Here is a 106,538-nt window from a genome sequence, read left to right on the forward strand (position 1 = left end):
GCGAATGTCCCGCGTGACGGCAGCGCCGCTCCGTGACGTCACGCCTGGCAGGGCCTCCCTATGACGTCACCCCCCGCGGGGGAAGGGAGGAGGGCGGGGGGTGTCCCCGGGGCTCCTTCCGGGGGCAGGATGTGGGCTGCCCGCGGCTGGGGCGCGCCGCCCCGTGTCACGCGTGGGGGGGTCACGGGTGGGCGAAGAAGCTGAGCTCCGGGCGCAGCCCCGCGGCGGAACCGTCGGACCCCCGGGGACGTCCGCCCAACGGCCGCGCCCCGCCCGGCACGCCGGCAGCTGTCAGCCGTCTGTCCCCGTGCCGCCCACCGTGGGGCTCCGGGTCCCGGCCCCGGGGTGAGAGGGGGGAGGGCTGCCGTCACCCGCCTCGGGGGGGGGTCCGGGCCGAGGGCACGGCCCTATAGGTGAGCCCCGTGGGGGCTGTGAGCTCTGCGGCCCCGATGGGGGTTGGGGGGAGATGGGTGGAGTGGGGACGGGGATTGAATGGGATCAGGCAGGACAGAGCGGAACGGAGTGGAGTGGGATGGGGTGAGATGGGAATAGGGTCAGAGGGGGTGGCACAGAATGAGGTGGGCAGAGGATAGAGTGAGGACAGGAAGGCGTAGAATAGGGTCAGGCAGTGTGGCATAGGATGGGTATAGGACAGGATGGGATAAAATGGAATGGAGCAGAGTTGGACGGGGCAGCACGGAATGGGGTGGGACGGGGCAGGGTGGGATAGGATGGCATGGGACAGAATGGGATAGGATGGCATGGAATGGCACGGGTTGGGATGGGGACAGGGTGGAGATGGAACAGGGATAGAATGAATGGGATGAGACAGGATGGGATGGATGGAACAGAGCGAGATGGGATGGGACAGGTGGGATGAGGAAAGCATCGGATTGGGGATGGGACAGGATGGGATGAGATAGGACAGGGATAGGATCAAATGGGGTGGGATGGACAGGATGGGAATGGGAAGGGATGGAATAGGATGAGATGGGACAGCACAGGATGGGATGGGGACAGTACAGGATGGGATGAGGCAATGATGGAACAGAATGGGATGAAATAGCTTGAGAGGGGGTTGCACAGGATGGGGTGGGAACAGGGCAGGACAGGGTGGAGTGTGATCAAAGGGGATGGCACAGGATGGGATGAGGAAGGATGGGATAGGATAGGGGTAGAAGAAAATGGAATGGGATGAGACAGAACAGGATGGGATAGAATGGAACAAAATGAAATGGGATAGCATGGAATGGGATGGAAACAGGACAGGATGAGGACAGGGTCACATGGGGAGGAATAGGGATGGGACACAACAGGGTGGGGACAGGAACAGGTGGGATGGCATGGGTTGGGATGGGGCGGGGACAGATGGGGTGGGATGGTGACAGGATGGTGGGACGGGGATGGGATGGGATGGGATGGGATGGGGTGGGATGGGATGGGATTGGGGTGGGGTGGGATGGGATGGGATAGGATGGGGTGGGGTGGGGTGGGGTGGGGTGGGAGAAAACAGGACAGAGCAAAGTGGAATGGCATGGGGTGAGACGGGGTGGATTAGGGTTGGAAGGGATGGCACAGGTTGAGATGGGGACAAGATCAGATGGGGTGGGAATGGGAATGGGAGAAGACAGTATAAGAAGACTGGATAGGATGGAGTGGGATCAGATGGGATGGGGAGAGGGCAGAACGGGATGGGATGTGGATAGAACAGAACGGAATGGGATGAGATAGGATAGGGCAGGGGTAGGATAGGATGGAATGGGACAGGGTTGGATGGGGTGGCACAGGATGGGATGGGGACAGGATGGAATGAGGACAGGGTTGGAGGGGTGGTAGAGGATGGGATGGGACAAGATGGGGATGGGAAGGGATGGGATGGGGTAGGATCAGAAGGGGTGGCACAAGATGGGATGGAATAGGGACAAGAGCGGGTGGCACAGGTTGGGGTGGGGACAGGGCGGGATCAGATGGGGTGGGATGGGGGTGGGACAGGTCGGGATGGGACAGGACGGGATGGGACGAGATAGGACGGGACGGGACGGGGTGGAACGGGATGGGCTGAGCGGGGTCAGCCGGGGTGGCACAGGTCGGGACGGGGACAGCGCGGGGACAGAACGGGGGTGGGAAAGGGTAGCGTAGGATCGGATGAGACGGGGCAGGGAGAGAAGGGTCGGAACGGGACGAGATAGGATAGGCAGGGAGAGGACGGGGCGGAACGGGCCAGGCTCGGACGGGACGGCACAGGACGGGCCGGCGCCGGGACGGGACCATCCGGGCCAGCACCCCGCGGCTCGGGCACAGACGGGGCGCCGCGGGGAGCCGCCCGCCCGCATCCAGCGGCGCCCCGCCGCCCCTCCGGCCCCGCGCTCCCCCCTCCGCCCCGTTCCCCGCCGAATCCCGCGCCGTCCTTTGTTTACATGGGCCGGTGGCTGGCGGAGGCGGCGCCGCCGGGGGAGGGAGCGCTGCTGTGCTCGCACCAGCTGTTTCCCGCCTTGAGACACACGCACACACACACACACGCCCGCTCCAGCCCCGGCGCAGTCGCTCCGCGCCCGGCCCCGCGCCAGCGGCGCCCCGCAGCCCTCCCGCTGCCCCCCGCCCGGCATGGAGTACTTCGTGGTGCCCGCCCAGAAGATGCCCTCCCTGCAGCACTTCAGGAAATCCGAGAAGGAGGTCATCGGCGGGCTGTGCAGGTGGGGGCGAGCGGTATTCCGCAGCGCTTTATTCATTTCCACCTTTTTTTTTTTTTTTTTTAATGCATTTATTATTTTGTTTTAAACCTTTTAAAATAACGTGTTTTTTTCCTCCGTTCCTTTTTATTTTATTATTTATCCCTCCCCCCCCCCCTCTCGCTCTCTTTCCCCCTTCCCCCCTCCGCACCGCTTCCCCCCACCCCGATCCCCGCTTCTCCTCTCTCCCCGCACGTGGGTGCCGCTCCCGGGGCCGCCGCCGCCGCCGCGCACATGGGGCCGCGCGGCCGGGCCCCGACAGCGACCACGCGGCCCCGCGGCCCCGCGACGCCCCGCAGCGGGGGGGTGGGGGGGGGGATCTCACGGCGCCGGGCTCGGGGGGCGCGGGGAAGGGGGGGCGGGAGCGGCCCGCCGGGAACGGGGGGCGCTGCCGGGGGGCGTGCGGCGGGGGGGTGTGTTTACTGCCGGGCCTGGCCGTGACTCTGCAGCCCTCCCGGAGGAGGCGGGCCGGCCCCGGGGCTGCCGGGACATGTAGTGCGGCGGAGCGGCGCTAGGCCGCGCCGGGCCACGCCGCGGCACAAAGCGAGCGCGGGCCGCGGGCCGGCAGGGAATGCCCGGCGGCGCTCCGCCCTCGGCCGCGGGTGGGGCCGCAGCGGCCCGCCGGGTCCCCGCGCGGCTCGGCGGAGGCCTGCGGGGCGCGCCCGGATCCTCGCGGCCCGCTCGTAGCGTGGGGCGGCCCCGCCCCGCCCGTGGGGCCGAGGGAGCGGAGCCCCGCGTGCTGCGCCGAGCGGAGCCCGAGCCGGGAGGGCGGCCGGGTTTGGAGCTGCGGAACGGCGCGCCGCTGCTGCGAGCGCGGCCGGCGGCGGGGTGCCGCGTGCTCGGGGCCGCCCGGCTCGTGAGCGCCCTGCGGGCCCGGGGCCGTGCGCTGCGACCGCCCGCCGGCCGGGGACGTGCTGCGTGGGAGCTCGGCGTCAGCCTGCGCCGCCCGGGGGCTTGCAGAGTCCCGGGGAAGCCCTGCCTGCGAGCTCGGGAAGCTCGGGGACGCCCCGCGTGTGAGCTTGGGGTGCTCGGGGCCGCCCAGCCGAGCTCGGTGTCATCCTGCCCTCGCTGCAGACGTGAGGAACCCGGGCACGCCCTGCCTGTGGGCACGGGGATCTCAGGAGCAGCGTGCCTGCAGGCCCGGAGCCACCCTGCTTCGCCTATGAGCTTGGGAAGCCCTGGGGATGCCATACCTGTGAGCTCAGGGACACCTGGCCTGTGAACCTGGGGACCTGGGTGCACCCTGCCGGTGACCTCAGGGACGCCTTGCCCTGCCTGCGAGCTTGGGGAGCCCTGGGGATCCCTTTCTGCTTAGAAGGTTTGGAGATGGCCTCTTGTGAGCTTAGGGACACGCTGCCCTTCCTGCAGTCTGGGAAGCCCAGGTACACCCTGCCTGTGAGCCCGGTGTCACCCTGCATTGCCTGCAAGCTTGGGGAGCCCCAGGGTTGCCATGCCTGAGAGCTCAGGGAGCTTGAGAGCACCCCGCTGAGAGCTCGGGGTGCTCAGGGATGCCCTCCATGCCCATGAGTGCACACAATGTCCCTGTGATCAGGATGGCCGACTGGCTCTGACCCTCTGCAGTTTTGCTTCCCTTGAGGTCCAGGTGAGCATGACATCCTGCTGGGTTGCACCAGGGTGCCTCTGCACAGACAGGCAGGGAGAGATCAGTTCCACTTGCCTAGCCCTCACCTTGTGTCCACGTGTGCTGTGTGCAGGGATGGAGCTGTGGACGCTCCAGGGCTTTGCCTGCCCTGGCTTTATGGTGTGAGCACCCAGAAGAGCTGCCAGCAAGTCCCACTGTGGCTGTGTTGTGCACCATGGCCAGTTACAGGTGGGCAGTGGCCGGGCACCACGTGGGGCGAGCACCCACTCATGGCGTGGCAGCTTCTGAATCAAGGCATTTCTTTTTCTCCTTTCCGTATTTAGCTGTCACTTTTTAAGTCTTCCCGGGAAGAGCAGCTGGGGAAGGTTACGAGAGGTCCGCCACCGAGGAAGCTGGCTCTTCCTTTTCCATTTCAGAAGCTGCTTCCATGCTGCCTGGCCCTGGCGGACTGGCTGCTTCCCCGTGTGGGGCTGCAGCTGGGCGCTGGCCTTGGCAGCCCCACAGCCATCCTTCGTCCCTGGGGGGGTCGGTGTCCCTGGGACCCCTTGGCAGGGTCACTGTGCCGTGCCGCTGGCCTTTGGCACCACTTGGCACCTGGATACATCTTAATGCACCGTGTGGGACCAGCGCTTCTTATCTGCCCCGTGCCGGCCGCCTGCCCCTGCTGTTTTGTCTGCGGCACTGTGTGGCCCTGGCTGTGCCACGGGGATGGGCTGCAGTGTGCGTCATTGTGTGCCCGGCTGTCACCTGGCAAACCCAGGGCTTGGTACTGCCACAACGCCGTCCTCTGCGTGGGGTCAGACGAGATGCAGGGCTGCCCCTTCTGCCCTGCTGCAGATCCCCTTCGTTCTGCACACCCGTTGCCCGTAGTGCTGGGATTTCAGCTCGCCATACTGACTCAGGGCCCCCACAGGAGCCGAGCAGGGCGCAGAGCTGGACCCCCATCCCTGGGGCGTTTCCCAGCCCAGCTGCGGGGCGAGGGCGCACAGGAAGCAGGCGGGAGCTGCGGCTTTGGGCGGGACGGGGGCTTCTCCGCCGGGAGCTGTCAGCTGGAAGCCATCAGCAGGGCGGAGAGAGCCTCCTTCTCAGGGCCACACACGCCGGTGGCCCCGCGGGGACGCAACCGGCGGTCCCAGCCAGCACGTGGGCACAGCGCGGCACCGCGGAGATGCCGCTTTGCTGGTGAGGCGTCTGCTGGTCCCCTTCCTGCCAGCATTCCAGAGCTGCCTTGTGGGTGCAGAGTTATCCCCAGCCCGCTTCCATCTAGCCGCTCCCCATCCTGCCCAGGGATGGGTTTTGTTGTGGAGCGAGGTGGTCCCCGCGGGGCGCACATGGGTGCGTCCCCCCAGCCCTAACGCGGAGCTCCTCTCACAGCCTGGCCAACATCCCACTGACTCCGGAGACCCAGCGGGACCAGGAGCGGCGGATACGCAGGGAGATCGCCAACAGCAACGAGAGAAGGCGGATGCAGAGCATCAATGCTGGCTTCCAGTCTCTGAAAACCCTCATCCCGCACACGGACGGGGAGAAGCTCAGCAAGGTGAGCGGGGAGCCGGGGCCACGGCACTGGGCGATGCGTCGGGTGAGCTGTGCTGGGAGAAGGGACTGGAGGCTGTGCTGTGTGTGGCGCTCGCAGGGAACTCCAGTAGAGATGCTGGGTGGGAGCAGGGCTGCGTCCTGGCTCGGAGTCGGGCTGTGCTGCCTCACCGTGCCCCTGGCTTCCTCCACAGGCGGCCATCCTCCAGCAGACGGCTGAGTACATCTTCTCCCTGGAGCAGGAGAAGACCCGGCTACTACAGCAGAACACCCAGCTCAAGCGGTTCATCCAGGTGCTGCCCCGGGCGCTGGGAGGGGACGGTGCTGTGCAGACAGGGATGGGATGGCCACAACTTTGGGTGGGCTCAGAGCACCACTGCTTCTCCTTGGGATCTGGGTGAGACCCCAGCCTAGTAACTGTAGGGTGGAGATGTTTCACGCCCTCCTGGGAGGCCAGGGGAGCGGATGGAGGCATTGGCTCCATATGCTGCCCATATCCCCAGGAGATGTTTCTCTTTGCGACTCCCATGTTGGGATGGCCGTGGGGATTTCGCCCTTCCCAGGAGCTCTCAGCTGTGGGGTTGACACTGGGGATGGCCATGAGAATGGCACTGCCCACCCCCGGTCCAGATTGAGGGGAACCCCTGCATTCTGACACCACCTCCCTTTGGCAGGAGTTCAGCGGTTCCTCCCCAAAGCGGCGACGAGCAGAGGACAAAGATGAGGGCATCGGCTCACCGGACATCTGGGAGGATGAGAAGGCTGAGGACCTGCGGCGAGAAATGATTGAGCTCCGGCAGCAGCTGGACAAGGAGCGCTCGGTCCGCATGATGCTGGAGGAGCAGGTGAGGCTGTGGGGCCAGCACAGCACAGCCGTGGCTGTGTGTGGGGAGGGCTCGCCCTCTAGCGGGCTGTGCCGTGGGGATGATGGAACCATAGAGCCATAGGGTGGTTGGGAGGGACCGCACAGCCCATCTGGTTCCGTGGTGTGGGATGTGCCCCCCCAGCTCAGTCCGCCCAGGGCCCATCCGTGGCCTTGTCACTTCCAGGAGTGGGGCACCCACAGCTCTGGGCAGCAGTGCCAGTGCCTCACCACCCTGTGAGTAAGGAATGTCCCCACGCTCAGCCCTGCTCTCTGTCCCCACTTTGCCCACACCGTGACCCTGCAGACAGGCATAGCCCAGCTTGTGTCGGGGTGTGTGCAAGGCATGGGCTGCACTCCCCACAGCTCACCGGGTCCCTCTCTGTTCCAGGTTCGCTCGCTGGAGGCCCACATGTACCCTGAGAAGCTGAAGGTGATTGCTCAGCAGGTGCAGCTCCAGCAGCAGCAGGAGCAGGTGAGGTTGCTGCACCAGGAGAAGCTGGAGCGGGAGCAGCAGATCCGAACCCAGGTGAGTGTGGGTGCACCCCACTGCTCCTCCTGTCCCTGCAGCTTTCCTGTGGGATGAGCAAGGAATGATGTACAGAGGTTAGAGCAGGTCAGTGATGTTCTCGGCGCTTATGGGAGGCTGTGCTGTATGCACAGTGATGTCCCAGCAAAACTCTTTCCTTTAGGGAGTAGAGAAGGGGTTGGTGCAGTGCTGCATTGCACACTCAGCTCCAGGCTGTGCTCCCTGTGCCTGGGGCAGGAGGCAGACAAGTGTGGTGCCAGAATGCTGCCTGCGCTTTCGTCTGCACTGCGCTGCCGCCCCGGTTTGGAGCGGTTCCTTCAGCTGGAGGATCCCAGTGTGGGGAGCTTAAAAGGCAGTGACAAAGCTTGGCTTCCTCTGCAGTCTGGCTTCTGCAGGGATGTTCCCCGCAGGATCCCTCCCGGGGAAGTGCAGCCTATTTTTAGGTGAACTTTCCTTAGCCTCCTGCTAGGGCGGTTCTTTGCATCCGCTGTTTTAGCAGGGAGCTCCGAGGGGTGCGGTGCATTCCCAGCTGAGCGGGTCTGGCCGATCAGAGTTAGTGTGCATGGGCTGCTGGGGTTTGGCTTCAGCCTCTCGAAAGTCCAAAGCTTCATGGTATGGGCAGTTCTTTGAGTTCAGCCTTGTGTTTCTTGCTCTGCCAAAGCAATGCCACAGTTTAGCATGTGTCCGTGCTGGGCAGGTGGGCAGCAGCTGAGTTGCTGGTGAAGCTCTATGGTCTCAGTGCTCTCCTCATCACTGCCTTGCCCAGGTGCAGGGCCTCCACAGCCCTGAGGCTGCCTCTTTCCTGATTCTCTCCTTGCTCCGAGCCTGTTACCTCATGTTTGAGTTGGGCACAGTGGCATGGCATCCCCAATGGCACAGGGACAGCAAGGTCGCATTGGGGTGTGGGGACCTTGGGGGGCTGCTGCTCATGGGTGAGCCTCACTCCTCTGGGTGAGGAGTTTGGGGATGGAGCCATCGCCCCATGCTGGGTGTCCCGGAGGCTCATGGAAGGGTTTGCTTTGTCCCCAGCTCCTGCCAGCACACGGTCCCCCAGCGCCCACCCACCACCCCACTGTGATCGTACCAGCACCGCCTCCCTCCCATCATGTCACCGTGGTCACCATGGGCCCGTCCTCGGTCATCAACACAGTCTCCACGTCCCGGCAAAACCTGGACACCATCGTTCAGGTAGAGAGCGCCGCGGGGGATGTGTGTGTGTGTGTGTGTGTGTGTATGGGGAGTCCTAAAGCTTTGGGGGATTCGTCACCTGACGGCTTTGTTTGTCCCCATCAGGCCATCCAACACATCGAGGGCACGCAGGAGAAGCAGCTGCAGGAAGAGGAGCAGCGGCGTGCCGTCATCGTGACGCCCGCACGTGCCTGCGCAGAGCCCTCTGCCTCCGACACCGCCTCCGACACGGAGGGCAACGACAGTGACTCCATGGACCAGAGCAAAGAAGACCCTTTGGGGGAAGGAGAGCTGCCCTGACACCCCCTGGCCGGCAGCCGGGACGGGGAGCAGGGAGAGGGGGGGAAACGTCAGAGAATATGCTGAAATTTTTAAAAAATACGTCGCGATTTGGGTCTCTTTTATGACCTTTTTCCAATACTGTAACGCTGGAAGCGGGCGCCGTTCAGTGCTCAGCTCCCAGCGAGCGGGGAGAAGGGGGGGCTGGGGCGGGGGGGGGCAGCGAGGGGGGACAGAACTGGAAGCGGGGTGCAGCCGAGCGGCTTCAGGAAGGGGCTTAGGGCTGGGGGGGGGTCGGAGCTCCCCCTGGCGCCACCAAACTCCCCCCCCATGCCTGCAGGAAACCCTGCAGAACCAAAGCCAGCCGGGTTTCCCTTGGGACGCTGTGGGGGGGGCAGTTGGGATTTTTGATTCCTTTTCTCGTTTTGTTTTTTTTTTTTTTTCATTCTGTTTGAAAGTTTCATTTTTAAGCATGGGGGGAATAGGGGGGCACTCTCAGTGACCGCAGCGTCGGTGCCGTGGGGGTCCTGGGCTCCATTTGCAGCACCCACCCCTGGCGCTCCCCTTCCTGCTCCCCTCCTTCCTTTAAGCACTTAATCCGGTTTGCGGGGTTCGTCAGGTCAGAAGAGCTTTTCTGTTTCGTGATTGTGTCGCTTCTACTTTTTGTTGTGGGCAGGGGGGCCCCATTTCTGCCCTCCCCCCCAACCTCCCCCCCCGTTTGGCTGTAGGGTTTAGGCCAGTCGTGTGTAGAGCCTTGTTGGTATTTGGTAGGTTCCTCCCCAGCCACAGCTGTTTCTCTCTCGGTTTCTTTCATTTTTTTTTTAATTTTTTTTTTTTTTGTATTTTTTTTTTTTACGATTTTCAGGTCTTTGTGTTCATTGAGAAGCTATTATATTTTGTTAAGAAAGTGAAAAAAAAAAAAAGAGGCTTGTGCCTTTGTAAAGAAACAAAATAAAGTTTGTACTTTGTTTTTTAGAAGCTCCGGCCTAGAAGCGTTACTTCTGTGGGGTCTGGGGGTGGGTCCGGGTCCAGGGCGCACAGGGCAGCGCCTGGCTCACCCGCACCGCGCTGGGGGCTGTGGGGCCGCTTCTGATGACACCTCTCGGCTGGAGGGTGGGAGGAGCGAGGATTTCTGTGCCCACCCGGTGTCCCCCAGCAGGTGGCTGATCGGGATCGCCGTGTCTCTCCTGGGCTTTGAGGACAGTTATCCCCTCCCGTGCCTTTTGGGGGGCACGGCTGCGGCTGTGGGTCCCTCCATCTCCCACTCACGATGCCTGGGTTAGGGTTAAGGTTAGGGTTAGCCTGGCAAGGACCCCACATCCCCGCTGTGCCCTCCGCTTCCACACCGTTATCCCCATCCCCGCGCTTTCAGCCTTTGCGAGCGGGCTTCCGATCCTCGGATGTCCCCGGGGCGTTGCGCAGCGGCTGCGCCCATCCTTAGGGACGGCTCCAGGCGTGGGACGGTGTGACCTCACCGGCAGCGCCGCCGTGCCAACCCCTCCCCGACATCAGCACCGCAGCGCTGCCGCTCCGTCCCCCGGCTGCCGGCCCCCGGGAGCGGAGGCAGCGGCGTGTGCGCAGGGCTGAGCCGACAGCCGGCAGCCCGGCCCCCGGCCCGGCGTATAAATACGGGCGGCGAGCGGCGGAGAGCTCCTGGCAGCCACCATGAAGCGCCTCAACCTGCTGTGCTGCTGCGTGGCCTCGCTCCTGCTCCTCGGCACGGCAGGTACCCGAGGGGCTGTGGGTGCCTTATGGGGCTGTGGGTGCCCAGTTGGGGTTGTAGGTGCCTGAGAAGCTGTGAGTGTTTATGGGGCTCTGGGTGCCCAGTGGGTTTGTAGGTGCTCGTTGGGGCTGTTGGTGCTTTGTGAGGCTGTGGGTGCACGAGGGATTGGGGGCTCCTATAGGGCTTCATGTGCCCATGGAGTTCTGGGTGCCCAGCAGGGCTGGGGGTGTTGGGGGTGCTATGAGCGCCCATGGGGCTGCGGGTGCCCAGAGGGCTGTGGGTGGCTGGTGAGCCCAGCCTGACCCCAGGTGGGTGCCCCCAGCAGGATATGCTGGCACCCCCAAAACTTGTAGGGACATGAAGAACCGAGGCGGTGTGTGATCAGGAGTGGCTGGCAGGGACATAGGTTGGGGTCCCTGCTCTGCACTCGGTGTGAGCACAGGGGCTGTGCTGCAGCCGGGGTGCTGGGGGCAGCGTCACCCATGGGTGCTGGCACAGCTCGGTGCTGCCAGGCTGCAGCCCCTGCATGAGGACTGCAGGGCTCCAGGGCACCGAGCTCAGGACCTTCACCCGCCGAGGATCTGGCAGACGTTGGGGTAACCTCCAGACCCTGCTGCTCACCCGGTCCCGTGGCGTCCCCTGGGGCACCGCCGTTACCCTTGTTTGCCCTTGAGTTAATTTGGGCCGGTTCGCTGCCTGGCCGGGCTCAGGCAGCCGCGCTGCCGGGGGGCAGCTAAGTATGGAAACAGCCGTGTAAGGGGACACTGTGCTCCTGCGGCCGCCTGGCCCCCGCGGCCCCGCGGGCAGCACCCACAGCTGCTGCCTTCTTGCAGCCCCGCACCCCCGGCCCAGTGCACTTTTAGCCTTTTAAGGGCATCTTTGACCGTTCCGGTGAATAAAAGGGGTTTGGGGTGAGGGATGTGTACTGCTGGCAGCGGGGTGCCTCTGTGGATGGGGATGAGTGATGGAGGGGTCCTCTCTGGGCATGGCTGGTGGCCCTGCGAGGGTGTCTGGAGGACACGGTGACCAGCCTGGCTGGCGCTGGGCTCACCCTGGTGCTGTGGGGTGCAACGGCAGCTCCGTGGGACCGGTGGTCTGGTAGATGGGTTGGACAGAGCCGGGCTGGTGGATGTGCTCCCCGCTGACTGCCAGCTAACCCCGCAACCCCGGCTGCCGCTGCCATTTTGAAGGCTGTTACTTCACGCTGGTTTGGTGATGCCTGGGGCTGCTGGGGCCCTGTCACTGCTCCCAAGGGTGGGAAGGGCCCGTGGCCCACGTGGCCGGGCCTGGCAGAGCTCCCCGCCGTGGACCTTGCCCACCTCCAGCTGGGCAAGGAGCTGAGGGAAATCCTGGCACACTTGTGCCGTTCTGCAGTGAGTGCCGAGGGTGTTACGGGGCTGGCACAGAGCTCTGCCTGTGACAGCAAGCGTGGCCACCACCCCCGTGCCCTGGGACTCCCCATCCTGCCTCAGTCCAGAATGTGCCACCTTGGGGCAGGCTCTGTCACCACTTCCTTGTGGCATCTTGGGGTGATTCCCCATCACCCAGTGTGGAGCCTTGAGATGAAGCCCTCCTCAGAGGTGTTGTTTGGAAATATCTGTATGGAAAGTGTCATCTTGTGGTGGGTTCTGCCACCCTTGAGGTGCTCCCCACCTCTCAGGACATAGGACCCTGTCATGTTCCCCCTGCCTGGGACGTGTCACCTTGGGGTGAGCTCCTCCTCCACCACATCCTCATGGTGTCTCAGGGTGATCCCATCACCCAGGACATGTCACTTTGACATGGGCTCTCACTTCAGGGCAGGCCCCAGCTCTCAGGATGTGACTCCTTGAGGTGAGCTCCTCCACCTGCCACGTGTCACCACCCCAATGGTGACCCCCCCAGCTCTGCCATTCCAGGCACCCTCCACCTCCATCCCATCCAGCTGCCCTCCAGGGACACTGAGCTTCCCCAGAGCTGTGGGGTCACTGTACTCCAGCCAAGCATCAGCACAACTGTGGGCACCACTGCTGTTTGGTGCAGACACATGGAATGTGGGATGCCACAGCTCTCGGTCCTTTGTCCCACCTACATCCCTGTCACATCTCCTTGTACAGTAGAGATCCCGATCCCCACGGGTATCCTGACTCTCTTCCACATTATGGGCTGAGCAAAGCAAGGCAGATATTGGACACACTGGTGCGATGTGACTCCTGGTCCCACCAGACCCCACATCTGTGGGAGCACTCTTGGCATGCCATGCAGGTGACGTCCATCCAGGCAGGGTGGATGGACGTCAGGAAACCTCATGTCTCTGCTCGCAGACCTGCATGCTGCCTGCTGCACTGTGGGGTCCCAAATCCCGACCCAGGCAGTAGGTCTGAGGGTGAGCAAACTGCTCATAGAATTGTCCCATTCTTTGCATGGCAGTGGGTGCTGGCAGCTTGGCAGGGCTCTGCTGGGCTATTTTAAGCTGCAGGGACATTTCCCTTGTAAGTGATAGCCCGAGGAAGCTGGTGTGCTCGTGTGCTAGCAGGGGCTGGTGGAGAGGCTGGGGAGTCTCCGGGTGGGCACTCTGAGCCAGGCCGGGTGCTGGCACCCATAGAAAAAAGCCCTGGTTTAGGGACCCAGCTGAATTTGGCTTGTTGTCCCACTGCTGGGGCTCGGCGCCATCTGAACAATCCCGAAAGTTTAGGGATCATGTGGGGCAAGGCACCATCTGGCTCCAAAATCCAAGCTGTTCCTCGCTGGCTGCTCGCTTGCAGACCCCAATTTCCCATCTCGCTTCTTCCTTCACCACTTCCCTCATCTTTGTGCCATCTGCAAGCCAGCGGTCACAGGCTCAGGTTCTCCTCCAAGGCTCCAATAGGAACCCTGGGGTGAGCACCCCAGTGGGAAGCAATCAGAAAACCACCCCACAGAAACCATTCCCCATTTTTCCTCTCTATATTTAGCAAGCCCCGAGCCTGGTTTTAATCGTTGAGGTTTCCTTACCCTGCTTTCTTAATCAAAATATCATGCAGCCCTACCCCACTATTTATAGAAATCAACAGCCAATTTTCTTTTCCAGCTAAACTTGAAATCTCCTCCACAAACCAGGTCAAGTTAGCCTGACAAATCTGTTTCCTACGTCTCTGCTGTGATCCGCATAGATCAGACATCCCCTCCTGTGTGCAGGAAGCTTTCACACAGGGATTTCTCCTGCAAAACTGTTGGAAAAATGCCCCAGGGCTGCAGGGAGTGCATGGAGTGGGAAACAGGGCAGACTGGGCAGGGATGTTGCGTGACACAGGAGGTGCCTGCAGGGGGTCTGTGGTGTGGCCGCTGTCTCCTGGGGGAATCCCAGGAGGTGTTGGGTGGTTTCTGAGCCCAGCTACATTCCTGGCCCATTGCAGGACTTTGTCAGGACCGGGCACAGATTTTAGGTTCAGTGCGGCCTCACTTGTGCTCAATGAGAGGAGAGACAGGTGAGCGGCTTCCTTGGGTCTGCTAAAAATTCCCCACAAGGAAACACGTGCGTCTTTCTTTCATAGCACCAAGACGTTCCTCTAAGTGAATGAGTGCGTTTGACCAGAACATCTCTTTGACCAGGCCTCGTTAAAATAGTGATGGCAAGAAATACTGCTTTGGCAGTTGGGACCTGGCCTTGGCTTCCTTTCAACCCGTGCAGCTCCTCGTGCCCATGTCCCCCTGGGTAGTGCCATCGTCACTGCTGTCACTCCTACTGCCACCAGGATGGGCACGGCTCCCGGATCAGATGTGCACCCCGGGGTGTGGGACCCCCCTGAGCCCCACTGGCAATGCAGGGGGGAGAGCCACTCTAGTGGGAGATGGTGGCTGTCCCCTCTCTGGCTATTGGTACCCATTCTGGAGCTTTCCCTTGGGTTGGGTTCGCATGCCTTGAGGAGCAGAAGAGAAACCAGGCTGCCTTGGTTAATGCTGGCTTTTCCTCTTGGTTAATGTTGGCTTTTCGCTTTTCCCCACGGTGTAAAACGTGAGCGAGGAAGGGAGCCCCAGTGCTGAGCACAGGGCACTGGGGAAGGGCAAAGCCAGGGTTCGTGCATGGCCCTGCACCCCTAAGGGCATCTGGTTCTCCTGGGGCATTCTGCACCTCCCGGGGCACTCTCCCACTGCAGAACTGCTGATCCCCCCAAACAGCCGCTGTCAGAAATAACTCCCTGCATGCTGCTGGGGCTGAGATTCAGGCAGGGAAGAAGGCGTGCAAAAAGCCATCCCTGCAGCACCGCGCGCTGCCGTCCCCACGCTCGGGGCTCCTATTTCTGCTGGAGGGGGAGAATGTCCTTCCCAGGGCCACCTGTGCCCATCTGTCCCTCCTGGCTGTCTCCAGCCCTGATGCCATTCACAGAGGTAGACTCTCTCTGTTCATTCTGGCATTACTGCTCCATATAGTCCCATGCAAGGGTAAGGAAGGCACGGCAGCAGGAAGGGATGCGTGCATCATAGCTGTAGGATGGTGGAACCGTCCCCATGCTTCCCATGTTGGCTGTTGTGGCAGCAGCACCGGTGTCCCATATCCCACTGGTGGATTTCCATTGCGGTTGTGCCATGACTTGCTGTCACAGCAGAGGACGGGGTTGCTGTGTTCCCAGTCAGGGACCAAGGGTTCTGAAAGTGAGTGGTTCGAGGTGTTCTCTTCCACGCTGCTTGGCATAATGCAGGGTATGAACAAGGGGAGCCTTGATGTCACCTTGCAACAGGTTTGCACATCACTGCTGTCCCTCTCCATCCTGGGGTGCACGGGGCTGCAGACAGACCCTGGCTGAGGGTGTCACCCTTGGTCAAAGGGCCAGGGATGAGCGAGTGGGTGCCTGAGAGTGAGGGTCCGGTGCTGCCCCTGCCCTGCTGAGCTGCTGCTGACCCCACTATACAGTTGCTGGATGTATTTTTAGCCCGCAGAGGATGGGAGAAGGGTGTTAAGCCCGTAACCTTCGGCCCATTTAGCCACCCGGTGCTCACCAGCCGGCCATCTGCAGATCAGCACAATTTGCCTTGCGATGGATTTGGAGACCATGTAGGGGAAACAGGAGTGAGAAGGAGAGGGAGAGGGGCTTTATGTAATTCCATGAAGGTCACGGGAAATGAAGCCCATGGCAGGGAATATCCCAGTGTGAGAGCATGGAGAACATTTCCTTTCTCCCTGTGCCCTGTATGTGGCCCACAGTTGGGCACAGGGGATGCAGCATGTCACTGCCCAGGGGACACATCTGTCCTCTGCATCCACTCAAAAGGGACACGTAGGGATCCCCAGTGAGCTCTCCTTTGCATACTCTCGCCCAGCCTCTCCTCACCAGCCCTGACCCTCCCCAAACACCTGCCCTGGAAGCAGCACTTCCCTCTCAGCCCTTTGGCTCATTGGTTATTTTGGGGCCACGCTGAGAATATCCCTGTCCTCATCTGCCATGGGGACCCTTGGGGTGCAGTGAGCAGAGCACGCCTCACCCAGCTCTCCCCTTTGGGTGGCTTGGAGGGTGGTTTAACACCCATGCCATCGTGCTGCCAAAGCAGTGGGTGTCATGGCAAGCAGGGTCCTGTGGGTCCCTGGCGCAGCACAGAGGTGTGGGATGCCACGTGCAAGGCTACAAGAGAGGGCTGGCTCCATGCTGTGTGCAATGCTTGAGCTGCTGGCTGTGACCACAGCCCGGGCAGCGGTGGCCTTGCTCCCGGTTGGCATCTGCTTGCCAGCTGGAGTACAAAGGCATTATTTTCCTCTGAAACACTTCCCTGGTATGCAGGCACTCGAGTTTTCAGGGGATTATTTAGACGAGCAGCAACTGTTTGTAACGGAGACAGTATAGCTGTTGATATTTTATTTTTGGCATCCGTTGACTAATGTTAAATTGCAGTCAGAGGCCTATGGAAAATACAGATGCCTGCTCCCGGCCCGCAGAACAAATTCATTGTGTTCCAGCCAGTTGCACGGAGTGGCAAATGTTTTCCTAATGAAGGGACGTGCACAATAAATAGCTCCATGCCCGCCACGGGGTCAGGCCCTGCACTGGAAAGGCAGAGCCCACCGTGCTGTGCAGGGCTGGGGAGGACCCTTCTGCCTGCCAAGCACCCCTGGCCTCTTGCTCCCAGCTTTCAGAGCTCCCCACACAGCTGGGTCCTCTCTCAGAGCCGCTTCACCACCCCATAGAGCTTCTGCAGCACCCCACAGGCTGCACGGCCATGGGTGGCTGTGGTGTGCAGCCGTGGGGACACGTCCCCTATCCAGGCAGCATCAGCGCTTCCACCCGCAGACGCCTCTTTGTGCCCAGCTTCTTGCTATGGCCAGGACAGCGAGCCAGAGCCAGAGATGCTTTAGCAGGAGTTAAAATCTTGGTGATGGCATCCAAGCCTTCTCTTGTCCCCCATGGCCATGGGCAGGCGTGGGTGAGACTGACCGAGCTGTTCTCATCGTTTAGATGAAGATGTCGGCCATGCCACCCAACGCCCCTTGTCTGCTGCACAGCCCTATGGGGAGGAGATGGCCGTCAGTGGCAGCCCCAAGGAGGAGGATGATGGTGGAGCTGCCAACACCTCTGTGCTCAGAACCACAGAGGGAGGTGGCGAGAGGGTTGAAGAGATGAAGGGAGGCCTGAGCGAGGCTGCAGGGCAGGGCCAGGAGGGGCCTGATGGGTCATCAGGGAAGGACGCCACGTTGGGCAGCCCTGGAGCAGAGGGAGAGGCCGCCCCAGAGCATGGAACACAACATGGCGGCCAGGAGGAGGAGGAGGAGGCCGACACCAAGGAAGTGGCCTCAGAGGAAAAGGAGCCAAGAGTGTCTGCTCCCGAGGGAGGAGAGGAAGAGGATGAGCAGAGCTCAGAGGAAGATGACGAGCAGGGGGAGTCTGAGGAAGATGAAGGCAAAGCAGAGTCAGAGGAGGAGGGAAAGTCTGCAGAGGAGGGAGAGTCTGAGGAGGATGGTGCCAGTCCAGAGAGGCTGGAAGATGGAGCTGAAGGGACTGACACAGAAGAGACATTAGGGGAAAAAAGCCATGGCAAGGCAGCAGCCAGCCATGAGGGAGAGCAGAGGAATGGCCCTGCCAGCTGCCATCACCCACCCTGTGGGGACGTGGAGCCTGGCTCTGGCAGCAGCAGCCCAGCAGCAGCAGAAGACCCATCTAGAGAAGTGGAAGAAGCAGCAGCAACAGAAGACCCACCAACAGCTGTCAAAATCCCACCAGCAGCCCTGGAGAACCCTCCAACAGCAGAAGACCCTCCAACAGCAGAAGACCCACCGGCAGCAGTGGGAGACCCCCCGGCAGACAAGGCACCATTAGCAGAAATGGAGAGCCCAGCCAGTGCCCGCCCCGCTGCCGCTGAGCCCCGGCGCAGCCAGATAGGTTGGAGTCTTTTTCTCTCCGTGTGCTGTAACATAGCGAGCAGAGGGCGTCGAGAGTGACCTGCTATCAAACCTGGCGGAGCTGAGCTTGGCACATTAAACTGCGCCTAATGCATGGCCCTCTCCTAATGCTTGTGCTTCCTGTCCTGCCCTTAACCTGCACGGGTGGGCGGCCGTGCCGTGGGCAGCGATGGCGAGGTGGGAGCCTGCAGACGTCGGCGCTCGTTGCGGTGATACCGAGGTTGGCCGACATTTCCCTCACTGCACTTTAAGCCCATGACTTCTCTTCTCATCTGCAGACACATATAAGAATCTTTCTTCCCTCCAATCCCTTTCAGCAGCTGCAAAGCTGTTAGAGGACATTTATCAGCCCGCAGAGCTCACTCACCCGGCTCTCTTGGCACACAGGCAGGACGCTGCCCAGGCTGGTGGGCCCCGCGTCCATCAGCCACTGGCCCTCAGCCCTTGCCTTGTAGGGAAGATGTAAAGAGCTAATTCAGACTGCTGAGCTGCTGAAGCGTTGCCCTGGCCGTGGGCAGGGTGTGTCCAATCAGCCAAAGGCAGCTAGCTCAGGAAAAGTGATCCCCCCTGCCATGTTTTACTAGAAATGCTTGCGGACTTTGGCCCCGTAGGTAAGGCAGCAACCTTTGGACCCAGCTGATTCTTTTTTGCTTCCTTCTGTAACATCCAAGCTCAAAAAGTTTACATTTGTGCCGAGAGGAAAACCCAGTTTGGTCTCGGTGGCTGTACTTGGCAAGTCAAAAGGTCCTCCTCAGCACCCCAGCCTGAGGCTCAGCGTGGGGCTTGGTGCTGCCCCCATAGCCCAGCCCTTGGGGCCCTTGGTGTACCGGCTCTGCTAGCACATTCAGACTGGGGACACCTCTGTCCCCCTTCATGGGGACACTGGGGAGCGAGCCCAGAGCCACCTCCTGCCACACGTTGCTGAGTCAAGGAGGCAGGGACAGCATGTGCCCATGGAGGGCTGCAGCCTGGCAGGACGCAGAGGTGGAGAAGCAGGAGAGAACCTTGCAAGCCTTCCCACCTCCAGCTCGACGTGTGATTTTTGAGGAGTGGACAGGGAGAGAGGCAGAGCACAGTGCCCAAAGCCGAGGGGAGCTGCAGCTGTCGGGGAGCAGCGGGTTGGGCAGGGGCCCCGCGGGCAGCAGGTGCCGCAGTTCCCACCCAGCACTCCCAGCACCCGAGAGCCCCTTCCAGGCACGTCCTTCGCATTCCCCATGGGCGCCGGCCCTCGCCTCTCCCTCACCGCCCCTCCTCGGAGCAGAGCAGTTGCCCACAGCACTTCCCCTGGAGGCTCTGACCAAACCCCTTAGGAGCATTTGCGGAACACAAACCAAGCGGTGTGCCGAAGCTGTGGGTGCCGGGCAGGGTGGGCTCAGGATGTGCGTGCTCCCCAGCAGCCTCTCCCCAGCACAGCTTGTGTGAGCGCCCGCACTGCCCCTCGCCATCAGCCCCCACCATAACAGTTCTCTCTGTCTTTCCCTCCAGAAGAGGTTGAGGATGCCAGCGAGCCCACCAAGCGCGACCGGTCCCACCTGGAGAACACCCTCAAGCTGAACGAAGACAAACCTGCAGATGACTTCTCAGGTGAGAGGACCCACGTTGACATACGAGGGCACACAGAGACATTCAGCTAGGGGGCTGGTAACTGGTGTATTGGCCCAAGGCAGCCACGCTGCTCCCTGCTGCTCAGAGAAGCTTGGGGCAACTTGTAATAAAAGGTTTTGATTTTTGTTCTGATTATGAATTGTGGTTTATTCTTATCAGGCTTGCTTCTGCTGGTCCCTTTGCCAGTGAAAACTAGAAAGGGAGTGATAACTGTCTGGGAAATGCCTGCCACCAGGTCCCTGGGCACCGTAGTGGAAGGCTTTGGGGATTACGAGTGTTAAGTGCTAAACAGCATTAACGAGGGAGGTTCCTGCATCACATGTTGGCAAGAGCAGCACAAATATCAGCAGGGTAGGGGCTTCAAGATGCGTGACTTGGATCATTTTGCACAGGATTTCAAGTGTGAGATGCGTCACTTTATTTACAGCTGAGTCATCCTCAAGGTCTGCGGGGAATGTCCAGCATCTTACCTAGAAGGGATGCGAAGGGGTGGATGGGGTTTGCCTGTCACCAGTGTGCATGCTTTTGCTCCTCCAGGAGTACTGCAGCGGCTGAGGAAGATCTACCACTCCTCCATCAAGCCCCTGGAGCAGTCCTACAGATACAATGAGCTGAGGCAGCATGAGATCACAGGTAATGCTGTGGGCACCCAGGTCTCTGGCACCATCAGGTCATTGATGCATTCAGACAGCAGCACACAGAGCAGGTCATGGAAAGGCTCGGGTGGCTTGGCTTCCTCTACAGCTCCCCAAGAAGGCCACGAGCATGCTGGGCTTGGAGGACATGCCCTAGTGAACCCAGCACCCAGAGGCAGGCATTCCTGCTTCTGCCTTAGCTCATCTGCTGTCAGGACCATCTGTGTAGGCTGAACATTGAACTCTGCCTACTTTGGGTCCTCCACCTGCTCAACATCAATGCTCTGTACCCATGCCAAGCAGAGATCATGGCCCAGTGAGACAGGCTTGGCAAGGAAGCTTAGGACCTCTCAAGGCTGGGATTGAGCCTCCTGGTGGTGGCTGGAGCTGGCATCCTTCCTGCTCCATATGGGACACAGCCACGTGGGCTGGGTATCCCTCAAGCTCAAGCCTTCTTTTATCCTGGGAGTTAGAGTTTCCACCCCTTGGCAACTACAGGCACTTTGGATCAGGTGAGCAGGTCCCTGCGGCTACGGACATTGGCTTGGGCTGAGCCCCAGTGGTAAACGTGTCCCTCCAGAAGAGGCAAGTGCAGCTCCAGCCCCAGGATGCTCACAGATCTGGAGGCTCTTCTGACCCATTTGATGTGAACAACCACAGGCTGACATTGGCTCTGGTGATCCTGAGGACATTGTCCAGACAAGTGGTTCCAGCCCAGTCCGAGGCCCCAGTGCACTGAGGTGAAACCTCTGCTGAAGCCCTGTCCTGAGCTGGGGTCACGTATTCCCATGCCTTGGAAATGGCCCTGACCTTCCTTCCAAGCTTTATGGGTCCCATGCCTGTATGGGCAAACCCATGGGATACATCCCCTGATAGCAGAACCTCTGTTTTACAGGGGACCCCACTATAGCCCAGATGCCACTCTTAGGCCAGTGTCAGACCTCTGGCCTTTTGTAGGAAGGCCAGCACATCTGCCAACCCAGTAGAGAGGCAGGAGCAAGAACAGGATACCCATGGGGGACAGCAGGATGGGGAGGGAACAGGGCTGTAGAGCCCTCAGTAACAGCCCTGCTCCCACACCCTGGCACCGGCTACCATTCACCCATGGGTTTTGTGGGGTGGGTGGGTATAGGGCTCATACAACATGAGGCGTGCACTGCTGCTCTTGCAGCCAGCTCTGTGTCGCTGCCTTTGTGCTGCCTGGGCCTGCCTCACACTGCTTGCCACGTGGGAGGGCAGCTTGGGGGTCACAGCAACCAGCACCTGCTGCCAGCTCACTGTGGGGCACTGCATTTAGGAGATGGCTGGAGGTGGTGGGTTCTCAGCCTCCTACCCTGCCTTTGCTGCTCACCTCCAGAAGATGCAGCCTCCAGCTCTCAGTGTACAGGTTGCTTCCTCGCTCAGGACATCCCAGTGTGCCCTAGAGCCATCCTATGGCTAAGCAGGCACCTCTCTGCTCCTTTCTGGGACGGCACTGACAGCCCCTGCTAAGGGCCCCTGGGACCCACCAAACCTCACGCTTTATAAGCCAGTGCCCCTCTCAAACCCAGCAGGTCTCATCAGGGCAGCTTCTGGTGCTCTTCAACAGCCTTATCTCACCCCACCGCTCCATAGCCTGTTCCTTCTCCCCATGAGGAACAACCCCCAGTGCATCCTGCAGGCTGACAGGTGCCCTGGGTGGATCTCTCACCATGCACTGCTGCACAGGTATGACCAAAGCCTGGACCAAACCAGAACCTGGAGTCAGAGCTTCCTAGCACAGGGACACCACCAGGCCTGCAGCCCCCAGCTCAGCCAGGTGCAGCTATAAGAGCCCTCCCTCTATCAGAGCTGCTTGTTCTAACCCCCAAACAACCCCAGCTGTTTGCCTTTTATAACCATTCATACAGCTTTTCCCAACCCCTCATTAACAGTGTAATTAGAGTAGCCTGCAGATAAATTGGAGGGTTGGCTGAGGGAGTCCTCTTGGATTTGTAAGATGGGTGAGGATGAAGATGAGCCTTCTGAGCTCCTTCTGTTGTGTGGTGAGGTAAGCCCTAGTACTGCCTATCATCTAAAGGGGGTTCTGGCATTAGGGTGGGGAGTCCCTGTGAACCAGATGCCCTGAGCTACCCTGCAGGGAATCCCCTGTAGCGTAGAGGGGGTATAGAGCTGCAGGCTGAGTTGGCTGGGAAGAGCAGGACAGCTGGGTGAGCAGTAGGGCAACAGTGTCATGGAATATGCCTGACCTTTAGAAGTGTAAGCCAATATAGAGGGGTGCTGCCACACTCTCCTCCACCCCTCCATTACACGGCAGTCCTCCATTTTGTCTGCTTTCTTCTAGCTTTGCTCCTTATTGGCCTCAGTGAGGGTCTCCCTGCTGCGGTACTGAGTAAATGTTACCTGTCCTAAGGGACCCACAGTAGGCACCGTGAGCCTGGCTGAGATGTGTTGGGGTCTGAGCACATCCTGGAGCATTCGCCCGCCCCGTGCTCACAGCAGGGACATTCCATCCCATCCCCAGCCCGGTGCAGGCTGTCTCTGCTCTGTCATTACACTTATGTGCTGGTTCTGCTTGTGTGCTTGGTGACGGCTGGGCTGCTGTGCCATGCCTACTCCTGGCCGAGCTTGCAGCCCGGTGATGGGCAGCTTGCTGGGGGCCGTGGTGCGCTCCAGAGACCCGGACTGCTGTGTGTGTGCCAGGCAACACGCCTGTGTGGGGAACGGCCGGCAGCTGCCATCGCCAGGGATGGATGCACTTGCACTGCCACGTGGCTGGGGCACATGTCTGGGCTGCTGGTTGTCCTGATCGTGGCTTGTACAGCTCCGCTGGCTTGGTGAGCGCTGCCAGGGAAGGCAGCAGCTGAGCGGGGCAGGTTTGGGAGCAGCGCATCGCTGGTGTGGCAGTGCTGCCTGTGTGCAGGGCAGGCTGGGTTTGGAGTCTCGTCCTGGTAGCTGCGGGTCTCGTTGCTCACGAATTGTAACTCCTTCTTTCCTGCTGGAAACGTGGCCGTCTGCTGGCTTGTCCCACCCACGAGAAGGCCAGGGCCGCTCTTCAGCTCCCTCTCCGGCCCGGGCCAGACCCAGGCAGCCGCATCCCTTCTTCGACTCACGGTACCTTTTCTCTCTCCCCGTGTCCCCTGCTAACAGCTTACCCCGGACGCACCCTGGGCTCCTCTGCCACAGGTTGGTATCGCTGCCCGTCCCCTGCATGCTGCCAGCGCTGCCTGAGCTCCTCAGCAGCCTTTCCCCTTCCCTCACCCCAGCAGAGCCGTGGTTCAGCCGCAATCTGTCCCACATCACCCAGCACAGAGCTCAGCAGCACCACGCTGCCCGCAGCGCTCCTCATCTCCCCTGGGCTTTTAAAACCTTTCCCTCTTGCGTAAACCTCAGGAAGGCGTGAGCTCCCCGATGCACGACCCAAAGGCTTTTGCGGTGGACCTGCGGGTCCATCTCACACCCGTGGGTCAGAGCAGAGAGCCCGCCCTGCGGGGTGATCTCCTCCCACCCTCGGCCCCGCTACGTGCACAAACTTCCCCGAATGCCTCCCCTTGATCCCCCCTGGCTGCAGTTTAAGCCGATGACCCGGCAGCAGCTGTCCCAGTAACACCGCCCGGCCCCTGCGCGGCGGCCGCAGCCCTCCCGAGAGCTGGTGCTGCCCGCTGGCCAGTGCCGTGCCCAGCTGAGCCGCCCGGACCCCGGCAGGAACGCCCGCAGGAGCGGGGCTGGGAGGGAGGCTAAGAAGCGCTGCCCTCCCCCTGCGTCTGTGCTGCAACGTACTGCGGCAAAACGACAAGGAAATCCCACCTCGTGCCCTACCCACAGCCCCTGCCCAAAAAGGCTCCTCCGTACCACGGCAGAGCCCCGGTGCAGCCCAGGGGCTGCTGGCTCACTGTGATGCCAGCGTGCAGGCAGTGGGGAGCAGTGCAGGTATAAACAGCATGTCAGATAGCTGCGTTCGCTGCGTCTCACTGCAGGCACACATGCGTACGCGCTGCTGTGGGTGTGCACACGTGGGGGTGAATGCATGACATGGAGGTGAGAATCCACGTGTGGCTTTCCCTGCATCCTTGGGTACGTGTGTCACGCGCAGACCCGTGGCTGCTGTGGGTTCACGTGTGCTGTTCCTGCCCTGGAGGAGGGACTGGTGGTGTCTGGGCACAGGGGTGGTTGGCAGGGAGTGATGCTGGGAGAGCCTGCCCAGGGGGTTGAACCCACCCGGTTTGAGGGCAGGCACTTGGGGCAACCTGAGCGAGGAGAGGAGGGAGGCTTTGTCCTTCTGCTTTACCTTGGGAAGGGTCATCCTTGCCCCACAGGCTGAGCCATCCCTCTGTCTGGCTGAAGAGTGAGGAGAGGGGATCCCAGCCCCAGAGCATCAGGGCTGCCTCCTGAGGGCATTCTGGCCTTGGAAGCAGCACAGAACTTCCCAAAAAGCCACTGCTGTAGAAAATGGTCCCTCCATAACAGAGAGAAGCAGTTCTCTGCACTCCTCTTTAGGGCAGTAGCCCTTCCAGGGGCAACAGTGCTCCAGGACGTGGGCTAAGGGCAAGCACAGTCCCTGCAAAGGGTCCCTGGCTCTGTTCACTGGGTGCTTTGTGGTTCTCAGCATGCTTTGTGCTCCAGAAACCTATCGGTTTAGAGAAGTGGTTACTGTGTTTTAAGCAAAGCCGTGGATGAAAAGCAGAGGGCTACAAGGATTCCCCCACTTGCATGCAGGGCTTGATCACCTACCGGTGTGAGGTCTGCAGAAGTCACCAGGATGAGTTGCAATGAGCTGAGACGAGTGGCAGAGTTCAGTGTGAGCTGGGCTGGGAGCGAGCAGCCACTTGGTGGCTGGAGAGAGCCGCACGGCGGAGCTGCTGTCATCATGTGCAGGAGCTGGCAGCTGCCCGAGCCCTTTTTTCCCTGGCAGCCCCTTCAAGGTGATAGCAAACCCGTACGGGAGGGGCAGAGTGGGGGACAGGCCAGCACCAGCGTGGTGGGACACACACTTCGCTCTCTGTTCCCATGTCCAGGGAGGCAGCAAGGACAGACTGTTCATGAGGTGACATTTTCCAGGCCCGGCAGCTTCCAAAAGCAAAGCAGGAGAGGGGTTGGGTGACCTGCAGAGGGGCTGCCTGACTTGGCACAGCCCTTGCCTCCCTGGCATATGAGGATGGCACCTGGAGGAACCCTGTGGTCCGTGCATGGAGCTGGAGCTTGCCGGCTCCAGCCTGCGTGTAGCCGCACCTGGCCAGGAACCTGTTATGAAAGAGCACGTGGGGACCCGCCTCAAAACTTTGGCACAACATCACAGGGGATAATCACAATAATAATCCGAAACCCAATTAAAGCCAGCAAGCAAACAGAGGAGCAGCGATACAGCGGCACAGAGGAATAATTAATAAGAAAAGCCCGAGGTTTCAACACTTGTTTTTATCCCTCATGGGAACAGAAAGTCAGATCCCAAATGTTCCAGGGAGGCAGAAGTGGGCAGGCTGTGTGTTTGCTGGCAGAGAAAGGCAGCAGGGCTGGTTCTGACTGCCCCAGGTTGGGGCTGTGACCCCACTGCAGGGCTCTGGCTGGCGCAGCCTCATGGAACAAGCAGGGCTCAGGGCCAGTCCTGCTGGTCCTACTGTGGATGCCTTGTCCTGGGCAAGGGGTAAGTCGCATAGCCACAGGCTGTGCCCCATGGAGAGACATCCCCAGCCGGTTCCTTTTCTCCAGTGGCGCTGGGGGTGCTGTTGGATGAATTGGGTGCCAAGCTGCCAAGCAGTGTCCTCTACCACCGTTGGAAGTGAGAGCTCATCATCATGTTGGCTTTGGGGCTCCCTTGATGTGGAGATGGTTGCTCTGCCTGCTGGTGCGGTTCCTTGCTCCTGTCTGGGTGGCAGCACGGAGCAGTGTGGTCCCTGGAAATGAAGAGGGTATGGGGAAGGTTGCCAGAAATGGGAGCTCACCCTTCTATTTTCACTTCCATTTCTGTCCTGATTTGGGCTTGCAGCACGTTCCCTGGACACAGCCTGCAGGCTGGCACCACAGGGGCTTGGTGGGGCTGGGCAGCATGGGCTGATGGTAGCAGTCAGTCCCAGCACCCTGGAGCAGGGGTTGGTCGTAGGCAGATATCACATGTGGGAACAGGTCCTCATGGGCCCCATGGCAGCCTTCATCTGTGCTCTCTGAGCCTCCCAGCAAGCTGCAGGATTGAATGGGGACCGTGGTTATTTCTCCTCTCATCTTTCCCAGGCACAGAACAGGGCTGTTAGTTGAGCTTGCCTTCCCTGTGCTGGGCTGGAGCCCTGCACCCTTCAAACACCCCAGCTCCATTGCACAAGGCATCCACCTGACTGCAGCATGGCTACATCCCTTGCATGTCCGGTGCTTTGTGACACCTGCTCTCCAAAACTACTCCTGCAGCTTTGTGCTCACTCCAACTGAACTCAAACTGAAGCGAGACCATAACAAAAGGACCTTCCAGCTGTTCTATAGCATGAGGGCCAAAGCTTGGAGCAGGGCAGACAGGCTTTGATCTCACTGCAGTGCCAGCACGGAGCTCACTGGGCAGTGCCACGGCTCAGTGTGACCAAGCAGTGGCAGCGGTGCTGGGAGAGCAGACGGCTCCCCAAGTGCTTCATCGCCGTGCTGCTCAGATGGGATGCTCATTACAGCAGGGAATGCACGGCGCACAGCAGCCACAGCCATTGTTTCTTCACTTCCTCTTGTTATTTCCCCTCTCTGCAGATGGGGAGATCACTTCCAAGCCGATGGTGTTATTCCTGGGACCGTGGAGCGTTGGCAAATCCTCCATGATAAACTACCTCCTCGGGCTGGATGACACTCCCTACCAGCTCTACACAGGTACCTCGCTCACTGCAGCCCTCCACCCTGAGGGTGGGTGCAGTCATAGCAAGGGCACCTCGCCATCTTCTCCCCATCCTTCCCCACCAGGAGCCAATGCACTCAGCTTCCCAAGAGAAAAGCCCTTCCCAATCATCTCTGCTCCCACCCATGTCAACTTGTACCATGGGAGCTGAGTAGAAAGTGCTTCTCCAGGGCACCCTTCTCAGCCACGCCACCTCCAGAAGGACCTGTCCCTGCAGAAAACAGCCCTGTTGTAATGTTCCCCAGAGCTTTGGCAACAATGTCATGGCCCCAATTCCCGTGTTCCTCCAGCATCTCTTGTCAAGCAAGGGATGCTTCCAAGATCCCCACCTCGTCCTGGGCCTGCAATGTCCAGGGCCTGGCATGGGTTTCACATCTCTGCTGCTCCTCTTGTGCTGAACAGGGGCAGAACCCACCACCTCTGAATTCACTGTCATCATGCACGGCCCCAAGCTGAAGACCATCGAGGGCATCGTGATGGCTGCTGACAGCGCACGCTCCTTCTCTCCCCTGGAGAAGTTTGGGCAGAACTTCTTGGAGAAGCTGATTGGAATAGAGGTGCCCCACAAGCTCCTGGAGCGAGTCACCTTTGTGGACACACCAGGCATCATTGAAAACCGCAAGCAGCAAGAACGAGGTAGGGGTGTTCTGCCTTCACCTAAAGGGCTCCAGGAAGGATGCTGTTATATGTTGGGTAGCCTAGATGTCTGACACACTGAGGAAAAGCCCTAGGCTACAGCAGGGATCTGTTCCTACACCGTGGGGGCTGGAGAAGTCAGTCTGCCCATGGGTCCATCCAGGGATGGGGCACCCTCACTTCTCTGGAAAGCCTGTGCCAGAGCTTCACTGCCCTCTGAATAAAGAATTTCCACCAACATCTGACCTAAATTTCACCTCCTTTAGTTAAAAGCCATTCCTTCCATCCTGTCACTATCAGATTGTTAAAAAATTGGTCTAGATCATTTTTATAATGACCTCCCTTGAGGTACTGGAAATCCACTACGAGGTCTCCCTGGAGAGAAAGGCTTGGAGAGGTGAGGCTGAGGGAGGCACACAGGCTCAGACACGGGAATGAGCTTTCCTGCCAAGAAGCTCTGAAGTGTTTTAGCACTTATGAAACAGTTTCTGTGCTGCATGAGAGGTCTTCTGTGCCTCACGCCTTGTCTAAGCCAGACAGGGTGTGAGACAGCAAGCCCAAGGTTTATCTATCCCCTAATCAGAAGGGACTCCCCCCTGCTGGCCATTTCTGCTGGATTTCTCTTTCCTCTCCCCAAGGTTACCCGTTCAACGATGTGTGCCAGTGGTTCATCGACAGAGCTGATCTCATCTTTGTTGTCTTTGACCCTACGAAGCTGGACGTGGGCCTGGAGCTGGAGATGCTGTTTCGCCAGCTGAAGGGCCGCGAGTCTCAGATCCGAATCATCCTGAACAAAGCCGACAGCCTGGCTACCCAGGAGCTTATGAGGGTCTACGGAGCCTTGTTCTGGAGCCTGGCTCCTCTGATCAACGTCACGGAGCCTCCCAGGGTGTACGTCAGCTCCTTCTGGCCCCACGAGTACCACCCGGATACCCACAAAGACCTGTTCCTCAAAGAAGAGATATCGCTCCTGGAAGATCTCAACCAGGTGATTGAGAACAGGATGGAAAATAAGATTGCCTTCATACGCCAACACGCCATCCGGGTGCGCATCCACGCCCTGTTGGTCGATCGCTATCTGCAGACCTACAAGGACAAAATGACCTTCTTTAGCGATGGAGAACTGGTGTTCAGAGACATTGTGGAAGATCCTGACAAGTTCTTTATTTTTAAGTCCATTCTGGCGAAGACCAACGTCAGCAAATTCGACCTCCCCAACCGCGAGGCTTACAAGGACTTCTTTGGCATCAACCCCATCACTGGTTTTAAGCTGCTGTCTCAGCAGTGTTCCTACATGGGAGGGTGCTACTTAGAGAAGATCGAGAAGGCCATCACTCGTGAGCTTCCCGATCTGCTGGGAAGCATTGGCTTGGGGAAGAAGCCCAACGTTCTCTCCTGCGACGTCACCGGCTGTGGCGAAACCCCAAAGAATCGCTACAAGAAACCATAAGGTGTTCAGTACCATAACCATCCTCGTGTTCCTACCGGTGAATGAGCTTATGTCTTATCTGTCCAAGAAGCCATGGTTTGTTAACCCTTTGAGTGCCACACTGGCAAAGGCTACTGTATGATGAGGACTTTGAGTCATTGACATCAATGGCAGGGGAAGATGGGTGGGCATAAGAAAGAGAATAAAAACTGTGAATTCCTGACATTTTATCTTTGTTCTTTTGCGTAGAAGGCAATGTTTAGGCTGTAAGTATGAGAAATGTGTGGTGAGATAGAACTGTAGATGCTTCTTCACTGGTGCCGAGATGGGCGAACAGGAGTTTCAACCTCTGCAGATGTGAAGCTGGCAGGGAGCAAGAATGAGGGCACGACGTGAGAGCACAGCGGTGACACAGAAAGCGGGGGCACCAGCAGGAGCCCTGGGGCACTGCACAAACATCCTGCAAATATTGACCCTGGTTTTCCTTCCAAGACTTTTAGGTTGCCTGGTGGAGTTCTCCTTTCATGTAACAGCTGAGCTTAACTTGATTCTGCAGCCTTCACTGGATGTGAGCCATACGAAGGGATTCGGTCCCCCCTGCTGGGTGTTTGCAGGGGCATTTGTGTCTCCAGACGGGTTGTCGTGATGAGATTTGCAAGTCCATGTCACAGCAAGGAGTGGTCTGAAAAGGAGCTGCTGGAAACAGCCTAGTTGTGCTGGGGGAACAGGGACGGCACCCCAAATCACAGCGACCTGCAGGGCTGTGAGCAAGCTCTTCCTTCCGTGAGTCAGCACAGAGATGAGGCACTAGTGCCTGCTCCTGCCATTAACCTCAAAAATCCTTACTGGCGAGCAAAGCCTGAGTGTCAGCAGGCCTTTTTCAGTCTGTGTTGAACGTTTTCTCTGAGTCAAACCCCCATGTTTTTGTGCTCTGCGGAGGGAAACAGGAATGGAGGATCACCAGCCGTGTTCTTTTCCCCCTCTGCTGACCTGTTCTCCCCAGGACAATCCAGGCAGGTTTCTGTGGCTTGTTCTCCAGACTTCACCTGCATTAGCCGTGATTTTCTTGGCTCATCTCTGTGCATCGACGCTCAGTCCCAGCAGCCATGGGAGAGTGAGCACTGCTTCAAGAAGGTGATGTTCCCCTGGGAGCTGACCTGGAAACCCAGCAGTGAAGGCTGGGAGATTATGGCTGGCGCTGAGCCCAGTGCAAGCCACCAAGAGGCAGGCTTGGATGGAGAATGGTGCCTTTGAGCACTCCAGCAATCTGCCAATGGATGACCAGTAATGCTAGTCTCCAGGAAAGCTCTGGTGCTGAAGGACTTACCTTTGTTAGGAACAAGAAGACGTGAAGGTGCCAGGTGAGGCAAGAAAAAGGCAAAGGCTCTGAATGAAGGAAAGAGAACGAAGGACATGGAAGGTTCTGGAGTGATGTGAAGGGCAGCACCACTTGTCTTCCCTTGCCCCGTGGGATGTGGGTGAAGAGAAGATCCATGGGGCTCCATGTCTCTGGGCAGTGGGGCTGGGTGCTGTCAGGAGGTCCCTTGAGCCGTGGTGGGCTTGTGGGACTGCACCCAGGGACTTCCCACGCTCCCTGCCTCTGCATGGTGGTGGGACTGGAGCTGGACTGGTTACGAGGAGACATCTCCGTATCTAGGTGTGGAAAGGGGCACGTCTCATGGGAGGGGACTGCAGGTAATGAGTGAAGGCAAGGAGAAGTGTTGGAGGACGCAGCCAGGATAGCCTGGAGAGAAGTGATGCACTCATGAGTCAGTGCTGTGAGATCTCAAACCTGCCCAGAGCTGCTGCCTCCCTTCACTCTGTTCCTTTTTCCTTCTTATACGTGATCCCATTGCTCATCATCGTCCCTCTCTGTCTCACCCACTTTCTCGCCTCTCACTGTCCTCGGCCAGGCGAATTTGCATGGTTTTCTTAGGAGCTAATGGAGTAGAAACACTGACAGAAATGTGCTGATGTTGTTGCTGTTCCTGCTGTCACACCGTGTGTCGTTGTCACGGTAAGCAATGCACAGAGAAGCGAACTTTCTATTTGCTGCATTGTGCCATCTCTTTCTCTGCGGTCTTTGGCCCTCCAGAGCTGGTGGGTTCAGTCTGGGGTGCCTCAGGCCCCATAAGGAGCCCAATCTTTCCCTATGGCCTTGGGCCCGAAGGCAGCATTACTCTGCTCTCAGGATGCTCCCATCCTTCTCCCAGACCCTTTTCTTTTGCTCCAGCTTGTCTTTGGTGTTCATTGCCTTCTCTCCTATTTACACCCCTCTCTCCACCATCCGCACGCCCTGTGCACCCCCTGAGCTTGAGGGTCCCAGATGGGGCTCCTCCATGGTGGCCAATGTCCCTCCCCAGTAGGGAACGTTGGGGTTCCCATGCAATGCCCCACGCAGCACTCCACGTGAGAGCGATGGCAGACAGACCCAATGTCAGAGACAGCCTTGGCCCCATGCTGGAGGGGCAGGTGACACTGAGCTGGTCCCAGCTGTGGGATCAGTCAGCCCAGCCCCTCTCAGCTGTGTTAGGGGAGCTCTGGGAGCTGTGGGAAGGGGAGTGTGGAGACCTTGGTGTTCTGCTTAGAAACCCCAAGTCTCTATGTCCCAGTACCAGGGCTGCAGGCGTCTATCCTGAGAGGGTGCTGGGCAGATGCTGTTGGGAGTGGCATAGCTATACAGGCCTGTGTAGATGCCCAGATCATGTGCATTTGGATGAAACTGTCAGTTTGAACATCAGCCTGTCTAATAAATCCTGATCTTTTCCAAACTCACTCCCCATGGGTGCCTGCTTAGTTTTTCTAACTGTTGTGGTTGAGGAAGAGGTAGGCAGACAGCGGGGGCTGTGTCTCCTTCCGAGGGGCTAGGAGGAGTGCTGACCCACAGAGGATCCCCCAGGCATAGGGTCCCCCGTCACAAAGCCCAGGGATGTGCATGAGCAGCCAAAATCTTTCATGGCCGTGGCTTCTGCCCCTGGAGCACTGCCTAGGTCGGTGCCTGACCTGCCTGGGGACCTGCGACCTGCTGCCCAGCTCTGTCTGTGTGTCCTTCCAACAATCTGTCTAGCTCACTGATCTGAAAGGGTTGTTGCAGGAAAGCTGGAGGAGGAGGAGGAATGTCTCGCTCAGCCGTGGCTTCCTTTGGAAAGTCTGGAAAAAACTGTGGCATCTTGACGTGCGTGAAGGTCTGACTAGCGAAAGCACATTTTCTTTCCAAAGCTGCTTTAGAGATGTGAATCATGAGAAATTAATGCTCCTGGCAGGATGAAAACTGATTCCCCTGAGACGCAGTGCTGGCAGCAGCTCTGGCGCATCCCTTGGATGGAAAACACGAGCATTGCTCCCAGCCTCGCCGTGCTGCAGCCCAGGGCTCAGCAGTGGCACTGCTGGCACTCAGCACAAGGCGATGGTCCCACTGCCCTGTTGGCCCCGTGGAGTGCCCTGAGGTCTCCTTCACCTGCTCTGATGTGTGTGGAGCTGATGGGCTGCGCCCTGCATAAGGGAATCCAGAACAAGCTTCCCTCAGACTTTTGTATTTTGCCTGTTGAAGAGTAACACCTGTAACCTCATCACCCCCTGCAGCATTGCTGCATGTCAGGGATGAAAGTATCACAGAATCATAGAACGGCTTATGCTGGAAGGGACCGAAGGGCCATCCACTTCCAGCCCAAACCGGTGGCTTTTTGCAATGAGGTTGATGTCGTTTCTGTTTCTATGCTGCAGAGGCAAGGAGCAGTGCCTATAACTCAGTCGATTTTTCTCACAGTGAGCACGAGGCCAACACTTCTCCCTGCAGTGAAGGGAGCCCCATGGCTCTCCAGGTATGGCTTCCCATGGAAGGGTGCCTGCCTTTCTTCAGCCAGCCATGCATGGGGAGCTGGCGGCTCAGTGCCTTGCATCAGAGCAGGATCGAGGGCGCCCTGCAGGGAGCCAGGGTGCAACCCAACAGGCTGCTCCTTTTGCAGCACGTTCATTAGTGGCCGTTTAATTACAGAATGCCACGATTAGCCGTCCTGAAACGCTAACATGCACACGCATGGTATGCGACGAGCAATTAGTGCTGCTAATATTAGCGGGAGTAGCAGTGGGAGGAACAGGAAAAGCACAGCAGCATGGCAGCAGCCACCAGATCTGCTCTTGCAGTCACTGTGGGACCTTCTGCAGTGCCAGCATCCCCTGCAGGTGACCCAGGGAGTGAGGGTGCTGCCTGATGCTTCTCGATGCTGTGGTTAATGGTTGCTGCTCCTAAATCTGGTGTTTTTCAGCAGGACAAAGGATTTCCAGCCAGAAGCCCACCTCCTGTCCTACCTGTCATTAAAAAATCATTGCAGTTGTGTTGCTGTGGGAGGAAGGAAGAGTAAACTGTCAGCTCTTTGGCTTTCCACACACATCTGCATCCGAGAGTTTCCGCTTCGGTGGCTGCTGCATTCCCCCTTCCCACGCCCCACACGCTGCTCTTCTCCCAGCTCCGACCCACAGTGCCTGGCGTTTGGCTGAGCCCTGCGGGGAGGGGAGGGGAGGGAAGGGGAGGGGGAGGGAAAGGAAAAGGGGAAGGAAAGGGAAAGGAAAAGGGGAGGGAAAGGGAAAAGAAAAAGGGGAGGGAAAGAGAAAGGAAAGGGGGAGGGAAAGGGAAAAGAAAAAGGAAAAGAAAGGAAACTGAAAGGGAAAAGACAGGGAAAGGGAAAGGAGAGAGGAGAGGGGAGGGGAAAAGAAAAGGGAGGGGAAAGGAAGAGGAAAAGAAAGGGAAAGGGAAAGAAAAGAAGGGGCAGGTGCTGAGCTCTGCTCCTTGGGGACACTGCAGAGCAGGGCCAGGCCTGCAGGGATGGCAGTGCTGCCCAAGAAGGGTTTCCTTGTGTTTTCTTTTCTTTTTTCCCATTGCTTGCAAACATCATCTTGTTGTATACAAACACAAAATGCCAAAATATGAGTCAGTCTAATGGCACTTTGGCTTGCAGACAGAAACAAGCCGATAAATGTTAGAGGCGCAGTTTGCAGAGGTGATTTATGGGTGTTTCGGAGGCTCTCAGCAGATCACATCACAGCAGGTAGAACGTGCTCCTGTGCTCCAAGAAACACTTCTGATGTTCTGCTTCCATCAGGGAGGGGAACCATCAGGGAGGAAAGCCCTCGTGCCCCACCAGTGGCCAGGTGTCCTTTCCCAGCCCCCAGCCCTGACATCCTTCAGCTATGGGCACGCAGCATCTTCCTATAGAGTCAGAACGCACAAGGGTGCATGTTTAACAGCGGCCAAATCAAGTCGGTGGCACGGCGCCCTGATGTGGCACAACAAAATGTCCCATTCACATGAGAGCAGATTTAAGATGGGCTCAGGAATTGGAATTCCTGGATTTCCCAGCTTTTGACTGTGGGGTTTTTTTCCAGCATGAAGGATCTCTGTGAGCCCATGGTGAGACCTTGACACGGTGTCACTTCTGGTGACAAATGCTACGGTCTGAACGCCACTCTGTAAACATTTACGCATGTCCTCAGATCTACACGTGTAAATAATCCCATTCAGGTCAGCAAAGCTAACCACACATTTAAAGTTAAGCATGTGTGAAAGTGTCTGAAGGACCGAGGCCAACGATTGCAAAACAGTTGAAACTGTAATCCTCCATTTTCATTAGTCCTGACTTTCTCCAAAAACTTCCACTGTGGGATTGAAATCCTCCACGTCTCATTGAGCCAGAGGTGACTTTTTTTTCTCCCCAGGAAGTCCCAAAGCCTTCCAGCTGTTTTCAAGCTGTCGGGCTTCTAAATTGCATTTCTTAGCGAGGACATTCTGCCCTTTTAACTCAGATAGCTCAGAATCTATTGTGCGCACAAAGCTGCTTAAAGGCAGCTCTTCAGACCCTCAGACACCTCCGTCCAGCTGATCCTGCTGTTTCGCTAATCAATGGATCAACTCTCCCACTTACTCAGAAGACTCCTGGAGCTTTCCTTGCTCTGCACGGAGGAGACAGGGCACGATGGAGCGTCTGGTGAGAACCCAGCACACCTCCATTGCGATGAGCCCAGTCCTGGGATTTGAGCTGGGCGCTTTGAGGAGGGGAAGTGAGAATCCTGACTAAGGGAGGTTCTTCGTTAAGTGCTTCATGGCTCAGGGGCTGACGTGAGGTGCACTTCTTTCTTGCGTGGTCCAGGTGTCACCATCACCTGCCCGCTTCTCCTTGGAGTCCTGTCAGTGGCCAGAAAGATCATAGGAAACTCCTCCTCTGCTAACGAGGGGCATCTGAAATTAAAACACGGAACTCGTTACCCTTTGTGCCTTTGGGGCATCGCAAAATGAGATTTAATAAATTTGTGTTACTTGAACGGCCGGCAAAGAGGAACAGGATATTTTCACTGCTCTTCCACAGAGCCAAAACTGAAAGAAGGAGGGTGAAAGAGGAGGAATCAGCAGGCAGGAAAAAGCCACTTAGCACCACTAGCCTGAGCACAGCAGGGCTGGGCAGCCTGGGCTGGAGCACAGGGCCTGAAGGGCGCACGAGCCCTCGGCCATCAGCACAGCTGTCCTGACCCAGCCAACGCAGCCCAAGCCTTGCTTGTGGGTGCAAATCCTCCATGCAGCCCCCAGAGCTGCAGGCTGGAGGAACCCCTCGGTGTCCCCAAAGCCTGTAGAGGTGATGGGTTTTCTGACTGTGCCGTTCAGAGCTGGGTTCATGCCATTGAGCACGGGGATTATTTGATGATTCCTTATCACGTGTGGCTGTCAGTACTGCCATTAACCAGCTCCCTGTTTATAAAAGGATTAGGGCCCCATTCTGGGATTCTACCTGCATCTGGTTAGTCATTGCCAGACTCTGTAACTTCTCACTCCACCATTTTTCAGTATAAGTTCAGTACCTATTGCTCCCCAACTCACCCATCCAAAGGTCACCATCTGCACCAAAGCTCTGTGCATTCGTGTTTGCAGCATCATTTTCTTCCCACCTTGCCCTGTGGACACAGAGACACCTGTGTCCCACCTGCTCTGCTTTCAGGAGCAATGAAGTGAAGTTTTGGGCAAACATAAACTGTTTCAGGACAGTAGAAACGTGCTCTTTCCAAGCTTATGGAATGTCTGCCTATAGAAATGGTCACAGAAATAAGCGTTCATCAGCGCTGTGGGCTGGCAGAGCACGCAGTGCTGCCACATAGACCTGTCTGCCCCAGAGGAGCAGAGGACATCATGTGCCACCTGTGTGCCCAGAAGACCACAGCCAGCCCATGAAATCCTGCACAGAGCTGAGCAGGTGCCTCTCTCCTATCTTTTCTGGGCAAAATAAATATAGAAAATTGCCACGTCTCTCTCTCTCTCTCTCTCTCTCTCTCTCTCTCTCTCTCTCTCTCGTTGTTTTTTTTCCCCCCATGATTCTGGCACCCACGCCACAGCAGAACAGATTTGCAGTTAAAATACACTGCGACATTCACAGATTGGAAGGATGAAGCGGCCGTACGAGGAGATGGGAATGCTCAGGAACAGCAGCACGTCGTGATTCCCTCATCCTCAGAAACCTGCGCTCAGAAAAGGGCTCAGTGCACACAGCAAATGTTGCACCGAGGTTTAAGCTGTGTAATTCCCTGTGGCACTCAGGCCCGGAGCTAGGATTTTCGGTGGATTTGTAGCAGGTCTTTCTTCAAAACCCATGCAGTGTGCACAAGAGGATTGCATAAGGCCATAATTGTGCTTGCACGTTCTCTTCCCCACCTCTTTTCAGCCGAATAATCCAAAGCATCAAACACAAGACGTGCTGCAAGTTGCAGTCGTGCCGTTGCAGAAGACAGAAAATGATAGAATTGAGTTCCACACCGCATTGCAGAAATGACAACATTTTTTCCCAAATCTCTATCCTTTCTTCCACAGTAATGCAGGAAAATTCTGCCCCGAGTGCCACGCTCAGAGGAAACTGCCTATTGGCAATCTGAATGGCTGATATGTCCTCTGAGGTCCTCCCCATGCAGCAGAGCTCCTTTATCCATTCGGATTCTTCCCACAGAAACCATGTAGTGAAGACAGGCTGCCCAAGGAGGCTGTGGATGCCCCATCCCTGGAGGCATTCAAGGCCAGGCTGGATGTGGCTCTGGGCAGCCTGGTCTGGTGGATTGGAACCCCCTGGTAGCAGGGGGTTGGAACTGGATGATCATTGTGGTCCTTTTCAACCCAGGCCATTCTGTGATGATTCTATGATGATTCTGTGACGGCAGCTTGTTCAAATTTGCGAGCTGCGATAACAGAAAGGTGTTGTTTGCCATTTTTCTCTTGTGGTGTGCTGGAAATGGTTAATGGTGCATCTGCAAGGTAAAACATGAGCTCAGCCTCTTGAGAAGGGAAAACATGTGAATTAACACTGGGATTATATTTCTCAGTGGCCTGACTTGGAGTCATAGAAACTCCTCCCCAGTGCAGCACATACAGACTGGTTGTACGTGGCTTCTCACTGCCTGCCACCTACTCATGGAAGTCCTGCTGATGACTTTACAGCTAAGTAAGCCCACACCCCTTGAATGCAAGTGTTGGTCATGATCACTGCTTTTAGCTATTTTTATGGTCGTGGCCTGGTAGGGAAAGACTCTGCTCTGCTCAGGGCATCTCGGATGGACATCTGCACAGCTGAGCTCCAATTAGCTCCTCAGTTTCTGCCACCACTCCTCAATGGCCTGGGGCTTTGCTCTGGCCTGGCTGTCCCTTGTCCCCAGCTCTGACCATCCGGAACAGCTGCAGCCACGCTGGGGGTTGATGCTGGCTGGCCTCCCTGCCTGCCACTTGTCCTCCCACTGCTCACTCCTCAGAGCTTCCACCCCGTGCAGCTCCATTCATACCGATCTGAACTTCCCCACTGCAAGTAAGAAAACAGTTTTGCTTTGTTTTGTTTTTAAGGATGTCATTCAAGTTCCTCCAACGAGGAGCTGGAGTTATAAAAAACCATGTTGGATGTGGCTGTGTTTGCAGACAACAGTGGTGCTTCCTGTGCTCGGAAACAGAGCGAGTTTCTATTTCGGGCTTTGCTGACTCAAGGGTGAGGTGCCCGAGCTGATTCAGCAGCTTGGCAAGTCAGGGGAACTTCTCGTTATGAATGGAACGAGCAATAAACTTGAAGTTTGCCTTCGTCTTACAGAAAGGCAGCTTCAGGGGAAGCCACGTCCCAGCGGCAGACACTGCCAAGTGAGCAGGGTCTGCAGTGCATCCGGCACGGCGCAGCAGAGCATCTCATCTGGGAGACGAAGCTGCTTTGGTAACGTAGGTAATCTGAGCCCCTTCTGAAGAAGGATGAGAATACAGAGCAGTCACAAAGAACCTGCCCACCGTGAGGAAGTGAGAAGAATGCACCACTTACTCAGCTTCCTTTGCTCTGCATGGAAAAGATGCCAAAGGTGAGCCCTGCACTCTGCTTTCATGGAAAAGTGAGATGAGCATCACGGTGAATCTGAATTTAAGAGGAGTGACAATCATCCAAAACACTGCCTACTGTTTAGCTGCTCATCTGTAAGCAGAAGTCAGAAATGTCTGTTTTTTTTCCCCATAACCCAGAGGTTGTCCAGAAGAAGCTCAGCAGTGATGCTGAGCAGAAGTCTGTTATAGGGCGAACGCTGCTCTCTGTTAGCGTGGGACAGCGGGGAAGGGGCATCTCTTCCTCTCCCTTGAGCATTACTGTCTCTGCATGGACTGAACAGGTTCTGCCATATTTTCCTTCAGTATTTATGCTGTTTCCAGAGCCAGATGGGATGAACAGTCTACATCCATGGTGCTGCCTTTCTTCCAGGCTGTAAGTTTCCCTGCACCAGCATACAACAAAAGCACAGACTCCTGAAGAGCACAGCTACACCACGGCAGGCATTCGTACCGGTGTTGTTCTGGCGGCGGTTCCCATCCGTGTTCTGTGCCTCGTGGAGGCGGCTTGCGAAGCCTAAAAAAGCATCATGTGGGCTGCCACATTTCAGAGCCCCCCCCGAACAGTTCCGCACAGCTCCACCAGATAAGCAGCGAAGTACAATATTATGAATGTCAAACAAAAGCTCATCAGGAGAGCTGACAAAGCTGTGCCTCTGAGAAGGGAAGTAAACTGAATCCTATAGACTAAATACATGGATTTAGTGGCATGGGTTTAAAAGAAATTTACTCAGACACCTGAGCTTCCTTGGGGCAGAGGACACAGGGTGATCCTGAAGCTCCCCAGTGGGGTTGGACCAGCCTTGTGTCTCGTCGGTCCCACTTTATCCCATCTCACTGTCCTCCAAGCCAGCATGTGCAAGCTGGGAAAGAGGAGATGACTTAATTAGCGGAGATCAAAAGCAGTCTCTGAGCAGCAAGTAACCAAAACCTGGGATCATGTGGGTCACTCCGGTTAAAACTTGTGATGTACGCAGCATCTTTGATGTGATTGTTTGTTCTCAGCACACACAAAGTCCTACTTTGTGGAGCACAACGGGAACAAGACACATTTCTGTTGCTTCTGAGTCTCCTCTTCATGTGTACAGGGTAAATGCGCTCGAGCTGCCCTGCCTTTGTGCGCAGCTCACAGTGCAAGCAGGAACCTTCCAGAGGAGGGTAACGGAGATGTGAGGGGTGGGGAGCAGCAGCACTATGGGGAGCAGCTCAGCAAATGGGATTGTGCAGTCTGCTTGAGGCTCAGAGGAGACCTTATCACCTTCTGTACCTTCTGAGAGGAGGTTGCGGTGAGGTGGAGGTTGGCCTCTGCTCCTGGGTAACAGCGATAGGATGGGAGGTTGCAAGCTGTGCCTGGGCATTTCAGGTTGGGCGTTAGGAAATGTTCCTGCTCAGAAAGAGCGGTGCTGCAGTGGCACTGCTGCACAGGAGTGATGGGGTCACCGTCCATGGAGGTGCTCCAGAACTGTGGGGATGTGGCACTGAGGGATGTGGGCATGGGGGGGTGGGCTGGGGTTGGACCTGGGGATCTGAGAGGTCTTCTCCAACCTGAATGACGACTATTCTACGCTTTGGATGTTGAATTAAAGCCCACGTTTCAGTACTAAGATACAATAGTGTCCGCTTTTCCTACACTTTGCACAACCAATGCTTTACTTAACAAGGGAACAGAGCGAAGTCACGACTTGGTTCATGCCGGAGTGAAAACTCACGTCTCTACCTGGAAGAACACCCACCCCGTTCTTCTCAATGACACCCTGAGGCACTCAGCAACCGTTCGGGCTCTAACGATTCCCGAGCTCCCTTCTTCCTCCCCGCACACTTCAGGATTCCTTCACGAAGTACTGAAAGCTCGTTTGGGCGAATCGACGGCCGCTCCCAGGGGAGCCCGGGGCAGGCCGCAGCGACAGCGCCCAGCTCGGCTAAGCCGGGACGGGACGGCGGCGCCACAGCCGAAACAAAACAACGACCGCTAGCGACGGGGCTGCTCGGTTACGGATCGCCTCGGCGGCCGAGCGCGTCAGGAGACGAGAACACGTTCCAAAAGAACGCGGCGCGTTCCGCACCGTCGCTCGGCTCCGTATTAAGGACGAGCGCAGGCTGCGGTCCCTGTGCCGCGCGGTCCCGAGGAAGCGGAGCACGGCCGAGCCAGGAGCGGCGCGGGGCCGTGCGGGACGGGGCGGAGGGCAGCGCCTGGGAGGAAGAGATAGCGCGGCGCGGGGCGCGGCCCCGATAGCGGCAGGCAGGACGGCGGGCGGGCCGTAGGGCTGCGCCGCGCGCCTTCCCCGCCCCGTTAGCTCGGCGCGGCCCCGCGGAGCCCCGCGCGCCGCCCGCAGCCCGTGACAGCCGCCGGCGGAAGGCGGTGTCCGCCCGCGCCGCGCTCCGCCGCGCCTGAGCGAGCGTCCCCGCCCGCCGCCTCCTCCTCCTCCTCCTCCCGCTCCGCTCCGCTCCGCGGCTCCCGGCGCCGGCACCACCCCGCGGGAGGGGAGCGCGGCGGCGGCCCCGCGGCGGCGGAGGGTCCGCCCAGAGGCGCTCGCTCGCCGCCCGCGGCGCCAGGAACGCGCGGCTGCGGGGCCCGAGGCCCGGCGGCGGGGGGCGGCCGGTGGGGCAGTCCCGGCGGGCGGAGGCGGCGCGGCGGAGTAAGGGCGCGGGGGGGAAGGGGGGGGGGGGAGCGGCGGGGGCCGGCCCGGCCGCGAGGGGAGTGCTGCCCGCACGGCGGCCGTTGGCGCGGAGAGGAACCGGCGGCGGCCGACATGGAGGAGCGCGCCCCTCCCGGCGGGGGCCCGGCGGCCCCTCCGCGGCGCTGAGCGGCCGTCCGTCCCGCCCCGCCCCGGCGGCGGGCGGCGGGCGGCGGCCCCGCGGGGCGCCCGGAGGCGCGCGAGGCGGCGGGACTATGCGGGGCTGCCCGCGGCCCCCGGCGCTGCGTGCCCTGCCCGGCCGGCGGCGGAGCCCTGCGGCGCTGCCCGGGGCGGGAAACTGAGCGGCGGTCTCGGCGGCCCTCCGAGCTCCCGGCCCCGAAGGATCCGACGCGGAGGAGCTCCTCGGGAGGGACCGACAACATGGCTTCCCCGCCGCACCAGCAGCTGCTGCATCACCACAGCACCGAGGTGAGCTGCGACTCCAGCGGGGACAGCAACAGCGTGACGGTGAGGATCAACCCGCGGCAGCAGCAGGGCTGCGCCTCGGCCAAGCGCTGCAAGTACAGCATCTCGTCCAGCTGCAGCTCCGGAGAGTCGGGGGGCGCCCGGCGGGCGGGCGGAGGCGGCGGGCCCGGCCCGCGCCGGCAGAAGAAACTGCCGCAGCTCTTCGAGAGAGCCTCGTCCCGGTGGTGGGACCCCAAGTTCGACTCCACCAACCTGGAGGAGGCGTGCATGGAGCGCTGCTTCCCGCAGACCCAGCGCCGCTTCCGCTACGCCCTCTTCTACATCGGCGTGGCCTGCCTGCTCTGGGGCATCTACTTCGGCGTGCACATGAGGGAGAAGCGGATGGTGTTCATGGTGCCGGCCCTGTGCTTCCTCTTGGTGTGCCTGGCCTTCTTTGCCTTCACGTTCACCAAGGCCTACGCCCGTCGTTACGTGTGGACTTCGCTGACGCTTACGCTCCTGGTGTTCGCCCTGACGCTGGCCCCGCAGTTCCAGGCCCTGGATCCCCTGTCGGGGAGCGGTGATGTGTCCAACCAGACGGCCCCGGCCGCTCCCGCAGACACCTGCCTGTCGCAGGTGGGCAGCTTCTCCATGTGTGTTGAAGTGCTCCTGTTGCTCTACACGGTGATGCACTTACCCCTGTATCTGAGCTTGTTTCTGGGGCTGTCCTACTCGGTCCTCTTTGAGACCTTTGGGTATCGCTTCCGCGATGAGAACTGCTTCACGCCGCTCGGAGGCGGCGTGGTTTACTGGGAGCTGTTGAGCAAAGCCTTCCTTCACATCTGCATCCACGCCATCGGCATTCATTTATTTATCATGTCCGAAGTCAGGTCCAGAAGCACGTTCCTGAAGGTGGGGCAGTCCATCATGCACGGGAAAGACTTGGAAGTGGAAAAAGCCCTGAAAGAGAGGATGATTCACTCTGTTATGCCCAGAATAATAGCAGATGACTTAATGAAACAGGGCGATGATGAGAGCGAGAACTCCATCAAACGTCATTCCACCTCAAGCCCCAAGAACAGAAAGAAGAAGCCCTCCATCCAAAAGACCCCCATAATATTCCGGCCTTTTAAAATGCAGCAGATAGAGCAGGTGAGCATTCTGTTTGCAGACATTGTTGGCTTCACTAAGATGAGCGCCAATAAATCTGCCCACGCTCTGGTGGGGCTCCTCAACGACCTCTTTGGGCGCTTCGACCGCCTGTGCGAGGACACTAAGTGTGAGAAGATCAGCACGCTGGGGGACTGCTATTACTGCGTGGCCGGCTGCCCGGAGCCACGGGCCGACCATGCTTACTGCTGCATCGAGATGGGCTTGGGCATGATCAAAGCCATTGAGCAGTTTTGCCAGGAGAAAAAAGAAATGGTCAACATGAGAGTCGGCGTCCACACCGGGACGGTGCTGTGCGGCATCCTGGGAATGAGGAGGTTCAAGTTCGATGTGTGGTCCAACGACGTCAACCTGGCCAATCTGATGGAGCAGCTGGGGGTGGCTGGGAAAGTCCATATTTCGGAAGCTACTGCGAAATATCTGGACGACCGTTATGAAATGGAGGATGGCAAAGTGACAGAGCGGGTCGGTCAGAGCGTGGTGGCCGACCAGTTAAAAGGTACGTGCTGTTGTTTTGTACTCGGCTCTTGTTTTTCCTTTTACAAGGGAATATGTTTTCCCCCGTGCGTGCTTTGGGCTTGTTGACTTGCAGATTGAACGTGCTGTACGCGTATGTCGGCGTGCTGGGGATCAGCGGTGCTGAAGGAGTTTTGGAGAGAAGGATGTGGTGATGAGGCGCGTGAAGGAGCTCATGCCTTTTTTGGGGGAGTACTCAAAGCACTCTTTGACTTCAAAACTCCTTTAAACTACTTGTGAGCATGTAGCATTGTAGGGAGGAGAGGTGAACACGCTTGCTGTCTGCAAGAGGTTTTTGTTGTGCTGTTGTGTCATCCTTCAGTGCAGTAAATAAACTTGTTAATTGACTTCATGTGCCATACATACAGCATATGTGTTTGGTGAAATTATGTGCATCTGTGAAAAGTTTGTTGGCACCGAAAGAGTTGGGACTGCGGAGGCACTTGGGAAAGCTGACAGCTGGATTCGCAGAACGCAGCGAGCGCTGCGAGTTTGGCAGTTTGATAGCGAGTTGTTACGGCTCAGAGTGACGCTGGAAAAAGTTAGTGGGGTGGCTCAGCGTGCTGGCAGATGCTGTGCTGTCTGCAGCTCCGAATGAAACTGCAGATTGGCGATTTGGACAAGAAGCTGGGGATCAGTTGGCTCCTCGTACGGCTGGAGTGAGGGGCTGGTGCTCACTTCTCTGCAGAGCACTGGCTTTCCAATGAAACTCCCAGCAGAGCTTGTGGCACAGAGCTGCACACGCTGGCCCAGCTCCCTCTGGAGCTGCCTGCCCCCATGGCCATGCTGCTGGCTCACAGGGGTGTTTGTCCCCGGTCATAGAAAAGTGAAAACAAGCACGGAATCTCGTTAGAATCTTGTGTAGCAAGCCCTTAAACAGGGCGTGAGTTTGTTTGTTCTGTTTATAAATGTACACCCTTCTATAGGGAAAGAATGGAAAATGGCGTGGAAGGAACCAAAGGAGTTGCAGGAGAACGTTGTGGGTGGGGGAGGGAGAGGTTTGGGGCCGTAAGTACGGGACGAGGCCAAAGTGGCTGCAGAAAGGTCAGCAAATGAGGACGGGCAGAGCGCCGGGAGCGACGGCAGCGCTCGCCTGGCAGGTGCTGCTTGGGGTGTGACACAGAGACTTATTTTTGGGGAACAAGCTGTGTGCATGCAGCACCAGCATGAAATGAGGCTCGTGGGGAGGACAAACATCCACACGGATGCTGGCGGCTGGGAGCCGTGGAGCCGCAGCAGATGTGTGCGCTGGGGTTGAGCTTTCTGTTTGACTTCTAAAAATACGGATTTCTTTGAAATGGGTCGACGCCGATGCGTACGTGTGAAGTGTGCTTTGGAGAAAAAAGGCTCAGCTGTGATCTCTCAGTTAGCCCAAGCTGAATTTTGCCTTTCTGGCGAAAAGAAAAATAGCATCAACAACAGATTTCTGTACTGATTGTAGAGAAACAACCCTGCAGTGTTTAAACTCTTCTTTTCCTTCTTCCATATGACTTTATGGCTAGATGCAGTGAAGGGCTGGCAGCAAGTGAAATTAAGTGTTTTTGCTAAATTTATAGCTGTGCTCAATGTCATTCATCACAGTGACGTGAATGGACTTGTGGAGACTGACGGTACTGCTCTGAAATACTTGCGTGCATTTGTCCGTGTTTTCTAGGAGACCACAAGAGCACTGCGTAGAGCAGTGGTACCCTGTGCCAGCTCTGCTGCTTCTTGATCCTTCTCAGACTTCAGTTCTTGGTTGGGTTTCCTGCGAGCAGGCTGCTATCCCTGCAGCATGCTGATGCAGCTCAGGCAGCTCCGTTGCCTTACTGTTTTCCCTGAGCATTAGTTGATAGCAGCAGCAGAACAGAGGAAGTTTGTTGTGGTTAATTATGTCATGTGTCTTATTCTTTTCAAGTATCAAAGTGCTGCAGAGATAACAGGCATAAGCTTTATTTCCCTACCAACACTTCACTTCTCAGCTTCCTTTCAACCTTTGGTATCTTAATGATATCCTATTTTTTATGTCGTGTGCCTGGTGAATTATCTCTTAATTGCCTGTGCTGCCGTTGCTGCTAGCTGAAGCTGAGCCAGCATTGCCAAGCCAGCTCTTCCTCAGCAGCGTGGGGTGCTGAGGGCTCAGGGCTCATGCTGATGTGAGCTCTGCCCTGGGTTTTGGGACGTGGTACAGCGGTGGCAGAGGTGCCCTGAGTCATCCTCCTGCTGCCCTGCCTGTGTTTGGGAGGATGCAGGACATAACTCAGTTTCTCTTTCTTCGTGTTGCTTTGAGGGTCATCGGAGTTTCTAGGTTGAAATTATGTTTTCTTCCCCCTTTGGCTGATAAATGATAGGATGTATCCATGTCTTCTTATTTCGAGCAGCAGGGCTTCTTGCCCCACCAAACTTGCAAGGACAAACAGCCACTGACAGCCTTGCAGCGCTTGCCCTTTTCTGTCTGCTGTCACTGTGAGATTGCTCAGCCCTTCTGTCCGCACTGCACCTCGTCCCCATGGAGGTGATGGAGGCACAGGGGAGCAGTGTTGCTGTGATGTCTTCTATGGATAAACCCCAGAGTCCACTTTGTGTCTTTTGCTGTAGCATTTCAGACAATTTGCATTTTCTGTTTTCTAGCTAAGCTTCCCAGCAAATAGATTTATTGAGGGCTATGAGAGATAGCAAGAGTCACATAATACATGAGACGATGACATTAACGTGTCCCTTCTGGGCTCCTCTGTGGAGTCAGAGATCTCCTTTCAGGATATAAAAAGTCCTTATGGAAATGTTGTTGTTGTGCTCTTTGTTGCTCCATTTCTTCTCGTCTGTTTGCATTTCTCCCTCTTGCTGCTCAGGAGGTCACGCTCACTGTTTGCCAGCCAGCCGCATTCCCAGAAATACCAGGGTCACCGGCGTCCGGTTTTGAGCACTCAAAATGCATGAGCATCTTGGGGAAGAATGCTGGCTCTGTTTATGGAGCATCGTGTGACAGAGCCGTGGTTCCATTTGGGAGGTGTGTGTGTGCTGTTAGCCTGGTGCAAGTCACTGTTGTCGAAGTTCCCCCCGCATTCATGGCTGTTGGCCACTAGGCAGCTCTTTGCCCAGGCTGTCTCAAGCTGAGCAGCCAGCTTGTCATTTTTACACCATCTGAGCTATTCGCTGCTGTTATTGAGGCAGGAGTTCGTGGAATCATTGTAGAATCATGGAACGGTTTGGGTTGGAAGGGACCTTTAAGATCATGTAGCTCCAAGCCCCCTGCTGTAGGGATCTAGGTGGTTGAATTTCCTCAGAATATTGCCTGATAGGATGAAGGGGCTTCTTCTGAAAGTAAACATGGTTGGTTTTGTTTGTGTATTGGTGCTCATCACCTTCAATGCCAGGCAGAGAGATGTGGAAAGATGAACTTCTCCCAATGCTGAAGGATGTTTGCTGGGTGGCTCTTCAACCAAGACCAAGTGGAAAAATACCTCTGTCTTGAGAGGACTCACCCCTAAGCTGGTCTGTTATTTGGGGGAAACTCATCTGTTGGCTTTCGAGGCTCTGAGTTCTGATCGCCGATTTCCAACTGCAGGCAGTGAAAAGCCATGTGTAAGCCCTGTCCTTGCATGGGACACAGCCTGGCTCTGTGATGGTGTCTGCAGAGGTTTTCTACTCTGATTCTTGGGCTGCCTGAAATATCGTTGTTGACATGCAGACTGGTGCGCTGCAGCTCACAAGCCTGAACTCCCTGCTCTGTATGTACTCCATTCAGTCATCAGAGGCGTGTGAGGGACTGTTGGAATGGAAGAGAACTTTCTATTCTTTAAGTGAAACCCTTCATATTGAGGGTTATCAGGGGGAAAGATTGATGGAAAAGACAAAACACAGCGAAAGACACATAATTTATGTTCATCTCCTGTCATGACGGATGTGTGATTTGAATAGATTATTTTAAACTCCTTTCCCCCCCTCCCCCTCCATTTATTTCACAATATGAGCTTCGCTTTTCCCTCTGGCAGGTGGAAGATGTAAGAACTTCCTTCCACAGCTTTAAAGCACCACTTCCACTGGGATTTCATGGCTCTGTAGGTTGCTGTAGAGTGTCAATTTGGTGAATTAGAGCTGTTCTCCCCGCTCTGCGGTGTGTGGCTCTCTGTGCCTCCATCCCTGCTGGCTCTGTAAGGAGAGACAGCGACTCCTGCTTCCGTTGCAGCTGACACTTGAAAATTCCCCGCTATTTTTAGACCATTTTTGATCTCACTTCTGTCCTTCAAAAAGAAGAAAAATAACAATAATCCCAGCCTTTAAATGTTGAACATCCAGCGGGAGCTGCTGCTGTGGGGCCGGCTCATCAGCACTGCCACATTAACACTGTAGTGGACTCTGACCTACCTGCCCTGGGGCAGCCCTGCAGGAGTCGGTTGGAACTTGCCTTGAGGCTGTGCAGGGTGTGCAAGTGCAGCTGCTTGCCGTAGGACTGCTGAGCCAAGAGCCTCTGTGCTGCCTTCAACCCAGGCTGACAGCGCTGAACACATTTTCTCTTTCCTTCTTTCCAAAAATGTTTTAGCCTTGCAGTGCTCAGTCTCCCAGTATGAGGCTGTAGGGAAAGACAGGTTTCTTGGTTCCGATATGTTCCAGCTGTTTTCATTAGGCAAGCATCCCTCGGGTTCAAAGTGCTCCTTCAAACTTCTAGGTTTGTATTTGCTCCAATAACTTAGGTGGGAATTCTTTGCAAACCGTTTAAACACCCATAAATATGTGCTACAAGTCTGACAGCGCTTCTCGTTCCTTGTGTTGCACTGCTCAAGCTGTTGTCTTCAACCACTGCTGAATCTGTTGTCTTCAGCTTGCTCGATACATTTGGAGATCACGTTATGGTCGTGAAATAGCAATAGCACTGCTGTGAGAAAAATCCTCCAAATTGGAGCAGGGAAGAGGAACTGGCAGGGATGTCAAGTCTGCTGAAGAGGTAATGGGACCTTATGCTTTCAGAACAGGAAAAAGGAGGAGAGAAAGAAAGGAAAACCAGTTAATAATCAATACCATCTGTAGCAGAAATGCTAAGTCATGGCCTGAAGCAGTGATTGAGCACCTGGGGGGAAGGCAGGGCCAGCCCAGAGGAGCTCAGGTGCATGCAATGTATTGAGTGACTGGAAGGGCTGAGGCCAGGATCCACCCCTTTCCAGCCCTCATTTAAGGGTTGGCAGTGGAGGTGAGGGTATTTGCTGGAGATCCTTGCCTACCTGAGGTTTTCCAAGGGTAAGCTGACTGTTTCCTTTGTGTCTGTGCTCACAGCTGCTGCACTTGGGCTTATCCTGACTTGCTGTAGTCTAGGGCTTTGCTACTCCTCTGCTTAATGCTTATTCCTAATGCATGGAATAGAATTAGCTGTTCTCTGTATGCTATGTTAGGTATATTAGCTCCCTTCTAGTTTTTGTGTAGCTGTTCCTGAGTCCAATTGTTGCAGTTATTTATTTGAACTGCTGTTTAATGGCCACGTGAGGTCCGTTCCACGAGGTACGAGGCATCTTTATCCTCTGACCGACTTGGATGGGACTGCAGCAGATAGATCTGGAAGTGCTGTGCCACAGCCAGTGTTATGGACAGGATGTCATGAGGAAATGCTGCTGCAAGGGCATGACTGCAGGGAGACCGGGTGTGCTGTTAGCTCTGAATATCCGCTGTTTGGACAACGGGAGCTGCACAGGAGGGGAGTGCTTCTAGGAAGTCAGTGCTTGGGCTGCAGCAGCAGAAAGAGTGGCCACAGCTTCCAGGAGGGGGAACCTTGCTGAGAGACGTCCTGCTAGCAGCTCTCGGGCCTCGGCCTGGGACTTTGGTGGCTTTTCCCATCTATCGCTAGACTTTAGAACTTGGTTCTTACTTAATAACGTTATGTAAAAGGCTTTTACTTGTTTTGCTTTCAGTCTGACTGTCGTCGTCTTGGGGCTAACATCACTCCTATGATACATTATGAAACAGATTTTATCACGTATGTACATGTAGGATACTAATGAGACAATATGAATAATATTTGATGTTTGACTTGCTGCTTGGCACCAACTGGAAGCAGAGAGCTTTCTTAAAAATACCACATGAGGATGAGAAAATGTATTAATAGTCGTTTCATAATCCCAGTAAAGCATTTAAGAGGAGCACCCGCCACGCCTCAGCCCGGTTTCTGGAATCCGTAGCGATGGCTAATTGAATTTTTCTGCTGAGGATGTGAAGCGAACGTGTACGTCTGTGGTTATGAAACATCACAGTGCTGGAATTTGCCGTGGGCACAGAGCTGTAAACAGAAGGCCTGGAGTTGCTGCTGAAGTCACATGCACCCACCTCTGCGGGAAGCTTTGCTCACGCTTTGGTGTTCCATGGTAGCGTTTCCCAAAGGAGTTCAAAATCTTGATGGTGTGAAACGGCTGTGAGTTGTGGATGGTGTTTCAGTACGTGCATCCTGAGGGTGTTTCTGAAAATGCTCAACCTCACTGAAAAAGCTGAACCTCACATCCGGATCCATCCAGGGAGGTTTGGGTGCCCGTGGCCTCAGTGCTTTCCAGAAGTCATGGTGGGAATCCTTGTCTGGAGAGCTGTTTTGTTACACAGAAGAGGCTTCCCTTCTGCTGCTTACTGTCTGAAAACCTTGAAGTCTCATTCCACAGGCTGCGTGTGACCTCCAAACCAAAGCAAACAGGAATGTGTCATCTAGAAATCCTGCCTGGTGAAATGATGGTGCAAAGCATGTCTGCCTTCTTTATTGTTTTTCACAAAAGAGCAAAAACAACCAAAAGGCAACATTCAGTTCTGCTCTTCACATACGTATACTAACACATCCATGTGTTTATGCTGGTTTGCCAGGAATCTCTCCAGTTTTGGTTTCAGTTTCTGTGATAGCTTGGCACCCCATCGCTTCTCCTCTCCCATCTGAAGGCTTTATGTTGCTGAATGTCATTGTGGGTGCAAGCACTGTCCCTGTTGTCCACCTCTATAGTCAGGTTGTCAACGTGCTGCCTGGGGGTCTGTCTGTCTGCTGAAGAAAAAATACAGCAGCGTTTTGCTTGGGGTCTTTGGTTATATTCCCTGTTTTGTGTGGTAGTAAGGTTGGTTTTCTTTGACTGTTTGTCTTCTTTTTTTTTTTTTTTTTTGGTGGAGGCATAGGAAGGTCAATACAAACATTTTTGTGGTAGATGGGTATTTTTTGGAAGAGAAGCTTTTTGTTGTTGAGATTTCCTTTAGGAAAAGCCTGGATTAAGCAAGTGGCCTTTGAACTTTGTGGCTGGACCTCCTCCACCCCGCTGAGCTCCAAGTTTGGCTGGCAGTGTAGGTCCATGGAGTTGATGCCTTGAAGCTTCTGACCTGGCTGGGACCTTGTAGAGATCTCCTGTGCTCGAGGTGTCACGGGAGATGTTTCCATATGTGAGGTTTCAAGAGGTGACAGAGCTGGAAATTGTTTTAAAATGTAGAAGTAAGGTATTTCAGGTTTGGGTATATTTGCTTGTTAGGCTTCCGCGCTTCATGTCCTTCTGTTCAGTATTGTATGTATAAGCATTTTAGTGAACTGTGCTGTATTTGTATTTGGGGACTGAACTTGAGGACTCTGATTTGACTTCTATGAACCTAATATTGGATGGAGTACGAAGAAGTTTGTTACAATACAGGCAGTGCAGCACTGCACAGGCTGCCCAGAGAGGCAGTGATGTCAAATACCTGCAGACCCCCATGGTGGGGCTGGGTGGACTGCGAGCACTGATGGAGCTGTGGGTGTCCCTGTTCATGCAGGAGGTGGGCTGTTAGGGTCCCTTCCAACTCAAACCATGCTGTGACAATTGCATGAATGTCAGCTGTACATGGCTATGAGGACGTACAGCTTGAGTTTGAGTGAGCTAGGGCTGCAGCAGAGGCTGTGCAGTGCTGGGCTGTGCTGATGGCACTTTGTTTCTGACCCCTTTGCAGTAAGGCATCTGGTAATTCTCTCTCTGCACTGCTGCTCTGACTGGTAGAGGAGGCGGTGGCTTTTACCATGTTGCGTGTATTGAAGAAAACCCCCTTCCAGACCCCCCTATTTCAGGCTTTCTTGAAAGAAAATGACTGAATGTATGTATAATGTGGATACTTTTATAGCTGAACCATAACAAACAGAGGATGAAATGTTACTCTAGAATTTCCCCTTTCTCTTGTCAGGGGATACAAATCAGCTGCAGAAGCAGGGTGCACGACCTGGGAATTCTGCTGTGCACTGTGTTGCTGCTGGGGGTGGGAGGGGATGCCCTGGTGAGACTGGGGCATGGGCTTGCTTTGGGAGCTGCCTGGAGGTTCTCCATACTTCCTTCCCTGTCTGCAGCTGTGCAGCCCAGCCCTGGAAAACAGCTGCCAGCCCTTCATTGCAGTGGGCTAGTTTCTGATGTGCCTGCTCAATAATTTGCCTGTGGAGGAATGCCAGCTGTCATCGAACCCCAGCTACAGCTGCAGCCAGGGCTTGGTTGGTTGTGCTCTGTGCAGCTCCTTCCTGCTCCAGCAAAGCTGCTGCAGCACTTTGCTTCAGTGCCCCTGGTGCACTGCTATGTCACTTGTTGGTGGGATGCTGACCAGATGCAGCCCAAAAGTGTCACGGCAAAATGCCACGTGCCCAAACCACAATTCCTGCCTTGCAGTCTGCACTGCAGCTCTCACAGCAGGTTCAAATCCCATTGGTACTACAAATGTGTTCGGAGCGGAGGAGACCGTGTGCCAGGCAGGAGCTCAGGGCCGGCTGGGAACTGTGCAGGAAGTGAGCTGCATGCTGTGCCCCGTTCTGCCTGCCCCTTGCTGTGGTAGCAGTGATGCCTGACTCTTTCTGCAGCACTCTGCTTGGCACTCTGCTCTGTGCTCATGGTGGGAACCCAGTGTTCCACCTCTGGAAGGGAGAAGTTGCTGTCAGCGCTGTTTTCCAGTGTTTTGGTTTTTTTTTTTTCCCTTTAATACAAAAAAGATAATGATTTATCCCTCCTACTGCAGCTTTACAGCAGTTTTGGAAAGGAGAGGACTTTTAAATGACATTTATTTGGGAGGAAGGAAGTGATTCTTTAATGGCCTAACATTTTCTGCTGCGTTTGGGGCGATTCGCGACATTTCCTGGAACAGAACTGAGCGTTTTGGATGCTGAGGACAGAAAGAGCAAACTGCAGCAACGCAGCTGAGATGCTTTCTGCTGCTCTTTCAGCATCCTCTCCCCCAAGGTACATTCGGAGACCTTTAAAACTCAGCAGAGCCTCCACTTGACCCATGCGTGGACTGACAGATCGGGTCAGTCTGTTTACCCTGCTTGTATTGAGCTGTTTTGGATGCAGGTTCTGCTCAGCGTGGGGTGGTGCTGCTCCTGCAGTCCATGTCGAGGTGCTGGGGGTCCTCCTGGGAGCATTTCCCTTCTGATGCCTGGTCACTCCCTGCCTTTCCCAGGCAGCTGCTGTGTGCTCTGGGGAAGGACCCTGCTCCGGTCCGTCGCCTCCCCCCACCTGACAGCAGTTGGAAGTTATTTTCAGGCTGGAACGTGGACCTTGGAGGAGCACCAGGCTCCTTTGTAAACAAACCCAGCAGTTCCCCCCCCTATTGCAAATGACTTCGTACTTCTATTTACATCTCATTGCAGCCGATCTGATGGGAGTGCTGCAGTTTATTTCCTCCTTTTAATGTACTTTCATGTTCTTTACTCTTTGTTTGCTACTAATTCAAAAGGCTAAATTGCTGGGGTTGGGGGCAGGGGCTCAGTGTGAGCCCTAGCAGCATCTCAGTGCCATTTGCTGGCAGATATGTTGTGACATGGAGAAGGTAGGATTTTTGGTATTATAATATAAACCATTATAATGGCTTTTTGCTATAGAAATAAGAGCAATATTACTTTCAACCCATTTCTCACATGCTTCCCAAGGCCCCATAGCACCGTGGCAGCTTCTCTGAAAATATTGCGGCTTGTTTAGATAAATGCTCACTGTTTGTTTTCTTTGTTCTCCTGCAACCAAAGATAAGCCCCGTAGGCATTATAGCAGCAAAATATGTTAACGGGACGGAAGCTGTGAAGGGGAAATAGTTATCCTAAGTTTTCTTTTTATCTGTAATTACCCATTAGATTTTATCTTGGGGGATGCAGCGAGGAGCCCTGTGCTGCCATAGGTGATGGGGGGAGGTGGAGAAAGGTGAGTCGGAGGGATGCTGAGATCTGCAGTCAGCCAACCAGGACTGCTTCGGGGGGTTCTTGTGTAGTCCTCAGGGTCATTTTTGGAGGTGCTTTGGGTGCAAAGCCCAAAAACCCAGGAGCAGGGAAAGCCGATCTCTCTGACCTTATGTCAATGTTGGTGTCGCGAAACGTTCTCAAATATTTTCTCTTCTCATTTTTATTTTATCGTTATCTGGTGGTGTGATTGTATAGGCTTGCTCACAGATAAGCAGATAAGTATGGTAAGTGCTCACAGCAAAGATTAAGAGAATAAACTTGATTGAGACAGAGTTGGCAAGTGGTGGAAACTGTGTGTGTGCATATAGGAGAGTGTTCTCCAGGGTTGATGAGCCCGAGGATTTTGCTGGCAATAGCTTACATGGAATGCCTCTGAGCTGTGAGGATGAACATCAGCTACCTGAGCTACCATTGTGTCGGATGTTCTTTCATTGCAGGGAAGTGAAATAAAAATAGCTTAAAAAACCACTTGCTTAATTTTTGGTTCCCTTCAATTTTCTCATGAAGCTACACAAGGGCACGTTTCACGCTTAGAGCTGCAGTGTGCGTTTGCATCCAGTTTCCTCAGTGTATTTATTTTTGAGTTTGGAACTTGGGTCTTTTCTTTGGTTTTGTTCCACCTCTAATGTAGTAGTGCCACATCTAACCATTTAAATTTCTATTGCAAACCTTGTTGCACTTCAGACATTTTGTGTTGCACTGAACTCTCACAAGTCCTGATCTTATGTATGCTGTCCCTGGCGTTTCAGTTGGGAGCCCATGAAAGCTCTGCCCTACCACACTTGGATCTACCTGCAGGTTGTGAACTCCCAAGTTTCTAACTCACTTGGGAGGAAAAAGTAAACTCTAATTAGTTTTGCTCACCTCATTGGTGCTGTTTTGCTAGAAAGTGAGCTGTGCTGGGTGTGTTGCAGCCTTCTTGGGCACTGTCTCGCAGTTGCTGCTGCTCTCCTTCTTGCTTGCACTCATTGGTTGTGTTGTTTTCCCCTTTGCCCCCTCTCCTCTCATTAATGGAGCTTCTACTCATGTTAAATTAAGCAAACAAAAGGGAAAATGCATGCATACAAGAGGCTGGTTCTTTTAACAAACACTGCGTGAGCAGAGGTTCTGCCTCGAGTTTGCCTTCTTGCAAAACTTCAACTTGTGCTGTTTGTTGCAGGGACGGTGGGCACTGTGAGTGAGGAGGTGCAGTGTGTGAGCTCTGTGTTGGTGATGCAATGCAGGTGGTGCTCAGCGGCTGCCTGGATTTTGGCTTCCCTTCTTCACATGGATTAGGATTGTGGGATTACTTCTGCTTTCCAATTGCCAGTTGGAAAAAGCGTTTTAGCTTTAAAAAAAAGCCTTAGAAACTATTTCCTTGCACGCCTCCAGCATCTTCACTTTCCCCATGCCTTTTTCCCTTCCTTCCAGCCCTTCCTTCCAGGTTTCCGCTCTGAGGCTGGAGATGGAAGGCACAAAAAGGGCCGGTGCAGTGCCTGGGATGGCTGGAGGAGCGAGTGAGGTAATGGGAGCAGGCGGCTGGAAGGGGAATGGAGGCCATGCAGCAGAGCCTGCAGGTGGCCGTTCCCTCCTTGCAGTGCTGCAGCCGCTCCATGCTTCAGGATGGGAGAGCTGAGGAATGAGCTGGAAGTTTGATCGGAAAGGGTCACAGTCATCCTTTTGATTTTATATGGGAGATGATCTGGAGCGTAACACAATCTGTGTTTTGGTGGATTGACAGTGAATCTCAGGGCTCTTCGTTCTCTAAAATCTACTTCAGATGGTTTTAATAGCAGGAAAATTTAAAGATGTGATTATCAGTGGCAAAAGAAGCGGTGAGGATAAGTGTTCCTTCTTGGGAAGGAGCTGGCTCTGTTTTGCTCAGAGGCATCTGTAGACCTTTTCTAGCCTAGCAGATTTGTTTTACCTCTAGACTTAGGGGATCTGCAGTGAGCAAAACAATAAAGAAGCGTGATATCCAGCCTGGAGCATCTCTTCTGCACTTTGCAGCAAGTGAGGAATGGGAAAGGAGCAAGAGGAATGGCGATGGGCATCCCCATCATCTGCCAGGGCCTCGAGGCTGTGCCTGTGCCCACAGCAGCACTCAGTTCTGGGACTGCAAAAGGAAACAATTTCATGTTGAAATACGGCCGCCAAGCAGGCTGCTTTCTGGGAAGAATGTCCAGTAACTGCCAGTACAGCCCTGGGTTGTGGTATGGTTAAAAGTGCAAACATTTCCTTGCCCTAACCAGGGTCATCCTTTCCAGGGCCGTCGGGCAGCAGGGTGGGACTCAGCCAGCCCACGGGTGGGCACTGTGCAGAGCTGTAAGGCCCAGGCAGAGGTTGAAAGTTCAAAATAGTTCTGGTTTCTTTAAATAATCTCTTACTTTATCACGCGGAAGAGGGTAAACAAATCTATTATTGAAAAAAAAGGTTCATCTCTGCAGTAGAAATCTATTTTAGATAAAAAGTAGCAAAGATTTTTTTTTTTTCCCTCACAGTTTACTTGGGAGTTGTTTTACAGTAATGCTGTTGCCTTATTGCTGAGAGAATTTTAAGTACATATAAGCTCTTTAAATGATGCAAGAAAGCGATCTGTTGGCATATAATGCAAACTGAGTGAGTGGAAAAGTAAATATTTAAGGCTGACATATCGAAGTATAAATAGTGGTCACTGTGTGTAATGTCTTAATTGTAAAAATATTTCTCGAGCCCTGCTGGTAGGCACCGTGGCCAGTCCGAGAGCAGCACTGTGAGCAGCTGCACCGATATTTTGGGAAGCCTGGGATGGCTGCCATCTGCTGTGCCAGCGCTGGGCACGCGGCCCCAAGGCCCAGGGAGCGGGCAGGGAGCTGGTAGCCCTAGGAGCGTGTCACTGCCCTGCGTTGGGCTTGGGCTGGCTGCCTGATCCCATGGAGGAAAGTCGTTCCTCGGTGTTGAGTCAGAGGGCCTGAGTGGGACTGCGGGGTCTGTTGCCCTCGGGGTGCTGGGCTGCCTGCCCTGTGCTGGGAGCTGATATTGCTGGTCGTGGGCATCCCACTGGGCCGGGGCTTGGCTCTGCTGGCTCTTTGGAGGCTGATCTTTGCTGCTTGTGCTGTGCAGCGTAAGAATGTTGCACCTGGAGCAGTTTAGCACCCACTGTGGGCCTAGCGTGGAACTTGCTGTGCTCCGCCGTTTCGTGGGCCAACGGTGGCCATGGTGCGATGGCCAGTGTGCCTGCAGGAGGGGACGTGGGGCGGTGAGAGGGACACGGGGTGCGGGGGGACGTGAGCTGGGGGTGGACGTGGCTGTGCCTCCACGTGGGCCCCCGGTGGTGCTGAGGCCCTGCAGCAGCTGCGCTGCTCGTAGCTGAAATCTGGCCCAGATGGAGCCAACCTGACATTTGAACTTCATGCTCAGCGTGCTCTGCTTTAGAAATGGTGTTACGGCGCCCTTCTGTTGAGCAGTTATCTTGGTCGCAGGTAATGCTCATCTGATTCCAGTGATGGCTGCGGCTAAGTCTGCTCTGCAGAGTTCATTTTATAGGTGGAAAAAATGGTTGGCTGAAAGTTGTGTGGAAGGGACAATGTGAGAGACCTTCCTGCTAAATTTCAGCTTCTCCAGCTTGTAGAAGATCAATTTTTGAAATGCAGGAGTTCAGTCCTGAATTGCAGTGCAGAAAAGGAAAGTGCCAAAGCCATGGGAGCCTCTTGTGCTGAGCTGAGTGTCTGCAGCAGAACTTGAGGGTAAAGTGCTCCAGGGTTGTCTTCATCACTGCTCAAAGGCATTCAGGGAAGCCCTGCTGTACGTTCAGCAATAAGGGCTTGCTCTGCCAGTGCCGCTGCAGTCTTGCTGGTGCCGAGGTGTTTTTTGTATTATCCTGATATAAATAACGTATTTAGCAGATTCTTATTCTGTATGTTAGTTTCTAGCTCATGTATAGATGTATGTTGATGTCTAAATGTAGTTAACATTAATATATAGTATTGCATTATATACATTAATTCATACAACACAATGTATGATGTATGTAAAGAGTATTATCTGCTACAATTATATAATTATATAATAATACTAATGCCTGAAAGCCTTAATGGAAATCAAGAATGTTTTCTGAAGTTCTCTTCAAATATTAAAAAAAGAAAAAGCCCTCTATCCCTGTGAACTGTGCTTTAAGTAAATAAGGCAGATGCAGCAGAGGTGCATATCAGCCCCTTTGGTTATGGTATTCTTTTTGTCCTAATTTCATCTCTTACAGTCTGTCTGTTTGCAGTGTTTTGAACTACGTGTGTACTTAGACTTAACATGAGCCAGCAGTGCGCTCTGGCAGCTCGAAAGGCAAATGGGATCCTGGGCTCCATCAGGAGAGGGGTGGTCAGCAGGGACAGGGAGGTGATTGTCCCTCTCTACTCGGCTCTTGTGAGGCCCCATCTGGAGTCCTGTGTCCAGGTGTGGAGCCCTCAGTACAAGAAAGACATGGAGATTTTGGAAAGGGTCCAGAGGAGGGCGACTAAGATGATCAGGGGGCTGGAGCAGCTCCCCTATGAGGACAGGCTGAGGGAGTTGGGCTTGTTCAGCCTGGAGAAGAGAAGGCTGCGGGGCGACCTCATTGCAGCCTATCAATACCTGAAGGGAACCTACACCCAGGAGGGGAGTCAACTCTTCAAAAGGGCTGACAATAGCAGGACTGGGGGAAATGGATCCAAGTTGAAGGAGGGAAGATTTAGGTTGGATGTTAGGGGGAAGTTCTTTACAAGGAGAGTGGTCGGGCCCTGGAACGGGCTGCCCAGGGAGGTTGTGGATGCCCCGTCCTTGGACGTGTTCAAGGCCAGGTTGGACGGGGTCCTGGGCAACCTGATCTAAATGTGGATGTTTGGTGGCCCTGCTAGGCAGGGGGGTTGGAACTACATGATCCTTGAGGTCCCTTCCAACCCGGGTGATTCTGTGATTCTGTGTGATTCAGTGCATGTGGCTGCACGGAAATGAACTTTCAAACTCCTGTAGATAGCTGCAGCGCATGGGATATCCCATCTTACATCTTATTGCAATAATCAGAAGTCGGTTACAAATGTTTTTCTGGCAGGATGGATATGGTGCTGTGAGGTCTTTGCAGGCACTTGCTTGGTGCTCATCCCCGTTCTCCTTTTGCCCAGTGAATGAGCTTTGTTTGACCACAGCAATGAGCATCCTCCAGATGTGTGACTGGGGAATGCTGCGCGTAGCACAGAGGTGACTTGCTCATGCTGATTGCTCCATGGCTGGGACTGTTTCCTCTGAGTATGGCTTAGCACCTTGTGTCAGGGTGAGTTTATCACGATTGTATTTTCTTTTTAACATACCAGGCTAGTTTGTTGTTAGAGCAAGTGCTAAGGAGGCAGGATGATGGATAACAAAGCAGTGCGTGCTGCTGTTCTGGCACGAGGAGCGGTTGGATGCTGCCCTGAGCATGGAGCTCCCAGCACAGGAGGCACGGCTTCATCTTTGTGAGTAGTTTGCACCTCTTTGTGCAGCAGTGTTAGCTCAGTATGTGTGTTTTGAGAGCTTTCATACCAACAGGTTTCACAGGTTGCATGTAGTTAATTCTTATCCTGCAACAGTATCTTGAGCAAAAGCTTCATTCTTGCATTCCCCAGCAATGCTATGTGCTTCAGTTTGCATCTTAATTATGTGCGTGTGTCACTTCACAGCAGATGCTCTGTGGAGTAGATCCCTGTAAGTAGATTTGGCATATGCTCTCGTGATAGGTGAAATAGTTTGCATGCTCCCAGAGCAGATATTTTCTGCAGCCCGTATTTGCAGTGATGGTAAGCAATGGGCCGCGTGGCCCAGCGCTGCCTGCTGAGCGTGAGCTGCAGCTCTTGGAACAGGTACCCTTGTGATTCAAAAATACCGAGTCCTTTCCAATGGCATTTTTTGTTGTTGTTTTAATACTCCAAAAAAGGGAATGATCAAAGTGCAGTCTGTTCTTTCCTGCCCTTCTAGATATACAAAACAGCTGCAAAGCACAATCAGCTATTGTAGTGATATGTGCCCGAGGTCTATAAATAGATGTAAAGCTTCGGCCTGAACTGCGCTGCTGGGAGGCCAGGGGATTTTTGCCTGGGGTTACTGAACATTCCCTCGCTTGTTTGTGGGTTAGAACCATAATTTCCTAGGCTGCTATATTCCAATTAAACCCGAATTCAGAAAGACTTTACCGTGAGGTCTTTACATGATTTCACTGTTTGCAGTTTTCTCAATCCCTGATGGTTTTCAACGTTTGCTTGCAAAACTCCACGTGCATTACAAATTTCTAAAGGAAAGCCTGTAGAATACAGGGACTAACCATTTAACCAAGGAGTATCACTGTGATACACACCCTTAGAGGGAAGCTTCTGGAGATATGCATGGTGAGTGGCAATCCAAATGCTGTCTCGTTGAGTTGAGGATTGGGTGCTCTTTCAACCTGGAGGTGTGCATGGTAGTGGAGATAAGAGCTTTGCTCTTTTGAACTGGAAAGCAGGCAGCTGCTTCGAGTACACCCTGCCTGTCTGCAGAGAAAGAGCAGCGAAATCTGCGTGGCAGCTTCGGAGCTGTGAGAGCTGTTCCCAGGTTTTTAAGTTAGAATTCATCGTGTTAACTGGTGTTGGAATGGGTGCTGGAGACTTCTGAGACAGTGAGGGAAGGAAGGTGCTGGGGATAACTTGGGGTTTGTGCAGCCAACGTGCAGCTGAAGCTGCTTTGCACAGAGGTGACCAGGGTTCAGCTGCTCACTGGCTGCCCGTGCGCTCTGCGCCCAAAAAAACCTGCTGCTTCGTGTTGCTTTGTAGCAGCACCAGCTTGGAGCAATGTTAGCTGTACTGCCCTGCTTTAAATTACCGTGAAGGGAGCGATGAAAATCACTACTTCGGTGTGTAAAATTGCAGCTCTTCAGGTGTAACCTTTGTGCTATGTACCAGATGAACCAGGTCATCTCAGGTCTGTGTTATTTCAGCGGCAGGAGTCGAAATCCAGCTCACTGCTGCTTATTGGGAGTGGTTGGAAGGACTTTCTCCATGCAGGCCACTTGTTGAGGGTGTTTCATGACTCCTTCAGTACGTACTGATAATTTTGATGCAGATGGTCTGCGTTTTGCATAGAAGTATGAGCCAGAAAGCAGAGTTGTGGCGGCAGTGAGCAGTGGTGTTTCTGTAGCCAGCAGTAACTCCTTGAAGGAAACAGGTGGAAACTGGAACTGAAGATGTTCTATGGCGTGCAGTGCCTATTGCAGCACTCAGTCCCATGGAAGGTGGGATGGCTGTAAGGCCGCTGTGCTGAGTTGCAGAGTGGGGCTAAGCTGTGGTTTCGGTCGGTTTGAGATTTACCCAAACTGAAGGAGTTCCTCTGAGCTGACCTGCTGTGACCTGGCCTTGTATGATCAGGGCATGAAGAGGGCTTTTTAAATATTATATAATGAAAACTAGGAAAATTCCCTTCTTTCTACAGCTTCACCTGCAGGATCCATGAAATCTAACCCAAGCCAGCACGCGGCACGTCTTTGAGACTAAGAGAACTTCTCCAGTAATTCCCCATGTGGCAGCTGATTGGCTTCACAGAATGGCGCAGGTTACAGCAGCCTCTGGAGCTCGTGGCCCCAAGCCCTGCTCCCAGGGATCTGCTTGGAGCTGCTGCTGCCCTGCCTGGCTGCCTTGGGAATATCTCTGAGGATGGAGATCCCACAGCCTCCCTTGTGCTCCTTTTTTTAGTGCATCGGGCAAAAATAGACCTCGATGTAATTGAGTAGAACCCAGTGTCTTTATTTATTTGCTTTGAGAGCAGCAGCTATTCTGTGTTGTCTGAGACCAGGCTTTTTTCCATCGGATTGTGTTTGGTTCCTGGTGCTGCTCTGAGCCCCCAGAGCACCCACTGTGTGCAGCCCAGCCTGGCTGTCATGCTGCTGCTTGCACCCTCCCCTGTTTGAGTTGGCACACATTTGCCTGAACTTGCTGTACCCTCCAGGAGATAAAGTGGCAGTCAGAAAGCAACACAGCCTTCCCCTCGAACGATTCTTTGTTTTTTTTCTGCTACATTTCTTTTTTCCAGGCTTCTTCTGTGCTTGCTGGTTTTTGGCCTCCTGGGGAAAGCACAGCTCCTCTGGGGATGTGCATTGTGCAGCCCCAGCTGAAAGACAAATGCTGTGCCTGTGCCAGGCTGCTGATGGGAGAGCAGGTTTGAAATAATCCATTTCCCTCCAAAGCAAACCACTTCTTATGCTTTTGACATAGAAGATGAAAAGCACACCTCTGTTCAAAACCAGAGCTTGCTCCTTAAGATTCCGACAGCTTCATAGATTTTAAAAAAAGATTGCATAAGCTTCATGTGAGAAATTCTGTAGCACTGTGTGATTTCCATATTCTGTATGTCCTTTGGATTCTCCGAACAGGACATCCAGTTGTGTAATGCCTTCAGTGGATGGCTGTGGCTCAGTGGATCCCTCCAGTAACTATTAGGAAAGTATTTCCTTTCTCAGCTATAAGCTTATGTGCTCTCGTTCGGGTTTCCCGAGAGAACTCTGGTATGAAATCCCAGTGGCCTGGATCGATGAGAAATTACAATGTCCTTTTTTGGATCCAGCAGCTAATTGGAAAGAAGACATCGAATTACGGGCCAGTGCAAGAAGCTTGCTTTAGCTTGGGTTATGTGCTGTGCAGGAGGATAAAGCCCTTCCTTCTCAAGTCTCACGTTCTGAGAGATGTGAATGGAAGTCTAGGAAGTGTCTGTATGGAGGCAAACCCACCGACCACACACCAGCCTGCAGGGCTCTGCCTGCCCAGTGGGACCCACAGCGTTGGTGGGAGCTCAGCAAACCAGCATCTGAAATTACTGGCTGCACGGTGTGGGTGGGCTTTCCTTGTCCTGTTTGCCATGACTTTGAATTCTGCTGCCAAGAAGGTGGTCAATATAAGCTCCAGTGGAAGACTGCTGTATTAGCAATGCATGTCTGTATGCTCTGCTTTAGAGTTATTTTCCTGGTGTTTCTAAGGTATCCTGTGTTGAGAAAAGTCTCTCCCCTACGTGCTGCCCATGGCAATGATGTGTATTAAAAATCTCTTTTCTCAAGGTATTTGTCTAATTTTAGCTTGCTAATGACTAAACAAGTGTAACAAAGCTGATTAGATTCAGTCATTTACAAAGAGACTCTTCATTATGATATGAAGTTCTTCCATGTTGCTGCTGCTTCATGTTTCTGGCTAAGAATGAAGGATGTGCGAGTGCAGAAGATGGGAAGAAGTGCAGCCTCCCCAAGAGGAGGGGAAATGCCAATCAGCGTGGAAATAACCCTGCAGGCAGAAACGAGGGGAAAGCTGAGAGACAGACTGGTGTGGTTGAGGATTTGGTGGTGGGGATTTGGGACATAAGTCCTGGATAACCTGACACTAACCTGAGCCGTGTGCTCTCTTTAAAATCACTGTATGAGATCGGTGCCTTTATTGTCATCCTGTCAGTTCTTTAATTGCAGATTCCTGGAAGGAAGACGTGCAAACTGAAAGGAGATTTTAATGCCATTGGTTTTCCTGTTTTGAAACTTCCCATGCATCTCTGTGAGTTTTGCAGCTGCCTTGTGATATTCCAGTTATGCAGCTGGTTCTAAAACAAGAGATGGGGCTGCTTAGCTTGGGGAGGTGCTGGAAAGTGCCGGCACTCTGTTCTGCAGTGCTCCCTCAGCATCAAATAGTGTATGCAGATGTGAAGGCAAGAAAAGGCATTCCCCTCATTCAAGCAGGCTCAGTGTTTCTTAGATTAGATAACAGGTAATTCTTTTTTGTTTTCAACCCAAAGTTATCAGTTGAACCAAAAAAAAAAAAAAAGCAGTTCTTTGTGATGAATAAGCTAAAAACCACTGTGATTCATCACGTTTCTCTGAAACCCTGATCCCTACCCTCAGGCAGGGAGCAATCCCGCAGAATGCCTCGGTCTGCATTGAGGAATTTTGTTTTTGAATGCCTGGGTCAAGGGGGGGGGGGGGGGGGGGGAATGCTCAGCCTTCCTTGGGCTTCTGTCAGCATTGCTTTCCTACGTAGGCGTTGCTGGGCTGGGGATGTTGTGTTTGTTCCTGTGCTTTCACCTGAGTTTTTAGGTTGGGTGGTTTTTAGCTTCTGTCACAGGTCTGGACAATTAAATGTGCAGTTTTGTATGAAGCTCGCTCTGGAGGCCCAAAGTGAGATCTTTTCCCTGTATGCTCTGCACTTCACATCGAGGTGATGCTGAAGCTTCTTAAAAAAACCGTTCAGCAAGGAGGGATTTCAGCTGCAGGTACAGCACAGCGCTGGCCCCAGCTGCCAAAACCACGCTCAGGGGCTGATGCACTCATTCCCAGCTTTTAACAAAATTGTATCAAAATATCTGAACACAGTAAATGCAGTCATTTGAATCTTGGAACAAGCTGACCTTGTAAAATAAGAATAGGAACGTGATTGAGTGTGGGGAGGCAAGATTAGCATCGAAGTACCTGCTCAGGAATTGTATATATTGCTTATTGAAGGGACTATGCTTTGTCTATAAATGATTCCTGAATTTCACTGTAAAGCAGAAGAGCTCTGTTTTCACTTGCTTTTACTGTAACGAATCCCTAAATATGTGCTTCTATCTTTGCAAAACCATGAAGCACTCAGCACGTCCCAAAACTAGTCTTGTACACTGGTTTGTATCAGACTGCTCGGCTCAGTTCTAGCACGCCGTTATTTGTGCAGTGTTTCTGCAGATCTGAGGTGCCTCTTGATCGGAGCTGGAGACTGGAGCTTTATTCTGGGGAGGGTGTTTGGATCTGTTGGTTAAGGAGGAGTGATGAGCTGCTGGAAAGGCTGATGCCCTGTGTCTGGGAGACTCAACACTCGCTATCTGGCAGCAGTAGCTCCTCAGCAGTGGCTCTCCAACGATTCCGTCCTTTGTGCTGGGAAGGCTGTGAATGCTTCATGCTTGGAATGTGCAATCAAACTGAAAACAGAGCTGTGTGGTGATGTGTGCTTACGTGGTGGCAGCGCTCCTTTCTTCCCCACCTGACCTGTTTGCCATAACAATGTATAGGAGCTGCACAAAGTACCTCCTGCAGCACTGTTATTTGCATTTTATTTTTCAGTACTGAATTAGTAACCGTTTAAAACCCTGGACCATGTGTAAACAAGCAGTGCACGAGCTATTCATAACAGCTCACCTTGAATCACAAAAGCCTGCCTGTATTGCACAAGGCACGGTGCAGGGGTGGCACTGTGCCATGCCTGCACCCAGCAGTGCACCATCACTTCCATGGCTCCCATGTCTGTTGCAGCCCACCTGCATGGGGGGCCCTGAAGGCAGCAGGGTTCCTGCAGCAGGCAACCCTGCAGGGGGAACAGATGGACTTATCTGTGATCTGCAAACTTATTTCTTCAGATTCAATCCCCTGAGGGTGCTTTTTCTATCTTCCTGAGGCTGACTTCGGATAATCAAGTGAACAAACCTTTTCTCAGTGTCACTTGGGTGAATGCACTTTGGTCAAAGTTCACACTATGTTCTCGTTGTCCAAAGGATGTTTCTGTCTTGTTCTTTCAGGTAAATGCTTGAGGGAATCTTCCTCGAGACACTGAGCAGGAGCAGGTAGGAGGGAGGCAGTGCTCACGATGCTTAGAGCTCTGCAGTGCCTTCCCTGCTGCAGTTATTGCTGCTTTCTGCGGAGGGAAGATGTGTCACAGCGTACCTGTGGGTACCCAGTACTGATGTGAGAGGGCTCATTCTTACCCCTAAGTGATGGATATTTGGGAACTGTCAAGTTAGAGCTCTCCTGTTTGTGGTCACAAGATCCCTGGAATGATCTATTTTTGTGACCTAAGCAAAAACATTGGAGCATGCTGTGTGCCTTCAATACCATTCGATCTGTTGCTTGGAAAAAACAATGATTAGAAAACAGCTGATGGGAGTATTGCATCTGTTTGTTGTTTTATTTTTCCTTTACCTTCTAAACATCAGGCTGCCATTCGTTACCAGTTTCCAACCAGAAAGAAGTGGCATGAGCAGAGCCCATCAAGCCTCGGCAGGTTTGCCTGCCCTTCTCATTTGGCTTTGGTGGGTGCTTGGCAGCCAGCCTGCCCTCGTGCTGTGCTGCACTGGGGAGCGACTGCCTGCCTGTGGCCCTGTCAGCACACGGGCTGCAGCCATGTGACAACTGAGGCTTCTCAAATCTTGTTTGCTGCATGCTCTTGTCTGGATTCTATTAAAACTCTGTTAGGACCAGGAGCCACAACAGCTCGCTGCGTTACCCAGTGCCTGGACAGGCTCGGTTGCATCACACTATTGTTTCGTACTGGAGTCCTTCCGTGCATTGTACACACTTGCTTTGTTTCCTTTCTAAAATACCCATCGCAAGGATAGGTGAAGTTTTCCAGTGTGAAATTGCTGATGAGCTCCTAATTGCTTTCTGTCGGGCCATGTTTTGGTTTAAAAGAAATCCGTTCCCATCCCTGAGCACCCTGGAGCTGCGGGAACTTTAGCTGGAGTTCCCTCTCTGCCCACCCCAGGCTGTGCTTGGGTGGAAAGGAGTGCAGGGAGCCCACCTCCACCTCCAGGCCATGCTGCTGGCTGCTGTGCCATTCCCATGGCATGGCTGCTGGCAGCGATTGTACGTAATACTGGGATGCTCATAACACTGGGATGTTATGTAGGAACTGCTGGGGCTCAGAGCGTGCTCCTGCCTTGGGTACCTTGAGCATCAGCCAGGAGTTCAGGTTGCCTGCTGCCTTAGCCATGTGTTATTAAACCTTGGAGGTACTCTTAGAAAAAAAAACACATTTACACAGTAAGTTTAGAACTGGAAGAAAATACCTTTTGGTATTAACCTTCTGTTAATGCGACCTCCTCACTTTTTTCTAAAGAAAGAGCTGCAGTGCACAGAAGAGGCATGTTGTGCCCCTGCATCCTGTACCCGTCCCCTTCCCATGGAGCAGCCCCAGTGAGCACCAGGTTGTCCCTAGAATTCTTTGGGTACGTTTTCAGAAAGCATGTTGGGTGTTAGGAATATTGTAATTTCTGAGGGCATTTTTCCCCCCTTCCCCCCCAAAGGAGCCAGACTCCTGTGTGCATGGTTGGCTCTTGCTTTGGTACCTGTTGGGTTCTGAAATGGCATCGTTGCTCACCGTGCTCATTCCTTCCCACAGGGTGGAGTGGTCAATAAGTGTGAAAAGTAAAACCAGTAAGATAATAGGAGATGCTTATTAACGGGTGTGATCAAATCATGGAATGTGTCTTTCTAAAGCCATCCCAGAGTCCAAGGCTGCAGCAGGTTTTACAGGAGAACTGAGTGGTGTGGGTACAAGGCAGAGAGCATATGGAGCAGCTCATCCCCAATACACAGCGTGTAGGAATGCTGTGCATCTCTGAAGGTTTGTGAGGAATCCTTAGAACAGAGACCATGCGTTACCTGCAACGTATTCATAAGCAGCCTGGATTCTTGTGCAGAACACCCATTTCCCAGGCAGGACTACCAAATCCCCATCTTGCCTCTTGATGGAAACCTGTACTTTCTTTCCCTAAGCATGGCAGGCAGTGTGCTGGGTGGGTAAACCAGCTGGGAGGGAGGTGGATGAGCTCTCACTGCCCACCCGTTGCTGCTAGCGCGCTGTCAGCAGACCAGTGGAGCAGCGAGCGAGCAAAGGCAGCCCTACAAATGTGTGCTCTGTGTTCTGGTATGGGGCTCCTGCTTACAGCTTGCAGATGTCAAGTACCAACACTGCACATGTGTTGTTGATCAGCATTTTCCAAGCTGGTTGCTGTCTGTTAGTTGATCAGAAGTGTTCTGCTAAACAAAGGTATAAGGAAAGCTGGTTTTCCACAGCATAGAAGATGCCTCTGATTTCTCTGTCTCTTCCCAGTTCTTCTGGGACTACAAAGATAGGTTTGGCGTTTCCTTTTTGGGGAGTTTCTTTTGTATTTCCAGCCTGAAAAGTTCTGTTTCTTATTATCATTGTTTCTACTTTCCAGAGGCTTAAGATAACAAGTTGGCTCATAAATTCCATTCTAACTTTAGCCACAGGAAATGCTGCTCCATACATTCAACGTGTGCTGTTCCAGGTAGGCTGGTTTGTTAGAGTGCAAGCATCAGGGCTGCGTGCGTTGCAGCAGGATGTGTCCCATAGGTTTGTTGGGGGACCTGCTGCAGCCTTACAGCTTGCCAGAATTCAGGCCGTGCCTGTAAGTCTTTGCATCCTCGAGTCCTAAAACCCCAAATCCTAAGCAGGTTGAGCTGCAGAGGTACCATGGGCACACAGTGCTTCTGCTCTCACACCTCGGGAAGTTCAGTTGGCTGGAAGATGTTCTGCAGGGATATCCCAAGTCCTGTGATCACACAGTTTGTATTTGCCAGATGCTTAGCAGCCCAGCTAAGGATGGCCCTCAGGCATTCGCTGCTTGCTTCACTGCAGCGCACACACATCCTTGAGTAAGAAATCACTGCAATCTTCAGGAAGACTGGACAACTCTCAGAAGTTTGTTCTTCAGCGTAACAATCTGTTGGCAAATGAAGATTGCAAAATAGGGAAAAAAGCAATTGTTGCTGCAGCAGTAGCACCCAGATTTTCAATTGGAGTTGTGCATTCCTTGGCACTGCACTGGGTCCTGCTCTGAAGATGCCTGGTTGGCTGGCTGCGAAGGAGCTTGGGTGCTCTACAGGAGGGGGAAGTTTTGTCCATTGGTTCCTCATGCTGGGCAGGATCTGATCAGCAGCTCCTTTGGGTGCTTTTGGATGCCAGCGGTAATAATTGCAGTCAATATTTGATCTTATGGAGCGTTAAACTGTATGGCGGCGTATTTTATGATACAAGGAAACCCCAGCATAGGTCATGGCTCCCTTTCTCTGCATTGGCAGGTGCTGGATGGCAGCTCTTCTGCTGCCATATTTGGGGCCAAGTAAGGAGATGATGTCTTTGTAGGGAAAGCTTTGCGCTGCGTTTTATCAAAAAGTGAAAGCAAGAAATGATGAAGAAGCATAACCCAAAAGTGAGTGAGCACCAACCAGTTTGGGAAGAAAGGAGCAAAAGCTGACCTTTCTGTATGAGCTGCCTATACACTGCTAGATATTTGTGTAAGAGTTGTACCAAATGGCTGTTAAATGACTGAGTAGTGGCCTGTGGTCGCTGCAGGCTGGGGCAGCTCTGCAGATTCCATCTGTGGATAATGCAAAAGCAGGGGGCTGTGGAAGCAGAGCTCAATTAACTATTTTATGAACATATGCTTGCATACTTAGTATTTGCAAGGAAATACAACTAAATGATTAAAGTGCATGGATTCTTAAGGGAAACTAATGGGAAGATGGATAATGAAAGAGAATAGTTAATATGAAGCAAAAGGGGGCATGGCTGGTGTGATGCAGGGCTTGTTGCTCTGCTGGAGGGGCTGTCCCATTCTTACAGAACTGAGCTCTGCTGGGGGCTGTTCTGCACAGAAAGGGTTTCGGAAGCATATGAGGTTCAGTAGGGTAGAAAGAGAAGGGGGAGAACATGGTTTGCCAGAGAAAGTCGTTTTCCTTCCTGGTATCAAGCAGTGCTCCCCAAAGGAGCAGTTCCCACACTGCCAGAACTGGTTCACCTATGGGGATGTTTATGCACAGCCCTATTTATAATTTTGTTGGTTTATGTGCATGCAGAAAATCACGTGCTTGGAGGGTGCACACATGTGGTATCAGTTGTTGTATGTGGCATGGATTTTTAGTACTGGGATGAGTTTGTGTCTTTGCATCTTCAGAAGACAGGTGAAGGAGGCAACTCCTGCCATTCCGATACGAGCAGTGGTGTTCGCTTTGTCCTGGGTGGAAAATACCCAAATCAGGTGTGTGTTGAGGTGGTCGCTGTGCCCCCAGCCAGCTGTAGGACTTCCCCACAGGAGTGAGCCTGCTCCCAGCCCCACTTCCAGGAGCCATCTCAGGGTGCAGCTGCACAGATTGGCTGCCAGGCAGCTCGGTTTTGGCTCTTTTCTTTACTTGCTTGGTGTAAATCCAGGAGAAGGGGATCGTTATCAAATGGAGACTGGCAGGAGGGGGAGGCAGCGTGAGTTTTACTTCACTAAGCTGCAGAACCGACGTGTCTTTCCTCGTTGTGGTGTCTTGAGATGTTGTGCAACACACAGTTTGCACAGGGATGGCTCCATGGCTGCGTTAGCTCACTGTGCGTGTAATACACATTACTTACATCAGTGCAGTTCAGCTGAATTAATAATTTTTGTTATATACCACGACATTTCAGACTGAACAGGAGCTCCTTTGTGAAGAGTCACCAAATTGCAAGCAGCACTAAAGCACGTACAGCATTCCTATCATAAGAAGGATTCAATAACCAAGTATTAGGTAGGCAGCAGTAGTAAGCTGCCATGAAGCGTGAGGCTGCTCTTCCAAATGAGGTTGGTTACAGCAGCACAAGGACGTTCTTGCTTTTTTCGAGCACAGAGCTCAAACAGGAGGTAATCTTACCTTTATGCCACGCGCTGACAAAATAATTCTGCACAGTGCATTAAGACAGGAGAATAACATGAAGAAAGAACAAAGAAAATGCACCTGCTTAAAAGAATAAAGAAAAAGCAACACAAAAAAAGGAATAATAGCATTCTTGCTTTAAGGTAGCTTTTATAAATAGAAGTAGGAAGCTTAATGCTCGATCTTGTACCCCAGGGTGTGTGTGAGGCTTGGGGCAGCCAGCATAGAGACCAGCTGCCCCTGAGACCCTATAAGGATGCCCAGGGCCCTGAGCACGTGGCCACATGGGTGTCAGTTCTTGCACAAACTGGGCTGGAGGTGCTGGGAATTGCACAGAGGAGCTGAAAAACTGTTATCAGCATGTCTGACTTATTTTTATTGGAAAGCTTACAGACAAAGTACTGTCTTTGTTACGTGTCACGGGTGAAGGGATGTTTATAGAATCTCTCTAAAGAAAGTTTTAAGGGAATGACCTTTATCGTAACGTCAGCTGCTATTGGAGCAGGAAGCTGCTGCCTTCCAAGGGCTGGAGCTCGCTGTGTTTGCTTCCAGGTTTCATCCTGTGGAAGGAGGCAGCAGAACTCGATTAGTCGTCAGGAGAGCCTTGTGTGTGAATGGGAGCGGGGGCAGACATCCCATAACAGGCAGCACGTGGGGATGATTCGCTGAGCCCAGTGCAGAGCCAGCAACCGTGGTGTCAGTGGGCCTTCCAGCGATGGGCAGTGAGCGTTCAGCTCTGGGATGGCGTGGGAGCCCAACGCGGGGGGCAGGGCCATACGTCAGCCTGTACCCCAACCCAGGGGCACTGCTCAGCTCTGAGCTGGCGCCTTCCACATCACCAGACGTGGCAGTGCCCATCCGTGCTAGGTGGGAGATTTCCCATACGATGGCAACTAAGCCGAGCATTTCAGCACAGGAAGAGTTGTGATTCGCAGCCCCTGAGTTTTTGTGCCTAGACAAGGAAAAGAAAATAAGGAATTTTCGGAACGAGACTCAGATCCTTGTTTTTTGAGCAGGCTTTTGGTGCAGACCGGCCTGGTACAGCACAGTATTTACCAGTCTGGCCTTTAATAAGGGATCTGGCTTCCAATTATGCTTCAGCTCATGCAGCAGTTGCAGGGCGAGCATGTGGGCGTGAGAGATTGAGGTTGTTCTTTAGAAATGTGAAGTCTGCTCTGACTAGGAGAACCCGACAGTTTCTAGCACTGAAACGCCATTTCCTTTTCCAAGCATGAAGGGAGCTTTGCCACATCTCTGCAAGAAATGGAGAGCTTTGGGGGGGGAACACACGCTGCTTTGCAAAAGTGCAATGTCAGTCTAGATCTCGCTGAAAAACAGGCCGCAAACCCTTTCCAAAAGTAAAGAGTTAATGTCTCAGCTCAAATTACAACTTGGAAGCCAATGCCTAAAGCCTAAGCTCTGTTTTCCAGAGCGTCTGAGTGCAAATGGAGTAAAGCAAGCACGTGTCAGGCATGGCTGCTGCTGCGGGTTCCAGTCTCTGGGATCTGGGGCAGCAGATGTTGGGCAATCCTGGTTGCCACTGCTTTGCAGAGTGTGTTCCTACTGTCTGTTCCCTGATACTCCTTCTGTGCTGTTCTCGAGCCCCCATCGTGCTTTGCTAGCTACTGTATTTCCTATCTGACAAGTCCAAAGTAGTGTTATTTTTGTTTCCTCACAGTTCTCACTGTTTATATCTTTTCTCTAGGATTGAAGACCTATCTGATCTCTGGTCAGAAGGTGAAGGAACCCCACTGCAGCTGTTCGCAAGCCTTGCTTCCCAGCTTGGAGGCTGGGGATGGAGCCAGGATGCAGGCAGCTCCCTCAGCCGAGAGCGCCGCTGACTCCACAAAGGCTCTCAAACACATGGAAAAGCCAAAGGTGAGTCCTTGCTTCAGAGAGCTCAGACTGTGCCCAGAGACGTGTGGATGGGGAAACCTCACCAGTTTGCTTACGAGTTGCTTGCTCTATTTATATACACACATATATGTGAGTGTATATATGTGTATATGTACAAAGTGTAGCTTCAGGAAAAAAATGCACGATGCAATGTTTAGCAGTTGACAAACAATCTTGAAAATAAGGTGGGCGTTGCTGAAGTGTTTTCAGGTGCACAGTTTCCTTAATATTTATATTTTAGAAGCAAGAGGTCAGCGCTGCTTCTTCGGTGGTCATGGTGCTACGGGGAGAAGAAGCTATGCTGCATGCAGCTCCCATAGCCATAGCGTTTATGATTTTCTGTTTGCTGTGCTCTGCTTCTGCCTTCCCTTTATAAGGTGTGCTGTGAACTCGGGAACCTTTCCGTACGGTCCTGCAGCTGACATAGCTATTGAAAAATAATAAGGATTGTTTGCATTACAGAAGAGCACGTTCTGGTAGGCTGTTGCATCTGCTTGCTCTAGAAAGCTATATAAAGATGGAGGGCAGTGTTTGTATGGATACAGCTTAAGGAAATGGTGACTTTTGTTATGTTCTCACCTCTTATGAAAGCTCTTGACAAGGGAATCTGTGAAACAAGGTATATTGCTTTGAAGCTTTGCTGTTACTCTCAATCTTCCCAAACAACAGATGCCTGTTCTCTGAATGCGCTGAGTCCCTGGCGTTGGGTTGCTGAATGAGGCACTAATGCCAGGCTGTCTGCAGGTCAATGCCCGTAGTCATTGGTGTATGAGCAGTGCTGGGAGGACCTCACCAGCACAGGTTTGCTGTTCAGCTGACAGAGCTGGTGGCAGGTGACTTTCCTGCAACTCCATTTGGGTCAGGAAAGCGTGGAGTGTGCTTGTGTTTCATTCTGGAGTAAAAACACTTGATCACGAGTGTGACAAGCTGGAAGGCTGGTCCAAAGGTATGGTCCAAAGCTAAATGAGCTCCTGACAGAGCAGACCAGGACTATACAGACACAGAAGGCAGCTGTGGCTATCTTTGTGTCTAGCCAAAGTATGGGCTGTGTGTGGTTTGACTGGTCCCAGGTTGTTGGCAATACCTTTCTACTTCTGCTCCCGTGTAAGAGTGAGGGTGGCACATTTGCATCCTTGCCAGCTGTCTCTTGAAAGCTACGAGCAAAAAAGGCAGGAAAGTGCATCGTTGGAGCATTCGGTGGTTGTCCATACAGGTAAGTCTCTGTGCTGTGAGGGGCATGGCTGTGCAAAGGTCCCATGCAGCAGTAACAGGTAGGATCTGATCTGCTTCTGGAGTGGAAGGATTTGGGACAGTTCCAAGTGTGTGTTGCTGAGATGCCCATCCATGAAGTGTGAGAGAAAGAGGAGAGATTAAATGCGGCAGTAAGACTGGAAGTGCTGTTGGTGAGAAAACAAGTGTGCCTTGTTAACACCAGACAGCAAAGCAAGCTTCAATCAGAGGGTAGTGAAACTGTAGCAAGGTTCAGTGCTGAGCTGCATGCAGCTGGGACCTGCTGGGGTTTGTTATGTATTAACTTGTGGTCCTTGTTCAGATGACCCAAGTCCAAGACGTAATCTGCTGTTAAGAATCGGCTTGCCCTCTGGCTTGTGCTTCCTCCAACAGGGAGGACTTAGCCTGCAGGAGGACAGGTAACAGAGACATCGCTGTTCCAGCAGTGTGCCATGCTGGGATGTGCTTTGGTTACTGCTCATCACCTCTCTTGCCTATAAACAGGAGGGGAGTCAACTCTTTGAAGGGGTAGATAACAGCGGGACAAGGGGAAATGGTTTGAAGTTGAGGGGGGGAAGATTGAGGTTGGATGTCAGGGGAAGTTCTTTAGAGAGAGAGTGGTGAGGTGCTGGAACAGCTGCCCAGAGAGGCTGTGGATGCCCCGTCCATCCCTGGAGGTGTTCAGGGCCAGGTTGGATGGGGCCCTGGGCAGCCTGGTCAGGTATTAAATGGGGAGGTTGGTGGTCCTGTATGTAGCAGGGGGTTGGAGATTCATGATCCTTGAGGTCCCTTCCAATCCGAGTCATTCTATGATTCTGTGATTGTTCTGGTCTGGGACGGCCTGCCTAGGTGTTAATTGCTGTTTTGAGTGCTGATGCCGGTCTTTTGCACTGCAAAAGTGCAAACATGGCAATCCAGATAAGTGAAGGAGAGGCTCAAATTGGCTGTTCAAGGGGGAAAATTGCTTCAGAAGAGCATCTAGGACAAGTGCCAGCTCAGTTTCAGCCTTCTCAGATACCCTGTGCACTGTTGTGTTCCTATTACAGCAAATCTATGCTTGTAGGCATGCAGTTTTGTTCATCTCCACGAGCTCTGGAGGTGTTACAGTGATTTCAGAGGTGGCCAGACAGCCTGGAAAGCAGTGGGCTTGCTTCCCCAAAGGACATTGCTGGCATGAATTCTGAATGAACTGAAATTTGCCTTCCCTTACGGTTTGAGGAGCATCCTTATAACACGTGCCACAAAATGCATCAGAACACGATAGTGTAGTGATGAAGCAATCACATGAGTGGTGGTAATGTCATTATTCTTCATTATATATGATATGTACAATATATATATGTATTTATATGTGTAAAATCCATGAAGAACAACTGTGGCATTTAATTACAGTTCAACACAGCTTTTGAAAAGGAGTGGGTTTCTTTCTTACAGTGTTTTTCCTCTGAAGCCTGCAGCTTTCTGGTAGGGTCTGGAGGGAGAATTTGCAGAAGAATCATGATAATTTGCAAAAGAATCATGACTTACATGCCAACTGTTTTAAATACAAAGCTGTAAACAGTGTCAGTGTGGGAGGAGATGACTCCAACTCTGCAAAAGAGACTAAGAAGGAGGGGCAAAATTACAGGCAAGCTAAAATATTTCTGTTTCAAAGGAAGTAAGTGGCCATATTGGATGAGAAGGATGACTTTCACATTTTGGGCTGGAACGGGTGTGCTATTGGACAAGACCTGTTAAGGAAGGTCAGGAAGGAGAATGCAACAGTAATTGATCCATGACAGGAATTGTATTTCTTCTTCTCCTTCACTGTGTCTGCATTTGTCTTGATTGCAAATCTCATGGCAGTATGCATCTCAGTGAAAGGCGAGTTCTGGGACGTGCAGTGGGTACATAATTAAAACAGTGGGGAAAGATGCTGGAAATGAAAGTCTTTATTAGCAGCTGATTTTTGCATGAAAACACCATAACTTGCTTAATCAAGTATGGTATTTTTTTTTTACCACTTTGGTGTCAATTTACTTCCCCTATCGTATATTGTGAAATGCCGTACTGGACTGGGGATCAGAGGCTGTCAGTGTGAAATCAGGAGGTTTATTTGCTTGTCCTGGTGTTTGAAAGTGCATTGCTGAATTATTCATTGTGACTGGGCCACATCCACACCAAGATTGTGTCAGTGTCTGCAGCAGAGAATAAAGCTAGTGATATTGACTTGGACACGTGGCATAAGTCAGGTAGCTTCTTTTGAAAAGGTGAAGCTTCTTTTCTGAGACTGTTGTCTTCTGGTGTAACCCCAGCAGCTAAGCACACAGGTAGGTCCTGCTGCTTTATGCCAGCATCAAATGGGGGTCACTTTCCACAGAATGCTCAAGGAATTCACAGTATTTAATGTTTGCTTTTTTTTTTTAAATGGAACCATTTAGGAACCAGCTTCCTCCTCTCTGTAAGTGCAGTTACTTGTTCAGGCTGTACCAGCTCAGCATTGGATGAACGCTGCTCATCCATTGCCAGGTGAGGAAGCTGGTAGGGAACTGCAGTGTGTGTGGGGCTGGCTGCTCGGGGGCTCGGGCTCCTCCTGGCAGCTCCTGAGAGGCGTCGCTGAGTGATGAGGTGGAGCAGCAAAAGAGTGGGCAGATAGAAGTGCCGTGACAACCTTGAAAGTTACGATCTGTGAGTCTTTGTGGAAATTCTGGTGTGAAATGAGGCAGGAAAAGGGGTTTGGAGCGAATGTGAAATTCTGAAAAGACAAAGGCATTGTGCTGTGCAAAGGGGAGCAAACCCAGAGGGAGGAGCTGTGGAGGCTCTGGGACAGCAGCAAGGTGCACTGCAGAGACTTCAAGCAGTCCCTCCTGACAGGGAAGGTGATGGAAAACGCACGAGTTGGAAGCTGTATCAGGAAGTTTCTGTAGGTAACCCACCATACGGTACAGTGTGCCAAAATTGGCGTGCTGCTCTAGGGGCTGCTGTATCTGCATCCATCAGTAGACCTGAGGCAAGCCTGGTAACAAACTTTCTCAAGAATGTAGGAATTGTTACCACAGGGTTCCATGGAGTGTTCCTGTCCTGCAGTACCCTGCCTGCATGTGGCAAGCATGGGAGGCAAGTTTGAAGGACTTTGCAAGATGAGGTGTGGGCTTCATTCCTCTATAAAGGTCATCACATTTTAATCCAGTGGGATAAGTTGTTTTAAAAGCCAAACCATGACATTTTAGATTGCTTCCAAAACGCGTAACCTGCAAGTTACAAGTCCTGATGATTTTGCTTTCCTTGTTTCCTGTGTGTTTGGGCAGCGTTTGGGTTCAACAGCATTCCACAGCCAGAGCTCTGCTCCCCTGTGTTGCAGAGCTACATGAGAAAGTATCGTCCTCTACTCATTTCAGATGCGTTGCTTTCCATTTCTCTTTGCCATTTATAGCACCGTGGTGTTCTTTGCTTGAATGTGCTGCATTTTGTCCTAAGTCTTCCCTCAGCAGGTCACCATGCTGTTCAGATCCTTTTGCAGGCACTTTTTAGATGAGGTAATTGCACTTTGGTCACTGAAGGGTATTTTGTTCTTGTTGGGGTGGTCCTTCGCCATTAAGCAGCGATTCCAGTAAAGCTTTCCTGGATCAGGTTTGGCTTTACTAAACAAAAAATGTGCAATTTGTTTTTGAAATGGTGCATTCTGGTCCTTTTAAAATTCTGTTCCCTGCTTCCCCTTCTTTTGCTTTGTTTGTCTTTTAACCACGCAGCAAGCATACAAGTGGGCCACATTATGAATTGTATAACATGACGAGGACACCGGAATGTTCCCAGCTAAATTCTTTTTGTCTCCTTGCAGCCTTGCCCTTCATGTAGTACCACCCTTGTTCCCCACTGTGATGTCAGCATAGACGAAGGAGCTATCCAAAATGGTTGTCAGGATGAGCATAAAAACAGTACAAAGGTAATTTAAGTACTTATCGCTTCCCTTCTTTTTCCTCACTTCTCTGCTTCACTTAGCCGCCTCCTTTTCGCATTGCTGTTCCTTTAGTCAAGCTCTTCAGCAGCAGAACCGATTTTGAGCAGTTGCTTTCTAAACTTCAGTTGGGCTTCCCCCCTCTCCCTCCCCTCCCCAAATTTTCAAAAGAATCAGTGGTTTTCTGAGCCCATTCTGATGCTGAGAAGGACCTAAAATTGGGACTCTAAACTATGCTGAGGGTAGCCAGGGAAAGAGGCACAAAGAACACCATCACTCTCTGTTGCTTACACTTGTTAGCTGTATGTCACCTGGCCACATGTCAAGTGTCTTGCCAGTGTTCCCTGTGTCATAGCTCTACAAGAGCCATTCCTGTTCATGCACACAGCAGAAATTCACAGTACCTAACTCTGTTCATGTCCTTTTTTTCTGACAAATACACCATGCTGCTGGCAAGATTGTTTTCTGTGCTTGTTGCTTAGATATTCTTACTGAAGCCACCCACTCCCTCTACAGTACCAGACACTGCCTGTTTGTCGTTCCTGGCCTTCATGGTCTCCCAGCTCTTTCCTTCTGGAAAATGGAGCTGCAGACTGATAGCAATGCTCATCAACTCTCTGTTAGGCTTTGAGATGAGTTTAATGCTTTCCCTCGCTGGGGAGATTCACTTTATAAACATGCTCAGATTGCTATCTGGTTGTTTTTCTTCCCGTCTGTCTGTAAAACTCTACTTGTGTATAGTGCTAATGGAAAACTTGCCAGCGTTTATGTAAATGGTCTGTGGCACAGTAGGCCGTGTTCTCTGCTGGGGTTCCTAAGAAACAGCTTAAGGAAAAAAAAATAATCCCTGCAGCTCTGAGGGAGATGGAGCGGAGTGGCCAGGAGGTACAGGACTCTGAACAGCATGACAGCTTCAAGGCCAAAATGCTGTGGGAGACCTTCCAGGCTGCTGAGGTGGTGAGCATGAGATGCTGCTTCCCCCAGCTGCTGCTGCCGTGGGTCTGCAGGACTGCTAACAGATTGTCCTCTGCTACCAACCACCTCATGTGTCGTAGACTGTCTTCACCAGAATTGTTCTCTGAAGTTTCTTTCTACTGCAGCTACATTAGGCTCAAGTATGTTAATGACTGAGTCATCAAACCTTGCTTGGAAGAGTCTGTGCAGCACTGAATAAATGCTTGTGGTTTCAGTGGAAGAAACAAGCTAGTGGAGAGCGATCACGTGTCCCTCCTGTGTTTGCAGGTTGTGTATTGCTAGTCCAAACCTGGAGCAGCTCTGTGGCTATCCAGTAAGTCTGGGATGCCCATTCAAATAAAAGCCTGAGGAGCAGCCAGATGCACAGTGTTGCTGCGGCACTGGATTTACAGATCTCTGCAGTCTCAGCTCTGTTAGGAAGAAGAGCCATCAGCTCCCTTTGCTCATCTCTGTTCTTCCCTCCTCTCCCCCTCTTGCTGTGCCTGGCCCCGCAGCGTTCACTTCCCCTCTTGTTCTCTCAGCTCCAAAAATGAGTTTAACCACTCCTCAGGCCTTCATAGAGTCACAGAATGGCTTGGGTTGAAAGGTACCTCAAAGACTACCTACTCCCAGCCCCGCTTCCTCAGACACCTTTGCCAGTGACTGAATGAGACAATCAGGTCGCTCTGAACTGCATCCTGCCTGGCACCTGCAGGGATGGGTCCCCGTGTCCTTTGAAGCCCCCACGTCTTTTCAGAAGAGGAGGTGATGCTGTGGTGCACTGCATCTCTGCTCAGCACAGCTGACAGCCTGTTGCCATCAGGAACCTCAGCAGTGCTGGAGCGAGCAGCACTTATTAAGTAGGGATTTTCTTCTTACACACAAGGAGTTTCGAACTCTAATCCCCTCCTGTTAAGATTAACAGAGTGGAGACAGCACAGGAAAACCTTGAGCTGACCGAAGGAAGAATTTTCTTAGGGATTTGAGCCTTTGCCAAAGAGCTGAAGAGAAAAGGCCAAGAGCAGTCCAAGCTGACCTTCTGTGAAAGAGCAGACATTTTCACTGCATCCTTTGGATGAGCTCAAAGAGCAGGCAGGGAAGCAAACAGCACACGTAGCTTTTCTTTGAGCTGTTCAGACAGATTTCCTCTCTTACTGCTTTTCAAGCAAAGCAGTTTCTCACTCTGCTCATGGAGATGTTCTGCTGCTGCTGTCTGGTATCTTCACTGGTTATTATTTATGAGAGAAGTGAGGCATGAAGGTTTTTAACATGCACAAAATGTGCTTTTGTGGTGTTTGTTCAACTAGAAAAGTGGATACCAGAAATGCTTATGTTAGAAGAATGGTTTTTTTTGTGGTTGTCGTAACATCTTCCTGTCAAAAAATTGGAAATGATATATTAACAGTTGCCAGCACACATTCAGCTGTACCTGCCCGTGTCCGTGTTCCTTGTGTGGTTTACACCATAGAGACACGAGGAGCTTCAATTAATTTTGCACAGCCATAAACCAGCGATTTCTCAACTCTCAAACATATTTCAGAGCGTGATGGGGTGATGTGATATTTATGGTCACCGAGGGACATCCAAGAATAGTCTTCTGGAGGAGCTGTGCTGCCTGCAGTGCGGGCAGCAGTGAAGGAACTTCTGTCAGGAGTGGGCTTGGGGACGGGGATGGGTGATACGTGGGAAATGATAAGACGTGGAGAGGGGAGATGAACACTGAGATGTGCTAAGTTTGGTACATGTTTGCTTTTGGAAGTTATAAAATGATCCTGACTAATGGCAGCTCACTTCCATTCCAGCCGTGTTTAGTTGTCTAAAATTCTGGATTTGCTTGAGTGCATTACAAAATGTGAAGGAAGGAATTGCAAGTTCCATGAAGGGGGGGGAAAAAAACCCAACCTTTTTTTGGCTGAAACTCACTTCTATTCTGAAAGGAATGAAAGCAGGCTTGATAATACTGCGCGTTTCAGCAGTATTGCAAGCTGGTGTCAAAACTGAAAAATATATTATCAGTGCAATGGTGAAAGAGGTGTAGCTCAGTGAAGATGTGGCTTTGGCAGGGTAATTTTGTGCAGGATAACGAGGTGCACAAAGAGGCTGTTCACACAGGGCTGGTCCTGCTCCTGGGAGAGCAGTGGGGCTGTGTCTGCAGAAGGGGCAGCAGAGGGGCTGTCTCATGGCCTGGGTGAAGGCAGCATGGTTCACATGGGTATTTAAGGAGGCTTGGAGGAGAGACTTGACCTGAAGATGAGTGAAAGAAGTTTGGATTGTGGTTGGTCTGCGTTGCACATGTGAATATGTGCTTTGTTTTCTGGTGCCTTGGGAAGGGGGACATAGAAAGCAAAAGGACAAGACCTAAATAGACATGGCCTTCTGGCAGACGTGAGTGATTCCAAGGCAGGTGGAGGGAGGTCTTTGGCATGACCAGGTAAACATTCTATGTGCTGAGGGAAAAGCTCCTTCTGACTTCAGCTCCGTTCAGTTTCTCCTGTCTGTTTTCTCGACCATTCATGTTCCCTGTGTCTGTTTTGCTTTCTGTCATGCAGGCTCCAGGAGGACATAGTCCAAAGACCCAGAATGGACTTTTGAGTCCTCCCCAGGAAGAAAAGCTGAGCAACAGTCAAACCTCACTTTATGAAATGTTGCAAGAGAAAGGAAGATGGGGGGGAGTGAGTCTGGATCAGTCGGCCCTCCTCCCTTTGAGGTTCAAAAACATCAGAGAAAAGACAGATGCCCACTTTGTGGATGTGATTAAAGAGGACAGGTAAGGAAAATACTGCACACTGTAAAAGTGTCTGAAGGAGAGAAGGCATTACCAGGGGTTCCAGATGCCTAACCAGTGTTTGTGTGCTTTTTTTTGTCTTGTGTCAATAGTCGCTAATGAAACATAACATGTTTCATCATTCTTCTTCCGTGGTGAGTAGACATTCTTCCTTTGAGTCTTTGGAAATGGAAAGTCGTCTTTCAGTGACTTGTCCTGAAGTTGAACTCTGTGCATGGAGTTCTTCCCAATACACTTACGGTGTACCTTCCTCCGTGATTAGAAGTGGGGCATGCAGTCTGAAGCACAGAACTCACATTTTTGCATAGCAAGGGAACAACATCCGATAATGTTGTGTGGCTAACTGATGACTAGAAGTCACATGGAGAGACGGAGACTCTCCGGAGATGGAGTTTTTAGGACTGAACTCTCCCAGACCCTACAGTGTTTTATGAAGTTAGCCTCTCTTCACTCTTCAAACTCAAAGGTTTCTTTTGGGCAGAGGAAAATACCTTCTCCAAAATTCAGTGGTGTGTGTGCTTTTGTAAACACGCAACTGTATCTCCCTTATTGTGGCAGCGATTGGATGGGATCAGCTGAACCAATAATGTAGGTTTGTTATTATTTATGACTGTTCTTATTTTTGCTTCGCTGCTTCCACTCAGATGAGGGACACTTTATCTAAATATCCTTGAAGCTGTATGCTCATATATACTCCGGCTGTTTAGAGCAGCGACTGTGGTGTCTTAATTGAAAACATGACCAAAGCAGGGAGGAATGAGAGATGGGGACTCCAGTCCCTCCCCATTTTCTTCTTTTCTAGTTTGTTTTTCACATTCCCTTTCTCCTAGGGGCAGCTTCCTAAGAATTCAGGTTTCTTTTCACATGTGTGCTCTGTCACTAATGGTCAAGAGTAAGTGCTTAGCTGATACTTTAGAAGACAGACTGATTGTGAAAGTCGGAATGTTTGCAGAAATCAGGAAGAACAAATTGGATTTTTGTTTAAAAAGTAACTAGCATGCGGCCAATTTGAAGACACAGAGGCAGGTTAATGCCATTGGACTGCTAAAGATACCCACCTCCAGCCCTTGTGTTCCTGCAGCTTTCCTCCTCCGTGAACAAAATGGGTACTTCCTTCTCATTTGGCAAAAGGAAGCAGTGGGACTGTGATTTGGCATCAGTCAAAGCCTTTTTTCATTTTTTTTCTCAACTATATATCATCATTACCATATTAAGTGGGCCATTTCTTGTTGCCAGGGAAACTTCTCTGCTGAGTTCAGTTCATGTAAACATAACTTTCCAAAAATAATCTCTGGATTAATTAGGTCTATTCCGAATAGTTTAAGTCTACCGTTTTAAATCAGCCCTTTTTAACATTTCTTGATGTGGAGCTATATGTAATGAGTCATTTAAAAACATTCCCGATTCCCTACTGCAGAATGTAACATGGCTGGTCTCAGATCTAGTCCCAGTGAGGGTGCTTGAATGGGAAATGGGAGTTCTGTCAGGGTGTCAAGGTGGTGGCATCCAAACTCGCTCACTTGTCATGAAGATTGATGTCATTCACAGCCATCAGTGGAGGGATTTGCTGCTTTGCTGTTACATCACTGCAGAGCCCCCAGCAGCATGTGGGAGCTTCTGCTCACAGTGGGAGCACTTCGTGTCTTGCTGCACAGCACAGGTGTGCTGATCTGCAATGGAAATTGTGCATGGCACTAACAGAAGATGTCTAACCCAGATATGGTGATGAGTTGTATAAATTAATCATGCAGGCTTCCTGCACAGCTGGGAAGAGGTAAACACGTCCCGGGGCTGAGCTGGGAGCCTGTGTGCTCCTCTGTGCAGGCAGGAGCTGGGTGCTGCTGGCATTCATCGTGCTCCAGCAGTGCATAGGGCTGCTGCTCTCCTGCCATGCCCATATTTTGCATTGCAGCTGATATCTCAGCACAGTTCCAGTGACCTTTAATAACAGTAATAGAAGTACTAAACAGGAGCAGTGATAAGGCTGCAGTTGGTGTGGCATTTTTGCATTACTGCGTTACAACAGAACTCTTTTCGTAGAAATTATCAGTTTGCCTTTTCTTGGAAGTTGATTTTATATATATCTGGCAAACAGTGCAGAGTTTGAGCTTCGACTTTGGCTTTACTACAACCGCTATAAAAATAACCCCCGTTTAGTCCTTGCAGGCTGCATGCTGCTGTGCATTGTAAAAGATAACAGGTACAGGAGGCAGGAAGAGCACAAAATGCTTAAACCACCCAACTCCAAAAAACTCAGTTGCTTGAAAACAAGGGGAGGTTCTTAAGGAGAGTGCATTCTGAAGATGAGGGTGGAACAGAGGATGATGGGCTGTCCCAGAGGTAAATGGCAGCAGCAGGCATCACCTTCCTGTGAAAGCGCGGGCACAAAGCAAAAACTTTGTGCCAAGTGTCACTGATGTCACAGGGAATCTTCTGCCATAAACCTCTTACAACTCGCACAGAACTCCCCGGCGCTCTGGTTTTGCTCTCAGAGGTGGGAAACGGAAACAACTTTTTCATGTTTTCAATGTTAGAAGGCTCTTCTATGTTCTTGTTGCACGTGGTGCTGGAAGACTGGGGGGAGGAATGCCCAGCCCTGGTGGTGCTGCCTCGTGCTTCTCCTCTGCTCCCTGCAGTAATTCTCAGTACCAATAGGCAATTTCACATTTCTGTGGCAGAAGTAAATTTAAGCCATCCATCACCTGGGGTTGCGTTATTCTGCAGCCTGGATGGTTCACTGAGCGCTCCCAGCTGAGTTATTGTGGTGCCTGTGGAATAACAAGACAATGCTGTTTTCTAAAACGAGCCATGTTTTTTTCTAACACTCTGTCACCTTTATCATCCTTGGCTTGCTCTGACCGACAGAATTGCACCTACGACATAAATAACCCGCAGCCACGCGTCTGCTAGGGTTGCACGTCTGTGGCAGCAATTAACCTTTACCATCCTCTAGCTTATATTACTGCTATCTGTAGCCATCTGCAGTCAGGCTGTTAAGTTTCTAGAAGAACTTACTAGCAGCTTCCTGAAAATACATGTCAGCTCTGCTATGTTTCTATCTCTTCCATCTGAGGAGCAGCGTGGGTGAGGGGTGCCATGGCTGAGAGCAGTGGTGGGAACTGCAAGGCTGTGCCTGCATCCCTGCCAGCAGAACCATGGAATGGTGGCTCTGCAGCTGGATTCAGTGGTGCTGACTCCATCTGTTTTCTCTCTAGCCTCATGAAGGACTACTTCTTTAAACCGCCTATCAGTAAGCTGAGCCTGAACTTCTTGGATCAGGATCTGGAGATGGCCTACAGGACGAGCTATCAGGAAGAGGTGCGTTCCTCCTGGCGTTGCTTTTCTCCTGTGATCCATCTGAGCAATATCTGTGATTGTTTTTGATGCGCTTCATTGCAGCTGATGACAAGTGTCAGGAAATGTCAAATGTGATGCACTGCTCGATATCGTTGCCTCTGAGAACAGTCTCAGTTTACCTGTCCTGTGCCATACCCTGAGTCTAGTCCAGTATTTGAAGTGGGTATACATTCTCACAGCCCACCAGGATACACTCAGCACCTTATTTGCCTTTTCTCCATTTTCAAGTTAATGTGTTAATGCTTTAGGCAGGCCACAGGACCATGGATGAAAGCAGAGGACTACTTGCCTTCTACTGAGTGTTCCAGCTCAGAGAATGGTAGCTTTGAATTTGATCCTTGGTCATGCCACAGCCTCCTGGTTATCTTCATGGTACTCAAACCATGTCTGGACTCAATGTCATAAGTGTGCAGCATTCAGAAGGAGGCAGTTTGAAGTGCTGTAATTGGAAGGAGCATTGCATAAATGGAAAGGAACTTGGTGCCTTTTTTGGGATTTTGCAGGGAATTAAAAAATGTCCTTTATCCCCTTGGGAGCTACTATTTCTGCAGGCATTCCATGGCAGCGGGTATTGCTGCCCGTTGGGAGGAGCCAGCAGGATGCTGCACGTTTACATGTAGCAGCATTGGACATAAGCACTAACTCAGGCTGTGTTTCCACAAGCAGCTGAAAAGTTAGTTGCTTCCCCTGCCTCCTAATGGCTGTGGTGCTGTGAGCCAGCTCATTTTACTGACCTGCATAAAGTATTGATCTGTTTTGTTTTGCTCTTGGGGGCTTTTTTCCCTTTCTATTCTGAACTGAGTGCAACAAGAGCAAATCAAGACTGGTTAAAGAGTGTTTTTTGCTCTTTTCATAAATCAGTATTCATACAGTGTTTATACCCCTGTTTGCCGGCCCAGTTTGTACAGTCTGTACAGGAAAAACAATAAACCCAGATCTTTCCAACTGGGAGGCTGGGAAGAGAAGCAGTGCTTGTCAGTGTGGATTGGCCTATTAATGTGGGTGTGCAGGAAATTCATAGAGGATGGAGCAGGAGTGAAGTCTGTGTGTTTTGTTGGCGATGAGCTGTTAATTTGAGGGCGGTTATGCAAACCTATCTGAAAATGGGCATCTTCACTTTGTGAAGCAGCTTCGCATCACTGGGGCAAACAAATTGTTAAGGCGCAACAGCGGTCCAGCATGAAAGAAAAGGGGTCCTCTCCTGGGGAGTGGGATGGCTGTCAGCACAGCTGCTGGCCTAGCTCTTTGCAGCTTTCATTCCATGCTGCATGGTTGCTCTGCCGTGGCTCCTGAGCGGGGAGAGCTTGCTCAGCCTCTTGGTTGGGAAGTCGGGTGCTCCATGGCGCAATTAGGGCACCCTCAGTGCTGTCCCTATCAGATGCAGTGCTCGCTCCTTGAGTTCTACTTGTGTGTGACTTTGTGGGTGAAAGGGGTTGTGCTGCAGCATTGAAGGGCCGTTCAGGCACTGTGAGGTTGGAGAGAGCTGGGATGGGGAGCTCACGGCCTGGATTTCAGCTGGGCTGGCCGCATCAGCGCACACTACAGCTGTACGGGTGCTGGGGCCAGCGTGGGGTGAGCTGGCTGTGTGGCCAGGGGATGGGGAAGAGCGGGACGTGCTGTCCTGTCCTCAAATCAGTGCAGATTACACAGTGTCCTGATTGCTGCTTTGAATCCTGGCTGAGAGGGGGAGCTCAGCGAGGAGCTGGTTCTGCTGAGGGTTTGCTTAAAGGCCCATTGGAACTCAAAGGATTATATTTCTTCTTGTTATTGTACGATCTATTATTACTTTAAATGAAAATACTGGAAGAAATCTTCCAGCTTTCTCTGCTGGTAATGCTGGGTTATGTTTCTTTGTGTAGAATTGGCAATTTTTTATGTGGTCTTTATGAAAGTAATTGCACAGCAACCGGGGGCTGTGCCACCAACCAGGCTTCTTCTCAGGGACCTCATTGTTGTCACACCACCCCTTCTGTTCCTTTTTTTCTGCTTTGAACACTGTACTTATAGCGGCTTAATGAAGTGGCAAACTGCTCTGCATTGCTCTGTTTTTGTGAGCTGCTGTTTGTGGCACAGCTGAGTTCAGTAACAGTCTGTACTTGTTATCATCCCTCCACCAGGTGATGAGGAATGCACCTGTGAAGACGTTTGCCAGCGCTACCTTCAGCTCCCTGCTGGACGTGTTCCTCTCCACCACAGTCTTCCTCATCCTCTCCGTCACGTGTTTCCTGAAGCATGGCATGGTGGCATCCCCTCCTCCACCCGCTGCTGTCGTGGTGTTTGTCATTGCCATCCTGCTGGAGGTGCTGTCCCTTGTCATCTCAGTCAGGTAAAGCACACGTGAGCGTGTTAAATGGGTGCTGTGTGGAAATGTGTCTCTTTACTTGCAGTTCTGCAAACCTAGCAGACGTGTGTAAATTTAAATCCTTTTGTAATCACGACTTAGAAGCAGTTCTGTTGTTTCAGAAGAAGCAATACATTGCAGCTTCTATTCCGACTTCAGGGTCAAGCTAAACGTTGTGCTTCATTTGTACTTCAGTCACCTGAATCAGGCTGTAATTGGAGTACACCTACAAAGGTGTGCAAGCAAAGCTGGGATTTTGAAGTAAAGGGATGTCACTTACCACCTGTGGCAGTATTTTGGAGAGTTAGTGTTTCCTAGCAGGTGTATTTTGGTGTAATAACTTGAACTGTATTGTAGTTGCATAGTTTGTGGAGCAGCTGCAATGGTGCAAGTTTGGGGCCCAGGCAGCTCTTCCCTTAGCACAGCTTCCATTAGCTGAGGATGAGGAGCAGAAGGGCAGCAGTGAGCAGCTCGTTTGGGCTCAGGGCCGTGGGATGGAACCCTGCAGTTTGTTCAGCTCTACTGAACTATCTGCTTTGCAGTAGAGCTTGCTTCTGCTCTCGGATACGTTTGGAGGGAACTGGTGTTTATTCATTTTGCAGGTACCATATTGAAAAGCTCCATTTTGGCATTTTTTTCGGCTTACTATTTTTCCAATGCTTCATTATCTTGGTTAAAGATTATTATCTTCACTTACGTTTTCTTATTTCACACGATCTTGAAGAAGACTCTTTTACTCTGCAGTTACATTTCTCAGCAGTTTGCTACCACAGGCCCACGTCACCACCGTCCTTCGGTGAGATGTAATTTGTGCTCACAGCTGATCAGGGTATCTAAGGGAGTGCATCTCTGAGGTGCAGAACAGGATCATCTCCAACTGAGGAGACCTCACTCAAAGTACTTTCTTGACAATAGCCTGCTACTTTACACTGAGTAAGAGCCTCTTTTAGCAGATGAAAAGCACATAAGCTTTCTGGTAGGTTTTCAGTTCTGAACAGAATTGTGTTTTGTAGGAACTGGTCTTTGCTTGGGGCTTTGGACTGGTTTTGTGTGTTGAGTTTGTGATACGTGTTGGTGTCTCCCCAGCCTGAGGCACACACTCCTGCACAGGTGTAGCAACTTCCACTTCCCCATCTTTCTTTCAAAATACGACTGTGCCTTACATGCTGGCTGCATTCAGTTCAGGGCGCATTAAATTGTGCGCTGTGTTCCGTATCCACAGCAGGGGGTTCATGGGCAGCTCTGTTGGTGCTGCTGAAGCGTGGGGCCTGCCGGCATCAGGAGGATGGATGTTGTGCATCCTTTAAGCAGAAAGAGGAGTGTCATCTTTTTTCCCTCTCCAGAGCAAGAGCTGCTTGCTCTGACTGCCTGTTATACACAGAAACAGTGCAGAGCTTCCTGTGCAGAAATGTCATCCCAGATGGCAGTCACAAAATGCCACAGAGCTATCTTGAGGGAGGGGATCGGCCTACAATGCTGGGTGCAATCCCAGAATTTCAGGAAAAGGGATTATTTTGGGCCCCAAAAAAATCCTTGCCCGAGTTTCTCATTGTGTTTTCATTATCGTGGTGCACAACGCCCCTGCCTTTAAATCAGTCTGGCTTTAATTGCATCCAGTGCTTGGCCCAGGGAGCACGCAGCACAGCTCTGGGGGCTGAGGGCTCGAGTCTGGCTGTGCGATGAGAAACAAGGAGGAGCCAGCAGGGTGAGAGCAGAAGGCCTCGTGGAGCAAGGCTTGCAAGAGGAGGATGTTTTGATTTCTCTGAAGTGCCTGCTAATAAATTATTGGAGTGCCTACAGATGAGGATCCCACTGTTAGCGCAAGTGCCGCTCTAGAATTAATTGTTCAACACCACATGCAAAAAGAGTGCTTAATTTGGAAGCATGTGGAGTGTGTCACCTCCAGTTCTGCTGATAGAGTGCAAAGAATGTCCTTCTGCCCACTTGGAATATGACTGCTTGGGCTTGTGTGAGTTCAGTTGGAATGCAGGGGATCTTCAAGTTCGGGTGTTTTATATAAGTATATTGGGAAATGCCATTGAGCATATGACAGCATGTGAGATCTCACTTGGGTTTTCTTGGGAGTGCATCGCAGAAATAGAGGTAAAAGAGATCTGCCCACTGTTTTAGGTATAAAGATTTTTGTTAGCCAGACCCCTTTGGCATCTAGTCCTTGTTCTCAAGTGAAACTTGTTACATATTGATAAAACGTGCAGTGCTTTTGATAGCACCCTTCAGCGAGGATCTGTGGGTGCCAGAAGAGTTCTTGTTCAGAAGAGTGGGAAACGGAGCACCTGGTGACTTCATCCATTCTCTCTACTCGGCTCTTGTGAGGCCCCATCTGGAGTCCTGTGTCCAGGTGTGGAGCCCTCAGTACAAGAAAGACATGGAGATTTTGGAAAGGGTCCAGAGGAGGGCGACTAAGATGATCAGGGGGCTGGAGCACTTCCCCTATGAGGACAGGCTGAGGGAGTTGGGCTTGTTCAGCCTGGAGAAGAGAAGGCTGCGGGGCGACCTCATTGCAGCCTATCAATACCTGAAGGGAACCTACACCCAGGAGGGGAGTCAACTCTTCAAAAGGGCTGACAATAGCAGGACTGGGGGAAATGGATCCAAGTTGAAGGAGGGAAGATTTAGGTTGGACATTAGGGGGAAGTTCTTTACGAGGAGAGTGGTTAGGCCCTGGAACGGGCTGCCCAGGGAGGTTGTGGATGCCCCGTCCTTGGACGTGTTCAAGGCCAGGTTGGACGGGGTCCTGGGCAACCTGATCTAAATGTGGATGTTTGGTGGCCCTGCTAGGCAGGGGGGTTGGAACTACATGATCCTTGAGGTCCCTTCCAACGCGGGTGATTCTGTGATTCTGTTCTGACCTACCTTCACAGAGGGCAAACCAAATCTTCAGGTGAAAAAAGAAGCAAGCACGGTCCAAACAGGAGGATGGAAACCTGCTGTTGCCTGATAAAGTTAGACTGCACTTTGCCCGTTCCTCTGCAGTAGCACGCAAAGCTGCTGGAGCCCTGTGGCCCACTGGCTCCTCCTAAATTCCTCATGACCAGGAGCAAAAATCACTTTGTGCAACTGGAGCTCAATGAAAGGGTTCTGTTAGCGATATGATGTGCATGGCGTAGTGGTGCACAGGCAGGAGATGCATTCTGTTCACCTTCATTTCTTCCGGCTGGGACTTTGGTATTTAATATCCCACCAAATTGCTGCTGTCCCAAAAGCTTTGGATTTCACACACGGGAATTGATTCTCAGCTGCCAGTAAGCACAGAATTGCCAGTAATGTTCTCCATTAGCCATTAATCATTCATGTCCAAGTTACTGATTTGGACTGCAGTTTGTGTAGCCATGCTCAGCACTGCAGCATCTCGGCACGCTGAGCTGCCCACACCGTCCCACCATGAGCCCCATGGCCACCTTGTGTCTGCAGCCCTCCTGTAAGGGGATGGCTGTGCCGTAGGCCTGGGCTTTGCTGCCCCAGAAGGGTTTGTAGGTCTGAAGTGTGGAGCCTTAATTAATGCAAAAGGTAAATGGTACCACTGGGGATTGTGGAGTTGTCCTGCAGCTTGTGCTGGCTTCTCCAAGCATGCAGTGCCTAAATAAAGCAGTGTCCTCATGCTGGGATTAACCACTCAGGTTTGCTGGTGGGCAGGGATTTGTTGTGGTGCAGGGCCTTGCACCCAGCTCCCTGTGAGCCATGGGCTGCTGCAGGGCTGCTGTGTCTGTGGGATATGAACTTGGATGGCGTTTCCAGCAGCACTCGGAGCCAGCCTGGCCTGGAGGCACAGTGAGCTCAGCCACTGTGCAGGGCAGCGTGTGGCACCTGAGAAAAGGCAGAAATTACTCTGCAAGGCTCTGGATTTATTTTGCTTCCTATAAGGTTTTCTGTTTCGATGCATTTTAGAAATTCTCTGTTGTGATGTAGAAGAGCTGCGGGTTTTGGCTTCGAGGGAACCGCATTCGGTAGAACTAAGAGATGTGTGAGCACCCCCTGGTGGGGTGCTGCCGTCCTACAGCATCCTCCTTCCCATAACCCACGTTTTTCCTTTTCTGCCAATTTAGGTCTATTTCCCAGATTTCAATGTATCAAATGGGAGAAGAGCTCCTTGAGCTCCAGGATGATGCTGGAGGTCGTACAGCCGTGCGCTGTCTGTTCTAATGTCACCAAACAGTCTGGTGCTGCAGAAGCCTCTCTGTGGAGCTGCCCTCAGGAAGCTGCCCTCACAGCTCTGGTGAATCTACTACAGGTGAATCAGCCCCATGAAGTGATTGAAATTAACCCAAGCTCTTGGTTCTGTCTGTTCCAGGATGGTGTTCTTTCTGGAGGAGGTGATGGCCTGCACCAAGCGTCTCCTGGAGCTGATCTCCGGCTGGCTGCCGCGGCATTTCCTCGGTGCCATCCTGGTGTCTCTCCCAGCTCTTGCAGTTTTTTCACACTTCACCTCTGATTTTGAAACAAACATACATGTAAGTTGCAGAACTCCATTTCATAACCTGATGGTTTGGATGTAACGAAGCTCGTTGGCTTGCTTGCCTTCCTCCTTCACCTCTGTTTCATACAGATCTGTTGGAGGGACATGGCTTCTGTGTATGATGAAATGCACATTTTATTGTGTGACATACAGTCCACTGCTTGAAAACTCTCAAACAAAAGAGGAATATCTAAAAATTCCTGTATGCATGCATACTTTTTTTCTCTTTACTGCAAACACTTCTGCAGTGTTTGTGCTTATCCTAATGGAGTGTCTTATTCTGCTTTTTGATTTGGAATTTCTAGTCTGGGCCATCTGTGAGACTAACGTGTTTGCCTGTGTGTTAGTTAGAATTTGACAGTAAGACCAGACTTAGCATGGGGCTTTGTTATCTGCAGAGATAAGTGGTGAAACTGAAAGGAGATGGCTCTTGGGGTGCATAAAGGATCACCGTGAGGGGCTGCAGGAAGGGTTAAGGGAATACAGGAATACCTTCCCAGGAGGAGCTGCAAGAGAGTGGATTATTTGGCCCAACCAGAGATGGGAGCACAGGGATTGGGTGTCTGATAAAAACCAGTCATAAGTGGGGGTTGAGGAGATAAATACTGAGGAGGGGGAGGACAGTGTAATTGAAAGGCTGAGAATAGTATGAAATCAACTCTTACAAACCTTATGAATAAAATGGATGAGAAAATGAGATGAAACTTAGTTTCTCTGAGGTGGCACAGGGTGAGCCTTCAGGGAACTCACCTGCAGCTCCGTGACCATTGCAGTGCCCTGGTGCAGGCACCAACCAGACCCTCCTTCCCATCACACATCACAGATGCTGTTTGTTGTCTGTTCCATGGGGACGTGTGGGGCAGATGTTTTGATGCACACATACATTCACAGTCGCAGAGGACTGAGCCTGCAGATCTGTGACATCTCACGTTTAAAATCATCCTGCATTTGTTACCTCTCTTTACTTAAGCAAAACAAGCTATTTTAAAGCTATGTGCCTTTTCAAGGTTTTGAACCAGCAAAGTAATGGTGGGAATGTTTTCCTTACAAATCCCTGATTTCTCTGTGCACTGATTTTTGTGTCATCCCATTCCTCACCATCTGTGACCACCTCTCCAAACAAGGAAAAGCAACATTGGGAGAACCACGTTATTAGTGGCTCTGGGCAGCCTGGTCTGGTGGTTGGCGACCCTGCACATAGCAGAGGGGTTGAAACTGGATGATCTTTGAGGTCCTTCTCAACCCAGGGCGTCCTGTGATCAGTGCATTCTCAGTACCTCATCCTACACGGTGCTGAGTCTAAAGGCTTCAGGCAGCAGCAGTGAGATGGTGCTGTTCACTGCCAAGCTGGAATGAGCATTGCTTTCTTTCCTCTTGCAGGCACTCCAGAGTCGCGGGGCTGTTGGCTCCCTCTCCCAGAGATGTCCCCACCCATCTTGTGCTCACTGATGTTCCATCCATCATGGAGCTTTAGGAAGTGGAATCAATCTATAGAGGGTCAGGTAAGTGTCATCTTTTACTATGACATGGTTTTGCAAAGTTTTTTCTGTACTCATAGCATTTTATATCTTCCCTGGCTATAATCAAAATCAAAATTAACAAAAACAGCAATGAAGAAAAAAACTTTCCAAAGCCATGCATCCATAGTAAAACACAGCACTTACTGACCCTCTATAGGCTGGCTTCATGCTGGGGCATCACTTGGAGTGAGAACCAGTGCTCTGCCACTTTAGGAGACCTGAAATGGGGGAAAAAAAGTAAGTTTAAGTTTTTTTATGGACGGTTCTGAAATTCGCTTTCTTCAATCTTTGAGTCATTAAATTTAACAACGAAACCCACTCGATGGGTCTGGTTTACAGATGGTAAATTCTGTGAGGTTTTTTTCCAAATGCTGTGTCTGCAGCCGAATCACACGCTTGTTTGGTATGTGACAGTGTTCCTAATCTACATTTTCTGCATTTCAGCTGTAGAGGAAATGTAAAGTGGGAGAGAAGGATCGTTTGGTACCATAAGGTGCAGTGGGCAGCAGAGCACAGCTCCACCGTGCAACTGGGGGTCTCTGGGTTAGCCTGGATGGTCTTTGGTGTTCTTGATAAAACCATAAAGCTTGAGAGCTTTGAGCAGTGCAGCACTGATCTCAGGGACGCTCATGCATTTGGAGAATAGCTCTGTTCTGCCTTTCATTTGTCCAGGAAAGATGAAAGGATTCTCAGGGCATTGGAGCAGATAACCTGACACTGTCCTTCCAAACGGGCACAGGTGGTGGTATCGCTGAGCACCAGCTCTCACCTCTCTTCTGTAATCAAAGCAGCTCTTTCTGCTGGGCAGCAGGACGATCTTGGAGTGATCTTGGAGGATGGCACCCTCCGAGAGGTGCTGTAAGGGCACTGTAAAAGCTAGCCAGCGTTTCTCAGGATGAATGTGTTCCACTTTTCCAATGCAGTGGAATTTTGGTGTCCAGCTTAAAATATGGGATCTTAAAATGGGATCTAACCCCAGTAGCTAGTGAGGAGATTCATGTGACTGTTTACCCTCTTTTTCTTTCTTCCTTTCTTCTGTTTTTTTTTTTTTGCTTTGAATAAGAAGAGGCGCTGAGTGTTTTGCAAAGGTAAGCTGGAGGTATTGAATAGCACTGAAACAGTGGTGTAGTGTGGTGATGCAAAACTCCATCTAGGGAAAACTGACAAACTGTATGTGCTGAAAACGTGCTTGCACACTGAAGGGAAAGACCTCTGTCATCAAGGGCTGCCTCCTGTTACAGCCACGGCGTTACAGACACAACTCAGTGTGCATATCACACAAGGCAACGAGGTCTTTCATGTCTCATTCCCTCACCCTTTTGTGCAGAAGGGCTGCAGTCAGCACGACGAAGCTAACTCGCGCTCTCTCTCTTTGTTGCAGTACACCATGTTTATGTGTTGTGCCATTCTGATCACCATTGTGCAGTACTGCAACTTCTGCCAGCTTAGCTCCTGGATGAGATCTCTGTTGGCAACCGTAGTAGGAGCAGTGCTGCTCATTCTGCTCTACGTCTCCTTGTGTCCAGACAGGTGAGCATCACACCCAGCGCCCACGGTGTTCGGGAGGAGGAATTTGTGTTTCTCTGCCAGAAATGAGGGTCCTGTGCATGCCGTATTAGTATCTGCCATGAATGTCTCTGGTGTCTCAAAAGTAATAAGTTGATCCAGGGAGAGATCTGCATTTTTTTTGGAAGGAGCTTTTCACTGCGGAAGGCAGGCACTCAGATTTGATGGAGCTGTGCTGTCCTGCTTCCTTTCTTGCTTTCCTGTCTTTCCAGGGGGTGCTGCAAAACACAAACTGAAGGGATGAAGTAAATGTGAAGTAACCTGAAGGCTTTCCAGTTTGCCCTCTGATAAACAGCTTTCTCCATAGGAGAATGTGTTTGCATTATTCTCCTTCTATTTTCTCACCAAGACAGTCAAAGGACTCCTTCCAGCCATCTGTCTGCTCCTGTTGTCAGAGTTTTTATAACCAACCTGCACTTCTTGATGGCTTGAGAAATATCACAGCTTTGGGTGCTCTTCCCATGGAGTGGACTTTGCAGGGACTTCTTATGCTGGACCTTTAGTTCCTGTCAAAAGCCATTGCTTTACCCTTCTTCAGAGGCTGAAGAGCCATCCACATGGTGAAAAGCCTTAAAAATATATATATGTATAGTTTTCAGATGCATGTTTTGTGTATTTATCTTCCAGTCCCCTCTTTGAGTATGTTTGCTGGACTCTTTTAACCTTGATGCAATTTATATTAAAAGAGCAGAATTGAAGTCACCCCTTAACAGCTGCTCAGAGTGTGAGTAACTCAGAGGTGGCTGCAAGACAAAGAGCATGTCCCTGCATAGAGAAAGAACAACTCCAAACTGGTACCTGTTGAGAAACGGTTTCCAGCTCATACTAAAGAAAATCCCTTTTTTGTCTCAGCACAGCACTTGGGCAGAGAGGACAGGGCAGCCTTTTCGAGCTTCTGTGGTGGGAAGTAGCGTTCAGTTTCTGCTCAGAACAAATTACAGGTGCAATATGTACATCAGCTTGTGTGTGGGCTCCGCGTTGTGACTGTGCAGAGGGAGGGACACAAAGCTGGAGATAACATGGGGGCTTTGTGAAGGGGCTGGGAAAAGCTGTTCCCAGGCAGAGAGGACGAGACCCTGCAGCATATCAGTTCCTAGCATCACCTTTGGCTGTTGAAGGTGTAGTTATGAATGTTTAAGAAACACTATGTAAAGAAATCTTCCTGAAGATAATGTGGTGTTGGTTCAGGTTTGTATAGCAACTTGTCTGCTAATGGGCAGAGTTCAGAACTCATGCAATGCTTTGTTTTTGCATGTCAAAAAATAGTCTGGGTGATGGGCACAGCTGTTCTGCTCACCTGAGAAGCAGCCCCGTTTAGAACTGCTCCTGGACACCAGCAGGGTTGAATTCATGTCTCCCTGGAACTTGATAATAATGACTTTTTTGTTCCTTTCTTACCAATGCTCTGCACAGTATTTTTGTCACAGCAGTCATGCACATGCATCACAGGCCAATCCCTTCTGTACTTTTTCCAAAAGCAAGTAGTTCTTAGTGCTGTAATACTTCATTGCCTTATAAAAAATGCAATTTTTGAATTATTGTCATTCACAACATTTTCAAAGAGGCTCCCTGTTTGTGTTCTTGCCTTTTTACAAAGCTTTGTATTTTGCTGGTGAGAAAGCATGAAGGCATGGCTGGTTTGCGGAGTTCTGATATTGCTTTTCTGTGTTCCCAAGGTAAGTTGGACTCTCTACCAGTGACTTGTTCCAGGCATCACCTTGCCTTCGTTACCATCAGGTATTCCTTAGAGATGTGTGCATCTCTCCATCTGACCATGGTTGCTTCTTCCAAGCAGAAGCTGCAGCGAACTCACGTTCCCACCTTGCCTGGAGTTGATCCCCTGTGCTCCTACTGGCTGCACCAGAGTTCAAAATGCAGCCAGGAATTCTGGCAGGACGCTTTGTTTATTGCTTGTGCTTCCTTCTGATATCAGTGCTTTTTTATTTCAGCTCTGTGGAAACCTTGCATCTAGACTTGGCACAGAACCTTAGGTAAGCTGGACTCAAATGACCATCTTTGTGTTCAGAGAAACATTTCCAAACGGTTGTACGCAGCAAAACTTTGCATGGCAGCAGTGGGAATCCATCAAATCAGTTCTGCAGGTTGTGTTTAAGCTCCCTATGTTCATAATTCCCTTTCTAGAAGACTCGGCCAGAATTTGTCGGGGAGCTGACGCTGCATCACTGCGTTGTCATGTACTCAGTTCTTTTTAAACCCAGTTCACAGGAGACAGAACTGGAGAGGAGCACGTGTTTGTGAGGGAATTCCAGCTCACCAAAGCCAGAATGGTTGGAAAGGCAAAGCCAAAAGAATGGGGATTGCTTGACTCTGTAGACCAAAGCACTGAAAGAGTTTGGAGAAGGAGCAGTGTATGAAGTAAAGCGATGGGGTGAGAGCAGTGCCTGAGGGTTGACCTGGGTTTGGGTCTTCAGTGGTTCTTCATTAGTTTGTGAAGTTTGGTGTTGCTCAGAATGACATTTTTCATTTGTCATTTTTCTCTGCTTCGTATGTTAGAAGTAGGAGTTAATTCTGTTGTTTCTACTGTTGCTTTGCAACAGAGTTGGACTTGCCTGGTCTCTGCAGTATGCGTAGTTACGCACTGCAGTTCTGGAGCTCTGCATGAACCCCTTCTCCAGTGGTGTACCAAGAAAAGGTTGAAACCCTCTTGCCCTAACAAACATTCGTGCTGCTCATTTCTCGTTGAAATAGATAAGTAAAAGAGGTTCTGTGCTCACCCAAGTCAGCACAAAAGCTTTTCCTTTGCTCTGAGAGGCCCAGACAAACTTTATTTGCATGCCTTTGATGAAGCCATTCCCTCCTCTTGATCAGGAGTGGAGATAATTATTAATACAGCATGGGAAGGAAGATACTAGGGATGGTAATGAAGGCTTAGCATAGAGCTCATCTCTGGACTGTCTGTGCTGTCCTCAATAAATCCAAACATGGGATTTGTCCCCTTTTCCAGACAGACCAGTTCTTCAGCCCAGAAGAGGTTCTGCTGTGCTTTGAGTAGGAACAGCTCTTGTTCTCATTCATTTCTTCCGTCAGAGCAGCAGTGCGTTGTGGCAGGGGGCAGTGGGCTGCTCGTGGTGGAAGCATTTCATTGCTCATGTTGGGGGTCCTGTAGGATGCCTCACTGTGATGTTCTCCCTTGAAAGCAGCTGTTTGATTTTCCCTTTTTCTCACCGTTCCACCATGACGGCCTGTTTTAAGACCAGCAGGCATGCATCCACTTTAAATATAGTAAGAAATCCAAATCCAAACATAGGCTACTGGCTCAGCAGCAAAACGGCTTTCCAGAAATCTTTGTAAGTAGAAAGCCATTATCTTTATGATCTGTGATCAAGCCAAAGGAGATTCTATCTCCGGAGCTCTCACTTGTTCTGTATTGAGCCCAGGCTGGATGGAGGTGCCAAGTTAATAGTTCAGTGTCTGTGCCAGGAAATGCTCTAAAGTTTGACTTAAAGGAGCACCATCAGCTCAAGATTTCAGTTTGAATGACTTGCAAAACGATTTTTTCTGCCGCAACGCTTTGTAAAATTGGAGCTTGAGGAGGATTTGGTTTTGTGTGATCCTTTCCTGCTCCAGGCGTGGTGTTCTGTTCTTCTTTGCATTCCCCAGGGCAGCGTTGGGCAGAGGGTCATCTCTGAGTGCATGAGATGACCTGCAGTCTGTGTGCTGCAACGTTCGAGCAGTGTGATTTTCAGATGGATGTGGGGGTTTCCTCCATCAGCTTAGCAGTGAGGCTTTCTGTTCCCATGCACGTGGAGGTGAAAAAATGCCTGCTCTGGACAAGATCCCGCACCTTCCTTTTTGAGACACTAACCCATTACCTTCTTAATGAAATCAGGTCAGCTTACAAGTGAGTCACTCTCATTTCACATGCAGATCTGTGGGCTGTGTGGGAGCAAGGTCAGGTTGGTGCTTGAGATGGCTGGGAGCTGGTGGGTGCCAGCACTGCGGAGCTGTGAATGGAGCAGCCTTTCCTCCTCAAGGCAGCCCTGGCATTCCACACAGGCTGCTTTTTGTAATGGAGAGCGTGTGACGCCTTCCTAATTTATTTAAGAGGAGTTAAAGTACTTTGAGGGCATTTTGTACAATAAACACTAAATAAAAAGCCTCTAATGACTTAAATAAATCCCGGTGGCTGGGATGTTTGATGTTAGAGCAGATTATCTGAATCAAACTCATGTACTCTCAGAGGAGTAACTTGGCATTGCTCAGATCTTTCCCTGCATGACACAGAAGATAATCAACCGTTCCGAGCACAACCTGTGTTGTGCTCCTTGGCCCAGCTCTGCTCCCCACCTCCTCCAGACTTCATTCACAGAGCTGTACTCACCTGCTCTCCCTCGTTCTGTTTTCTCCTGGGCGATGTGTGAGATTTATGGCTGAAAAAACAGAGGGATGATTCCCAGCATAACACACAGCCTTAGCAGCAATCTGGAACTCAGCCTATAGCTTCTCAGCTGTGCATGCTTTAAGTACCTCTCCCTCCATAGGCTCCCCAGGATGATGGTCAGTAGAGATGTAACAGGATGTTGTCAGGGACGGCGCGTGTTCACCTGTGCTGGTTTTGCTCCATCACACCTCCCTGGCCGCACTGTCAGTCAGGTGTTTGAGCATCCAGAGAACAAAGTTGGGTCTGGAACGTGGCTCTGCTGGTAACGGGTCGGCTTTGATTGCAGAAATGGAAGCATGTCCTTCATGGGCATAAGGAACTGAACTGAACCTGGGAATGTTTGCGTTACAGAAACCAATTCAGAGTTGTCTTGATCTGTTGCAACTGCTGTGCTCTGAGTTTTGATCTCTTTTGCTAACATACCTTCATCAGAGGAAGAGGCAGTGCTGAGATATGGGTTGTCTTCCTGTTTTTCAAGCAGAATGTGGATGTGATGCTTTCCTTCATCAAACCATTCCTTAACCTGGAAAACCTCAGCATGCGTCTGCCCAAATGCAGTCTCATGCTTCAGCAGAAATGCTTTTATAGGAAGGAATGTGGTTAAGTGACTCTGGAAACGCTGTGTGCCGATCTGCGTGGGTTCAGACTTAGTTCCCAGGTCCATAGCTGGTGTCTTTTCAGACTAACATCATAAAGCAGGTGCTGCTGAGTGTTGGAGGTAGTGCAAAGAAGCGATGAACTCTGCAAACCTCACGCAGTCAGACATCACGTACCTACAGACAGACATGCATGCACACCACGTAGCTAAACACACCACCATCATTGAGCATTTATACGTGTATGTATTTGCAGGTTTTAAAATTGGGTGTTTATAAATAACAGTAACTGCTGCCTTAGTGAAATGTTTACAATTCATGCTAACGTAGAGGTGGGGGAGTTTCTGCGTTGCTAAACCTGATGGTTCCCTTTAAGGCACCGCTTCGTGAGCTTAAGAATGAAATTAATTCTTTAGCCATCTTAGTAGCAGAGGAAGATTTCAAAGCACCTTTTCTAATTCAGGATGTGCCCTACGCTTCCTCCATGTTTTTCTGGCTTAGGAGCCGCAGTGCCCAGCTCTGTGTTTTTTCACTGCACCTTTTATGTTCTCCCCCTTCTCTTGCTTCCAGCTCCAGGAAGAATCCTTGCAACAGCTCGATGCCAGCCGACATGAAGAGGCCTGCAGACCTGATAGGTCAGGAAGTGATTTTGGTGGTCTTCCTCCTGCTGCTCCTGGTGTGGTTCCTGAACCGGGAGTTCGAGGTCAGTTACCGCCTGCACTACCACGGGGACGTGGAGGCTGATCTTCATCGCACCAAAATTCAGAGCATGAGGGATCAAGCCGACTGGCTGCTGAGGAACATCATCCCCTACCACGTGGCCGAGCAGCTGAAGGTTTCCCAGAGCTACTCCAAAAACCACGACAGCGGCGGAGTGATCTTTGCCAGTATTGTGAACTTCAGCGAGTTCTACGAAGAGAACTACGAAGGAGGCAAAGAGTGCTACAGAGTGCTGAACGAACTGATCGGGGATTTCGATGAGCTGCTGAGCAAACCGCATTACAGCAGCATCGAGAAAATCAAAACCATCGGGGCGACCTACATGGCTGCCTCGGGACTGAACACGTCGCAGTGTCAGGACAGCAACCATCCCCACGGGCATCTGCAGACCCTGTTTGAATTTGCCAAAGAAATGATGCGAGTGGTGGATGACTTCAACAACAACATGCTGTGGTTTAATTTTAAACTTCGGATCGGCTTTAACCACGGCCCCCTGACGGCGGGGGTCATCGGCACCACCAAGTTACTGTACGACATCTGGGGTGACACTGTGAACATCGCGAGCAGAATGGACACCACCGGCGTCGAGTGTCGCATACAGGTGAGTGAGGAGAGCTACCGCATCCTGAGCAAGATGGGGTATGACTTTGACTACAGGGGGACGGTGAATGTGAAGGGGAAAGGTCAGATGAAGACCTACCTGTACCCCAAGTGCATGGACAACGGGATGGTGCCGCATCACCAGTTGTCCATATCTCCAGACATTCGGGTTCAGGTGGATGGCAGCATTGGGCGATCTCCGACCGATGAGATTGCCAACCTGGTGCCTTCTGTACAGAATTCTGATAAGATAGCCCATGGCACAGATAACTCAGAAACCAAGGACGCTCTTCCTTCCTCCAAGAAGCTCCAGAAAGAGTCGACGAAAGCAGAAGAGAGGTGCAGGTTTGGCAAAGCTGTAGAGAAGACTGACTGTGAGGAAGCAGGAACTGAGGAGGTCGATGAACTGACAAAGCTAAATATCTCTAAGAGTGTATGATGCACTGTCAGAGTTGCATGAAGTGCTCTGTCAATAGAAACACAAAGACATTTGCAATTGGCGGTTTTCTTTTTCAAGAGAGACCTTCTCAACACCTGGGTTGTACGTTTGTTTTCATTTCGGCGCCTGGTGCTGTGTGGATCACAGCTCCTCAGGGCTCGTTTTCATCCATCTCTCTCCTCCATGCCCCAAATCACATCCCCCAGCTCCCCAGCTCCCTGTGCAACCATCTTACAGCTGAGTAGAGGATATTAAGTGCCTTCAGATATACTCCATTGGACTCCCTGTCAAGGTACAGAGGCCCCAAGTGAAATCATAGCTTTGGGTATTTATCTAATTTTAAAGAAAAGCTGTGGTTATATCATTTTTATTGTTGTTTCTCACAAAACACTTTTTTTGGCTGATGCAACTCCTTGGGTTTTTTATATCTATCTGAACAATATTTTACTGTTATCAGACCTTTTGTATGTAAACACGCAGACCAACGTGCATGTATCTACCGTGTGAGACTGACATCAAGTGCCAGTAACGTACCACAAGAGAATGTCTTGGCAAGGGGGTGACAGAATTTTCCTTTGGATTGGGCTGGAGGAGGAGTTCTGCAGTGGCTCAACGTTTAGGTAGAGTAGGCTGAACAACTGCTGTAGTTTTATTCTCCTTTACCGATGCTTTCTTCAAACTTAATGTGCCGCTGTGTGCTTTGGATACACTTCTTTTCCATATAGCCATTGAGTTACTGATCTGTGGGAATGGAACCAGGGGTTGGACTGCACCAGCTCTGGGGACAGGCTTCCAGAAGCAGCCGAGTGCCCAGCAGAGCGTTGCTCTTTGGGTCTTACGTGTCTAAAAGTGTTCCGTGTCACTCCGCTCGCCGGCTCAATTGGCGAAGGTAGGTGAGGTCGGTGCCTCTAGGCTGGTCTGATCCGAGAGAGAGAGAGAGAGAGAAAAGTCAAATAAATGTTTTGGAGATGCCTTTATTTATTTATTTATTTTATTTCTTTTCCTTTTTTTCTCTTTTTTTTTCCTTTTCTTTTCCTTTTTTTTTTTTTTTTTTTTTTTTTTGGTGGAGGAGATCAGGAGAGATGAAATTTGTCCCTTGCTTTGATGGAAGTTCATAAGGCAGCGTTTCAGCCTCTTTGAGCCACCAAGCACTGTGAGGATGTTACCCAGGCCATATTTGTTCCCAAACCAGTGGAATTTCCCAAGCCACACCATGCCTCTGAGTTCCCCAGCTTCCCTCTGCACTCAACTAACGGTGCTGCACGACGGTTTTTCAGGCTGTGCCCCCTGCGCTGTGCTCTTGCAGCAGGGAATAGAACAGCATGCTCCCTGCTGGAAGCAGGAACAGGGCAGAATCATTGTGTGAGCTGAGAAGCACGATGCTCTCCGGCCCTCCGATGGCTGTGCAGGTCCCCATGCACAGAGGAGCACTGCCCCACTTTGCCCTCTGTGCTTCCATCGCCCCGTCTGCTCGCATCGCTGCCCCACTTTGGCTCTGTTCATTATATTCATTATTCAGCTATTCCAGTTTCACTGTCTCCTTGCGACACCAAATAGAATGAATGAATTTTTGCGCCCCAAATAAGTTCTGTAGGCAGGGAGGAGCTGGTGATGTGCTGTGCTGTGCTGTCTGCCTATCCTTGTGTGTCTTAATCCTCTCCATCCGACCCAAATTCAGAGCATATATTGGTTTTTCTTTTTACTCCTGATGTGATTTTTGGACTTCCAGTAATAAATACATACGTTGCTGCGTTCCTCTTCAGCCCTCTGAGCTCCATCCACGTTGCCCAGTGAGCGCAGAGCCCTTTGTCAGTGTGAAGCTGGGAGATTTCTGGCTCTCTTAGCTCCAACAAGACTCTGCACGCTGTTCTCACAAGAGCTGCTGCTCACACATTTCTCAGTTGTGTTGGGTGAATCTCTCTTGCTCCATTTCCCAGCATACAAAAACCAGGGGGTGCGCATCCCGTACTCTTCTGGAGCTGTTTCTGCCAAGCAGCACTACCAAGTTTGTAGTAACATGGAGTTTTACAGCAGCATTCCTTCTCCCCTGCCCAAACCTATCCCCAGCTGGTTGCACTTCCACCTTTCAGGTCCTATAACTCTACAAATACCTCTTGCATCTGAAGAATGTATTCTTGATTCTCGTTCCAGTTGGATGTTTATCAGTATTTCTTTTCTTACAGTAGGAAGGTGCTGCAGAATTGCTTACCTGCCTTCTGGTGATGTATTTGGGGTCTCAAGGTCGTTCATCCCACCGTTTTTTTCCCCCGGTTGCACAGAGCTCTGCCCAGTGAGGTTTGCTCCCATGCTGCATCTCTGTCTATGGGTGCGTTGATGCTGCTGGGTAGGGCTGGGGTGCCCAGCAGAAATGGGAGTCTTGAACCGTCCTAACGGAGAGAGATGAGGTTGCTGCAGGCCTGAGCTGGGGCTGTGTGTGCCATGGGGCGCTGTGGGGAGCACGGGGTGCAGAGGATGGTTCTTGGTGGTTTCTGTGGTGGCATCTTCTCCCAGCACGCAAAAACCTTCATTTCCTCCTTGCAGCTGCTTCTGTGAAAATGAGTTTCTCGTTTATAAGCCAGCAGGTGGTGTTCCTGGTGGTTTATGCCTGATGGTTTTGGTTTGGGGATGAGAAGAGCCCTGCCTGCTGCTTCCCAAAGCACCGGGTCAGCCCCTGGGCCGAGCAGCAGCACGGTGCTGTGTGTGGCAGCTCCTGCTGCTGCAGAGCCCTGAGGTTCAGAGGTCACAACGTGGGCCCAGGAGGCTCCTCCAGCCAAAACCCTCCCCCACAGCTGGGTCAGTCTGCTTGGTGCCAGAAAAAGGGCTTCTCAGAAAGTAACTCTCGGGGTATCCCTTCTTCAGGCCTTGAAATCACCGAACTGTAACTCATTTCTTAAACTTTCACCCTGCTGTGTTGCAAGGGAGCAGCTGGGTGCTTCACACCTTTGTTTTGCACTGTTGCAAAGGCTGAGAGTACCTGAGGTCGCCTGTAGCAGCTCAGGATGTCTTTTCTGTGCAGAGCAGCTGCCTCTGGTCTCCCCGCTTGCCTCCGGCTTTGTAGCTGGAGGGGATGTGTGGGGACCCCGGTTCTGTGCAGAGCGACGGCTGAGCACTGTTTGCTCCTCAGCACCTGGGCTGCTTCCACTGCCCCCATCTGCATTTCCCAACAGAAGGGCCCACAGTTGCTCTGGTGGGTGATGACCGTGTGGCTGAGCAAAAGAAGGAGAAATTCTGCTTCGTTTCGGAGCGGAAAAAGCGGTGTGTGAGCAGCTGGTGCTGGCTGGTAGCACGCAGCGGGCCAGCTCTGCCTTTGGGACGTGCAGCCGGTCAGTCAGGCACTACAGAGCGTGGCGGTTGTGTGACTTTCCCATTGCTGAAGCACATCTTTAGGTTGGTGCAGGATGTGGGGGCCGGGCCGGCTACCTGCAGTCGCAGCGGCATGAGGCTGTGCTTGCTGCGGCGCAATGTGGGATTGCATAGGGAAAAGAAGATCGTAGCCATGGCTTGAAGCAGCCAGGTTGGCTGGGAGTTGTGTCTGCTCTCAGCCCTGCACACGCAGCCCTGTGGCTCTCAGCAGTGCTGCTCCTGCCTGCAGAAATGGAGGCGGGCTGTGTCAGAGCTCTCCCTGTACATAGAGAACCGCGTCTTGCCTCCGACTCGTTGCTACCGATCTGTAATCCATTGTATATTAAACTGTTTTGCTGTATCGCAGGTCGTTTCACGCTGCCTTAGATGTAGAAAAGCCAAGAACGTAACCCACAATACATTTTGTCAACTTGAAGTTTGTTGGCTGTTTTGATTTTGCTTCAGCACTGCTCCCATCACAGCCCCGTTGCTCCAAAGCCTTGTGGTTCAGAGCGGTGGTTTTTGAGCCCTCGCTTTTCAGTCTGGCTTTTCAGTGTTTCTTTGATAACCCATGAATCTGCCGGGTTGATTTCTGATGAGGCACGTATTTAGGCGGTGTCTGAAATGCTGGAGGAGTTCATGGCCCAGAGCTGCTGTGCTGGGTGCAGGCATGCAGCAGGCGGTGGTTCTCTAGCAGGCGGTGTGGATGCTTTCTTCTGGAACAGCAGAGCCTTGTTTACACGGCCACGGCCTGCTTGGGATGTCGTTGTTGTGGAGCAAGAGCCCACAGGACAAGGATCTGCTTTCCTGGGACTTGGTGAAGGCGAGCTGAGCCGTGCCTGTGGCTCTGTCAGAAGGGAAGATGGAGCAGAACACATCTGGGGCTGCCACAGGTGGCTCAGCATCGCAGTGTGTCCCTGCCACCACAGCCCTCCCATCCCTCAGCTGTGGTTTGGTGGAGGACTGTGCATTGCTGGACCTTGGCCTGGAGGATTGGAGGTGTCCTCGCGATCCCACGGAGCCCCATTGCTCTGCTCCCTCCTGGCACTGCTGAGCACAGACATCCATGACCCTCACCACATCCCTTTCCCTACCTCTGTGCTGGGCTGTGCCAGACCTTCCGCTCGGATCCTGGAGCATTGGGTCCACGCTGCTGCCAGCTTTGTCCTGGAGCCATGGAGGAGTGCCGTCTGGTTCTTCTGCGAGTGCTGATGTATTGCTCCTTCCTGTGCTTTCAGCCTTATTTCCCAAAGATGAGGTAAGTAGCAGAGCACACTCCATACAGCCGGTGGGCAGCAGCAGTGTTCCACCAGTGCCTGGATGTGTGCCCCGTGCCCCTGGCTGTCATCCTGCTGCCGTGGCTGAGAGCTGCTCAGGTGTTACCTGCTGGATTTCTGTTGTAGGTCGTGGTGATTGTGAACTGCCAAGGGATGGTTTTTAATAAATCTTATGACAGCATTTCAAATAAACCTGCTCTTTCTGTTTTCCTTTCCAGGTCTGCGTTCTCCCAGCGTTGTATATTAAGCATTGTATATTAAACTGTTGTTTAACATTCTGTTAAACATTTTTGGGTTTCCTCTTTCTCTGCTTCAGGTCACGATGAAGGACACATCCAACACAAATGTCTTTAAGGATATTGGCTCATGTGTGCATTTAGTTTAACAGGGGCAAGAAAAGCCCTAGATCTCCTAGGGCCACATTTCTCAGCATCTCAAGAGGGCCGTGCTGGGGGAGATGCACTGTTCCCAACTGCTGCTGTGCCCGTAGGCGCTGCAGGAGCTCCATGCTCTGGTTCCAGCTTTGTTGTGAGGTGCAGGCCTGGTCTTCCTGGGGTCAGCAGGCAGTGAGCTGCACTCCTTGCCCCATTCCATGGTGTGTCTGTGGGGTTTTCTTCGGGGTTTCCCAAGCTCTGGGTGCTGTTGGGTTCTCCCCAGCCCATAAACCTGCAGTCCAGGGGCCACCTGCACAGTTCCAACACCCCAGGGACTGGTTCTCCAGCTGTTGCAGAAGCTTGCCTCCCATCTCTGGGGCCAGCTCTCCCCCTGGAGCAGTGCTTTCCCAGCTCTCCCCCTTTTATAACGCACGGCTCTGGCCAAAGGCCCACCAGCACTTTGTATTCAATTAATGCTGTGCAGGGCTGCTGGGGGTGCAGCCAAGGATGTGCACGGCTTGGGAACGCAGTGGGCTTTTGTTCTCATTTGTTAATCATTGTTTGGCTTTCGGTAACGAAATTTCGTTGCTTTGTGGCGTCGAGCAGCAATTCTCATTTCACAGCTTCGCCGAGTTTATAGGAATTTAAGAGCTAGATGCAAATGAACTTCATTACCATGCTTAATTATCTGATAAGCCGCATATCCATCTGTCCCGCATATGCTTTGTACTCGAGGCTGTAGGACGAGCAGCCGCGTTCGCTTTGGCCGCGGAGCCGCGCAGCCCGGGGCCGGCATCGCATCGCTGCGCCGTGAGCGCACGTGGCCGGAGAGCCGGAGCTGCTCCGCATAGCGCAGCGCTGACGGCACAGCCCCCCCCTGCCCTCGGCCCCGCCAGCTCCACCGCGCCAGAGACACGTTGTTCCCGCAGGGGCTCCAGTGTCACCCGGCCCGGAGCCGCCGCCCCGCCGCCGTTGTGCGTGCAGCCTCCCTGGGCCGGCGCCAGCATCTCGATCGGGTTGCGGCCCCCTGGCTCTCCTGCAGCATAGCTTTAAGAGCGGCTGTTGAGGAACTGCTGTGAGCTGGAACTCTG

General features: G+C 52.3%; 3 protein-coding genes across 5 annotated transcripts; all 3 read left to right on the forward strand.

Moving 5' to 3' along the window:
- Positions 1-2,417: 2,417 nt before the first annotated feature.
- TFAP4 (transcription factor AP-4) lies at positions 2,418-8,747 on the forward strand (the record flags this gene model as incomplete). The annotated part of the gene is made up of 7 exons (XM_079542823.1): positions 2,418-2,693; positions 5,707-5,872; positions 6,063-6,161; positions 6,543-6,713; positions 7,122-7,259; positions 8,289-8,447; positions 8,553-8,747. Exons 1-7 carry the CDS (start codon positions 2,605-2,607, stop codon positions 8,745-8,747), a joined length of 1,017 nt encoding a protein of 338 aa, XP_079398949.1. The 5' UTR covers positions 2,418-2,604.
- A 1,644-nt stretch (positions 8,748-10,391) lies between these two features.
- On the forward strand, positions 10,392-29,110 carry SRL (sarcalumenin; the record flags this gene model as incomplete). Of its 3 annotated transcripts, none has more annotated exons than XM_079542795.1 (7): positions 10,392-10,452; positions 16,854-17,774; positions 19,280-19,378; positions 19,937-20,032; positions 26,734-26,850; positions 27,278-27,511; positions 28,150-29,110. In XM_079542795.1, the coding sequence occupies 7 exons, from the start codon at positions 10,392-10,394 to the stop codon at positions 28,959-28,961; spliced, it is 2,340 nt and encodes a 779-aa protein (XP_079398921.1). In that variant the 3' UTR covers positions 28,962-29,110. The 3 variants fall into 3 exon arrangements, with proteins under 3 accessions (XP_079398921.1, XP_079398922.1, XP_079398923.1); XM_079542796.1 differs by lacking the exon at positions 16,854-17,774 and adding an exon at positions 23,164-23,199; XM_079542797.1 differs by lacking the exon at positions 16,854-17,774.
- A 12,256-nt stretch (positions 29,111-41,366) lies between these two features.
- On the forward strand, positions 41,367-100,454 carry ADCY9 (adenylate cyclase 9; the record flags this gene model as incomplete). The annotated part of the gene is made up of 10 exons (XM_079542774.1): positions 41,367-43,059; positions 71,346-71,518; positions 76,584-76,688; positions 80,204-80,421; positions 83,655-83,757; positions 85,914-86,122; positions 90,447-90,606; positions 93,513-93,661; positions 95,647-95,688; positions 99,266-100,454. The coding sequence occupies 10 exons, from the start codon at positions 41,367-41,369 to the stop codon at positions 100,452-100,454; spliced, it is 4,041 nt and encodes a 1,346-aa protein (XP_079398900.1).
- Positions 100,455-106,538: the final 6,084 nt, after the last annotated feature.

This window comes from Tetrao urogallus, assembly GCF_951394365.1.
Source record: "Tetrao urogallus genome assembly, chromosome: 15".
In the NCBI taxonomy this organism is placed as follows: domain Eukaryota; kingdom Metazoa; phylum Chordata; class Aves; order Galliformes; family Phasianidae; genus Tetrao; species Tetrao urogallus.